At 47.7% G+C, this 129,514-nt stretch overlaps 2 protein-coding genes across 2 annotated transcripts; one reads left to right on the top strand and one right to left on the bottom strand.

The window, feature by feature from the left end:
• The first annotated feature begins 26,058 nt into the window (after nt 1-26,058).
• On the top strand, nt 26,059-49,477 carry LOC134345779 (NLR family CARD domain-containing protein 3-like). The gene is made up of 7 exons (XM_063046976.1): nt 26,059-26,135; nt 29,154-29,422; nt 36,536-38,219; nt 39,975-40,061; nt 46,161-46,244; nt 47,210-47,293; nt 49,129-49,477. The coding sequence occupies exons 1-7, from the start codon at nt 26,074-26,076 to the stop codon at nt 49,472-49,474; spliced, it is 2,616 nt and encodes an 871-aa protein (XP_062903046.1). The 5' UTR covers nt 26,059-26,073; the 3' UTR covers nt 49,475-49,477.
• Nucleotides 49,478-49,486: 9 nt separating this feature from the next.
• LOC134345771 (B-cell scaffold protein with ankyrin repeats-like) lies at nt 49,487-128,619 on the bottom strand. The gene is made up of 13 exons (XM_063046961.1): nt 128,552-128,619; nt 126,960-127,361; nt 115,346-115,479; nt 113,917-114,058; nt 111,214-111,356; nt 100,249-100,375; nt 75,373-75,569; nt 60,540-60,645; nt 58,350-59,855; nt 55,439-55,498; nt 54,577-54,644; nt 50,433-50,483; nt 49,487-49,844 (listed from the first exon to the last, which is right to left on the bottom strand). The coding sequence occupies exons 1-12, from the start codon at nt 128,562-128,564 to the stop codon at nt 50,436-50,438; spliced, it is 2,946 nt and encodes a 981-aa protein (XP_062903031.1). The 5' UTR covers nt 128,565-128,619; the 3' UTR covers nt 49,487-49,844; nt 50,433-50,435.
• Nucleotides 128,620-129,514: the final 895 nt, after the last annotated feature.

Raw genomic sequence — 129,514 nt, 5'->3', positions numbered from 1 at the left:
AGACAGTTCTCAACACTAGGTAGTGGCAAACGGCCGGACCTACCTAGTGAAGGCGTAGACACAGAGAGACAATTCCACACAACGAAAAACAGTTCCTTATCTTGACCTAACAAGGCTCCAGTCTTGCTCTGGCGGTAAGACTTCAGCGATACAGGCGGGGTATCCAGGCTAGGGTGAGCAGGCAGAGAGTCAGGCAAGGTTGGGGGGGGGGGTAGAGACAAAGAGGGGAACAGACAGTCCAGCAGGGAATCCCTGGTTTGCAAAGGTATTTATGTCTCAGCCCCAAAACAAGAATCATGTGCCTACAGCAGAAACTGGGGAAAACCAGAAACCCTGGAATAAGGAACTATGGACCAGACCATGAACCAGAATACAGACTTCACGGACCGGACCATGACACAAACACTCTTCATATGAATAGCCTTTCAAGCCTTGATGTGCTGAAACTGAAGAGAGTTCAAAGGAGGTTTAGGAAAACAATTCCAGGATTGAATGGCTTGTCATTTGAATAGTGATTGATGGCTCTGTGCCTGTATTCACTGGAATTCAGAAGAACGAGGAGTGACCTCATTGAAACCTAGCAAATGGTGAAAGGCCTTGATAGCGTTTGATGTCTGGACTGCAAATTAGTTCTTTCACAGAAATGTGACCAGGATTACGCAATCTATTGTTCCCAAACACGGCATGTATGAGCCAAACATCACTGAGCTGAGTCTCTAGTTCCTTAGCAAAGTCCCCAAGAAGCTGCAGCTCGATACACTTCCTGCAGATCTAGTTATCAGGGAGACTGGAGGTCTTCCTGAATTCCTACATCTCGCACAAAGAACACACCTGTTCCCAGGTTCAGATATGGCCCGAGTGCAGAGTGAGAGACACTGAAGCAAGTCGATAGTTCATAAACTTTAATGTGACATTGCTAAAGGGAAAATAAACAATAAACGCTAGGCCAAACAGGGCCGTTAACTAAAACTCTCAGACGGGAAATGAAGCCAACAGTGCAGCTGAAAAGAAAAACTAAACATTAAGTGAACACCGCCAGTCTTTAGAATCAGTTGACTCGATAGTCCAATTTCTCAGTGAAGGGCGAAAGCAAACAGGCAGCGAAGCGTTGCTGTACTCCGTCCAAGTCTCGACAAGCACGACGACGACAAGTTCGGAGTTAAATTCTATCACGATTAAATAATAATTAGCTGACACGTGCAAATTCACAAGCGCAATTGCGGTATCTATTGCACGGCCGTATCCGTGGTTATGACGGGGACAGCCCTGAGGCGCCACAGACCTGTGTCCGCTGGAAATCCTGGATCAGCGACTTGTCCAAGATGTCCTTCACCGGGATCCAAGTACATTCTTCTGGGCCATATCCTTCCCAGTCCACAAGGACCTTACCACGTACCCAGCGAGATGCCAGGAGGTGCCACATAGTATAGACAAGGGAACCATCTACCAGGCGGGGAGGAGGGGGAAGCGGGGTGACTGGGGCCAGGGGAGAGTAGTAACCGGCTTGATCTGGGAAACATTGAATCTTCAGTGGACCTTCAGTGATACTGGTCGGTGCAATCTATAGGGCACCCTGTTGACAGCCTTTTCCACTACAAACAGTCTCACGTAGTGCGGTGCCAACACCCGGTTCTTGACTTTCAGGAGAAGATCCCTTGATGCCAACCACACCTCCTCTCCTGGCTTGAATGGCCTTTCCTGTCGATGGAGCCGATCAGTCTGCTGGGAATGTTGTTTCTGGGCGTGCAGCAGAGAAGCCCTGGCTCGTCTCCAGGTGCACTTGTAGCACTAGATCAGCTGTTCAGCCCCAGAAACTCCTACGTTGATCTCCTGATCAGGGAAGAGCGGGGGCTGGAATCCCTTCTGGCACTCAAAGGGAGACATACAGGTGGTGGATGACTGGAGGTTATTGTGGGCGACCTCTGCCCAAACCAATTGGGAGCTCCAGGACGTGGGGTTGAAAGAGTCAAGGCAACGCAGGGTTGTGTACAACTCCTGGTTCACTCTCTCAGTCTGGCCATTGGATTGGGGGTGGAACCCAGAAGAGAGGCTGGCCGTGGCTCCTACAAGAGAGCAGAAAGCTTTCCAAAAGTGGGAAGTGAACTGTGGTCCACGATCAGACAGTATATCTTGAGGAAAGCCATGGAGACTGAACACATGTTGAACCATGAGTGTGGCAGTGTCACAAGCCGATGGGAGCTTGGGGAGGGCAATGAAGTGGGCAGCCTTGGAAAATTGACCCACAACGACTAAAATGGTGGTGTTTCCATTAGACAGGGGCAGACCAGTGATGAAATCCACTGAGAGGTGGGACCAGGGTGGTGGGGCACAGGCAATGGCCATAACAGACCCGCAGGACACTGGCATGAGGTCTTGTTCTGAACAGAGGTGCGACAGGCAGGTACAAAGTCCTGGACATCCTGGGACATAGATGGCCACCAAAATTGTCCCTTTATAAACCCCTGAGTCCATTGAATTCCTGGATGTCCAGCCAGACGGGAGGAGTGACCCCATTCCAACACTTTGGAATGCACCGCAGCAGGGACAAACAGCCATTTGGGAGTCCCCCAACCGGGCCTGGGTCCGACTGTTGGGCGGCCCTCACCTCTGCCTCTATTCCCCAGATCACTGGAGCAGCGATACACGAGCGAGGAAGAATGGGCTCTGGATCTGCATTGTCCTCAGATCCGTCGAACTGCCGGGAGAGAGCGTCGGCCTTTGTATTCCTGCTGCCGGGGCAATAAGAGAGGACGAAATTGAACAGTGTGAGGAAGAGAGCCCGCCGGGCTTGAAGAGAGTTGAGTTTCTTAGCATCCTGAATATAGGAGAGGTTCTTGTGATCTGTCAAGACCAAAAATGGATGCTCTGCCTCCTCCAGCCAGTGTCGCCATTCCTCCAGGGCCTCCTTGACAGCCAGAAGTTTCCGGTTCCCAACATCGTAATTCCTCTCGGCCGGAGTCAAGCGATGAAAAAGAAAGACACACGGGTGCACAAGGCTATCCGCAGTTGAGCGCTGAGAGAGGACAGTTCCAATGCCAACATCGGATGCATCCACTTCAGCAATCAATGCCTGAGATGGGTCTGGGTGTTGCAGCAGCGGGGCAATGGTGAAAGGTGGCTTTAGCTCTGAAAATGCTTGGTCGGCATCATCCGTCCAGTGGAATCCTGCCGAGGTCTTCTTGGTGAGCGCATTAATTGGAGCCGAGATAGAGCCAAAATTCTGGATGAAGCGGTGATAAAAGTTCACAAACCCCATGAAACACCGTAGCTGTTTTACTGTAGACGGTTTGGGCCACTCTGCAACTGCCTGAAATTTACTAGGGTCCATTTGAACACATATAGCCTAAAAATGACACCTGGTCTTTATGGAATTCACATTTTTCAGGCTTAGCGCACTGTCGTTTTCAGGAAGGTGTCTGAGTACTCTCCGGACATGCTGGACCTGCTCCTGATGAGCGTGGGAATAGACAAGGATGTCATCTAAATACACAAACACAAACTGGTTCAACATGTCCGTAAGCATATCGTTAACCAAGGCCTGGAATACAGACCAAAAGGCATCACCAGGTATTCATAGTGGCCAATAGAGGTGCTGAAAGCCATTTTCCACTCATCCCCTTCTCTTATGCAAATCAGATTGTAAGCATTGCGCAGACCAATTTTGGAAAATCTGGTTGCTCCCTGGAGATGTTCAAACGCAGACACCACAGGGAAAAGGGTAGCAGTTCTTCACAGTGATGTTGTTCAGGGACCGATAATCGATGCAGGGATGGAGCTTGCCATCTTTCTTGCTCATAAAAAAGATGCCCGCTCCTACCAGCGAGGTTGACAGACGGATAAACCCCATGCTCAATGCCTCCTTAATGTATTCTTCCATGGCCACCGTTTCAGGATGAGAGAGGGAAAAGAGCCGGCCCAGGGGAGGACTAGTGCCAGGTAGAAGGTCTATGGCACAGTTGTATGGCTGGTGTGGGGGCAGGGTGGTGGCCTCTCTTTCACTGAAAACCTCAGGGAGATCCGCATATTCAGCCGGAATCCCAGACAGGTCCACATCCTGAGCTGATACAGGAGAGGATTCATGGAATGGAGCTTGAGCTGGACCCAGACAGGTAGACAGGCATGCCAGTCCCCACTCTAGGAGTACTTTCAGAGACCAATCGATCCGTGGGTTATGTCGGGATAACCAGGGGATACCAAGTACCAGCGGCAGTTCAGGTGAATCAACGAGATAGAAAGATATTTCTTCATGATGGTTGCCTTGGAGCACCAGTGGGAGGGGTTGGGTGGAAAGGTGGATCTGGCCAGTTCCCAGAGGTCAACAATCCAGCGCCTTGACGTTGATTTTTTCTCTTAATTCCTGAGTTGGAACTCACCATCTTTGAGCGAGAGAGATGTCCATGAGAATCCCGGCTGCACCAGAGTCAATAAACACCTTAAGTTCATGGGTCTGAGACAAGGAAGCTGTGAGCATTACAGAATTCGGGGAAGCTGACTGAAGGGAGACCGACCCGTCAGGATTCCCCTCCCTGCTGATGGGTATTCTCTTTTACTGGATGCTTGGAACATGTCACCAGGAAGTGTCCTGGATCCCCACAATAGAGGCAGGAACCTGTTCTCCAGCGCCGCTCTCATTCCTCCTGAGATAGGCGCATGTACCCTACTTGCGTAGGCTCCTCCGTGGGCTGGGTGCTGGGTGGTGAGGGAGGGGGAGAGGGCGAGGAAAGACGGTGATCAGGTGAGGGCAAGAAAAGACGGTGATCTGGCGGTGCGTAGGAAGTTTGAAACATTCTTTCCCTGCGCCACTCAGTTACCCGGTCGTCAACTCGAATAGCCAGATTAGTCAGATCATCCAGACTCTCCTGCTCGTCCTGGACAGTGATCTTATGCCGGACTCCTGCATTCAGTCCACGCTGGAAGGCAGTGATGAGAGATCTCTCATTCCATTCATTCTCTACTGCAAAGGTACGGAATTTCACCGCATGGGCTCTTACGGTTCTTCTGCCTTGGCACAGGTCCGAGAGATGGTGGGCATCCTCCTGACCCTGAACCGGAAGATCAAAAACCCTCCTTAACTCTGCCACAGAACGTCAGAATGACTGGGCTGCGGGGTATCCTTGCTCCCGTAAAGTGTTGAACAGGCTGAGTGGAGGTCCGTCGAGAAGATTAACCATGTACGCCAATTTTCGCACATCATCACCAAAACAAACAGGCTGGGTTTGAAACGTCAGCTCGCACTGGGTAATAAAATTCCTGCAACCATTGGGATCACCAGAATATCTACCTGGTGGTGGAATACTCAGTTCCTGAATGGTCGTGGGAGTCGGCTCTGGTCTGGGCACGGGAGCGGGAGCATTAGTAGCAGAGATTGTCAGGGCAGCAGAAAAGGAGGACCTGCGAGATGGTGGGAGTGGGACTGAGGCTGCCTGAAGCTGCTGCTGAATTGAGTTGGCGAGAGCATTAATGGCTGTCAGCTGATGCTGGTTGTTTGCAGTACGTTTGTGGACAGCAGCTGTGAGTGCAGAAATCGCAGACACTTGAGTCCGATTGTCTGTGGTGAGCTGTTGAACAGTTGTGCCTAGGGATGATACCTGTTCCTCCAAGTAAGACTGGGCTTGTTGGCATGAGGTTACCTGCCGCATTGCCTCCGTAACTTCACTGAGAACAGATTCCATTTCCTGTAGCTTGTCTCCTACCTGACCAATGAATCTCATGGCCAAGGTTATCTGCTCTCTCTCTGTGTGGTCAAGAACCCAGGTTCGGATAGGGCCCAAGTGCGGATAAGAGACACTGAAGCAGATCGATAGTTCACAAACTTTAATGTGAACAGTGTTAAAGGGAAAGTAAAACAATAAACGCTCAGTCAAATAGGTTTGTTAACTAAAACTCTCAGACGGGAAACGAAGCTTACACTGCGGCTGAAAAGAAAATCTAAACATTAAACGAACACCGCTAGTCTTCAGAATCAGTTGACTCAATAGTCCAATTTCTCAGGGAAAGCTGAAAGCAAACAGACAGCAAAGCGTTGCTGTGCTCTGTCCAAGTCTCGACAAGCACTACGACGACAAGTTTGGAGTTAAATGCTATCACGATTAAATAATAATTAGCGGACACGTGCAAATTCAAGAGCGCAATTGCCGTATCTACTGCACGGCTGAATCTGTGGTTGTGACAACGCCACTAACCCTGAACCTATTCTCACCTCACTAGCTATATACTAATAAACAAAGAAAAAGAAAAAAATTACTAGAAACTTACTTGGCCTTTTCTTGCCTAAGCCTGATTGCTCTAACACTGTCCACTCCAGCAATGGCTACTCTGCTTACACCGTGCACATTTTCCGTCCCTTTGCCGAGTGCCGAACAGATCCCACAGCCCACTGAGAAGATGAGAAATGGTGGATGGGGTTTAATCCAGATAGATGTGAGGTGGTACATTTTGGGAGCACTTATGTGGTAGTAAATATCCATGAGTGATTGGGCCCTAGGGAGGAATAGAGGGACCTTAGAATACAAGCCCATAGTGTTATTTTTTGGAATTCCAAAACATAAAACTAATTGTAAGGAAAAACACGGAAGCCCAAGAGATGCATGTCTTAGTTCCGTATTTACTTTAAGTGAGACATGCTTGAATGACGTGGTGGCATGATGCACGTAAGCCATTCAAAGCCTGAAATGAATTATTCAGATAAACATGATCAAACTTAATCAAACAAGGCAGTGTATTTACAAAATTACTCATTTATTACTTATATTTTAATTACACAATACACTTCCAACCTTAGCTATAAACTCCAACACCCTCCCACACACACATAAACATATTCATATACACACCCACAGTATACTCTGCAATGCAACTTCTATAAAGACGTGCTCAGCACAGTAAATTTTAAATTGTCCTATTCAGGCCTAAAGATTTAATCACTGTGGAGGATTTCTAACTCTTGTGGGATTATGTTTTTCTGGCAAGGGAAGTCACTTGGCTTGGCAGGTGAGACTTTTGGCTGTGAAACAATATCAGGTTCTGGGGCCTCCTCGGTGGTGGTTGTGGGATTTGACTCTGGGGCTGCAGGAAATGGTTCTGACAGCTCTGAATACCTTTCTTCTGAATGTGTTGGCATGCTGAACTGTGCATAGCAAGCTGCTCGATCTGCTGATCTATTCCAGGCCACCAGACAAAGCTCTGAGCCAACACTTTAATTTTGACCACACCTAGAAGACCGGCATGTAGCTCCTCCAATACTTTAGCTCTCAGCTTGAATGGTCAATAACTCTCAATCCCCACATAAGGCAGAATCCATCAAGGGCACGTTCATTCCGGCGCTGGTAAAAATGAGGGAGCTGGATTTCTGCTGCACTTTCGAGCCATTTTTGGTGGCCATGTAGACCTGAGACAATGTGGGTTTTTTTTTCTAGTTTTCCTTTGGTTCACCTCTGCTGTAATAGGGAGACTTTCGATTTGCATTAGGGAGAATATGTCAAGAGGACTGTCCTCTTTTGTAAATTTTTCAGGTATTTTCATTTCCAAGGGTAAACAGGACAATCGATCAGTATGTCCATGATTAGTCATTCTCTTGAAATCAGTTTTGTAATTGTGTTCTCCAAGAAACAGGGCCCATCCCTGCATTGCTGCTGCTGCTGGTAGTGGAGCACCCTTCTGTAGGCTGAAAATGGACACTAGTGTTTGTTGATCAGTAACGTGAGTAAATTCTCTCCCATGAAAGTATGAGTTGAACTGTTTTACACCCCAAACCAGACTCAAGACCTCTCTGTCAATCTGTGCACAATTTTTCTCTACAGTGGCAAAGTCTATGCAGTATTCACTTCCATCACTCATAACATCTGATATAACTCCGCCTATACTATAAGGTGAGGTACCACAGACAAGCTTCACTGCATGATGTGGGTCATAATGTGAGAGTTCAGTGTCTGACGTTACAATTTCCTTTTACCTTTTGGAACGCTACCTCACACTACTCTGTCCATTGCCGTTTCTTCCTGATCTGAAGTAATGAATCCAGGGTGTGGAGCACAGTAGCCAGGTTTAGCGGGAACCTGTTACAGCATTTGATAAATCCTAAAAAGGACAACTGTGACATGTCCTTTAGCCTTGGAAATTCCACCACCGCTTGAATATTCTCAGTACACTTGTGAAATTCTTGTGCATCAATGGTGTGACCACAGTAAGTGATGCTTGGTTTAAAGAATTCACACTTATTGCATCATGCTTTGGGGCCGTAATCTTCTAATCTTTTTAAGACTGTCTTGATATTTTGGAGATGTCCCTTGTCATTCTTGCCAGTAACAATGATGTCAAACAGGTAGCACCGCGTGCCTCGGCCGCCCTGCTGCACCATAACACTCTACCAGAGTGCAGCTGCAGATGCCACTCCATTATTGCAATAAAGTCTTTTGTGAGTGTTTATCATGAGAAACACTTTGGAGTCTACTTCCATCTCCATCTGTAGGCAGGCTTCAGCTAAGTCCACTTTGCTGAAGTGTTTTCCTCCAGAAAGGCTTGCAAAATTATCCCCTATCCTGGGCAGGAGGTATTGATCTACTTTCAATAGTGGGTTGATGGTGACTGTAAGATCATCACAGATCCTGACAGACCCATACTTCTTGGTTACTTGATCCACTAGCATTGCCCATGGGCTCTACTCAACCTTGGAAAGAATTCTTTCAGCCTCCATGTGGTCTAGTTCACTGTAAACTTTATCAAAGATGGTATAGGTATAAGGAACCGAATAGGCTTTGTAAAACTTGGATGTGGCATTTTCACTTTATACTATTTTACCCTTGATATGTTTGAGTTTTCCAATGCCATCCTTGAACACTGCTGTGGCATTATGCAGTACCTTTCTTAATTCACTTTCAGTTGACTCTATTGCAGAGAATGTGGCATATGAATTGTGAATGGATCTCCAAGCAAGTTGTAGTTGTCTCAACCAATCATGCCCCCCGCAACACTCACTGTCCTGTTTTTACCATATACAAACCCAATATGGCTTGTTGATTTTTGTATTTCACTGTTACAAATGTCATGCCCACAGGAGTCATATATTCTCCGGTATAAGTTCTTAGTTGGATATCAGCAGGCTTCAGTTCAGTATCTTTGAAATGCTATTCAAACTAATTTTGTGGAATGAATGGAACAGCCAAGCCAGTGTCCAATTCCATTTTAATTCAATGGCTGTTCATTTTTGGTGCAAACCATGTTACTTGTCTCCTGTTAGATTTCACACTGTATATCTCAAGGCTACCCAGTCCTTTATCACTCTCATTGTCAGATTTTTTATCATCAACATGCATATCAGCTCTTCTTGAAACTGGAACTTGATTTTTTTATCTTTTTTGCTTCCCTGTGCAGTCCATTTATTTTTGTCTGTACATATCCTACTTTGTTACAATTTCTTCAAATTTCACCTTTAAGCCTGCATTGATCAGGTGTATATCAGCCCTTGTTACAAAGGTAACACAATTTGTTCGCACCGGCAGGTTTCTGTTGATATGTTGGAATTTTGTTCATGCTCCCTTTCATTCCTGACTGCAACTCATGTGTGTCTCTGTCCACAGTTTCCATTGATACAATACTTTCAATTGCTCTTTTAAATATGAGTTATGCTTCAGTCAGGCTCTTTTTTTGGATGCTTTCTTGTAAGATTCCACAAACTAAACAATCTCTCAGTGCATCATTAAGCCCATCACTGAACTGACAATGTTCAGGCAATCTCTTCAAATCAGCACACTTATGCTGAAATGGACTCCTCTTCCTTTAGATTATGATTAAGAAACCTAAAGCATTCTGCAACCAACAATGGTTTTGGTTCTAAATGTTCCTGCATTATTTTCATGATATCAGCAAAACTCATTAAGGCTTGGTTGGAGCAGTTAAAATTCTTAGCAAACTGTATGCTTTTAAATGCAATGCACTCAGCAAATTGGCACTCACTTTTCATCGGCTTTAAAATACAGCTCAATTCACTCAGTATACAATATCCAGTTATCTCCTGTGCAATTGAACACATCTATCTTTCCAGTGTAGCCAACCATTCCTTTTCTTTTTTTAAATTTATGATTATTATCACCTGGTACTCACTGTTTATGAACTCATGAATTCATCCATTTTCTATCTTCTTTTAAAAAACTCAAATGTCTCCATTCCTTCCAGAAGAAGTATGTGCTGTGCTGCTTTTTTTACTTGACCGTTTCTCACTGTGTTTTTTTATAACTCAAAGGTCTCACTGTGCTTCAGCAGGTAGATAGTCATATTGGGTTCATTTAAAACTTCCTCATTGGTACTGTTGTGCTTTGTAACTCCAAAACATAAATCTAATTGAAAGGGAAACTTGGAGTCCAGAATGTGAGTCTAGCTTCGTTTTTACTTTGAGAGAGGAACACATGTATGACGTGGTGGTGTAATAACGTGTGCCGTTCACATACTTTTACACATAACCTGTAATTAATTATTTAAATGAACAAGAATGCTTAATCAAACATTACAGTATATTTACAATATTACTCAAATATTACTAAAATATTAAGTACCCAACACATAGATACTTGAAGGTGGTAATGCAGGGAGCTAATGTGGTTGGGAAAACAAATGGGATTTTGGCCTTCATTATTCTGCACTCCGAATACAGAAGTAGGGAGGTTATCCACCAACTTGATAAAATCTTGGTCAGATCTCAGTAGAGTACTGCATGAGGTTCTGGTTACCAAGGCATAGAAGGAATGTAGCTACACTGGATAGTTACTTGTCACCAGCACATTGCCTAGCTTGGAGAGGCTGGAGAACCTGAGTCTGCCTTCCCTGTAGTGGAGGAGGTTAAGATTGAGTGACATGATATGAGGGTGAAAGAGTAGAATGCTTGAAACATTTCTTCATATCAGTTGTTGTTAAAACTAGAGGATATAGTTTTAAGACCAGGCAGGGGAGATTTATAGGGTATATGAGGGGAGGACTTGCTTCACCCACTAGGCAGTGAGTGCCTAGGATGCACTGTGTGAGGAAGAATAGTGGAAGTTAGGTCACTGAGAGTCTGGATGAGATCTTGGATCAACCAGGGATAGAAACCTATGGACCAAGTGTTGGGAGATGGAGGGGTGTCCACCTGTTAACATATGGATATTGGGCAGAATGTTGAGACTCATTTAATAGTAAAGAAGGACTGAGAGTTTATTGAGACCAACCTTACTCCATTGGCACACCATTAGACAGTTGCATGGGCAGGTGAGCAGCAGTCTGATCTATGTTTAGGTAATCAAGGATACAGAATTCAAACTGGTGGATAACCAACCTTTGTAAACTTTGTACTAGCCACATAAACTCTAGATTTGATGAATAATTCAGCAATGCACTAATAATCCGAAGGCATTTTAACTGGGTTTTGGCTTAACACAGACTGATGATGGATTGATAAAGGAATGAGATAACATGGCAGGTATTAGGTGGTAGGGTGGATTTTTTTCACCACCTGTCTTTGTCAGGCCCTGTCTCATTGTCATTGAAATATTAACATCACCCTGGGCACCATCAAAATTATCATTTCTCTCCTCCAATTATTTTTAGTATTTTAAAACATTGCTATATAATTATTAATTAATTTCTCACTCTGATTAACATTTTTATTCTAACCATTTATTGGTATTCTATTACTTAAAGCAGTGGTCCCTGACCTCCGGGCCGCGGACCGATACCGGGCCGCGAAGCATGCAGGGCTGTAGCGGTAGCCGGACACACCCAGCACATCTTTAAGAAAAAAGCCGAAACAAACAAGCTAATTAATTAGGTGCCGCCCAGAAGCCAGTCTTCATTAGAGGAACTGAGGTGGAGAGGGTCAATAACTTTAAATTCTTCGGCATTAAGGATCGATGTTTCTCTCTCTGATAAGTGTCAGAGGATCTGTCCTGGGACCAGCTGGTAACTGTCATTACAAAGAAAGCACCTATACTTTATTAGAAGTTTGTGTAGATTCAACATGTCACCTCGATCCTGACAGCCCTGTCTTTTCAGCCTGTCTGGGCTGGCGTTTAAATTGACCAAACAATGGAACAGCTAAAGGCTCCAGCGCCCTGGAAGGAGGAGTGAACATCGCATAGAACAAGTGAAATCGGCAATCGCCTCTGATCTGGGCTGACATGTACATGCTGGGTGGCACCTAATTAATTAGCTTGTTTATTTCGCCTTTTTTCTTAAAGATGTGCTGGGTGCGCTCTGGCTACCGCTGCACCCCTGCATGCTTCGCGGCCCGGAGGCTGGGGGCCACTGACTTAAAGTCCACATCTCAGTTAGATACTTAAAAAGATCTTGGACAGGTACATGGGTAGGAAAGGTGAGAGGGTTATGGAACAAACAGAGGTAAATGGGACTAACTCCGGTACAGTAGGTACCTTGGTTGGTACGGACAAGTTTCCATGCTACATAGTTCTAGGCCACCTCATCTTCTATCTGCTGCAGCCCTCTGGACATAATATTGAACTTACCGATCTCAGGTACTCACTGTTACTCATCTCCATGTCTTCGTCTTCGTTTTTTTTCTCTTCTATCATTATTTGCCAGTTTTTAAAGTAACTTTTACTTTGGCAACTTTGATATGACCACTGTTTTCTCCACCCCTATCCTCCAAGCCCCGCCCCCACACAACTTAAACACACTTGCCCTCTCGTTTTTCCACTTCTGTTTCTTTCCCTACGGATGCTGCCCAAACTGTTGAGTGCTTCCCGCAGTTCAAGTTTAGTTATCATTCAACCATACTGGAATATTCATAAATACGGCCAAATGAAACAGCATCCCTGTTTCTGTTTATGTGTTCAAATTTCAACATTTGCATTTTTTAGCCTTTTGTCTTCTGTTGCCCCTCCTCCCTGCTCACTACATGGGCAGTACCCTGACCCTCCCTCTCCCCATTGTCAGAGTGAGCACCAGCAGTTATGCAAAAACCTGACCTGAAAGCTTCAGTCACAGGGAGAGTTCAAGTTCACATGTTTCTTACATGTTTCATACATGTAAGGTCTTACATGTATGCCAAAGGTCTGATCAGCTGGAGCTCGGTGAAGGTGCTCCTTCACCGCTGCCCTCCCCTGCTTTCTGCCTATGGCCTGAAGGCAGATAGTTCTTGATTCCCTGAGGAGACTTCCCTAACTTCCCTAAGGAGTTATTACCCTTTAACCATCAGGCTCCTGAACCAGTGTGGATAACTTCACTCACCTCACCACTGAACTGATTCCTCAACCGATGGAAGACAGACAAAATGCTGGAGGAACTCAGCAGGCCAAGCAGCACCTCTGGAAATGAGTATAGGTGATGTTTCAGGTCAAGACCCTTCATCAGGACTGGAGACAAAAACAGGAGGAGTCTGAGTTAGAAGGTGGGGGGAGTGGAGGAAGAAATACAAGGTGATAAGTAAAAATGGGAGGGGGAAAGGTGAAGTAAAGAGCTGGGAAAGGTTGGAGAAGGGGGAATCTGATAGGAGAGGAGAGAAGGCCATGGAAGAAAGAAAAGGGGGAGGAGCACCGGAGGGAGGTGATGGGCAGGTAAGGAGATAAGGGGAGAAAGGGTTACAGGAAAGGGCGATGCATCACTGGAAGTTTGAGAAGTCAATGTTCATGCCATCAGGTTGGAGGCTACCCAGAAGGAATATAAGGTGTTGCTCCTCCAGCCTGAATGTGGCCTCATTGTGACAGTAGAGGAGGCCATGGAATGGCATGTTGGAATGAGAATGGGAAATGGAATTAAAATGGGTGAGAGATCCGGCTTTTTCTGGCGGATGGAGTGTAGGTGCTTGTTGAAATGGTCTCTCAATCCACATTGGGTCTCACCGATATACAGGAGGCCGCACCAGGAGAACCAGATACAGTAGATGACCCCAACAGACTCACAGGTGAGGTGTCGCCTCACCTGGAAGGACTGTTTAGGACCCCCAATGGTAGTGAGGGAGAAGGTGTAAGGGCAGGTGTAGTACCTGTTCCACTTGCAAGGATAAGTGCCAAGAGGGAGATCAGTAGGGAGGGACAAATGGACAACTTTTGCACATTAATTGTTTCCGTCTTTTTTGGGTATAGTTTTTCATTGGTTCTAATGTATTTCTTTTTTCTACTGTAAATACCTGCAAGAAAATGGATCTCAGGTTCTTAATGGTAACACATATGTACTTTGATAATAAATTTACTTTGAACTTTGAATCTGCTCCTACCTGTCCTATAGGCTGTGTGTCCCAGAGCACAGCTCTCTGCATAAGAAAGACATCTCTCTTCATCTCCCTCGATTTCCCCTAACCATCTCGACTGTGTTCACTGAACAAACATGCCACCCTCCCACTCTCCGTCTGTAGATTCAGCCAGTCCATTTTGCAATCTCATTCAATTTCAGAAATCCCTTGACACAGAAATTAGTGCCTTCTATGCTTTCTTTGACTATCAAAACATGAAGGCAACTTCACCAACTCTCACAGCCCCAATGACCCTGTGATTTCAGTTTCTGAGGCCGAGATGAGGGCGACCCCACGGACAGCATCCAGCTCAGACCGGGGAACTGGCCAAGTACTAAAGACCTGTGCTGATCAACTGGCTCTAAAGTTCAGCAATATCTATAACCTCTCACTTCGGCAGTCTGAGGTACCCACCTACTGCAAGCAGGCTACAATTATACCAGTAGAAGAACCTGCCTTGATGACTATCTTCCTGCAGCACTTACATCCACAGTGACGAAGTGCTTTGAGAGGTTAGTGATGAAACATATCAACTCCTGCCTGAGGAACGACTTGGATCCACTCTAATTTGTCTACACTCAGTCAATAGTAGATACTATTTAATTGGCTCTTCACCCAACTCTGGAACATCTGGACAGAAAAATGTATACATCAGGACGTTCTTCATTGACTACAGCTCGGCATTCGATACTATCATCCGCTCAGATCTAATCAGTAAGCTCCAGAATCTTGGCCTCAACACCTCCTTCTGCAACTGGATCCTTGATTTCCTCACTAGCAGACCCCAGTCAGTTCGGATTGGCAACAACATCTCCTCCACAATCACAAGGCTGTGTGCTCAGCCCCCCGTTCTACTCACTTCATACTGTGAGGATAAGCATAGCCCCATTGCCTCATTCAAGTTGGCTGATGACAGCACAGTCGTTGGCTGAATCAAAAGTGGTAACAAATCAATATATGGGTGGGAGACTGAAAATTTGAATGAATGGTGCCACAACAACAACCTCTCACTTGCTGTTAGCAGGACCAAGAAGCAGATTATTGACTACAAGAGGAGAAACCAGGAGGTCCATGAGCCAGTCCTCATCAAGGGATCAGAGGCAGAACGGGTAAGTAACTTCAAATTCCTCAGCAATATCATTTCAGAGGATCTCTTCTGGGTGTCATTACAAAGAAAGCAAGGCAGTACTTCACTTTCTTAAAAGTTTGTGAGGATCTGGCATGTCATCTAAAACTTTGACAAATGTCTACAGATGTGTAGTGGAGAGTATATTGGCTGGTTGCATAACAGCGTGGCATGGAAACACCAATGGCCTTGAATGGAAAACCTACAAAAAGTAGTGGACCATGGGTAAAGCCTTCCTCACCAGTGAACACATTAACAAGGAGCGCTGTCCGAGGAAAGCAGCATCCAATAGCAAGGATTCTCACCACCCAGGCCATGCTCGCCTCTCGCTGCTGCCATCAGGAAGGTGGTACAGGAGCCTCAGGACCCCATCACCAGGTCCAGGAACAGTTATTACCCCTCATCCATCAGGATCTTAAGCCAGAGGAGATATCTTCACTAAATTTTACTCATTCCATCAGTGAACTATTTCCACCACATATAGACGCATCTTCAAGGACTCTCATCACATGTTATCGATATTTTGTAAATTTATTATTATTATTTTGCTTGTCTTTTTTTTCCTTTTGTATTTGCACAGTTTGTTTGTCCGTATTGTTATGTGTGGTCTTTCATTGACTTTATTGTGCTTCTTTATATTTGATGAGAATGTCTGCAAGGAAGGTAATCTCAGGGTTGTGTATGATGACATATATGTAGTTTGGTAATAAATTTACTTTGACTGTACCTTTGGTAAATGTTGGAATTGTCAAAGTGACCAGGTTGTCACATATGGCCCTTGTGGCTACAGGGGTCAGAGGGTATGGAGGGAAGGCTGGGGCGGGGTTCTGAGTTGGATGATCAGCCATGATCATAATAAATGGCGGTGCAGGCTCGAAGGGCCGAATGGCCTACTCCTGAACCTATTTTCTATGTTTCTATGTTTCTATGTTAATCTCTCTCTGTCATTACTTCTCTTTGAACAGCTGTTGGGAGCCCCCATCACCCAGAAGCAACAGTGTTTACAGAGCATCCTCTGTGTTGTGTCCCAGTGTAACAGCTTAAAGACTTCGCAGAAGGATAGGAGTGGACAAATATTGTTGGGTTATGGGGATAGAAATCACATATATAAAGCTGTTAGAAACTATGAAGCAATCATTAGGGTTCAATCTAGAGGATAATATTGAAACTTGGAGAGGTTACCTTCACCTTGTCCATTATCCTTGTGACTATTATTTTGTTCTCCTTTGCACTTGTGAACTGGAAATGACATTGAACAATATTGAATCCTGAGCAATGAGACTGCACACAGCTCCCTCTAGTGACTGGTTCCTGGTGCTCATGGCACTCTTTACACTGAGGTCGTGGTGATCTGCTCTGTTAGTTGATTAAACTCACAAAGACCTTCAGGCAACAATGAATGCTATCTATTTGTTTATTTTTATTTACTTAGAGATACAGTGCAAAACAGGTCCTTTCAGCCCAACGAGCTGCACTGTGAAGCAACTCACCTATTTGCACTAGCCTAATCACAGGCCAGTTTACAATCACCAATTAACCTACTAACTGGTACATCTTTGGACTGCGAGTGGAACGAGAACACACATGCGCATGGGAAGCAACCCACATCAAAGTTGCTGGTGAACGCAGCAGGCCAAGCAGCATCTGTAGGAAGAGGTGCAGTCGACGTTTCGGGCCGAGTCCCTTCGTCAGGACTAACTGAAGGAAAAGTGAGTAAGAGATTTGAAAGTTGGAGGGGGAGGGGGAGATCCAAAATGATAGGAGAAGACAGGAGTGGAGGGATGGAGCCAAGAGCTGGACAGGTGATAGGCAAAAGGGATACGAGAGGATCATGGGACAGGAGGTCCGGGAAGAAAGACGGGGGGGGGGGGAAGGCAAGGATGGGCAAGGTCTCTACTCTCCTTTTTCTCCCTCTGTCCCTCTGACTCTACCCCTTGCCCATCCTCTGGGTTCCCCCCCCCCGTCTTTCTCCCTGGGCCTCCTGTCCCATGATCCTCTCATATCCCTTTTGCCTATCACCTGTCCAGCTCTTGGCTCTATCCCTCCCCCTCCTGTCTTCTCCTATCATTTTGGATCTCCCCCTCCCCCTCCAACTTTCAAATCTCTTACTCACTCTTCCTTCAGTTAGTCCTGACGAAGGGTCTTGGCCTGAAACGTCAACTGTACCTCTTCCTAGAGATGCTGCCTGGCCTGCTGCGTTCACCAGCAACTTTGATGTGTGTTGCTTGAATTTCCAGCATCTGCAGAATTCCTGTTGTTTGCTCATAGGAAGAACGTATAAATATCTTACAGAGGATGCCAGAATTGAACTCTGAACTCTGAAGCCCTGAGCTGTAATAGCTTTGTGCTAACCACTACTCTACTGTGGTACTGTGGAAAACATGTACTCAGTGCGCTGAAAAACAATAGGTACTTACTTATGAACTCCGGACAACAATCTGCCTTTCATTATCACCTATTAACATAGTCTCTCACCCCTAGGGTGTTGGGGTTCATGGCTGCACATAGGGACTCTAGTTGGGAGCTGAACAAACCGGCAGCTGCACCCTCTGCCATTCTCCTCTGTCCCTCCTCCTTCCCTCCATTCCTCTGTCCCTCCTCCTGCCCTCCATTCCTCTGTCCCTCCTCCTCCCCTCCATTCCTCTATCCCCTCTCTTTTCCATTCCTCTGTCCCTCCTCCTTCCCTCCACTCCTCTGACCCTCCTCCTTCCCTCCATTCCTCTGACCCTCCTCCCGCCCTCCATTCCACTGTCCCTTCTCCTTCCCTCTATTCCTCTGTCCCCCTTCCTCCCCTCCCTTTCTCTGACCCTCTTCCTTCCCTCCATTCCTCTGTCCCTCCTCTTTCTAGCCATTCTGTTCTTCTGCCTTCCCCCCATTCTTCTGCCCCCTTCCCTCCATTCCTATGTCCCTCTTCCTTCCCACCATTCCTCTATCCTCCTCTCTTTCACTCCATTCAACTGACCCTCCCTTCCATCCATTCCTCTGTCCCTCTTCTTTCCCTTCATTCTTCTGTCCTCTTTCCCTCCATTTCTATGACCCTCCTCCTTCACTCCATCCCTCTGTCCCTCCTCCTTCCTTCCATTCCTCTGTCCCTCCTCTGTCCCATCACCTTCCCACCCTTCCTCTGACCCTCCTCCTTTCCTCTATTATCGTCGTTCCTCCCATTCTGTCCCTCTGCCTTCCCTCCATTCCACTGTCCCTCCTCCTCCCCTCTATTCCCCTCTCTTTCATTCCATTCCTCTGTCTCTCCTACTTCCCTCATTCCCCTGACCGTCCTCCTTCCCTCCATTCCCTTGACCCTCCACCTCCCCTCCATTCCTCTGTCTCTCCCCCATCTCTTCCTCTTCCTCTGTGCTGCAGACCTTACACCAAACTCCCCATCCTGCTTCCTACTCTTGGTTTAGTGATTTGCTTTCCTTCACCTCCCTGTCTGTATTTTCGACAACATCATGGCATTGATCTTCTTTTACTACATCTGATGCTTCATCGTCTATTTCAGACATTGCTTCTAAGGTTGTTCCTGGTTCATGGATTGAACAATCTCCTTTTTGATCAACTATTCCTTCCATTTTTTCAAATCTTCTTCCCGTGTGTCATTTATAAAGCCGCAAATTAAGATCTCTTCCTTTCCTCAATAATAGGCTCCTTGGTTTATTACAACCCAATCCAAACCCATTTCACTTTTGCTTAAACTTTACTGCAGTGTTCTCACTTATGCTGAGCAGCTCCCTCACTCTGCACACTCGTCTGAGACTTTACCGTGGTGTGCTCACTATTACTGAGCAGCTCCCTCACTCTGCACACTCGTCTGAGACTTTACCGTGATGTGCTCACTACTGCTGAGCAGCTCCCTCACTCTGCACACTTGTCTGAGACTTTACCGTGGTGTGCTCACTACTGCTGAGCAGCTCCCTCACTCTGCACACTCGTCTGAGACTTTACCGTGATGTGCTCACTACTGCTGAGCAGCTCCCTCACTCTGCACACTCGTCTGAGACTTTACCGTGGTGTGCTCACTACTGCTGAGCAGCTCCCTCACTTTGCACACTCGTCTGAGACTTTACCGTGATGTGCTCACTACTGCTGAGCAGCTCCCTCACTCTGCACACTCGTCTGAGACTTTACCGTGGTGTGCTCACTACTGCTGAGCAGCTCCCTCACTCTGCACACTCGTCTGAGACTTTACCGTGGTGTGCTCACTACTGCTGAGCAGCTCCCTCACTCTGCACACTCGTCTGAGACTTTACCATGGTGTGCTCACTACTGCTGAGCAGCTCCCTCACTTTGCACACTCGTCTGAGACTTTACCATGATGTGCTCACTATTGCTGAGCAGCTCCCTCACTTTGCACACTCGTCTGAGACTTTACCATGATGTGCTCACTACTGCTGAGCTGCTCCCCTCACTTTGCCCACGTGCCTGAGACTGAAGACCATCAGATTAAAAGACATAGGAGCAGAATTAGGCCATTTGGCCCATTGAGTCTGCTTCACCATTCAATTGGGGCTTTCAATATTTGATAGGTTTCAATGAGATCCCTCCTCAACCCCCCCTCCCCATACCGCGGTATGTGCACTATTATTAAAGTTCTCCCCTCACTCTGTTCACTTGCCTGATTCATTGATGGGGTGGATTGCTGCTGCCTTTCCTCCTGTGGACTTGGAATGCTTATTCCAGAGGAAATCTTTCACACATTTTAGAAATTCACTCCATGCCTTCCCCTCACTCTCTCTCCACCCCACTCTCCCTGCTCGTTCAACACTGGTGGATTAAAGTTTCAGAACTACTTTTCCTTCCTCTGCCCAGCTACATGCAGAGTCACTTACGGATGATTTGTCTGATTCAACACTTGTTGTCCCTCCTTCCCTGCATGTTGGTTTTGTCACACTCTACTTCTTTTCACTTTCAGCTCCCATTTTCTCTTTGTTCGCAGTTCTGGTGCCCTGTCCTCGCTGTGCCAGCTCTCGCCGCCACACCACCTCAACCTGTACATTGCTTCACTTCAATTCTCTCTCTTCTCCCAGCCCAGAAGTCACTAAGCCACCTCCTTGACTTTAAATGTTTACTCCTGGGATTTTTATCAGGGTCAATTCCACTCCTGCTTGAGCTTCAGAAGAAGCCCCCCTCCCCCTGCATCCAATCCTCCCCCACCAATCCCCGACCCCTTCTCCCTCCACCATTAACTGTCATGCCTCCACCTCGAACCCTTTCCTCTCCACCGCTGAACGATTCCTCTTCCAACCCAACCCTCTCCTCCTCCGTCATAAGAACATAAGAAATAGGAGCAGGAGTCGGTCATCTGGCCTGTCAAGCCTGCTCCACCAGTCAATAAGATCATGGCTGATCTGACCATGGACTCATCTCCACCTACCTGTCTTTTTCCCTTAACCTTTAATTCCACTACTACACAAAAATCTATCCAACCTTGTCTTAAATATATTTACTGAAGCCTCCACTGCTTCATTGGGCAGAGAATTCCACAGATCTTTGGGAAAAGCAGTACCACCACATCTCCATCTTAAATTTACTCCCCTGAATCTTGAGGCTATGTCCCCTAGTTCTAGTCTCACCTACCAGTGGAAACAACTTTCCTGCTTCTAATTTATCTATCCCTTTCATAATTTTATGTTTCCATAAGAGCTCCTCTCATCCTTCTGAATTCCAGCAAGTACAGTCCCAGGTGACTCAGTCTCTCCTCACAGTCTAACCCCCTCGTTTCTGGAATCAACCTGGTGAACCTCCTCTGCACTGCCTCCAAAGCCAGTATAGCCATCCTCAAGTAAGGAGACCAGAACTGCACTGCACTCCAGATATGCCCTCACCAGTACCCTGTAGAGTTGCAGCATAACCTCCCAGCTCATAAATTCGATCCCTCTAGCAATGAAGGCCAACATTCCATTTGCCTTCTTGACAGCCTGCTGTACCTGCGAACCAACCTTTTGTGATTCATGCACAAGCACTCCCAAGTTCCTCTGCACAGAGCATATTGCAATCTTTTACCATTTAAATAACCGTCTGATCTTCCACTTTTCCTTCCAGAGTCGATGACCTTGCATTTACCAACATTGTACTCCATCTGCCAGACCCCTGCCCACTCGATTAACCTATCTACAGTATATCCCTCTGCAGACTCTCTGTATCCTCCGCACACTTTGCTTTTCCACTCACTTTAGTGTCATCAGCAAACTTAGATACACTACACTATCTCCTCCTCCAGATCGTTAATGCATATCATCAACAGTTGCAGGCCCAGCACCAACTCCTGCGGCAAACCACTGATTGCTCACCACTGATTGCCAACCAGAGAAACACCCATATATCCCAACTCTTTGCTTTCTATTGGTTAACCAATTCTCTATCCATGCTAATACATCACCCCTAACTCAATGCATTCCTATCTTATGGATAAGTCTTTTATGTGGCACCTTATTGAACACCTTCTGGAAATCCAAGTAAATAATGTTCATCTGCTCCCCTCTATCCACTGCATTCATTAAATCCTCAAAGAACTCCAGTAAGGTTGTCAAACAGGACCTGCCTTTGTTGAATCCATGTTGCATCGCCTGATGGATCCATTTCCTTCTAGATGCATTACTATTTCTCGTTAATGATAGCTTCAGGCATTTTCCCAACGACAGATGTTAAACTAACTGGCCTATCACTACCTGCCTTTTGCCTACATCATTTTTTGAATAGTGGCGCGACATTTGCCTTCTTCCAATCCACCGGGAACTGCCCAGAGTCCAGAGAATTTTGGTAAATTATCACCAAAGCCTCAACTATAACCTCTGCCGTTTCTTTCAGTACCTTGGGATGCATTCCATCAGGACCAGGGGACTTGTCTACCTTCAAGCCCACAAGTTGCTCAGCACTACCTCTTTAGTGGTAGCTATTGAATCGAGGTCCTCACCTCCCATGCCATCCATAACATCTCTCTTTGGCACATTAGATGAGTCCTCCACTGTGAAGACTGACACAAAATAGTCCTTCAAAGTCTCTACCATTTCCTTATTACCCAATATCAATTCCCCCTTCTTATCTTCCAAGGGATCTATATTCACTTTAGCCACTCTTTTCTGCTTTATGTAATTATAAAATCTTTTACTATCTGTTTTCATTGTTTGCGCTAGTTTATTTTCATAATCCATCTTCCCTTTCTTTATTACCCACTTCGTGGTACTTTGTTGGTTTTTTAAGTTTTCCCGATCTTCCAGTTTCCCACTTTGTACACACAAGCTTTTAGTTTAATGCCTTCCTTTATTTCCTTAGTTGTCCATGGCTGGCTCTCCCCACCCTTACTGTCCTTGCTTTTAACTGGAATATACTTTTGTTGAGCACCATGAAAAATCTCTTTGAAAGTCTTCCACCGTTCCTCAAACATCCCACCATATAGCTTGTGTTCCCAGTCTACAATAGCCAAATCCTCCTTATCCCATTGTAGTCCCCATTGTTTAGGCATAATACACTGCTTCAACACTTTCCTCCACCTCACAGCCCGTCTCCCTCTGCCTCTCAACCCTCTCTCCTTTATCCCTCAACCCTCCCCCCCCCATTCCCAATTCTCTCCCCTTCACCTCCCAGCCCTGCCACCCTCACAGGGGAGGGAATGGCCCTCTGGTCTCATTCTGCAGCCATTTCCCCAGGTCAGGGTCGAGGATCAAGATACTTGACCACAGCACCAAGAGTCACTAATATACAGAAAAGACTGTAACTGAAGATCTTTCCCACAAGATGTGCTTGTAGTACTATGAAGGCTTTCAGATAAGCCGAAACAAATGGTCATTGGCAGGTGAAGTGAGTTACTGTGACTCATGTCGCTGTGGCAGTGTCTATCACATACATCTTCTGTACCCTCGCTGGCCTTGGTGTGGTTTCCTCTACACAAGTGACTGCTTTGCTAAGCACCTGCACTCCATCCACCACGGCCGTTTGGAGCTCCCTTCTGGAATTTCATAGGAGGCCCTTCAGCCCATTGAGTCTGAGCCAGTCCTCTGAGCATTACCATCAATCACACTCCCTGTTTTCCTTCCCTGTAGCTCATTCTCCCCACATTCCCATCAACTTCCCCCTACATTCTACCCCTTACCTAGGGGCAATTTATAGTGGGTGATTGACCCACTGACCAATACGTGTTTGAGACGTGGAAGGAACCCAGATCATCTTGGTATAAATTCGGCACAGAAAGCCGCCGAGATAGGAATGGAGCCCACATTCTTGAGGTAGTCGCTGTGTTTGCTCCACTACCCACTCGCAGACTCAGACAGTCCCCTATGTTGCAATGTCCCAGCTTGTACAACCTACTTCCTCATTTGTTTGTCACTTTTCCCTCTGCTCCCTGTGCCGTCGGAAAGACGAAACCCACTGCCAGTCTAGAGACCACATCACACACACCCTTCCTGATTTCAGTTCCTTTTGCCGCGGGTCACAAGAGCCACAAGACCCAGGCATAGTGGACAGCGGGGTCAGAGATCACACAATGGGAGGGTTATTGCCCAAATCTACTGAGTCTGAGTGTGGAAGTCAGCTGGCAAACTGTGGCGAGCAGAGGTCACTACACCTTCCCACTGTGAATTAAAACTCACACTATTGCAGGTGCATGACATTAATAGCCCACTAAGCCCATCAGAGAAGCTGATGCTTATGAGGATGTTGCCAGGACTCATGTTGGGCAGGCTCGGATTTTATTCCTTGGGATGTAGATAAATGAGGGGTGATTGCATAGAGGTGAATACTCCCATAATTAGCATGGATAGGGTGAATGCACACAACCTTTTTCCCAGAGAAAGGGAATCAAAAACTGGAGGGCATAGGTTTGTAAATGTGATGGAGCTTAGATGGGCATCTTGGCTGGCATGGATCAGTTGTCCAAATGCCTGTCTCTGTATATATGACTGTGCGACAGAAAGTCAGGGTAAAGGCTTTCTTAATGTTGCTGCAATGCCAGTGAACCTCTGGGCCAGAGACACGACCAGTAAAACAATGACACATCATTTGACTGGTCCCAGAGATGTCATTCAGTTTTTCTTCCATTGCTTTCCTAAACCATGCCTTCATTCCTTTATTCTTATTTCCCTCGATACCTGATTTCCTCCACCCCTCAGTGCCCCACTGAGGAGGAGTTGCCCCACTGAGGAGGAGTTGTCACATTGCTCCATAAAGGAGGAATTGCCCCATAGCTTTGCTGCCGCTTTCTCAATGTGCACTGCAATCACAATGGGAAATAAGGTGCAGGAAGTCTAATGGGCCAAGCTCACTCGTGGAGAGGGGTGTGGTTGTGGTCGGTTAAATAGAAGGGATTGTTATGCTGTCTAGAATTGTGCAGCTGACACATTGGGACTGGGGCGGTGCGTACTCACATCCCCACTCCCAGGGTCCGGAGCTGTGATGGCATCAATTAGCTAGGGTAGTTCAGCCCAATGAGTGGGAGCTCCAGCCTTGGTGCTACTCAGACACTGCCCAGCATCCTCTGCCAGTTAGAGGCTTCACACACCAGGCATGGCAGCAGTCTTATGTCCACACCTCAGCCCGCCCGAGTTAGTTGGCCTCAACTTCTGAACATCAATCCTCCCTCTTATAGGTCCACAGAATGGGTGTAGACTCGCACTGGAGCAAGAGGGTTGCAGCCCTGACTGTATGTCCATTGGTGAGAGGGTGGCCCATTGAAACTCAGCATGTGGAGGTGACAGTGTGCCCAGTCAGAAACTTCCTCACAACCATCTCAGCCAGAGCCCTCTGCCAATTCACTAGCTGCCGATGGTGAGACCTGCTTCCACTGGCCAAGGGACAGGAACACCATTCAGGGCTGTCAGCTCGGACACGGATCCTCTTCTTATAAGGCACTGGGGCCTCACCTTGAGTATTGTCAACAGTCTTGTGCTCTTAATCTTAGAAAAGATGTGCTGGCATTGGAGAGGGTCCAGAGGAGGCTCACAAGGATGATTCCAGGAATGAAAGGGTTATCATACGAGGAACATTTGATAGCTCTGGGTCTGTACTCGCTGGAGTTCAGAAGGATGGGCGGGGGGGGGTGGGGGGCTGTGGGGGGGGGAGGGGGGATCCCACTGAAACTTTTGAATGTTGAAAGGCCTAGACAGAGTAGATGTGGAAAGGATGTTTCCCATGGTGAGAGGGTCTAGGACAAGAGACCCTCAGGATAGAGGGGTGCCCTTTCAAAACAGAGATGCGGAGACATTTCTTTAGCCAAAGGGTGGTGAATTTGTGGAATTTGTTGCCACATGCAGCGGTGGAGGCCAGGTCGTTGGGTGTATTTAGGGCAGAGATTGATAGGTTGGTGATTGGATATGATATCAAACGTTACGGGGGGGGCGGGGTTAAGGCCGGGAACTGGGGTTGAGGAGGAGATAGAAAAAAGGATCAGCCATGACTGAATGGCGGAGCAGACTCGATGGGCCAGATGGCCCAGTTCTGTTCCTATGTCTTATGGGGTAAGTGTGGAAGAAGGAACTGATCTTGGCTAGGATGAAAAGCAAAGGTGATTTCAGATGCCAGCTCAGGCGACACGCGGCTTCAGTGACAGGGGACGGACGGGCAGCCTGCGGAATGCGGTGGAAGTGGGGCCGGACTGCCACACTCTCACTGCATGGGGTTTCGCCGGGTGACAGGGACGCCGCTCAATGGGAGGACAGTACTGAGGGAGCTCGGCTCAGTGGGAGGAGCGAGGGGCGGAGCCGGGGTTTCTGCTCGGGCTGCTGGAGCCGGAGTCCGGGCTGCGGCGATGGATCGGGACCAGGGCGGCGAAAAGCGACACTGGGTGTCCGGGACAGGGGCGGCGGCCCGGTGAGTGAGTGGGGCCGGGCGGTGGTGGAAGGAGAGGGAGGGAAGAAGAGATCTGAGTTTGAACGAAGCAAAGGCTTAAAACGAGCAACGGGCGGGGGGGGGGGTTGGTTTAGGTGGTGGGTCAGAGGAGCGAGGACGAGGAATTGAGGGGTGAGGATTAGGAGTGGGTGTGAGGAGCGAGGACGAGGAATTGAGGGGTGAGGATTAGGAGTGGGTCTGAGGAGCGAGGACGAGGAATTGAGGGGTGAGGATTAGGAGTGGGTCTGAGGAGCGAGGACGAGGAATTGAGGGGTGAGGATTAGGAGTGGGTCTGAGGAGCGAGGACGAGGAATTGAGGGGTGAGGATTAGGAGTGGGTCTGAGGAGCGAGGACGAGGAATTGAGGGGTGAGGATTAGGAGTGGGTCTGAGGAGCGAGGACGAGGAATTGAGGGGTGAGGATTAGGAGTGAGGATATACTATGGCAGTGGCCAGTCCAATCTGCTGTTGGTGCGGGGAGACTTCCGACTTTTCAGCACCCACTTAACGGCCGCGTGTCCCAATGCCTACAGGATCTTGTAGTTTGAAATTTGTTTGTCGTTTTGTTTTGGGACCCTGTCTCTGACTCGAAACGTCGTCCCTCCCCATCAACAAATACTGCTCCACTCACTGAGTACCTCGAGCAGTTTGTTGTTGCCCCGATGCGGGCGTTCCACTTCTTCGCCGAGGCTTTAACCATGTCCTTTCCTCTCAGTCTGGTACTCTCCTCTCACGACGGGGTCTGTTTCACGGGTCTGAGCCTGGGTCAGAGTTAGGGGTAGGGTCAGGGTCAGGCAGTGAAGGTGGACCGGGTTCTGTACACAGAAAGGGTGCTGCTGCTATCTCGCCAGTGCGGTGAGATGTCTGCTTTCTCGGGAGAAAGGACGGCCGTCAGACCATCGGCTCTGTGCTAGGTGTAAGGTCTTGCTTTTCAAACGGACACATCAGAAGATGACAGAGAATTCCATCGGCGCCTGGGGGAGAATGCTTCACATTTCCCTGGGTGCCATCATAACGTTTATTTATTTTTCATTTAAGGGATACAGTATGGTAACAGGGCCTTCCGCCCCAACGCGACCGCACCCATGTGTCTAATTGAACTACGAACTGGAATGCCTGTGGAAACCCGGGCAATGACAGGGAGAACCTACAGAAACTTCATACAGGCAGCGATGGGGATTGAACCCGCGTTGCTGGCGCTGTAATAGCGTTTGCTGACCGCTACGCTACCGTGTCGCCCTATTTACTGAAAGCCGTATGGTGCGGGGGGATAGGGGGAGGTCTGTAGCTGGCCTTTGTCTTGCCTCTTTTCCCGAGGTCGCTGGATTTACACCAGGAACGTCTCCTTGAGGAAGCACAGTCCGGTCTACTGTGAAGCTGGCGGGTGTAGAGACAGGTTTATGGATTGCCATGGCCACGGAGTGGGTGCAGATCAGAATTGCTGGAGGTCTGGTGCTAACTATTCCTGTACCACCAGTGAGCTGTGGTAGGACTGAGGAGGAAGAGGTGCCTCGGCAAGGGCAGAATCTCTCCGTGAGGCCAACCTGCAGCCACCTGGCCTTGTGTGAGGAGAGAGGCACTGAGAAGCTCTGTGAACCTTTGTGCAGGGGTTCCCGACCTGGGGGTCATGGGCCCCTTGCTTAATAGCATTGGTCCATGGCATAGAAAGGGTTGGGAATCGCTGCCTTAGTGTGTCTTGTGGAAATGCTGGCACACGGCATGTTGAGGCTCAAACCAAACTATCTTGGTACCACTCATTGGATTAGGATTATAGGGACGGATTAGAGAGCTGACCACCCACCTTCCCTCACATCTGGTTTCACCTATCACCCACAAGCTCGTACTCCTTCCCCTCCCCCACCTTATTCTAGCTTCTGCCCCTTTCCTTTCCTGCACTGATGAAGAGTTGTGGCCCAAACCATTGATGGCTTATTCCCTTCCATAAATGCTGCCCAACCTTCTGAGTTCTTCCAGCATGTCTTATATGTGTTATCCACACAGTGTTGTAGGGTAATATTTGGCTCTAGCTTGTTTCTGACCAGTACAGATGTGAAGGGCTGAATAGCCTTATTATGCATTGTAACTGTCCTGTGAGGAGATCAGTAATCTGGACGAATATCTTCACTTATTCTGGTGACAACACTCCTCACCTTTGACCCTGAGGAGACACAAGGGATTACAGATACAAACTGCTAAAGGAACTCAGTGGTTCGAGCAGCATCTTAGGAGAGAAATGTTTTACTCCTGGTTTAAGGCTTAGACCCAAAGTGTTGATAATTCCTTCCCCCCCCCCCAATAGAAGCTGCTCGATCCACTGAGTTCCTTCAGCAGATTTTGTGTTAGTTCCCCAAACTTGCTTTCTGCAGCATCACTCCCACTCTGCCCTGTGTGACTGGGGGAGCTGGTGCCCATGAGCTGTGATATATGATTCCTTCCTTTGTACTGAGAGAGTGCTCTGTTGCTGATGGTGTCCCAACTGTATCCTTCCTCAACAAAACAAAGACAAGAGTTGCTGGAGATGTTAATCTAAGGAGAGAGAAACTAAACATTTCGGGTCAAAGGACCTTCAACAGAACTGGATCCTTGGCCCTACAGCTTCTACCGGCGGGTTGAAGGACCAAATAGAAGGATATATTTCTCGCCAAAACGCTGGCTTATAATAAAGTTCAAAACGAATTTATTATCAAGGTACGCATATATCACCATATACTACCCTGAGATTCATTTTCTTGCAGGCATTTACAGGAAAATAAAGAAGTACAATAGAATATATGAGAAAACTATACATGAACAAAGAATGACAAACAACAATATGCAAAATAAGACAAATTGTGCAGACAAAAATAAACCAATAATACCAAGAACATGAGTTGCAGAATCTTTGGAAGTGAGTCTACAGATTGTGGAATCAGTTCAGAGTTGAGGTACAGTGAGGGGGTTGTGCTTAGCTTTCTGTGAGATGGGAGCCCCGTGCTGACAGAACTTCTGCTTTGTGCTGGCAGAGTTCCTGCTCTTCAGCTGCTGAGGAGACAGCGGGTGCAGCTTGTCGAACAGCTGGAAGGGCGGGTGGATTGGCTCCTGGAGCAAGCCCTGCAGATGGAGCTGGTCACCAAGGATGACTATGAAGACGTGAAGTACGTGCCTGGTCCCCGAAGGAGAGTCCGCACTCTGCTCGACATCATCAATCGCCGTGGGGAGCTGGTGGCCAATGAATTCTGCTCCCTCTTTGCGAAATCTGAAGGTGTTGAGGACACGAGTATTGGGACAAGTGGTAAGTGAAACTGTGGTTGAATGAAGTTCTGCCGGGTGTAATGAATAACTTGCAGCAACATCACAGGCATATAACATTCAAATGAGTAAGATAAATAAACCTATACAAAAATTATGTTAAAAAGGCACAATTGGAACAAAAAAGACAATGTCCATTTGTCAGTACCTCCAGTTGAACTCTGTCTTTTTGTGTGTTTCCCCCTACCTGTTTTGTGCTTCTGTTCCTGCTCTACTCCAGCCCCTGTATTACTGAGTACTCTGTCTCTCACCTATTTCTCATTATTACCTGTTTTGCTGCCACACCTGTCTCATTGTGCTCCACCTATCATCTGCCTCTCTGTTTATTGCTCAGTGTATTTCAGTCCTGTGTTTTCACCTGTTTGTTGCCAGATTGTGCTAGTCAATTTTCCTGAGCCTCCCCAGTATTTGTATCTGTACTCTGTCCATCTGAATATTGACTCTGCCTGATTCTAGTTTTTGGATTTCTCTGGATGTTTTAATCTCTGCCTGAACTTTGATGCTGACTTTGTTTGCACCTTGGGATCTGTTACTCAATTAATATCACTGTGTGCAGAGTACTGCGTCTGCGATTGGATCCCTGCTCCAGCGTCCTGAAACCATTGTAGTGCAAAATGGTCCTAGTGCTGCATGCTATACTGAGGGAGTGACTGGAGTTAGTGCAGATTGGTTCAAGCACCGAATGGTTAAGAGAAAGGAGCTGTTCTTGAACCTGATGCTGTGAGTCTTCAGGTTTCTGTAGTTCCTGCCTGACGGTAGCTGCAAGGAGATAGCACCACCTTTCCAGGGTGGAAGATCTTCTCAAGCTCTGAAGGAGTCCAGTTCTGTGCAGGGTGCTTTCACATTTACAACAGATATGAGAGACATAAGACAAAGGAGCAGAAGTCGGCCATTTGACCCATCGAGTCTGCTCCGCCATTTTATCATGAGCTGATCCATTCTCCCATTTAGGCCCACTCCCCTGCCTTCTCACCATAACCTTTGATGCCCTGGCTACTCAGATACCTATCAATCTCTGCCTTAAATACACGCAATGACTTGGCCTCCACTGCTGCCCGTGGCAACAAATTCCATAGATTCACCACCCTTTAACTAAAAAAAATTTCTTTGCATTTCTGTTCTGAATGGGTGCCTTCAATTCTTAAGTCATGCACTCTCGTACTAGACTCTCCCATCATGGGAAACAATTTTGCCACATCCACTCTGTCCATACCTTTCAACATTCGAAATGTTTCTATGAGGTCTCCCCTCATTCTTCTAAACTCCAAGGAATACAGTCCAAGAGCGGACAAACGTTCCTCATATGTTAACCCTCTCATTCCCAGAATCATTCTAGTGAATCTTCTCTGTACCCTCTCCAACGTCAGCACATCCTTTCTTAAATAAGGAGACCAAAACTGCCCACAGTACTCCAAGTGAGGTCTCACCAGCGCCTTATAGAGCCTGCTCCTATACTCTATTCCTCTAGAAATGAATGCCAACATTGCATTCGCCTTCTTCACCACCAACTCAACCTGGAGGTTAACCTTAAGGGTATCCTGTATGAGGACTCCCAAGTCCCGTTGCATCTCCGAACTTTGAATTCTTTCCCCATTTAAATAATAGTCTGCCTGTTTATTTCTTCTGCCAAAGTGCATAACCATACAGTTTCTGACATTGTATTTCATTTGCCACTTCTTTGCCCATTCTTCCAATCTATCCAAGTCTCTCTGCAGACTCTCCGTTTCCTCAGCACTACCGGCCCCTCCAGCTATCTTCGTATTATCATCAGATCTATATCATAGCCACAAAGCCATCTATTCCATAATCCAAATCATTGATGTACAATGTAAAAAGAAGCGGCCCCAACACGGACCCCTGTGGAACACCACTGGTAACCGGCAGCCAACCAGAATAGGATCTCTTTATTCCCACTCTCTGTTTCCTGCCATCAGCCAATGCTCTATCCACATATGTAACTTTCCCGTAATTCCATGGGCTCTCATCTTGTTAAGTAGCCTCGTGTGGCACCTTGTCAAAGGCCTTCTGAAAATCCAAATATACAATATCCACTGCATCTCCCTTATCTAGCCTACCGGTAATTTCCTCAAAAAATTGTAATAGGCAGGATTTTCCTTTAAGGAATCCATGCTGAGTTCTGCCTATCTTGTCATATGCCTCCAGGTACTCTGTAACCTCATCCTTGACAATCGACTCCAACAACTTCCCAACCACCGATGTCAAGCTAACAGGTCTATAATTTCCTTTTTGCTTCCGTTCCCCCTTCTGAAATAGCGGAGTGACATTTGCAATCTTCCAGTCCTCCAGAACCATGCCAGAATCTATTGACTTTTGAAAGATCATCGCTACTGCCTCCGCAATCTCCACAGCTACTTCCTTCAGAACACGAGGGTGCATTCCATCTGGTCCGGGAGATTTATCTACCTTTAGACTATTCAGTTTCCTGAGTACTTTCTCTGTCGTAATTGTGACCTTGCACACTTGTCTTCCCTGCCACCCTTGAGTGTCCAGTATACTGCTGATGTCTTCCTCAGTGAAGACTGATGTAAAATACTCATTCAGTTCCTCCGCCATCTCCTTATCTCCCATTACAATTTCTCCAGCATCATTTTCTATCGGTCCTATATCTACTCTCACCTGTCTTTTACTCTTTATATACTTGAAAAAGCTTTTAGTATCCTCTTTGATATTATTTGCCCAGCTTCCTTTCATAGTTAATCTTTTCCCTCTTAATGACCTTCTTAGTTTCCTTTTGTAAGCTTTTAAAAACTTCCCAATCCTCTGTCTTCCCACTAATTTTTGCTTCCTGTATGCCCTCTCCTTTGCTTTGACTTTGACTTTGACTTCTCTTGTCAACCACGGTTGTATCCTTTTTCTATTCGAAAATTTCTTCTTTTTTGGAATATACCTGTCTTGCACTTTCCTCACTTCTCGCATAAACTCCAGCCACTGCTGCTCTGCCGTCTTTCCCGCCAGTGTCCCCTTCCAGTCAACTTTGGCCAGTTCCTCTCTCATGCCACTGTAATTTCCTTTACTCCACTGAAATACCGACACATCAGATTTCGGCTTCTCTTTTTCAAATTTCACAGTGAACTCAATCATGTTATGATCACTGCCTCCTAAGGGTTCCTTCACCTCAATCTCTCTAATCACCTCCGGTTCATTACACAATACCCAATCCAGTACAGCCGATCCCCTAGTGGGCTCAACAACAAGCTGTTCTAAAAAGCCATCTCCCAGACATTCTACAAATTCTCTCTCTTGAGATCCAGTGCCGACCTGATTTTCCCAATCCACTCGCATGTTAAAATCCCCCACAATTATCATAACACTGCCCTTCTGACAAGCCTTTTCTATTTCCAGTTGTAATTTGTAGTCCACATCCCTGCAGCTGTTTGGAGGCCTTTAAATAACTGCCATCAGGGTCCTTTTACCCCTGTGATTTCTGAGCTCAACCCATAAAGATTCTGCACCTTTCAGTCCTATATCACCTCTTTCTAATGATTTAATATCATTTCTTACCAATAAAGCCACACCTCCCCCTCTGCCTACCTTCCTATCCTTCCAATACACTGTTTATCCTTGGACGTTCAGCTCCCAGAGACATGCATCCTTTAGCCACGTCTCAGTGATGGCCACAATATCATACCTGCCAATCTGTAGCTGTACGACAAGATCACCCACCTTATACCTTATGCTGCGTGCATTTAAGTATAACACCTTAAGGCCAGTATTTGGTACTTTTTGCTTTGATTTCACTGCAACTTTATTGCGCTGCAACTCATCCCAATGGCTACAAATTTGCCCCATCACCTGCCTGTCTTTCCTGACATCTTTACTGCTCACTATCTTAGATTTATTTCTGTTTTCCCCTTCCTCCATTCCATCACTCCGGTTCCCATCCCCCTGCCGAATTAGTTTAAACCCTCCCTAACAGCTCTATTAAACCTTCTTGCCAGGATATTGGCCCCCTTTGGGTTCAAGTGTAACCCGTCCATTTTGAACAGGTCATACTTCCCCCAGAAGAGATCCCAATGAGCCAAGAATCTGAAGCCCTGCCCCCTACACCAGTCTTTCAGCCATTAAAAGATAGAGTAAAAGACAAGTGTTTGAGACAGTCAAGAGTTGTGTGTCAACTTCCTGGAGGCTGCTGAGGGAAAATTTGTGCATGCTGAGATTAGATAGGATGAGATATGGCAGTGTGGCCCTAAGGCTGGAGCTAATCTTTGTGTGGACAGGGGTGAACTCAGCCTGAAAGACAGATCTCTGGAATGTGTTTAGAATAATCTGTGCAAACAAGGAGATTGCAGAGCTGTTTCATGAGAGGATTGACCCAGGGCAGGGTTTCATCAAATTAACAATAAGGGGAATGAAGAAAATAATGGGACTGAGGGGTGATCAACACAAGATATTTTGCTGATGCTGGAAATCCTGAGTAACACACACAAAATGCGGGAGCAACTCAGCAGGTCAGGCAGCAACAATGGAGGGAGGGAAATAAACAGTTGACATTTCGAGCTGAGGTGCTTCATCAGGACTATATGTTTCATTTATATTTTTACTTTAGATGCTGGGTTATGTGTCTGTAGCTGCTGCAAGTTGCTCATTGAGACTGAAGGGTCATTTGGGCAGGACTTTGTGTGAGAGGTAGAGTGGAGTGTCAGCTCTGTGGCATCACTTGAAATGTAATATCATGGGGTAGAAATTCAGGTACCCGGGTTTGGCACAAGGTAGGCACCACACTGTGTGGTGGAAGTATTAGGCGAGGGAGGAATCGGGAGATTGAGCAAATAATGGCAAATAGGTCTTACTGAGTACTCAACCCTGAGGATCACAACTTTGCACATTAAAAAAGGATTTTAAAAAAACAGGTGATGGTTGCAGAGGACTGAGTACGTGGGAGAGAAGGGTTCAACAACACTCCCCAGCTGGAGAACTGGAAGTACTGACGGAAAGGTAGAGGGGCATTGGAGTGCAGATAGATCCACCAGAATAGGTCCTCAGCGAGGCCAGATCACAGGTATCCTTCAGAACCTCCGGCTAACCTGCATGGGGACAGAACTGCTCAGATTATTGGTCATCAATTCATTATTGTCCCATGTACTAAGATACAGTGAAAAGCTTGTCTTGCAGGCTGTTCATACAGATCCAAATCATTGCATTGAGGTAGAACAAGGTAAAGCAATAACAATGCAGAATATGGTGTGGAAGCTACAGAGAAAGTACAGACAAACAAAGTGCAAGATCATAACGAGTTAGATTGAGAGGTTAAGAGTCCATGTACAAGAGGTCCATTCAACAGTCTGGTAACAGTGGGTGGAAGCTGTCCTCGAGCCTGGTGGTATTGTGGTTTCAGGTTTTTGTATCTTCTGCCTAATAAGAGAGGGGAGAAGAGAGATCGTCTTTGATTATGCTGGGAGTTTTACTGAGGATGGGAGAATTATAGACAGAGTACATAGAGGAGAGTGTGGTTTCCATGATGGACAAAGCTGTTTCCACAACACTGCCGTTTCTTGCCATATGAAGCCATTATGCACGCAGATAGGATGCTTTCTATGGCACATCAATAAAAATGGTAAGGGTTAATGGGGACAAGCCAAATTTCTTTAACCTCCTGAGGAAGTAGAAGTGTTGGTAAGCTTCCTTGGTCATGACATCTATGTGGTTGGACCAGGACAGGCAATGGGTGATGTTTATGCGAGGAATTTGAAGCTCTCAATCTCAGCAGCATTGACGTAGACAGGGAACTATGCACCCCCATTCCCACCCCCTCCTGAAGTCAATGAGCAGCTCGTTTGTTTAGCTGACATTGAGGGAAACGTTGTTGTCGTGTCACCATGTCACTCTCTGTCCCACTCCTGCACTCCGACTCGAATTAGTTGAGATACGGCCCACTACGGTGGTATCATCTGAAAACTTGTACCTGGAGTTAGAGCAGTTAGAGCCACACAGCCATGAGTGTACACGTAGGGGGCCGTGTGCCATAGAAAGCATCCTAACTGCGTGCATAATGGCTTCATATGGCAAGAAACTGCAGGGTGTTGTGGAAACCGCTTTGTCCATCATGGAAACCACAGTCTCCTCTGTACTCTGCCTGTACTTCTCGCAGCTTTAGTAAAGCAACCAGCACAGTCAAAGACAATCTCTCTTCTCCCCTCTCCCATCGGGCAAAACCTGAAAACACATACCACCAGGCTCAAGGACAGCTTCTTCTCACTTACCAGAGTCTTGAATGGACCTCTTATAGAGGGACTCAACCTCTCAATCTAACTCGTTATGATCTTGCACTTTGTTTGTCTGTACTTTCTCTGTAGCTTCCACACCATATTCTGCATTGTTATTGTTTTACCTTGTTCTACCTCGATGCAATGATTTGGATCTGTATGAACAGCCTGCAAGACAAGTTTTCGCTGTATCTTGGTACATGGCACCAGTGTTGAGAATAATCTTTGTGGAAGTGTTGCTGCCTAACCTGCTGGGGGACAGGCACCGCCCCTCCAGGTCAATAGTGAACTGAGTTCACTCTGCTTCCACGGATGAGGAAGCTGGTCTAGGGCTGGAGGTGTCGGAGGGAGTGGTCAGGTGAGGAGTGTGTGAGGTAGTGACTTCTCCCGCATTACTCTGGGATTGGGGATCTCAAGGCATGAATCAAGGTTCTCAGTATCAGGGTGGCCCTCCCCTCACAGAGCTGTCAATTGGGCGGGGTGGGGGAGTGGATGAAGGGGTGGTGTGGGAATGGTTGGTTGGTGGGAGAGGAATGGACTGGGAGTGGGGAGAGATGGAGAGGATTGGCCGGGGTAAGGGGAGTGGATTGGGAGGGAGAGAGGAGTGGGGAGGGGAACAATAGAGGATAGAGGAGGGAGGGGAATGGAGCAGTGGTGGGGGATTGGGTCAGAGGCAAGGGATGGGGGAGTTACATTGGGGTGGAGAAGGTGGGAGAGATGGAGTGGGAGGTGGTTGGGAGTGGGATGGGGGTGATGGTGGGGAAGGGGAGTGGGTGTGGTCTAGTGGCTGCTAGAAGATGGACCTCCCTCCCTCTTCTCCTTCCCCTGAAGCATCTCAGTCGATCCATGACCAGGACTTTGTGTCTCCGCAGAACACCGTGCCGTGGTGAAGAAGCACCGACAAGTTCTGCTGAGGAGGAATGAGTCGATGATGTACTACAACTCGAGGGCAGGCGAGAAGGTCTACCTGCCGGACCAGTTCACTGAGCTGCTGTTGACCAATGGGCACAGCAACGTGGAGCTGAAACAGCACGAGCTCCTGTCGCTCGGCCAGCAGCGCATTGAGCTGCAGGAGCGCGGGGCCCCCCCGTTTTCCATCCTGCCCGAACAGCTCTTCCAGTGCCTCACTGACAGGAGGGCCCCCAGCAAGGTACTGCTGACCGGCGTGGCCGGAATTGGCAAAACCGTGCTGGTGCAGAAGCTGGCCTACGACTGGGCAAGCGGCCGGTGTCTCCACAACTTCCAGGTGGTCCTGCAGCTGACCTTCAGGGACCTGAACCTCGCTGATAACCCGGTGACCTTCAGGAGGCTGGTCCTCAGGAAGAACGGCCACTTGGCCAAAGTGTTGGATCTGGTCTTCGAGGAAGCGCAGGCGCTGCTGGTCATCTTGGACGGCTTCGATGAGTTCAAATTCTGTGCTAGTGTGGATGGAGATTGTTATGTCACTGATCCAGACGAGGAGGGCCAGCTACCTCACATCGTCAACAGTCTACTCCGGGGAGAGCTGCTGCCCGGGGTGTCCGTACTCTTGACCAGCCGTCCCACCGCGGTCACCTACATTCCCGTGGAGATAATTGACCGCTTCGTGGTCATCACAGGGTTTTCAGAAAAGGAGATCAAAGATTTCTTCCTGAAATATTACCAGGACCAGAGTCTCGGCAACAGGGTCTTTGGGCTGGTAAAGGAAAACCATTTTCTCTTCACTCTGTGCTTTATCCCTGCCTTCTGTTACATCGTGTGCAGTGTGTTGAAGGATGAGGGAGCGGTGGACCATAAGCAACCCAAGACGATGACCGACATTTACAGCCGGTACCTCACCATGCTGCTGAGGCATCACTCCCACCCCCAGCCGGACAGTCCGGAAGATCTCACACAGATGCTTCGTAACCTGGGCAGGCTGGCGTACAGCAAGCTGCTCCAGCATGAAACACTCTTCTACCGGCATGAGCTGCAGACTCACCACATTGAGCTCAGTACCTTTGTCAACAGTTTCCTGGACAGAACCTGCATCCAGGAGCCGGACTGTGTGGAGGATGTCTTCTCCTTTGCACACTTCACCATCCAGGAGTTCCTGGCAGCTCTGCACTACGTGTTAGAACCCCGCCCTCTCCCGGACATCATGGACACAGACACGTGCAGTGTGAGCTCGGGATACTTGGATATCTTCCACCGGTTTGTCTCGGGCTTGTTGTCGGAGAGAAACCAGACCTTGCTCTCCAAGCACCTGAAGCTGGGGGATGTCACCAAACTAGAGGTCCACCACCTGTGGCTGCTGGAAGGCATTACAGAGAGCTGTGAAAAGGGCTCCGGTATTTTGAATTTACTCCACTGCCTGTTCGAGCAGCAAAACCCCTCTCTAGCAGAGAGGCTAACACCCAGGAGTCTCCATATTCACGTGGGGGACAACATAATTTGCCCAATGGATCTGAGTGTGCTGCAGTACTTCCTGGACCTGCAGATTGGAGATGTGGTGGAACTGGATGTGACTGCCACCAATATTAGTGGTCTGGACCTGAGGACCCTCCAACCCTATCTGAAGCACTGTGAGAGCCTGTGGTGAGTGTTCCTCTCAAAGGGTGGGCCAACTTGTGGTTGTCATCACTGGGCCTTCTTGTCTCCTAGCGGAGGGACATGCAGCTAGTGGTCCTGCTGGCTTTGTACAAAGATCTCCCATGGCCTTAATTCCAGTGTGAACATATCAACCAGTCAAAGAGCTTCGACACCAGCGATGCTATGGTCCTCTCTTCCTCACAGCAGCTGCTGAGAGTTAGGGAGCCTGGGCCAGCGAGGGTTCAACTGATAAGATCTGGCAATACTGGATTCTCTCAACTCATCTAATAGTTTCCCCTCCTCCTAGAAACTAATTGGCTGCCTATCCCTCGGTCTACCTCTGTACATGTATTGGCCTTGAACTTTTGAAGATGTCTTCATCTCACCCAATCCTAAAAATCCAGTTTTGGGGGTTGAAGTTCATCTCCCTTCTGTCTCTTGCATCTGCTTTGTTTTACTTCCTGGAACATAGAACAGTATAGCAGAGGAACAAGTCATTCAGCCCTCAATGTTGTCCTGAATTAAACAGCCAACTAATCTACTCCCTTCTGCTTACACAATGTCCATATCCTTCCAATTCCTGCTCATTCATGGGTCCTCTTGAAGATCACTATTGTTTTTGCCTCCACCACCAATTCCAGCAGCACATTCCAGGGCACCCAGCACTTTGTGTTTTAAAGAACTTAGCCTCTTTCAGCTTGAACGCATACCATCTGGTATTAGACATTTTAGCTCTGGGGGAAAAAGATACTGACTGTCTACTCTGTCCATGCAATTCATTATCTATAAACTTCTATCAAGCCTTTCTTCAGCTTCTGCTGCGCTAGAGAAAAACAAACCCCAGTTTGTCCAACCTCTCCTTATAGCATGTGCCCTCTAATCCTGGCAGCTTCCTGGTAAACCTCTCCCGCATCCTCTCTAAAGCCTCAACATCCCTGAGTGATCAGAATTGAATGCAATGCTCCAGATGTGGTGTAACTGCAGTTTTATAAAATTGCAACATAACTTCCTGACTCTTGAAGTTAATTCCTCAACTAATAAAGGCAAGAATGCCACATGTCTTCTTCACCACCCTGAGCCACCCTCACAGAGCTATGGACTTGCACCCCAATATCCCTCTGCATAACAACTCTATTGAGCTTGCCATCAACACTATACTAATATTTACATTTAATCCATTCAATCTATTCTTCCCTGGACTCTACTCTGATTTTTCCTGCACTTTTAGAATATTAAACCCAAACTTTCCTCCATGTTTCCCTTATCTTTTTCTCCCCTTTTCTTTTTCCTCTTTGACTTCCCACATTCTTTCACGCACATGTCCATTTTTCTTTTCCTCTCTCCTTCCATTTCCTCCTCCCTCTTTCCCTTCCCTTTCTTTCTCTCACCCTCCCTTTACTTCTCTCTGTCTGTCTCTCCTGCTTTTACTCTCTCTCCACCTCTTCCCCCAACCCTTGCATCTCTCTCTCCTTCCAGTTCTCCCTGTCACTGTATCTCCTGCTGTGACTCAGAATATCTTGAATGGATAGTGGGAACTGGTTCAGAGAGGTCTTTCTGATGGGGGCAAGGTTTGCCTGAGGGGCTGACTGTCCTTTTGTTCCTTTTGATTGTGTGAAGGGTGGTGCTTTGAGAAGGGTGGGGGCAGGATACAGAGGTGTGCGTTTTGGACTGGGCAATTTTCATTCAATGAGATGACTGGCAGAAATCAGATGGATAGTGGAAGTTTCAGACATGCCTCATTTCTTGTCTCTGAATTATTAGGTGTGGGGAGAACAAATTGGATTCTGAAGCAATTCACTTCTTGAGTGAGCTGTTGAAATCCCAAGACTACAGGCTGAAACTTCTAGGGTAATTACCAACCTTTCTTTATGCGCTGAAGTGACTGACAAGTTGGAGATGGGCTGGAAGATGTCAGAACAGGAGCCTTTAGTGTGCGGATTGGCAGCAACCTTTATTGAAACCCATACTGGTGACCCAGAGGCCCAGGGGTTCAGATCTCCAGGGTTACGATAGCCTGGGGACATGGAACACAAAGGCAATGCTGTGTGGACTCTGGGCAGTAAGGGTCTTTGGTGAGGTTAGGCAAAAGGTGTGGTTAAATAGATTATGATAGGTATGGCAATTGTCCCGTATCGGACCGCAAAGCATTCCAGTGTGTGGTGAAAACTGCCCAGTGGATTATTGGCACCCAATTGCCCACCATTGGGAACATCTACCATAAACGCTGCCTGGGCAGGGCGAAAAGCATTATCAAGGATGCATCTCACCCTAACCATGGGCTTTTTACTCTCCTCCCATCCGGTAGGCGCTACAGGAGCCTCCGCTCCCGCACCAGCAGGCACAGGAAGAGCTTCTTCCCTGAGGCTGTGACCCTGCTGAACCTCACACCACAGCGCTAAGCAGTATTGCATCCATATTGTACTGTCTCAGTACTTTTATATTTGTGTGCTGTAGCACTTTTTATTCGCAGTTATTTTGTAAATAACACTATTCTTTGCATTTCTGATCAGATGCTAACTGCATTTCATTGGCTTTGTATCTGTACTCGGCACGATGACAAAAAAGTTGAATCTAATCTAATCTAATGGGATCCATGCTGAGCACAGTTGCAGCAGACCTGAGGCTGTACGAATTTTGGGTCAGATCGATGAGCTGGAGTCTGAGCTTTGGGCGTGAGTATCAGGGGGTGAGGGGAGGGGTTAGAGGAAGAGATGGACTGAAATGGTGTTGTGAATCAATTGCACCTCCTCAATGAGCTACAGCAGAACCAGTTAGTCAAGGCAACCAAAAGGGTGTCACAAGTGAAGCAGGTGTGGGGATCCAGAAAGTGCATCCTCAGCCCTTGTACTTGTCCAGCAGGTTTCGGCTTCTATGCAGCCTCTGTGGATGAGAGCAGGACAGGGTCCGGTGATGCCATTCCACACAGTGAGGAAGAAAGGGGAGGGGGTAACAGGGAGAGTTTAATTAGGGGGTAAAACATATCCTGCAGTTGTGAATGGATCCAGGAGGCTGTGCTCCGTGCCAGGGAAGGGCCTCTTTCTGGGGCTGGAGGCGAGAGAACTGGTTGTCATGTCCACATGGGGGCCGCTGGAGGGCGGGACAAAGAAGGGGGTTCTGGTGATGGTGAGAGAGCAGCTTGGGTCCAAGTTAACCACTGAAAGCTGGCAATCTCTGGGTGGCCAATGGTGTCAAAGATTACAGGCAGATGGGGAAATAAATCAGCCATGATTGACTGTGGCTGGGGAGGGAGGAGGATAGGATACGAAGGGGCTGCTCCTTGAGTTCTGGCTGCATTTCAGTCCCACACTCCTGATCTTTGGTCACTCGACGGGGGAATATCCTGGTCATGTTGCTCCTGGACCTGAGCGAAGTGATCATTCACAGGTCCAGTCAGCGGGCAGATCGAGGGGTCTGCCCGGGCCAATTGTCTGCCCCTCTTCCTTGGTTACGTCCATGTCGTGTGTTCCTGGAGAGGGAGTACACGGTATCCTTGGGTACACTGGGGGCCTTCTGGGACCAGTGGGTGGCAAAGGAGCTCAAGTTTGCTTTCGGTAGGCACGACCGAATTATAATATGAAACCTTGGAATGTGGAGTATTAAACTATTGTAATAGTGTGCCATAATCCCTGTATAAACTCCTTTGGAAAAGGGGAAAAGAAAGGGAGAGTTCCCATGGAACAGCTGCACTTGGGATGGGTTGGAGTCAGAGTTCGTTAATTAGAAAATTGGGGCTGTAGGTGAGTTAGACGAATGGTGGTGGGGGGGGGGGATCTGATTGAAACCTACTGAATATTGAAAGGCCTGAATAGAGTGGATATGGGAGGATGTTTCCAGTAGTGGGCGAGTCTAGAACCAGAAGCCACGGCCTCAGAATAGAAGCACAACCCTTTAGAACAGAGATGAGGAAGTTCTTGCCAAAGAGTCTTGGCCTGAAATGTCAACTGTACTCTTTTCCATAGATGGTGCCTGGCCTGCTGAGTTCCTCTGGCCTTTTGTGTGTGTGTTGCTCGGATTTCCAGCATCTGCAGATTTTCTCTAGTTTGTGAGGAATTTCTTCAGCCAGTGGGGATGAATCTGTGAAATTCATTGCCACAGATGGCAGTGGAGGCCAAAACATTTGGTATATTTTAAACAGAGGTTGATAGGTTCCTGACTAGTAAGTGTCAACATTTATGGGAAGTAAACAGGAAAATGGGGTTGGGAGGCAAAAATGTATCAGCATTGATCAAAAGGCAGAGCAAACTTGATGGGGTAAAATGGTCAAATTCTGCTCCTACGTCTTATGGTCTTTAAATGAAATGATATGGCAGGAGGTGGGAAATTTAGAAAATTGAAGAGAAAGTACAGGGCATGTTGTATAGGGAAGTGAGTAATGATGGCCAGAGATTGCCAGCAAGGGACAGAGGGCACAGACAAGCCGGTGAATGATAGATGCCATGCTGTTGACACAAGTCAGAACTACTATAGTTACAGAAGGTTCAGTGAGGAAACGAAAAGAGGAAACATGGGAGGATCAGAGGAGAATGACGTGGCACAGAAAGCAATCCAAAAATAACCTCCAGGCAAGGGAAGAGAAGGAAGGTTTAAAGAGAGAGGTGGAACTGAGACATGTTAAAAAGGAAATCCACTTGTCAAGTCAGAGAGAAAGCTGTTCAACTTGGACCTTGCATCAGTTTCAGCGAAGGAGAAGATGCCTTCGGAGTCTCAGCAAGGGATGATGTGTTTGAAACTCTTCGTGATCTGAAAGCTGATAGTACAGAGAGTGTACTGAGTAGATAAATCCCCTAGTCTAACCGCGATGCTTCTCAGTTTGCTGATGGCAGTATGGGAGGGTTTGTAAAGGTCCTGGCTGTAATGTCGCAAACATCTGTAGATCCAAAGATATTTCCTGAACATTGGGGAAATGCAGCTGCACAAAAAATGGCGTAGTGATGACTGCAGTAACTGCAGATCAGTCACAGGGGGCAGGGGCAATTTTGTAAAGTATTAATACAAGCAAATTATAAACACAAGTGATTCTGCAGATGCTGGAAATCCAGAGTAACACACACAAAATGCTGGAGGAACTCAGCAGGTTATGCAGCATCTATGGAAGTGAACAAACCTTCCCGATGAAGGGTCTTGGCCTGAAATATCTACTGTTAATCCTCTCCATAGATGCTGCCCGACCTGCTGAGTTCCCCTGCATTTTGTGAGTGTTACTTTGGACAGTAAAATTAGGGAAACAGTTCATAGATAATTAGACAAGTGCAGCCTGATTAGACAAAGGCAATGTGGATTTAGGAAGCAAGAGAGGAGAGGCCTGGTGTTAGAAGACAGGAAAATGGTCAATGTTGTTCCTTTGTTTATGAAGGGCAACAGCGATGAAGTAAGGAACCAGACACTGTTGAGTCTTACATCAGCGAGAGGGAAATTATTGTAGAAAATATTAGGGGTTTATTTGGGAAAACATACACCTATTGGAGATGATTGATAAAACTTGGTTTAGGCCACATTTGGAGTATTTTATGCAGGTCTAGTCACTACATTACAGGAAGGATGTGGAGGTTTCGGAGAGGCTACAGAAGAGGTTCACCTGGATGTTACCTGGGTTAGAGGATATGAGCTATCAGGAGACATTGGACCCACATCGATTATTTTCTCTGGAGCATCAGAGACTGAGAGGTGACCTGATGGAATTATTTAAAAGTTTGAGTGGAATAGATAGGGTAGATTGAGTCTTTTTCCCAAGGTAGAAATGACGAATACTGGAGGGCATAGCTTTAAAGTAAGCGTAAAAGTTTAAAGGAGATGTGCAAGACAAGTTTTGTTTTACGTAGACAGCGATAGGTACCTGCAGTGTGCTGGCAGGAAAGATGGTAGAAGCAGATGCAATAGCAATACTTAGGAAGCACGTAGATAGACACGTGAACAGGCGGGAAATTGAGGGGTGTGGGCCATGTGCGGGCAGATGGGAACAGTTTAGATTGACTTCATGTTCAGCACAGGCAAGGTGGGCTGAATGACTGTTGAAGAAAAATAAAGCTTGACTGACTTCAGAGTGTGTCTGGATGAAGCATCAGTCAATGAGAGAATTGCAGATTGATGTGATTGTTATGAACTCTGATGGTCATGGAGTGAAAGAGGCTGGAATGATGGAGACCAGGCTGGGTGTGAGGAACTGATGGTGGAAGATGGTTTGTCAACCAGAGGAAAGTGTACAGGAGAGACTCCCTGGGGTCAGTGACAGGGCTGTAGCTTTACTAATTATAAACTGAGAGCCCACTTTATTAGGTAGCTCCTGTGCCTCATAAAGTGGGCACTGAGTGTACGTTCGTGGTATTCTAGTGCCTTGGCCCATCCACTTCAAGGTTTGGCATACATTCAGAGATGCTCTTCTGCACACCGCTGTTGTAACACACGGTTGAGATACTGCCGCCTCCTTGTCAATGCAGCTTGTGAGGGGATCTGAGGGAGGTGTGAAGAGTCATGAAGGGGCAGGTAATGATGGGCTGTTTCTGATGGTGTAGGGTCAAGAACTGGGGGGGGCGGGGGCATGTTGAATGGACACGGTGATCTGAATGTGAGCAGGAAAGGCGCGCTAGCTGGGCGAGGAGCACTCAGAGGGGCCAAAGGGCCTGATAGAAATCAAAACAGGAGCTGGGTCAGCACCTCGAAGGGCAGTGTGCTCCTACACGATGCCAATATGAACAGCTCCTCTGTTACAGCCATCCTGTGAATGCTTTTGTTCCATTTTCCTCTGCATTAGGGAACATGGGGTAGGAGAAGGCCATTCAGCCCTTTGAGTCTGCTCCTTCACTCACTGGGTCCTGACGTTCTGTTACCCAGTCCCTTCACCTTGTGACAAAGCCTACCCAATACAACTAAGGTTGTGGGCTAACACAAAACACTTCTGCAGTCGCAGGGTATAAATGATCATCTCTCACGGTGATAGCTGAAGCTGCAGAGTGCATGCAGGGATCTCTTCCTCCCTGTTTTATTCCCTCATCTACTCACTCGAGTAAGGTTACTGATGGAAGGACGGTGTTCACTGACTCCGCTGTTGACATAGAAGGGCTACAATGGAGTGCTACCCCTGCTGTGCCCAGCCCCGATGTCACTCACTCCCCCACTCACATCCTGGTAGATAATGGATAATCCCGTCACTTGCCCCGTCTCTCCCTTATCCACTAACGTGACTGCACTACGAGTGCCTGAGAGATCGTTGTGATCTCAGCCCGCTGTAAAGTCCCGAAAGGCCCCGAGCTCTTTTTTTTAAAAACCTTGCGATGATTGCAAGCTGCCGTAAAGTTCTGAAAGGCACTGACATGCTGTCGTGTAGAGGGGAGAACGGGGGAGGAGTGGGGTACGGTGGGAACACGGGACAAGCTCGCTCCTCCTGCTGTGGTTAACGATTTGATGGGTGGACCACGATGGCATAGAGGTGACTGTGTTGTGTGTGGCGCTGTGGACCAGCAGATTGTTCCAACGCTGCCGAGACAGTGATGTGAATGTGCATATGCTGGATGTCGGGCTGGCTGACAGGTTCAGTAAAAAGCCAGATCAAAGGCAATGTGGGATTCTGATGCCCAGCTTCACCCGGTCCAGGTGAAGGGTCTTGACCTGAAACGTCGACTGCCCATTTGTCCCCGCAGATGGTGCCATGGCCGCCGGGTTCCTGCAGCAGAGTGTGTTGCTCCAGATTCCAGTACCTGCTGTCTCTTGTGGTACGGTCTCAGTGGAAGGGTCACCCTGTAGGTCAGAGATGAGGGGAGGTGGTGAACCTTTGGGAACGGCTGGCCAAGCAGGCTGTGCGAGCTCAGTTCAGATGGAGAGTGATGGACTTTAGATGTGGGGTCAGTGAGAGAAAGTAGCACTAAGGTAGAATGGTGAGCACACTCTGACCGAGTGAGGAGCTGAACCGCCCGTTTCTATTTAGCTGTTCTCACCTCTGCCTCTCTCTAACAGCCTCGGCTGGACTGACATTGGGAACGAGGAGCTGAGGGAAATCTGTGATGCACTGCAGGAGAACAGGACTCTTCAGGAATTGTGGTACCTCTCCCATACATCACACTGTTTACTGTATCTTCATCTATGGTCAGCACGGGCCAGACGGGCTGCAGGGCCTTTTTCCACACTGAACAACTCCATGGCTGTAATCGTGTCTCTCTTCCTGGTTTACCTCCTGACTCTGCTCACCTCCTGATGTCGGACTAACCATTGATCTAAATCTAACCCACTGTCTTACACAATGAGCCAACTATCTGTCTGAAAACAAGGTGCTGGATGAAGTCTGTCCAGGTGGAGGGCCTTAGCCTGAAACATCGAATGTCCACTCCCCCTTCCACAGGTGCGGCTCGACCTGCTGACCCACTCTGCAACCCCATCTCCCTCAGATCCCACCGTCAGCCCCCAGAGGCTCCATCTTCCTCTCACCCCAACCCTCCCCTCTCCACTGACACCACCAGCCTCCCCCCCCCCTTTTTTTCCTCCCTCTATCCCTCTGACTATACCCCTTGCCCATCCTCTGGGTTTCCCCCACTCCCCCTTTACTTTCTCCCCGGACCTCCTGTCCCACGATCCTCTCGTATCCCCTTTTGCCAATCACCTGTCCAGCTCTTGGCTCCATCCCTCCCCCTCCTGTCTTCTCCTATCATTTTGGATCTCCCCCTCCCCCTCCCACTTTCAAATCTCTTACTAGCTCTTCTTTCCGTTAGTCCTGACAAAGAGTCTCAGCCCGAAACGTCGACTGCACCTCTTCCTATAGATGCTGCCTGGCCTTCTGCGTTCACCAGCAACTTTGATGTGTGTTGCTTGAATTTCCAGCATCTGCAGAATTCCTCGTGTTTGTGACTCCCTCCACCATCTTGTTCTCTACTCCAGATCCCATCACCTATGATCTGTTGTGTCTCCATCTGTCTGTTTAGTCTGTGCTGCTGTGGTCTAGTCTAGTCTAGTCTCCCCTGGTGCAGACTGCCCTCCCGGTGTCCAGCTGTGAAATCTGTTGTGTGTTTCAGGATCGAGGGTAGCAATGCCGACTACGACGGGATCTCGGCCTTTGCTGCAGTTTCCTCCAACAATTCCACCTTGAAGAAAGTTGTGTAAGTAGACGGGTCTTCAGTGTTTTAGTCTCGGAGCTCTGCTGCACAGAAACAGGCCCTTCGGCCCACTGAGGCCATGCTGACCACCAATCATTTACAGTATTAGTAAATAGTAGTAGTAGTAGCTGGAGGTTCAAAGCAAGCCAGGCGGCATCTATGGAGGGGAATGAATAGTTAGTTGGCGTTTCAAGCCAACACCCTGATGAAAATTTCCAGATTCTACAGATTCTATCATTTACACCGATTGTACATTGACAGCTGGCAGTCAGGATTGATCCTGGTTTCCAGAGCTGTGGGGGTGGGCAGCAGAATTCAGGGTGTGGCATGGGGGCAGCGCAAACTATGGGTGATCGAAACAAAGCTGCAGATGCTGAAATAAACATCTGCCCCAAATCCTTCCAGTGTCGAGGTTGGCATTTCTACTTCCTTGGCTCTCTGCGGAGATGTGTCCGGACCGTCCCTGCTTCAGTGTACCCCTGAGAAGCCGGGCTTTGGTCTCCCATGGAAAGAGTTTTCTCTTGGTGCATCATCAGGCACCTCAGTCTCATCCTCCTGTGTTCTCCGGGTGGGACCCCCCCCCCCCGACCCCAGTCGTTCTCCCCACTTGTGGGATCTGCCTTGTGTCGGCTGGGCTAGTGCCTGGCAGTTGGACTGAAGGCTGGATGGGTCCCATCGTGGGCATCGGCTGCTCTGAGTGAAGTGCTCTGATGTAGCAGCAGGGTGCAGGCTGCATTCACCATCTCCCCAGCTGCTTACCAGTGTGGAAGGACGTAAATATTGTGCTTTATTCTGTAGGCTGAGAAAAGGGAACTGGAATTTAAACTTCAGAGACTGCCCATAACCTTGGGTTCCTCTGGAGGGTCCCTGTTGTCCTAGAGAGATGCAGCATGGAAACATGGTGACCATCAACCATACCGACAGCAGTTCCATTTCTCCCTACATTTCCATCGACGACAGGTTCCCAGTAGGTTCCCCCACTCTCCCGCACACAAGGGACGGTGTGCAACAGGTTATAAAACATGCACACATTTGCGATTTGGGAGAAATCCCACGGGGTCACAGGGAAAACCTGCGAACTGCGCACGGACCGTGCCAGAGGCTGATGCTGAACGTGGGTCCCTGGAGCCGACAGATAGCAGCACTACCTGCACCGCCTTGTTCAAGCAAGACCAGTACGCGTACGCATGGGGAGGGCCCGCCTCGGGACCGCTGGGGACAGCCCGTCTCTGCGGCTCTGACGGTCCAGGGTCAGCTGACATGGGGGTGGGAAGATCAGGGCAGCTGTTCCCGAAGGAAGGAATCCAGGAAACCGGGAGTGCCAAAGAAACCAGAAAGAGAACGGTCGAACTGGGATGGTAGAGGCAAGGATCGGGGAATCGCGGGAGCGCAGGGTAGGGGGACAGATTCTCCAAAAGGCTTGCTGCAGGGCCGAGGGGTTCAAAGTTCAAAGTAAGTTTATTCTCACAATATGTGCTGTATATGTCAGCATATACCACGCAGATTCATTTTCTTGCGGCCATTCACAGAGCAAAGAAATACAATAGAATCAATTGAAAACTACAAATAAAGTCAGAGAAACAACCATTGTGCAAAAGGAGCGGCTGGGGTCCTACCATGATAGAAAATGGTAATCCAAGTGAGGAAAGTGGCTGTCCAGAGTCTCTCATCTCCTCTCTCTCTCTCTCCAGGTGTTCGGGTTGGTGGGTTAATTGGCCGCTGTGAATGATAGGAATGTGGGGGAATGAAAGGGGTGGTTTAGGGTCAACATGGGCTCGGACGGCTGAGGGGCCTCTGCCTCTGCTGTTTAACTCTGTGCCTGGCTTGCCTGTTTCCAGGTTCATCGGCCACGGCCTGGAGGGGGAGGACGCGGCGAGGCTGAAGCAGGAGCTGCCGCCCAGCGCCTCGGACCGGATTGTGGCCTGGCTCTGCGATGACTACCAGCAGTGGCAGGGCTGGTGTGACTGGGTGTGTCAGCGGAGCCAGACCTGCACGGACGAGAAGCTCGTCCAGTTCCTCAGTAAGATCTTCAGCCACTGTGCCCACCGGCGGACGCTGCCGTGGATGCCACAGTGGTGCGTGGCCCTGCAGGAGCTGTTGCAGCAACGCATCAGCAAGTGCAGGATCGCAGAAACCCGCAGGAAGTTGCAGAAACTGCAGGGGACCATCGGGCTGTACTGCTGAGGGATGGGGAGTGGGGGTCAGACACTGAACACCATCTGTTTGATTGGCCCCCATGTGGTTCCTGTCAGACTTCATCAAGCTCCAACACCTTGAACCAGGACAGAGGTGATGGGCTGAATGGTCTCTCCTGAGGAGACAGCAGGGAGGGGAAGCTCCCTTCCCAGAGATTGGGGGTGGGGGCGGGTGGGGGAGGCAACAACAGGTGGTCCTCGCAGATGATTGGTGAACGCTGACCGCACGCACACTGCCATCCCTATATTCACTTTGTTTGATTCCCTTTGGTCAATATATCCGACGTTTCATCCGCTGGAGTTTTCCTTCAGGTGGGTGGAGCAGGGTGAAGAGCATTCCCGGAATCCGAAATCACAACCTGCAGGGTTGAAAGTGTCTGTCAATGCTGTCCCGACAACCCCCAAACCCGCTGATCCCCTCAACTGTGCCATCGTTGGCACTGAGTCTGGGCTGGGGCTCAGCTCGGGAACCGAGAGGGAGGAGGAGGCCGGGGGATGGGTGGTGGAGCGGAGAAGGATGGGGGAATGGGGAGGGAGGAGGTTACGGTGGAGGGGGACTGTAAGAGGGAAGGGAATGGGGAAGAGGGAGTGAAGTGAGGTAGAGGGAGAGAGAAGGAACGGGAGAGGGAGGGGGTAAGGAGTAGGGTGGGGAGGGGGTAGGAAGAATGGTTAGGGAAGGGGCTGAGGAGGGAAGGGGAGGAGGGAGGGTTTAAGGAGGGAAGGGAGTGGATGAGATACCATGGACAATACACAAACTAGCTGCTCTCTGGCTCCTCAGACAGATCCCTGCTCAGTACCCCTGACTTCAGCCCAACAGGGAGAGAGTGAGCTGCATTCCAACCAGGTCCCTTTGACTCAGGGTGATCGCTACAGACACGCCTCTCCTTCCCCTCTCTTTCCCCTCTCCCTCCCCCAACGCACACCGGACAACAACAGACGAGACTTACTGGTTACCGGACGTTGGGCAGTTTGTCATACAGGTTTGGTAACTTGGGGGGCTGGAATAGAGAGAGCAAGTTGGGCAGTAAAACCACTGAATATAAATCCTCGCCTTTACACACACGCATAACCCTCCCTCCCACACAGGAAACACGCGCACAACCCTCTCTCCCACACAGGAAACACGTGCGCGCAACCCCTCTCTCCTGCACAGGAAACGCACGCACAACCCCTCTCTCCCGCACAGCAAACACACATGCACACACACTCTCCCACACAGGAAACGCGTGCACAACCCCTCTCCCCCGCACAGGAAATGCGCGCACATCCCCTCTCTCTCGCACAGGAAATGCGCGCACAACCCCTCTCTCCCGCACAGGAAACGCACGCACACACTCTCACGCGCACAACCCCTCTCTCCCGCACAGGGAACACATACTCACAACCCCTCTCTCCCGCACAGGAAAAGCGTGCACAACCCCCCTCTCCCGCACAGGAAACGTGCGCACATCCCCTCTCTCCCGCACAGGAAACGCACGCACATCCCCTCTCTCCCGCACAGGAAACGCGCGCACATCCCCTCTCTCCCGCACGGGAAACGCGCGCACATCCCCTCTCTCCCGCACAGGAAACGCGCGCGCACACACACTCTCCCGCACAGGAAACTCAAGCGCACAACCCCTCTCTCCCGCACAGGAAACGCGCGCACATCCCCTCTCTCCCGCACAGGAAACGCGTGCACATCCCCTCTCTCCCGCACAGGAAACGCGCGCACACACACACTCTCCCGCACAGGAAACTCAAGCGCACAACCCCTCTCTCCCACACAGGAAACTGAAGCGCACAACCCCTCTCTCCCGCACAGGAAACGCGCGCACATCCCCTCTCTCCCGCACAGGAAACGCGTGCACATCCCCTCTCTCCCACACAGGAAACGCGCGCGCACACACACTCTCCCGCACAGGAAACTCAAGCGCACAACCCCTCTCTCCCGCACAGGAAACGCGCGCACATCCCCTCTCTCCCGCACAGGAAACGCGTGCACATCCCCTCTCTCCCGCACAGGAAACGCGCGCACACACACACTCTCCCGCACAGGAAACTCAAGCGCACAACCCCTCTCTCCCGCACAGGAAATGCGCGCACAACCCCTCTCTCCCGCACAGGAAACGCACGCACACACTCTCACGCGCACAACCCCTCTCCCGCACAGGGAACACATACTCACAACCCCTCTCTCCCACACAGGAAAAGCGCGCACAACCCCTCTCTCCCGCACAGGAAACGCGCGCACAACCCCTCTCTCCCGCACAGGAAACTCAAGCACACAACCCCTCTCTCCCACAAAGGAAACTGAAGCGCACATCCCCTCTCTCCCGCACAGGAAACGCGCGCACATCCCCTCTCTCCCGCACAGGAAACGCGCGCGCACACACACTCTCCCGCACAGGAAACTCAAGCGCACAACCCCTCTCTCCCGCACAGGAAATGCGCGCACACACACTCTCCCGCACAGGAAACGCGCGCACATCCCCTCTCTCCCGCACAGGAAACGCGTGCACATCCCCTCTCTCCCACACAGGAAACGCGTGCACATCCCCTCTCTCCCGCACAGGAAACTCAAGCACACAACCCCTCTCTCCCACAAAGGAAACTGAAGCGCACAACCCCTCTCTCCCACACAGGAAACGCGCGCACATCCCCTCTCTCCCGCACAGGAAACGCGCGCGCACACACACTCTCCCGCACAGGAAACTCAAGCGCACAACCCCTCTCTCCCGCACAGGAAACGCGCGCGCACACACACTCTCCCGCACAGGAAACTCAAGCGCACAACCCCTCTCTCCCGCACAGGAAATGCGCGCACACACACTCTCCCGCACAGGAAACGCGCGCACATCCCCTCTCTCCCGCACAGGAAACGCGTGCACATCCCCTCTCTCCCGCACAGGAAACGCGTGCACATCCCCTCTCTCCCGCACAGGAAACGCGCGCACACACACACTCTCCCGCACAGGAAACTCAAGCGCACATCCCCTCTCTCCCGCACAGGAAACGCGCGCACACACACACTCTCCCGCACAGGAAACTCAAGCGCACAACCCCTCTCTCCCACACAGGAAACTCAAGCGCACAACCCCTCTCTCCCGCACAGGAAACGCGCGCACATCCCCTCTCTCCCGCACAGGAAACGCGTGCACATCCCCTCTCTCCCGGACAGGAAATGCGCGCACAACCCCTCTCTCCCACACAGGAAACGTGCACACACACACTCTCCCGCACAGGAAACTCATGTGCACAACCCCTCTCTCCCGCACAGGAAACGCGCGCAATCCCCTCTCTCCCGCACAGGAAACACGCGTACACACACTCTCCCGCACAGGAAACTCAAGCGCACAACCCCTCTCTCCCGCACAGGAAACGCGCGCACATCCCCTCTCTCCCGCACAGGAAACGCGTGCACATCCCGTCTCTCCCGCACAGGAAACGCGTGCACATCCCCTCTCTCCCGGACAGGAAATGTGCGCACAACCCCTCTCTCCCGCACAGGAAACGTGCACACACACACTCTCCCGCACAGGAAACTCATGCGCACAACCCCTCTCTCCCGCACAGGAAACGCTCGCAATCCCCTCTCTCCCGCACAGGAAACACGCGCACACACACTCTCCCACACAGGAAACTCATGCACACAACCCCTCTCTCCTGCACAGGAAACGCGCGCAATCCCCTCTCTCCCGCACAGGAAACACGCGCACACACACTCTCCCGCACAGGAAACTCACGCGCACAACCCCTCTCTCCCGCACAGGAAACGCGCGCACACACTCTCCCGCACAGGAAACGCGCCCACAACCACTCTCTCCCACACAGGAAACGCGCGCACATCCCTTCTCTCCCACACAGGAAACTCAAGTGCACAACCCCTCTCTCCCACACAGGAAACACGCGCTCCCTTACAGGAAACGTGCCCATCTCTCCCGCACAGGAAACGTGCGCACATTCCCTCTCTCCCGCACAGGAAACATGCGCACATCCCCTCTCTCCCGCACAGGAAACACGCGCACATCCCCCCTCTCCCACACAGGAAATGCGCGCACAACCCCTCTCTCCCGCACAGGAAACACGCGCGCACACACACACTCTCTCCCTTACAGGAAACGTGCGCACATCCCCTCTGTCCCGCACAGGAAACACGCGCACATCCCTTCTCTCCCACACAGGAAACTCAAGTGCACAACCCCTCTCTCCCACACAGGAAACACGCACGCACAACCCCTCTCTCCCGCACAGGAAACACGCGCACATCCCCCCTCTCCCACACAGGAAATGCGCGCACAACCCCTCTCTCCCGCACAGGAAACACGCGCGCACACACACACTCTCTCCCTTACAGGAAACGTGCGCACATCCCCTCTGTCCCGCACAGGAAACACGCGCACATCCCCTCTCTCCCGCACAGGAAACGCACGCACAACCCCTCTCTCCCGCACAGGAAACATGCGCACAACCCCTCTCTCCCACACAGGAAACGCGTGCACAACCCCTCTCTCCTGCACAGGAAACGCGCGCACACACACTCTCCCGCACAGGAAACTTACGCGCACAACCCCTTTCTCCCGCACAGGAAATGCGCGCACACATACTCTCCCGCACAGGAAACACACGCGCACAACCCCTCTCTCCCGCACAGGAAACTCACGCGCACAACCCCTCTCTCCCGCACAGGAAACACACGCGCACAACCCCTCTCTCCCGCACGGGAAACGCGCGCACACTCACTCTCCCGCACAGGAAACTCACACGCACAACCCCTCTCTCCCGCATGCGAAACGTGTGCACAACCCCTCTCTCCCGCACGGGAAACGCGCGCACAACCCCTCTCTCCTGCACAGGAAACGCGTGCGCACATCCCCTCTCTCCCGCACAGGAAGCACACACACCCTCTCCCCCTCACACACAGGGCACTTGAGTGGGGTAAGAGAAGATGGGGGAGAGGGGTGTTTGGGTGAATTATGTGTCAGTGATGAAGGGTCACGGTTCATGGGGGTGAGCCTTCATTTTTCTGTGGGGTCACACCCAGCACCTATCGTTCACATGGGTTTGGGACGGGGGGGGATGGGTGTGGTCAGATGTCAGCAGTCCTCTTACCCCAGGGGCCTGTCTCATGGGAGCAGCCAGACTGTAGATGTTCTCTCTGTCTCTCTGTGTCTTCATATCTGTGGGAAGAGAGGGTTACACTGATCTGAGACACAGACACAGGAGACTAGAAAGGATCACGGAGACAGAGATTTGCAGGACCCAAGGGAGTCACAGAGATGGAGACTTGTGTGTGGGCCGAGGGCATCAGGAAAGGTGTTGGGGGTCTTCAGGCTGATCCAGAGGGTGGGATCGAGGAGGGAAAGTGATGGGAAGTCCGAGGAACAAGGTCGGTGCTGTGGGATCTCTCTTCATCACCCTCCTCTTGGCGGTATTTGCTAATCACAGAGATTACCCTGACACTGAGGGACCGTTACCAGAGAAAGTGGTCAGTTTTCCCCGGACACACAGATAGAGCTCACACTGTCCTGGTCACACTGGCCCCATCACAGAGACAATGCGAGGAACTATCTGCCCCATTCTTGATAGAGCCTTTATATCCTTGGCTGTGAAACTTAAAGAACAAATGGAGCTGCTTAATGTAAAGTGGTTGTAAAACTCAAGTTTTTTCTAAAGCGATGAGTTGTGTGAGATCATCTGGCTGGTACTGAAAAATGACAGAAATTCCAAAGTAAACTATTTGTAAAGTGGAGTTGTGCTGCCTGCCAGCAGGGGGCGGCCTCGGCCTGTGTTGTATCAGTAACCTCTCCGGGAGAAGTTCCATTGTTGGAGTGACTCCCCAGACCAGGCTGCTGTCCTGGTAAGTGGACGCTGCCAGTGGCCATGGATGTGTTAGGTTACTTGGTGGTCAGCCTTGGCCACAAACTGGGAAAAGTGTCAGACCAGCCACTGGTAGTGACATACAGATTCCTACCTCTTGCCATGATCCCGTAGATGTGCTCATTAATCTCCCTGCCCGTCCTTTGCTGAAAGACTAAGAGAGAAAAAATCAGAACACGTCAGGAGTTGGTCAGCGGGAACAATGCTGCTCCAGGAGAACCCTTGTGCACTCTCGGGAAAGAACCAAATCTTATGAAAGGTTTCACAGGGGCTCATCCAGAGGTCCCATACTGTCCACACCACACCTTCCCCACTTGATCATCCACCCTCTGTCAGTGTCTGTCCACTGCCTGACTCCAGACACTGACCTCTCACCCTGCCCAGCGCCCCAGAGTCTGTCCACGGCCTGACTCCAGACTCACTAACCCCTCATCCTACCCACCACCCCAGTGTCTGTCCACTGTCCAATTTGCAGGACTCTGACTGTAAAACTGGATCAGGCTTGTATTTATGGTAAGGTATGAGTCTGTATTTTAAAGCGAGACTTGGTGAATGATGTTGGCCTTTTGATTGTGCCTGTGTGAGTAATCAGATTGAGTTAAACTGCTACAGGATCTTGAAACGTGCTGGATTGTTTCTGGTTTCTTTTGGCATTTTCTGCATTTGTTGTCTTGAATTTGTTGGCTTTTATTATGTATTTTTGATCATTTTTAGTGTTAACCACCTGGTCCTGTATTACCACAAGGAATCCTTCTGTTTCTGGGAAGAGCTCTCCAACTCTGAGCCAAGCATTCATCATTCCTTGTCAATGTCCAGTCTGCTCAGATCATGGGGATGTCCTCCATGGATGGTCATGTTTTTCCAATATTATTATTTATTATTTTTCTTTCTTTTTGTATTAGCACAGTTTATGGTCTTTTGCACATTAGTTGGTTGTCCATTCACTGCATGACCTTTCCGAATTCCCTCACAATACCCACTGCCCCACTGTCCACTGCCTGGGATTTGGTGGTCAAATCTATAAACTTTAGTATTTTAAGGCGGTGCTGAAGATGATAAATGAGTGATGGGGAGTGGAGGTTTTCGACATGAACTTTACCAAGACATTCGACAAGGTCCCTCATAGCAGCTGATCCAGGAGATTAAGGCTAATGGGATCTATGAAGACTGGATTCCAAATTAGTTTCTCCACAGAAGACAGAGGGCAGTTGTGAAAGGATGTCATTCTGACTGGAGGTTTGTGACCAGCGGGGTCTGGCATGGCTCTCCACTTGCAGTTTACAGAAGTAATTTGGATGAAAATGTTGATTCGTAAGTTTGCAGACAACATGAAAACTGGATTTGTGGATAGTGAGGAAAGTTGTCAAATAATTCAGCAGGATATAGACAAGTTGGTATTACTAGTGGGGGAAATGGCAGATAGAGTTTAAAATTTGAAGTAAATTTATTATCAAAGTACTGTATATAAATGTCACCATGTGCAACTGAGATTCATTTTCTTGCGGGTATTCTCAATAAAACTAATAACCATAATAGAATCAGTGCAAGACCACACCAACTGGATGGACGTCAGTGTGCAAAAGATAACAAATTGTGCAAATACAAAAAGAAAGAAAGAATAATAAATAAATAAATAAGCAATAAATATTGAGAACATGAGATTAAGAGTCCCTGAAATTGGATGTGGGAAAATTTCAGTGGTGGGGCAAGTGAAATTGAGTGAAGTTATCCCTTTTGGTTCAAGAACCTGATGGTCGAGGGGTGGTAACTGTTCCTGAACCTGGTGGTCTGAGTCCTGAGGCTCCTGTACCTTCCTGATGGCAGCTGCGAGAAGAGAGCATGGCTTGGGTGGCGGGTGTCCCAGACGATGGATGCTGCTGTCCTGTGACAATTCTCTGTGTGGATGTGCTCGATGGTGGGGAGGGATTTACCCGGAACAACGTGAGGTGTTGCACTTTGAGGGGTTAAAGAGTAACGTATGCAGCACATGGCGGGACCTTTAGGTCCTGATGTACAAAGAGATTTTATAGCTACCATCCTATATGTTACCACCTTCAGGCAGCTATATTTATTGAGTTGCAATCCCCCGATTTAATCCTCGCCGAATCACAGGACAATTCGCAATGACCCAATTCACACATGGCTTTGGAAAGCGGAGCACCCGGAGGAAACCCACATGGTCATGGGAAGAAGGTACGAACTCCTTACAGGCAGCAGTGGGAATTGAACCCAGGTCACTGGTACTGTAAAGCACAGCACCCATATAGCGTGCTTGCCTTCATTGGCCAGGGCGTTGATATACAGTAAGAGTCGGTAAGTTACGTTGCAGCTAATGAAACTTTGGTTAGACCACACTTAGAGTATTGTGTGCAGTACAGGGCACCCTATTGCAGTACAAAAGAGGCTCACCAGAATCTGGTCAGTATTACCAGTTGAGGTAGGTCAAGCTTGGATCATTTTGTCTGGAGAGTCAGGGGCTGAGGAGGTGACTGATAGAAGTATCTAAATTATGAGAGGAATAGATGAGATCGATTGTGTGTTTTCCCAGAGCAGAAATGTCAATTACTTGTGAGCAAAGCTCTAAGGTGAGAGGGTGAAAGTTCAAAGAAGATTTACAAGGCAAGTTTTTGTTTACTCAAGAGAGTGACAGGCACTTGGAAAAGTGGCGGGAATGTAGACAACAGCAGCAATGACGAGGTGTTTAGATGGACACATGAACAAACGGAGAGGAGGGATATAGACCATGTGTCAGCAGATGTGATTAGTATGGATTGGCATCATGTTCAGCAGAGACACTGGGGGGCTGAAGAGCCTGTTCCTGTGAGGTACTGTTCTGTGTTCGTAACACTCTCCCTCACTCCTCCACATGAGACTCTCTGCTGAACAGACACGCACAGGTCAGGAGTCCACCTAGTTCTAACTCCTGTGTCCGAGCCCTTACTCCCATGAATGTTCTCGGGATTAGTTCAGCTTCCACCAGCCCTACCTGAGAGTGTAGGGCATACCTTGAGCTATGAACGGCGCGCTGGGGGCCTCTGACAAGACGACAGGCCGAGGGATGGGTGCTGGCGGCCGACTCTCCTTCCGAGTGTCTGGGCTGCTCTTCTGCTGTGGCTGAGTGTAATCGTACGGGTTGTCCACGGTGCAGCGGTCTTCCCTGGTTACCGTCCTGGTGTAGCGGTCTTCCTTCATTACTGCTCTGCTGTAGCAGTCTCTCTTGGTCACTGCAGTGTAGTAGTCTTCCTTGGGTATCACCATGTCATATTGGCCTTCCTTGTCCAATGCTGAGGTTCCAGGGCCTTCCCCCTCTTCTGCCATGGTATAGCAGCCTTCCTTAGGTACTGCTGTGGTGCAGAGGTCTTCATCCAAAGTCAGAGTGTAGGGGTCTTCTTCATCTACCTCCACAGGGTAGCGACGTCCCTTAGGTACCACTGTGGTATAGCGGTCATCATCGAATGCCACGGTGTGGCAATGTTCCTCAGGTCTCGCGGTGTGCCCATCTTCCTTGGGTCTCACTGTGGTGTTATAGTCATCATCACCCAAAACCAGGATGTAGGGGTCTTCCTCGTCCACTGCAGTGGTATTGCGGTCTTTTTTGGGCACCACTGTGGTGTAGTCATTGTCATCGAATGCCACGGTGTGGCGGTGTTCCTTGGGTCTTGCTGTGGTGTACCGATCTTCCTTGGGTCTCACTGCGGCGTACCTGTCTTCCTCACCCAACACCAGGATGTAGGGGTCTTCTTCATCCACTGCCGTGGTGTCGTGGGCTTTCTGGGGTCCCGCTGTGGTGTACTGGTCTCCCTTGGGTACCCTTGTGGTGTATCGGTCTTCTTCGTCCAACTCCAGGTCGTAGGGGTCTTCTTCATTCACTGCTGTGGTGTCGTGGGCTTTCTGGGGTCCCGCTGTGGTATACTGGTCTTCCTTGGGTACCCTTGTGGTGTATCGGTCTTCCTCATCCAACACCAGGTCGTAGGGGTCTTCTTCATCCACTGCTGTGGTGTCGTGGGCTTTCTGGGGTCCTGCTGTGGTGTACCGGTCTTCCTCGCCCAACACCAGGATGTAGGGGTCTTCCTCATCTACTGCTATGGTATAGCAATCTTCCTTGGTCACTGCTGTGGTGAATCGGTCTTTGTTGGGTCTCGCTGTGGTGAATCGGTCTTTGTTGGGTCCCGCTGTGGTGAATCGGTCTTTGTTGGGTCCCGCTGTGGTGAATCGGTCTTTGTTGGGTCCCGCTGTGGTGAATCGGTCTTTGCTGGGTCTCGCTGTGGTGAATCGGTCTTTGCTGGGTCTCGCTGTGGTGAATCGGTCTTTGCTGGGTCTCGCTGTGGTGAATCGGTCTTTGTTGGGTCTCGCTGTGGTGAATCGGTCTTTGTTGGGTCTCGCTGTGGTGAATCGGTCTTTGCTGGGGGACACAGTGCTGTATTGTTCTTCCTTGTCCATTGACAGGATGTAGGGATCTTCCTTGCTGACTACCTCCTCCGACTTGGATACTCCCTCAAACTTGTCTGCTGCTGAAACGAGAAACCAAGTTCAATAAATCTGGGGATTAAGAAGAACACAGGAGTAGGCCACTTGGCCCTTCGAGCCTTTCCCACTATTAATACAACTATAGCAGATCTTCCCCAGATGTCAGTGACTCCCCAGTGCCAGTTCCTCATAGCACTTCTAACAATCCGACCTCCATCACCCTTCGAGGATGCAATTCCAGATTCCGATTCTCTGATCCACTTCACACACCTCCACCTCACATCTCTCCTCACCCCTCCACCTCCTCTCCCCTCTACCTCATACTCTTCTCCCTCGCCTCACATCCCTCCCCTTGCCCTTGCACCCCTCCCCTCTACCCTCCCTCCTCTCCACCCTAGACCGCCCCTCCCTCCCCTTTCTTAGTCAAGCCACCCTTATCCATCTTCTCCACCCCTCTCTGCCATCTTCTCTGTAGGAGGCACCTTCCCCTCAGGAACATCCGTGCCTTCAGCTGGGACCACCAACCCTCAGTCACCTGGCTCTCCGGCCACACTGCCCTTTGCACGGGTTTTGGTTGGGCCCTTGTGTCCCTGCACCCACAATAGGGCGTGAGCTCTCACTCCCGCCAGAGACAGGGAGTTCCTGATGCCTTGGTTTGGAGAGCTGAGAAGGTAAGGGAGCTGTGTGGTCTGTGGGCTAGCTCTCCATACTGTACTGATGACACTCACCCATTAGCAGGCCAGTCATTTTCTCATAAATGTTCTCTTCATCCTCTCCCCCCTGGGAGGGTTCGAGCCCCTTCTCATACTGGTCCTCCACCCTCTGTGTTGACTCCTGTGGAAGATCATCAACAAGGTTTGTATCTGGCTCTGATGTGGAAGCTGTCTCATCTTTAGCAGCTCAGCTCAGGTCTCGGGCTTCCCCTCCACACCAGCAGAGTGGGAAAGATAGCTTTTGGCACACTGTCTTTCACAAGCCTAGTAACTGTAAACGTTGGGAGGTTACCTTGCGGTTGTGCAGGACACTGGTGAGGCTGCACTTGGAGTACTGTGTTCAGTACTGGAAATATGTTATTAAACTGGACAGACTGCAGCAAAGGTTTACAAAGATGGTTCCTGGACTTGAGGTACTGACCTACAGGGAGAGATTCGACAAGCTAGGGCTTCATTCCTTAAAGTACAGCAAGCCCAGAGGTGATCTCTTAGAGGTGTATAAAATCATGAGGGGCATAGATAAGGCAAATGCAGTCAGTCTTTCTCACCCACAGTTGGGGAATCAAAAATTGGAGGACACAGTTTTAAGGTGAGAGGGGAAAGATTTAATAGGCACTTAAGGAAACTGGGTTTTTATTTTACACAAAGGGTGGTGTCCATCTGGAATAAGCTGCCAAAGTGGTACAATAACAACCTTTAAAAGAACAGTTGGACGGGTACACAGATTGGAAAAGTTTAGAAGGTTATGGGCCAAATGCTGGCGAATAGGACTATCTGGGAAGGAGCATATTGGTCAATAAGCACCAGTTAGGCCAAGAGGCTTGTTTCCACTGTCACTGCTGCAAACCCATCGTGTAAAACTGCCTGTCACCCTTTACCCCTCATTCATCAAGCACCACTCTCCCTCTGCCTTACAACATTAACAAACTCTGCTTCTACCACTCTTAGAGGGAGAGTTCCAAATGTACATCTGAGATAGAGCATTTCATTTTGTCAAACAGGCAAACCCTGACCTTTAAACAGTGACTCCTAGTTTGTAGTCCCCCCACATGATGGAACGCCCTCCACAGCCACTCTGTCAAGATGCATTTCACCAAGTCCCTCGCACACTTCCAAACTCTCGGATCAACCCAGCCCACTGACCTGGTCTCTGTCCTGCCCATGCAGGTGACAGTGTAGTGAATCCTCCCTGAAGTTCTCTCAGTGCAGTAACATCCCTCCCTAAATAAGGATACTGTCACAGCGCACAGTATAACATAAACAGGAGAGATTCTGCAGATGCTGGAAATCCAGAGCAACACACACGAAATGCTGGAGGAACTGAGCAGGTCAGGTGGTACCTACAGAGAGGAATAAACAGTCAATGTTGTGGGCCGAGATCATTCATGAGATCTCATCAGCATCTCTCCATAGATGTTTCCTGACCTGCTGAGTTCCTCCAGCATTGTGTGTGTGTGTGTTGCACAGCACACAGTACTCCAGATGTGGTCTCACCACCACCCTGTATAACCCAGGCATCGCCTCCCAACATTTATACTCAAAGCAGCCTTAGTCTATCATGTCAATGTATCCTCAACCCTCAAAACCCCTACTCCCTCTCCTATATCTCTCCCTTCCCAACCCACAATCTTCTCCCCCCCCCCCATCCTGCACTCGGCCCTTCCCAACTCCTCCAGTCCCCAAATCCACTCAGGCATCCTAAGGGGACCAGAAGTTCAGGTGACAGTGAGGGTATGGGGGAGTAAGAGTGTGGGGGCCTGGGAGAGTCAGGGTATGGATAGCTGGAGGTGAATTGAGGGAGTGAATAGTGGGGGAGCAAAGTGTGTGGGAAGTAAGGGTTATGGAGTGGCGGATGTAGGGGATGTAATGTATTTAATATTTCAGTAATATTGTAAATGTATTGTTTGATTGAGTATCCTTTGTTTACATAATTCATTAAGGATTATATGTAAAAGTATGTGAATGGCATCCGTCGTTACGGCAGCACGACTAGATGAGTGCCTCACTAAATAAAAACAAAGTAGACACATCTTCCTGGAGACGCATTTGAGTTGCAGTCGGGAATGAAAATTGGCACACTGCTAAACAGAAACCTGCCTGGCCAAACAAATCATGTTACCTTTATAGTGGGGCTCACTCACACCAAGCAAAACCCACAGCAAATGCAACAAAGTAGGACACGTACAAAGAACATGTCAGGTAGACAAAAATAAATGAACTGCACAGGGAAGAGAAAAAGATAAAAAGTCAAGTTGCAGTTTCAAAAAGAGCAGTAATCTGCTTGTTGCTGAAGGAAAGAAATCTGATAATGAGAGTGACACAGGACTGGGTAGCCTTGAGATTATGAAAACTCATAGAACATTATGAAAACTAACAAGAGACAAGCAATGTGATTTACACCAGAAGTGAGCATCAAGTTAATTAAAATGGAATTGGACACTGACTCGGCTGTTTCTGTCAGCCCATAAAATATGTTTGAGAGGCATTTCAAAGATACTAAACTGAAGCCTGCAGATATCCACCTAGGAACTTATACTGGAGAAAAGTAACTCCTGTAGAAATGACATTCGTAACAGTGAAATACAAAAACTAACAAGCCACTTTGGGCTTGCATGTGGTAAAAATAGGAGGGCCAACATTGTGGGGCCTTGATTGGCCGAGGCAACTATAATTTGATTGGAGCTCCATCCATCCTTTGCATGCTCCATCCCCAGCGAAGGACTAACTGAAAGTGAATTAGGAAAGGTACTGGATGATGCCACAACAGTGTTCAAGGACATTATTGGAAAACTCAGACATATCAAGGATAAAATAGTGTAAATGTAAATGCTGAATCCAAGTCTTACAAAGCTCATCTGGAAGCTTATACTATCCATGATAAAGTAGCCAGTGAGTTAGATTGCATGGAGTCTGAAGAAGTTCTTTCCAAGTTTGAGTGGAGCCCGGGGGGGGGGTTCCTAGTAGCCAAGAAGGATGGGTACGTCAGGAACTGTGGAGATTTTACTGTCACCATCAACCCAGTACTAATAGTTGATCAATTCCCTCTTACCAGGTTAGAGGATGTCTTTGCAAAGCTTTCTGGAGGAAAACACTTCAGCAAAGTAGATGTGGCTGAGTCCCACCTACAGATGGAGATGGAAGAAGAGTTCAAAGTGTTTCTCACCATAAATATGTACAAAGGGCTTTATTGCTATAATTGTTATCTTTGGAGTGCCTGCACCTGCACTGGCAGAAAGCTATGGAACAGGTGTTGTAAGGTTACCCAGGCACTCAGTGTTACCTGGATGACATTGTTGTCACCAGTAAGAATGACTAGGAACATCTCCAAAATCTCAAGGCAATGTTTAAAAAGATTAGAAGATTATGGGCACAGAGCACCATGTTTCAGTTGTGAATTCTTTAAACCAAGCATTATTTACTATGGTCACACTATTGACTCACAAGCAGTGGTGGATGCTCCAAGGCCAAAGAACGTGTCGCAGTTGAGGTCACTTTTAGGATTTGTCAATTACAGTAACAGGTTTCTGCCAAACCTGACTACCGTGCTCCAGCCTTTGAACTCATTACTATGGACAGGGCAGAACTGGCAATAGACAAAGCAGTGTGAGGTGGCTTTCCAAAAGACAAAGGAAATGGTGATCCAGCCACTATTCACACATTCTGATCCACATTGTCCAGCGAAGCCTGCCTGGGATACCTCGTCTTATGGTATAGGTGCACTCATGTCACACATTAGGAGTGATAGAAGTGAATTTTACATCACGTTCCCTTACCACTGCAGAAAAACATTACTCTCTGATTGACAGACGAGTCTGGTTTGGGGTTGAAAACATTTCAACCAGTCTTTGCGTGGAAGAGAAATTACCCTCATTACTGATCATCAGCAACTGGTGTCCATTTTCAATCCACAGAAGGGTGTTCCATTAACGGCAGCAGCAGAAACACGAGATGGGTTCTGTGTCTTGGAGGACACCATTACAAGAGCAGATTCAAGAGGATGACTAATCATGGAAATGTTGATGGGTTGTCCTGTTTACCCTTGGAACAGGAAATACATGAAAAATTTATAATAGAGGATACTAACACAAATCAAAATGTCTCTCTGTTACTGCAGAGATGATCCAAAGGGAAACTAGAAAATACATGGCAACACAAATTGGCTGGAATGTACAGCAAAAACCCAAATTCTTCCATTTTTACCAGCACCAGGATGAATTTGCCTTTGAATGGGGGTTGAGATTTGTTGTATCATTCAAGCTGAGAGCCAAAGAGTTGGAGGAGCTACAAGCTGGTCATCTCAGCATGGTCAAAATGAAAGCGTTGGCCTGAAGGATTGTCTGGTGGCCTGGGGTACATCAGCAGATCAAGTTGCTTGCCAGGCACTGTTCACGATGCCAACACATCCGGGAGAAGCCAAGAGCAGCGCCTCTCCATCCCTGAGAATCGATTGCACTGCCTTGGCAGAGGATTCATGTGGATTTTGCCAGATCATTCATGGGCACAAATTTCTTGGTAGTAATGGATGCAACTACAGTACAAAGAGGCCAGAAATGATCCCAATAGTCTCGCACATCGTTGCTGTGTTAAGAAGCCTCTTCTCAAGGACTGGTGTTCCAGAATACTTAGTCAGCAACAATGGAACACAGTTTATTGTGGAACAGTTTCACTCTTTCCGGAAAATGAATAGAATAAGACACGTTATATCTGCACTGTACCACCCAGTTACAAATGGCTTGATGGAAAGACTTCTCCAGAGTCTAAAGAATACAATGTCAGCAGAACGCACTACACTGACACTAAATCAGAAACTCACCAATTTCCTCCTTGCATATCGCAGTGCAGCACACTCCACAGCCAACAACTCACCAGCTGTGCTGTTCCTGGGTTGTCCTACGTGCTCACGCTTGGATCTCCTCAAACCCACTCTCAGTAGGAGTATGCAGGACAAACAGCTGAGACAAATTGAGGGCTCCTCAAACAAGGAGGTTCGATGTTTCATTCCTGCACAGCAGTCCTGGTGCGGGACTACAGAAATACCAAAAGTGGGTACTTGGAAAGATTAAGGACAGAACTGGTCCACTCTCCTGCACAGTGGAGATTGTGTCTGGTGTCATTTGGCGACAACACATCGATCAGTTGAGGTGAGCAGAGTCAATTGTTAGAGGAGAAAGGTGTCCCGAGCTGTCAGAACCACTTCCTTCAGTCCCAGGGTCAACTTCTACAACCCCCACAGAGAAAGCCCCAGAACCTGAGATTGTTTCACAGCCACAAGTCTCACCTGTCAAGCAGAGTGACCCCGCCTGTCAGGAAAGACTTTATCCCACAAGAGTAAGAAATCCTCCACAGCAATTAAATCTTCAGGCCTGAAAGGGGCAATTTAGAATTTACTGTGCTGAGCATGTCTATATAGTAGTTGTATTATACATATAACATCTACTATATAGACATCAACAGCATGGTAAATTTGTATGTGCATGCACTGTATATGTGTGTGCATGTATGTATATATAATTTTTATTTTTTTTTCTCACCCCTTATGGGTGGTGTGTTTGTGTCTTTTTCCCTCAAACTAGGGTCCTCTACCAGAGGTCTGGGAGCCTGAGGGTTTGGTGCAGTATTCTAGCTGTTCCTAGTAGTGCGCTCTTCTGGACCGAGATCTCAGATGTTGTTCCTGGGAATTGTTGGAGCCACTCTCCCAGTCCAGCTGTCACACTCCAGGTGTTCCTATCACCACAGGGATTACTCTGGCTTTAACCTTCCACATCCTTTCTATCTGCTCTTTCAAGCCCTGGTATTTCTCCAGCGTCTCGTATTCTTTCTTCCTGATGTTACTGTCCTTCGGGATTGCCACAGCTATCACTATTGTTCTCTTCTGTTCCTTGTCCAGTATTACAATGTCTGGCTGGTTGGCCAGTACCTGCTTATCAGTCTGTATTTGGTTTGAATCCCACAGGATCTTAGCTCTGTCGTTCTCTGCTGCCTTCTCGAGTGTTTCCCATTTGGATTTGGGATTGTCCAATCCATACTCAGCACAGATGTTCCTGTACACAATTCCTGCAACTTGGTTATGCCGTTCAGTGTATGCTGTCCCTGTCTGCATCTTGCACCCTGCTACCATGTGCTGGATGGTTTCAGTAGATTCCTTGCACAGTCTGCATCTTGGGTCTTGTCTGGTGTGATAGACCCCTGCTTCTGTTGCTCTTGTGCTCAGCATCTGTTCCTGTGCAGCCATGAGCAGTGCCCTCTGTGCTGTCCCTCAGCCCTGCCATTTCCAGCCATCGGTAGGACTTTCTGATGTCAGCCACCTCTGATATCTGGTGATAGTGCATCCCGTGCAGTGGCTTGTCCTGCCATGGCCTCTGCTCCTCTGGCTCTGCTTCACCTACTTCCATGTCCCCTGCCTGCTGCCTGAGGTATTCTCCTAGCAAGTCATCCCTAGGGGCCACCTTCCTGACATACTCATGGATACCTTCCTGACATACTCATGGATACCTTCCTGACATACTCATGGATACACTTTTCTTCCAGGACCGTGGCCTTGACACTTCCAAGTCCCTGTCCTTCTTTATTCCGACAAGTGTACAGTCGCTCAGCGTTGGACTTTGGATGGAATCCTCCATGTATTGTTAGTGGTTTCCGGGTATCAATGTCAGCGGTTTCCAGTTCATTCCTTAGCCAGCACACTATTGCGGCTGGGTATCTGAGGATGGGTAGGGTGAATGTGTTGATGGCTCTGAGCTTGTCCTTCCCATTCAGCTGGCTTTTTAGGACCTGTCTCACTCTTTGGAGGAACTTGGATGTTGCAGTCTTCCTTGTGTCCTCATCGTGGCTTCCATGCACCCACAGGATCTCCAGGTATTTGTAGCTTCCTGTACCTCTGGTATGTGGTCTTCAGGTAACTTGGCTCCTTCAGTCTGGATGAGTTTGCCTCTTTTCACTATCATCCGGCTGCACTTTTCCAGTCCAAATGACATCCTGAGGTCTCGGCTGTACACCCTTGTCAGGTGGATAAGTGAGCCAATGTCTCTTTCATTTCTGGCAGACAGCTTGATGTCATCCATTACAGGAGGTGACTGATGGTCACTCCACTCTTGAACCTGTACCCATATCCACTCTTTGAGATGATCTGGCAGAGGGGGTTCAAGCCTCTGCAGAACAGCAGTGGGGATAAAGCATCATCCTGGTATATTCCACATCTGATGGTCACTTGTGCTATTGGCTTTGAGTTAACTTCTAGCATTGTCCTCCAATGGCCCATTGAGTTCCTGATGAAGGTCCTTAGCGTCTTGTTGACCTTGCACAGAGACAGGCATTCCAGGATCCACGTGTGGGGCGTTGAGTCGTGTGTTTTCTGGTTGTCGATCTAGTCTGTGCTGAGGTTGCTTTGCCTGGTCTTGGAGTTTCACATGACTGCTTTGTCTATCAGTAGTTGGTGCCTGGACCCTTTGGATCCATTACCCATCCCCCTCTGAGCAGGTCAGGAATTCACACAGGTTCCTTCAGCTTGGTGGCTCTCCAGTATATATATTACTGGAGAACAAGCTATTATATATTTGAGCTGAGATGCATTCTATATTGAATTGGAGTTTATAACTAAGCAGGGAGTAGTGTACAGTATTAATACTTCTGTAATATTGTAAATATATTGTTTAATTAAGTATTCTTTTTGTTTACATTGTTCATTATGGGTTATATGTAAAAGTACGTGAACAGCATATGTCATTATGCCACCATATCATATGTGAGTGCCTCACTAAAGTAAAATGGAGTATACACAGGAATTCTGCAGATGCTGGAAATTCAAGCAACACACATAAAAGTTGCTGGTGAACGCAGTAGGCCGGGCAGCATCTCTAGGAAGAGGTGCAGTCGACGTTTCAGGCCGAGACCCTTCGTCAGGACTACTGGAGTATGCCTGTTTTCTTAGGATCCCATAATTTTCTTCCAATTAATTTATGGAGTTGCAAAGTGACGTGGTAATTTTAAAAAGAACTCGAGATGATTACTTACCTGCTGAAAGGCCACAAGACTTTCAGGTAAAAACAAAGCGCAGAACATTTTTTTTCTTTGGAGGGGGTGAGTTATTCGAGTTGAAAAAGGGGGGCAGAAAACAGAACGAAATCATGAGTTCATGAACAGTAAGTACCCAGGAAATAATGTGAGAAGTGGGGATTGGGGAGTGGTGGACGTGGGGATTGGGGAGTGGTGGATGTGGGGAGTGGGGTTGTGGAGTGACAGACGTGGGGAGTGCGGGTTGTGGAGTGGTGGATGTGGAGTGGTGGACATGGTGAGTGGGGGTTGTGGAGTGGTGGACGTGGGGAGTGGGGGTTATGGAGTGGTGGATGTGGGGAGTAGGGATTATCGAGTGGTGGATGTGGTGAGTGGGGATTGGGGAGTGGTGGATGTGGGGAGTGGGGGTTGTGGAGTGGTGGACATGGTGAGTGGGGGTTATGGAGTAGTGGATGTGGGGAGTGGGGGTTGTGGAGTGGTGGGTGTGGGGAGTGGGGGTTGGGGAGTGGCGGATGTGGGGAGTGGGGAGTGACGGACGTGGGGATTGGCAGATGTAGGGAGTGGGGATTGTGGAGTGGTGGACGTGGGGAGGGGGTTGTGTAGTGGTGGATGTGGGGAGTGACAGACATAGGGAGTGGTGGATATGGGGAGTAGGGGCTGGTGAGTGGGGGCTAGCAAATGGCAGATGTGGGGATTGGGGAGTGGCAGATGTTGAGAGAGGAAGGGGGAACAGTTAGAGGGGAGGTGAGTGGGGGCTTTGGGGAGCGGAGGGTGTTTTGGGAGAGTAGAGTGTGTGGGGAGAGGGAGTGGTGGATGTGGTTAGGAGGAGGGAATGGGGATAAGGTGGGGGGCACTGTGTGGGGGGAGTGGGGGTACTGAGAGGGAAAGAGGACTGGGGTGAGGGGAGTGAGAGGTGTGGCAAGGTGGGGGGTTGTGGGAGTGGGGAGATTGAGTCAGACTGGAGAGGCTGAGTGGCCTTTTGCCTGTGGGTGGGGATTTTGGTGGTCCCCGGTTCAGACCTTACTTTGGTCAATAAGAAATTCGCAGACATCCTTATTGGTCACTGACCGTCATCAACTCAACCCATCGTATCCGTGGTTACCGTTGCCTGGGAACTCAGCCGCTGAGTGGCTGGTCCTTGCGCCCTCCCTCAAGAGGGAGCAGTTGGAGTGCACTCAGCCTGTCCCAGCTCAGTGCACTCACGGAAACACAAACACCCACACACACACACACAGAGAAACACATACATTCACACAGAATAACCACACACAGACGAGAGAGAGAGAGAGAGAGAGAGACGCACTGAAGCAGAAACATACCGCACACACAGACACACTCCAGCAGACATAGACATACACAAACCCACAGACGCAGTCACAAAGGATCACCCACAAACACACAAACCAGACAGTCTGACAGATGTACTCAGAGTACATATACAAACCCACAGACACAAAGAATCACCCATAAATACACACATAAACAGACAGACACACATACTGCACACAAACACACTCAAATGGACATCTGCACACACACATGCATGCACCAACACACACCAGGCCCACAGAGGAAGTCCACCAATGGCAATGTTTAATTGTGGTCATGTGACAACTCCCAAAGCGGTAACCTCACTGACATGCAAATACTGCAACAGAAATAGAGCAGGTCCAAATACAGCAAACAAGCTAAACTCAGTGCACAGAACAAAAAAAAACAGACCAAATTCAGCACACAGAGCGAACACAAACTCTCCCCTCTCCACCCTCTCTTAGCAAGCGCCATCGCCTGGGGACATTCAGGCCCTCTCACTACCTACTCTATTTTGGACATTCCTGTTTCCTTCATGTCTCCCCAACCCCACCTGTCACTTAAAGCAGGAACGCCTAGTTAGAGCACAAAAATACAGTAGAGGCAGAGTTAGGCCATTCAGCCCATCTGGTCTGCTCCACCATTTCATCACAGTTGATCCACTTTCCCTTTCAAACCCATTCTTCTGCTTTCTCCCCTTAACCCTTCATGCCCCGACTAATGAAGAACCTGTCAACCTCTACCTAAATACACCCAATAACTAGGCCTCCATACCCGCCTGTGTTAATGAATTCCACAGATTCACCACCATCTAACTCAAGAAATTCCTCCTCTCCTCTGTTCTAAATGGGGTCCCACTATTCTGAGGCTGTGCCCGCTGGTCCTCGACTCCCCCACTACAGGAACATCCACTCCATCTCAGCCTTTCTACGTTTGACCATTTGCTATGAGATCCCACCCTCATTCTTTTAAATTCCAATGAGTACAAGCTCCGAGCCATCAAATGCTCCACATACATTAACCCTTTCACTCCCAGAAGCATTTTCATGAACCTCCTCTGAACCTTCCCCAGTGTCAGCACATCCTTTCTTACGTAAGGGGCCCAAAACTGCTCACAATACTCCAAGTGAAGTCTGACCAATGGCTTATAAAGCCCCAGCATTACATCCTTACTTTTATATTCTAGTTCTCTTGGCATGAACGCTAACATTTTATTTGCCTTCTGACTCAACCTGCAAATTAACCTTCAGGGAATCCAGCATGAGGACTCCCAAGCCCCTTTGCACCTTGTATTTTTTAAATTTTCTACTCACTTAGAGAATAGTCTACACTTTTATTGCTTCTACAAAGTGCATGACCATATACTTCCTGACAGTGCATTCCATCTGCCACTGATTTGTCCATTCCCCTAATCTCTCTATGTCCTTCTGCAGCCTCCTGCTTCCTCAATACTAACTGCCCTCCACCTACCTTCATATTGTTTGCAAACTTGACCACAAAGCCATCAATTCTGTCATCCAAATCACTGATATACTGATACACTGATGAAGAGAAGCGGTCCCAACACAGACCCCTACAGAAAACCACCAGTCACTGGCAGCCAACCGGAAAAGGTTCCTTTTGTTCCCATTCTTTGCCTCCTGCCATTCAGCCAATCCTTACTCCATGCTAGCATCTTTCCTATAATTCCATGGGCTCTTATCTTGTTAAGCAGCCTCATGTTCAGCATCTTGTCAAAAGCCTTTTGAAAATCCAAGTACACAACACCCACTGATTCTATTTTGTCTATCCTGTTTGTTATTTCATCGAAGAATTCCAACAGCTTCGTCAGGAAAGATTTTTCCCTTGAGGAAGCCCTGCTGACTGTGGCCTTTTTTATCATGCGCCTCCATGTACCCTGAGACCTCATCCTTAACAATAGACTCCAGCATCTTACAAACCACTGGGGTCAGGCTAACTGGTCTATAGTTTCCTCTCTTCTGCCTCTCCCTTCTTGAAGCGTGAAGTGACAATTTTCCAGTCCTCTGGTACCATACTGGAATCTAGTGGTTTTTGAAAGATCATTACTAATGCCTCCACAATCTCTTCAGTTACCTCTTTCAGAACCCTGGGGTGCAGTCCATCTGGTCCAGGTGACTTATCTACCTTCAGACTTTTCAACTTCCAAGCACTTTCTCCCCAGTAATAGCAATTGCACTCACTTCTGCACCCTGACACTCTCGAACTTCCAGCATACTTTTAGTGTCTTCCACAGTGAAGATAGATGCAAAATACTTTTTCAGTTCATCTGCCATTTCCTTGTCCCCCATTACTACCTCACCAGCATCATTTTCCAGCTGTCCAGTATCTACTCTTGCCTCTCTTTTACTCTTTATATATCTGAAAAAACTTTTCGTATCCTCTTTGATATTATTGGCTAGCTTACCTTCATATTTCATCTTTTCCCTTCTTATGGCTGTTTAGTTGCTTTCTGCTGGTTTGAAAAGCTTCCGAAGCCTTTAACTTCCCACTATTTTTGCTCAATTATATGTTCTCTCTTTGGCTTTTATGTTGCTTTTGACTTCTCTTGTCAGCCACACTTGCGTCATGCTGCCTGTAGAATGCTTCTTGATAGATGTTTCTATCCTGCGCCTTCTGAATTGGTCCCAGAAATTCCAGCCATTGGTGTTCTGCCATCATTCCTGCTAGTGTCCCCTTTCAATCAATTTTAGCCAGCTCCGCTCTCATGCCTTTATAATTCACTTTACTCCACTGTAATACTGATACGTCTGACTTTAGCTTTTCCCTCTCAAGTTCCCAATCCAAAATAGCCTTTCCCCTTGTGGGCTCAACCATAAAAAAGCCATCACGTAGGCACTCTACAAATTCTCTCTCTTGTTATCCAGCACCAACCTGCATATTGAAATCCCCCATGACTATCATAATATTGCCCTTTTGACATGCCTATTCTATTTCCTGTTGCAATTTGTACCCACATCCTGGTTACTGTTCGGAGGCATTTATATAACTCCCATTAGAATCTTTTTACCCTTGTAGCTTCTTCACTCTATCATTAAGGATTCTACATCTTCTGATCCTCTATCACCTCTTTATAATGATTTGATTTTTTTTTTAACAACAGAGCCACACCACCCCTGCCTACTTGGCTGTCCTTTCAATACAATGAGTATCTTTGGATGTTAAGCTCCCAATTATGATCTTCTTTCAGCCATGACTCAGTGATGCCCACAACGTCATACGTGCCAAACTCTAACTGCACTACAAGATCACCTAACTTATTCCAATTAGTTTAAACCCTCCCCCAACAGCTCTAGCAAACCTGTCCTCAAAGATATTGGTCCCCCTTGGGTTCAGGTGTAACCCATCTCTTTTTGTACAGGTCATGCCTTCCCCAGAAGAGATCCCAATCATCTAGAAACCTGAAGTCCTTCCCCTGCATCAACCACTCAGTCATCTGCCAAATCATCCTATTCCTACCCTCACTGGTGCGTGGCCCAGGTAACAATCCAGAGATTACTACCCTTGAAGTCCCGCTTTTCAATTTCCTAACTAACTCCCAAAATTCTCTCTTCAGGGCCTCTTCCTTTTTCCTACCCCTGTTATTAGTGTCAATATGTATCAAGACTTCTGGCTGCTCACCCTTCCGAATGCCATGTACCCGATCCGAGGCGTCCCTGCCCCTGGCGTCTGGGAGGCAACACACCATCTGGGTGTCTCTTTCAAGTCCACAGAATCTTGTGTCTGCTCCTCTAAATATGGAATCCCCTATCACTACTGCACTTCTTTTCTACCCCCTTCCCTTCAGCGTCACAGGGCCAGACTCAGTGCCCTAGACCCAGTCGCTGTGGCTCCCCTGGGTAGATCGTCCCCTTCAATGGTATCCAAAGCAGTATTGAGGGGAATAGCCACAGGGTTACCCTCCACTGGCTGGCCATTTCCTTTCCCTCTCCTGACAGTCACCCAGCTACATGCAATTAGAGATGACTACCTCCCTGTAGCTCCTTTTGACCACCTCCTCATTCTCCTGTGTGAGCTGAAGGTCACTGAGCTGCAGCTCCAGTTCCTTAACACGTCCTCTGAGGAGCTGCAGCTCGGTGCACCTGGAGATGTGGTTATCTGGGAGGCTGGAGGCCTCTCTGAGTTCTGACATCTCACACAAAGAATACAACCCCAGCCCCTGAAGCCATTCTCACTGCTCTAACAGCCAAAGAATGAAGAAAATATTTATCAGACACTTACCTCGCCCAAGCATGTTGAGCCACAGCCTCCCCACTCCAACACTAGTTCACTTCAACAATAGCCGCTCGATTAATGGCTGCTCAGCTTGTCCCTACCTTATCTTTATTTGCCCTTGCTAATGAATTGTGATATGATTGGGCCTCTGGGAAAATCTAAAAGCCCACAAGCACTACTTTTTAAATCGCTCACTGCTACGTGTGTGGAGCCTCCTCTGTCGATTCAGCTGGAGCACTGGAAAAAATTGTTCTGATAGAAGATCACCGTACTCACGCCTTCTGTCTGTCTCTCCCTCTGCAGCCACTACCTCAGCTGAGAGTTCCCACATTTTCCACCCCATTTTGGATTTCCAGCAGCTACAGTATTCTGCTCTCTATCGTCCCTCTTGAAGCAACCGTGGAAGTGTATCAGTGTCCCAGACACTGAGTGACCATCAGAACGTCCCCAGTGGTCCTTCCATCCACTTGGTCAACATTCCAAGCAGAGGGGCATGCCCCCTCTCACCGAACTAGCCACGTCTCTACTGGTTCAGTCCTGTCTTTGTGTAGGGTGCTGTTGGACAATGGAGTTTTCACTCATCCACGCAGAGTGGTTTCTCCTAAATGCTGATATTTTCCTCAATCAACAGAAACTTATGTTCCACTCTCTCTAGCACAGCTTGCTCACGTGCTCTGTGACATTCAGAGTCAGACACAGGGCTAACCACAGGGCTGGTGATTATGTGGAGGGAATCACAGTGCTGGTGTAGCAAGCACATGAACAGTAAGCTCCCAGAAAGTAAGTATTGGTGACAAAGAGAATTGATATACCCCAGAATGTGGGGAGGTTCCCTGTCTGCACTTCAATCCTCATTCACCGCTCTCTAAAATATTAACTAGAGGTCATGTGTGGAGGAAAGTTGTCCTTGGTCACCAGGACTGACTCACATGTTGGAATCAGAACCAAGTGCACTGCCCTGACCGATTGACACCTGGATGAGGAGGGCACGCTTCTGGTGTGGAATCTCCCTGAGCAGCCAGGATGCTTCAGGCATTGACCTGCACTCATCTGGGAGAATTCCTCAGCGTGATTGGTTGCTCAGTCAGTGTGGTGACATCATTGGCACTGGACCCCGGTGATGTCCCTGAACAACCTGAGCACCCAGATTTGGGATAAAGGTGGTCTGAGGTCACTGGTCCATCAAACCTGTTGCTGCTGACCACAGAATTGGACCAGGATGTCTTTGTCCGACTGACCTCGCCTGGGAGTTCCCTCTGGTGTGAGAGGTGAAAGCAGCACAGAAGTAACTCACCATGAATCTATCCATCAGTTCGTGGACACGCTGGAAGCCGTACCTCTTGGCCACCTCCCCTGGCTTCTCTCCGTGGCTGTTGAGGAGGGCTGAGACTTGCTTTGCTCCAGGACAGTCGAGGAGCAGGGTGGTGAGGCGTTCCAATCCATTCTTGGCAGCGAAGTGGAGCAATGTTGGACACTCATAATCCTCCTCATCTGGAGAGACAGACAGCAGTGAGGATTAGTGATTCTGGGTTCACTTCCTGAGGTGCATTGTTCGGCGGTGTAGAAAGACCCTCACCAGCCCACGGCCTGGGGCAGACCAGGACTGGGCTACTCTCTGAAATTTGGAGGAGGGTTAATCAGTGGAGCTTGAAGAGGCCCAGACGGGGATTTGGGGGAGCCTGGGACGAAGTTGTCAACTGCTATAAGGGTGGGGGAAGTTGTGCTGGCTGCCGGGGTCTGTCAGTCAGTCAGGGACTGAGGCAGAAACACATCAGGTATTGTTTATTTATTTAATTAGCGATCCAGCAGAGTAACAGGCCTTCTGGCCCAACGAGCCCACACTGTCCCATTACACCCATGTGGCTACTAACCCATATGTCTTTGGAGTGTGAGAGGCAGCCACAGACAACCCATCCGATCACAGGGAGGATGTGCAAAATCCTTACAGAGAGCGGTGGAATTGACCAGCTGATAACAGGCCTCGCATGCTCATCCCTCATCCCTTTAGAGCACGAACCCAGTGATTCCTGTTCTAAGGATGTGCATCTCCCCAGTGCATCAGTTCCCCAGAAAACCCGGGCATTCACCTTCCCAGTGCTGGCTCCCTGCCTCGCTGAGTAGGAGTCCTGTGTCACAGCACGAGCATCGTTACCCCACACAGGCAGAGGGTGGGCTCAGTCACCCCCACACGCCACTTAGCCCCGTTAAGCTCCTGTCCTCCCCTCTCCCCACTGACCAATTAACTGTTTGCCTTTGGAATGTGGGGAGAAGCCGGAGTATCCGGAGGAAATCATCACCCTTTCCCTGTGTGCTTATCCCATTCCTGCCGTCTCCCTTTCCCTGTGTGCTTATCCCATTCCTGCCGTCTCCCTTTCCCTGTGTGCTTATCCCATTCCTGCCGTCTCCCTTTCCCTGTGTGCTTATCCCATTCCTGCCGTCTCCCTTTCCCTGTGTGCTTATCCCATTCCTGCCGTCTCCCTTTCCCTGTGTGCTTATCCCATTCCTGCCGTCTCCCTTTCCCTGTGTGCTTATCCCATTCCTGCCGTCTCCCTTTCCCTGTGTGCTTATCCCATTCCTGCCGTCTCCCTTTCCCTGTGTGCTTATCCCATTCCTGCCGTCTCCCTTTCCCTGTGTGCTTATCCCATTCCTGCCGTCTCCCTTTCCCTGTGTGCTTATCCCATTCCTGCCGTCTCCCTTTCCCTGTGTGCTTATCCCATTCCTGCCGTCTCCCTTTCCCTGTGTGCTTATCCCATTCCTGCCGTCTCCCTTTCCCTGTGTGTTTATCCCATTCCTGCCGTCTCCCTTTCCCTGTGTGTTTATCCCATTCCTGCCGTCTCCCTTCCGTGTGTTTATCCCATTCCTGCCGTCTCCCTTTCCCTGTGTGTTTATCCCATTCCTGCCGTCTCCCTTTCCCTGTGTGTCTATCCCATTCCTGCCATCTCCCTTTCCCTGTGTGTTTATCCCATTCCTGCTTGACCTCAAGAACATGGGGCCGCCATCACTAAGAACCCTCACCATGATCTCCTCTTGCTTCTACCAGCAGGGAGGAGGGACAGGCGGCTGAAAAGAGAATATCCAACTTCTTCCCCTCCACCATCAGATTTCTGAATGGCCTTTGAACACTGCCTTATTATTCCTATTTTTGCACTATTTATTTATTTTGTAATTTATAGTAATTGTATGCCTTTGCACTGTACTGTTGCCGAAAAGCAACAAAGTTCACATCATTCAAGACAATGATAATAGACCTAATTCTGATTGTGATTCTCATTATCAGCCAACTCCACACTCTCCTGTTCCCTGAGGTCCTATCAGCGCTCGCCTGCCTCTCTGCAGGAACAGTTCAGAGAGGATTTGCAGAGTGTGTTTATTGAATCATTTTAGAGTGTCATCAAGTCTCAGTCTAATGCTAAGTACCAGCTGTCACACTTTGTCCAGTGGTCGCTATATCTTGGAACTGTGATCACAAATATTATTCATCTCCTGAACCAAGTGAGAAGTCGCTTAGCTTGATTTAATGTGAGCCTTATGATCGAGGGAAGATACCTAAAGCTAAATGCACCAGTCTTTTGTTTCATGAACCAGTGATAAATAAAGTGATATCTGTCAAAGCTGATGTTGGTTATTAAAGGAAGATATCCCCTCATGTGTCAGTGTCAGTTTTGTGAAAGTGTGTCATGTTAGTTCCTGCTGTCTCCACACAGCCCCCAGCTCACTGCCGGAGCAAGTTCTTTTAAGGACTTGCTCTGGCAGTGAGCCAACATAGAGTCAATAGGCCAAGTGACCTCTGCTGTAACCATTTTGTGATCATCAATTTCCTGGTGTTGGTCCCTACTGATTCCGTTCCCATGGTGATAAACAGGAGCTCCCTGAAAAATGCAAAGGTCCTCACCAGAAGTGAACTGATGTTGCCTCTCTGAGGAGTGAAAATCAGTGACATTTGTCTTGGAGGCAGCAAGACCCAGGAAGAGGGGTAAACGGGCAGAGAAAGAACTATCTGCTGTGGTGTCAGGACATCCCAGGGATTGTGGGGGAGAAGAACACTAGGACATCACAGGGAATGGTGCTCCCGACTGACCCTGGACACTGAGAGACAAGATGATTCAAACTTTAGCCATGAAGAGACCATGAGGGAGTTGTGGAGCTTAGGACCGGGCAGCTGAAAGGTCGATGACTGGTCCTGGAGGGTGGGTTTGAGAAGTAGATGGACACTGGACGTTACACTTCCAGATCACCATAGTGCCCTGTGTGTCCACCATTGGCAGCTGTCAGGCCTGTGGTATCGAGGTGTGAAGGGAAGTCTGGTGGCCTTTTTCACCTGACTCGACTCGGTACGGAGAACCTCAGCATGATCAACATTCCCATCACAGTCATCACCAACGTTGGGCAACAGTGGACCAGATGGACAATGTTCTGGGTTAGTTTGTGTACCTGCCTTGGCATTATGCAATGAGGCTGGATCAATTAATGGCCTTAGAGTAAAGATCCTCCTGGGGAACAGTAATCATAATGAGATTGGATTTTACCCTCAGTTTGAGGAAAAGAAGAAGAGACTAGTCATTGGACCTTAAAGAGGGACAGCTATGGAGACATGAAGACAGAGCTGGTGGCATGTTGTTGTTAGGGTATTGGTAGACCTAGATATAATGGAGACATTTGAGAAGATTTATTAGAATAAATACTCTTCAAGGAGGAAGAAATGTTTTAAGGTTCAGTTCACCATCCGTAGTCATAGAGGCTACAGGCCTTTTGGCCCAACTTGTCTCTGCTGGCCAAGATGCCCATCTAAACTAGTCCCATTTATAAGACCATAAGATAAAGGAGCAGAAGTAGGCCATTCGGCCCATCAAGTCTGCTCCACCATTCAATCATGTTGTGATCCAATTCTTCCAGTCATCCCCACTCCCCTGCCTTCTCCCCATACCCTTTGAATCCCTGGCTAATCAAGAACCTCTGCCTTAAATATACCCAATGACTTGGCCTCCACTGCAGCTCATGGCAATGAATTCCACAGATTTACCACCCTCTGACTAAAGTAATTTCTCAACATCTCTGTTCTAAATGGACATCCTTCAATCCTGAAATCTTGTCCTCTTGTCCTAGACTCCCCTACCATGGGAAATAACTTTGCCAAATCTAATCTGTTCAGGTCTTTTAACATTTGGAATGTTTCTATGAGATCCCCCCTCATTCTCCTGAACTCCAGGGAATACAGCCCAAGAGCTGCCAGATGTTCCTCATTGGTAACCCCTTCAGTCCCGGAAACATTCTCATGAATCTTCTCTGAACCCTTTCCAATGTCAATATATCCTTTCTAAAATAAGGAGCCCAAAGCTGCATACAATACTCTAAGTGTGGTCTCACAAGTGCCTTACAGAGCCTCAACATCACAACCCTGCTCTTATAATCTATACCTGTAGAAATGAATGCCAACATTGCATTCGCCTTCTTCACCACCGACTCAACCTGGAGGTTAACCTTTAGGGTAGCCTGCACAAAGACTCGCAAGTCCCTTTGCATCTCTGCATTTTGAATTCTCATCTAAATAATAGTCTGCTCATTATTTCTTACACCTAAGTGCATGACCATACATTTTCCAACATTGTATTTCATTTGCCACTTCTTTGCCGATTCCCCTAAGTCTCTCTTTAGGCTCTCTGTTGCCTCCACACTACCCACTCCTCCACCTATCTTTGTATCATCAGCAAATTTAACCACAAATTCATTAATCCCACCGTCCAATTCATTAACAGACATCATAAAAAGCAGCGATCCCAACACCGAACCCTGTGGAACTCCTCTGTTAACTAGCAACCAGCCAGAATAGGATCCCTTTATTCCCATTTTCTGTTTTCTGCCAATCAGCCAACGCTCCACCCCTGCTAGTAACTTCCCTGTAATTCCACGGGCTCTTATCTTGTTAAGCAGCCTCATGTGTGGCACCTTGTCAAAGGCCTTCTGAAATCCAAGTACACTACATCTACTACATCTCCTTTGTAATTTCCTCAAAAAAATTGCAGTAGGTTAGTCAGGCAGAATTTTACTTTCAGGAAACTATGCTGGCTTTGGCCTGTCTTTTCATATGCCTCCAGGTATTCCATAATCTCATCCCTAACAATTGATTCCAACAACTTCCCAACCACTGATGTCAGGCTAACAGGTCTGTAGTTTCCTCTCTGCTGCTTCCCTCCCTTCTTAAGTAGCAGAGTAACATTTGGGATTTTCCAGTCATCCTGTACAATGCCAGTATCTATTGATTCTTGAAAGATCATTGTTAGGACTTCTGCAATCTCTCCAGCTACTTCCTTCAGAACCCGAGGGTGCATTCCATCAGGTCCAGGGGATTTATTCACCCGCAGACCATTCAGCTTCCTAAGCACTTTCTCAGTCGTAATTTTCACTGCACATATTTCACTTCCCTAACACTCTTGAATGTCTGGTATACTACAGATGTCTTCCACTGCGAAGGCTGATGCAAAATATGCATTCAGCTCCTCTGCCATCTCTGCATCTCTCATTACAATATCTCCAGCGCCATTTTCTATTGGTCCTTTATCTATCCTCAACTCTCTTTTACCCTTCATAGACTTAAAAAAGCTTTCTGTATCTTCTTTGATATTAATTGCCAGCTTCCTTTCATAATTCATCTTTTCCTTCCTAATGACCTTCTGAGTTTCCTTCGGCAAGTTTCTAAAAGCTTCCTAAACCTCTATCTTCCCACTAGCTTTGGCTTCCTTGTATGCCCTCTCTTTTGCTTTTACTTTGGCTCTCACTTCACTTGACAGCCGTGGTAGTGTCCTTCTTCCATTCGAAAATTTCTTCTTATTTGGAATATATCTGTCTTGCATTTCCCTTATTTTTTGCAGAAACTCCAGCCATTGCTGCTCTGCTGTCCTTCCTGCTAGTGTCTCTTTCCAGTCAACCTTGGCCAGTTGCCCTCTCATGCCATTGTAATTTCCTTTATTCCACTGAAATACCGACACATTGGATTTTAGTTTCTCCTACTCAAATTTCAAAGTGAACTTGATCATATCATGATCACTGTTCTCCAAGGGTTCCTTAACCTTAAGCTCTCTTATCACCTCTGGATCATTACACAACACCCAATCCAGCACAGCCGATCCCCTAGTGGGCTCAACAAGAAGCTGTTCTGAAAAGCCATCCCTTAGACATTCTACAAATTCTCTCTTGAGGTCCAGTACTGGCCAGGTTTTCCCAATCCACTTTCATGTTAAAATCCCCAACGATTATCATGGCATTGCCCTTCTGACATGCCTTTTCTATCTCCTGCTGTAATTTATAATCCACATCCCGGCTGCTGTTCGGAGGTCTGTATACAACTGCCAATAGGGTCCTTTTACCCTTGCCATTTCTTAACTCAACCCATGGAGACTCTACACCTTCTGATCCAATGTCACCCCTTTCTAATGATTTAATATTATTTCTTATACACAGGGCCACACCACCCCCTCTGCCAACTAACCTATCTTTCCGATACACCATATATCCTTGGATGTTCAGCTCCCAATGGCAGCCATTCTTTAGCCAAGTTTCAGAGATGGCCACGACATCATACTTGCCAATCTGTAGCTGAATTTCAAGATCATCCATTTTATTTCTTATACTGTGTGCATTCAAATATAACACTTTCAGTCCAGTATTTGTTGCTTTCTGTTTTAACTGCACCACATCTCTATTGCCCTGTAACTCATGCCACCGGCTGTGATTATGCCTCATCTCTTGCCTGTCCTTTCTATCATCTCTGTTGCACGCCACCTTTGATTTATTTCTGTTTTCCCCTTCTTCAGCTCTATCACTCCGGTTCCCATCCCCTTGCCAAATTAGTTTAAACCCCCACTAACAGCTCTATTAAATGTGCCCACTAGGATATTGGACCCCTTTGGGTTCAGGTGTAACCTGTCCTTTTTGTACGGGTTGTACCTCCCCCAGAAGATGCCCCAATGATCCAGGGACCTGAAGCTCTGCCCCCTACACCAGTCTCTCAGCCACACATTAACATACCTGATCATGCTATTCTTGCACTCGTTAGCACGTGGCACAGGCAGCAATCCTGAGATTATTACCATGGAGGACCTGCTTTTTAGCTTCCTACCCAGCTCCCTGAATTCTCCCTTCAGGACCTCCTCCCTTTTTCTCCTCGATTTTCCCATGTGTGGCCAATATCTTTGCACACTTTCCATCTTAATGACGCCTTTCCTATAACAGGGTGGCCAAAACTGTACACAGTACGCCAGGAATTGTCACATCAACATAACCTTCCAACTCTTGTACTCAGTGCCCTGACTGATGAAGGCCAGTGGGTCAGGCACTTTCTTCAACACCCTGCTTTCAAGGTGTACTTGGACTCCTAAGTCCCCCTGTTCTACAAAGTTTCCCAGGACCCTACTATTCGTTAGGGTCTGACTTCCTAAAATGCAGCACCAATCCGCATTGAAAGCAATTTTCTGTTCCTCGGCTCACTTGCTTAGCTGATCAAGATCCCCCAGTAATTTTTGATAACTTTCTTTACTCTCTGCGACACCACCTATTTTAGTATCGTCCACAAACTTACTAAACACTCCTTGTATAATTCTCATCCAAATCGTTTATATGGATGACATGCAACGATAGGCTCAGCTCGAATATAAAACTAGGGGAAAAGCAGAGAATTATATAAAAACAGTTTGAGGATGTTGGACAGAGCAGAACAAACAGCAAAAGATGACTGACAGTCCAACAGGAAGGAAATATTAATGTGAGATAAAATCAGCTAGAAATACAAACACAGCAAAAGCTTCTATTGACATTTATAAAATGGTTAACAAGTGCTGGTCCGGTGAACTAATAGAAAACCAGAAGATAGTAGATGAATTAAACGAGAATTTTGACGGAGTCTTCACTTAACAGGTTACAAGCAACATCCCAGAAGAAGCTAGTAATTAGGAACTCGAAAGAGGAGGGAGTTTAGGAGATTGGCAATCCTGAGGGCAGTGGTGCTGAGGGAATTGTTGGAGCCATGGCTGATAGGCCTTTGGCTTTTGTTGGACTTTATCCCGGGTCTGAGAAGTGGTGAGTGAGGAAGTTGATGCACTGGTTTTGTTTTTTGACAATTCCTGAGCTTTTGGGAAGGCTCCTTTAGACTGAAAAATATTAAATGTAATTCCATTGTTCAAAAGGGAGGGAGAAAAAAAGCAGGAAACTACAGGCCGGTGAGCTGAACATCTGGCTTTGGGAAACATGCAAAGGGATTATAAAATATGAAAAAAGGCTGCATTGACATGGTTTGCGAAAGCAGATCATGTTAGAATCATGAAGTCCTTTGGTGTGTCAAAATTGGGAGGACAAAGGTTTAGAGGAGATCTGAGGAATAAATTCTTCCCCCAGAAAGATCTTGGAATCTGGAATGTCTGCCTGAGGGAGTGGGGAGGAAGAGATACTCACGATATCTAAGAAGTACCTAGATGAGGGTTTGATATGCCATGGCAGGGAAGGCTATGGACCACATCCTGGTAATTGAGATGAATATAGATAGGTACTTGATGGTTGGCATGGACACAGCTCTACACTAATTCCAGATCATGGTACTTGGCCTGTAGCCTTCTGTGCCATAGCATTTCAAGAGCTTGACTAAATTATCCAACAAATCATCTCTGGCAAGTCTTCTCTGGATGATAGGAAACGTGACACATTTTCGTTCTGGAAGAGAAGCAGGAGGAAGCCAAGTAATTATAGGCTGGTTAGTCTGGTGTCAGTGCTCAGAATTACCCTAGCCTTGGAGATGAAGGTATTGTCAGTGTGGCTTTGACAAGCAGAAATTCCTTCTGACTGATCTGAATGTTTCAAAGATATGACTAAATGTACCAGTGAGAGAGCGCGTCTACACGGACCTCACTGAGGCTCTTGACAAGGTCCCACATGGCAGATGAGTGAGAGGTTACTAAGGGGTAGAGCTACAATCAGATCAGCCAAATTCACATCAAAAGCAAAGCAATCCATGGGCCTGTAATTCCCTAATTGTCTTTGGGAAAGGCTGAAATTTCCTCTTAGGGAGATAACTCAAAGATTAAATCTTGGTAGCAAGAGAAGGTGAACAAATGAACAAATCAAAATCATAAAATTCAATCTCCATGACGATTCTTCACATCAACAGCTGACTTCTGCTTTGTTTGCTATTACACTGAAACACATTTCAGGTAGGCACTGCTATTTAAAGTATGCGATTGCTTAGCAACAATAATGAGCCGATCTGGCCATTAGGATGATTTAGTCCCTTATTTTGAATACAATGCACCTCGTGTTGCTGCGTACAGAACCAACAGTGGATAAACTTCGACATAGATCAAACGCTTTGACCACAGAGCCCAGACAATAGAGAGCAGAGGATAGTTGTGTGTCATGTCAGCCCCAGAGGAACAAACACCGAAAGCAGTGAAGTCTGTATCTTGTCTAGGTCTCTTCAATAGAGAGAAGATGGAATTAATCTTAAATTCAAAAGACAGAGCCAAGTGTATGTGTGTAAGGAGGGGGGTCAGCTGATGGTTCGGGACAGATTCAGTCTGCCTGGTGCTTGGTTACATGATCCTGAGGGATGGGAGGATGGTGAGGGGAGGTTTCGAGGTGGAGAGTGAGGGGAGTCAGGGACAGAGTTTGGGGGGGTCCGGTAAGAGGCTGAAGTGGGGTGGAGGAATGGGAGTAGAGGATGTAGAGGAGGGAGAGGGGAGTGGTACGGTATGGTGAATGAGTAGGAGTAAGCTGTCCAATCCAAAGGGCCTGGAACCTTTGGCTCTCCTGATCCCAGACAGACCGCAGGCTACCTTACATCTCCCCTCTCAGTCCCAACGCAAAGCTCCATCCCAAAATGTCGACAATTCCTTTCCCTCAATAGATGCTGCTCAACCTGCTGAGTTCACCCAGCAGACTGTGTTTCACTCCAGACTGAACATCGGCAGCCTCCCTGTCCCCAACCCTGGAACGAGTCCAGTGAACCTTCACTTCCCTCCCTCTGTGGCATTTGGATAAAGAGACTGAAAATCTTGGCAATCATCCAACTGGGGACTCATCAAGACCCTGTATAATTTCAGCAAGACGCCTTCATCCTTGTTCTCAAATGCTCTTGTAACAAAGAACGACGTGCTGAAGGCATCTCGGTGACATGAACTCAAGGACAGAAACATCTAAAAGACTGCTAATTCAGTCTTGTCCACCTGTATCGATCCGTGAAAGGGAGCAGGACAGTGTGATCAGTCTGGGTTGATACGGGGTTTTGGGGAGAGAGCAGTTCAGTAGAATTAGTCAGGAATTGATACAGAGCTGTAGGAATGATACAGGGATATGAGGATAGAGCCGGGCACTGAAATTAGTGTGGGATTGATACAGACTGTGGGGAGAGAGTGGGCAGTGGGATTAGTCTGGGATTGTTACAGGGCTGAAAGGAGTTTGGGCCCACAGTCTTGCATGAATTGCAAACTAATTCCACTGCCCTGTTCTTAACTTGTCAAATGGTTTTTGGAAATCTCAATACACTATATCTACAGGTTCCTCTCTCCCTGTCGTATTCCCAAAGAATTTGAACAAGTTTGTCAGAAGTAATTTATCTTTCATAAAACCAGGTTGATTTGAGAATAGCCAGCTTTCCTAAATGATTAGTTATTTCCTCTTTGAGTATTGATTCTAGATCCTTGCCAATAATGAATGTCAAACTAACTGCCCTGAAGTTCCCCACCTCTGACTTCCTCCTTTTTAGAACAAAGAAGTTATGCTGGCTGTTTTTCAGTCTTTGCTACCCACTCAGACCCTAGTGAGTTGTAAAAATTCCAACCACTGGGTCCTCTCATCTCACTCTCCTCTGCAGGCACTTCTGTTAAAAGCTGAAAGTGCAAGTATTGGATCCCAATGGCTTGTCTGCCCTCAGCCTTGTTAGTTTCTCCAATATTGTTATATGAAATTTCACAATATTGTGTTGACACCTAATCTCTTCAGCCTGCAGGTGGTCCATCTCCCTCCTGTCTCTGCATGTTCACGTGCCTGTCTCAGAGCCTGTTAAATGCCTTTAATGTACCTGCCTCCACCATGACCTCAGCAGCTCAAGTTCCTCCATGTTACCTGAAATTATTCCATCTGTTATCTGCGGGACGTTTGCAGTGTCTTCAATACCGGCAGTTGTGAAAATTAAACTCAGTTATTAATCAGGAATCTGGTACAAAAAGTAGGTTGGGAATGTGCCCACAGAACCATTGGGTTGGTGTAGAATCCAGTCTGCTCACTGGAGACCTTCAGGGGAGGAATCTGCTCAGGCTCCCTTTAACTCCCAAGACTGTTCAACACTTCCTGAAATGTCTGGTGAGCCCCTCATTTCCAGGTGACATCGAACAGTACAGCACAGTACAGGCCCTTCAGCCCACAGTGTCGTTGCTATACTTTATCCTACTTCAAGATCAATCTAACTTTCCCTCCCACATAGCCTTCCATCTTTCTTTCATCCATGTGCCTACCTAAGAGTGTCTTAACTGTCCATGTATTTACCTCTACCAACACTCCCAGCAGTGTCGACCACGCACTTACTTTGTATTAAAAAAAAACATTTCTGACATCCCCCTTGTACTTTCCTCCAATCACCTTAAAAATGTCTTCCCATATCAGCCATTGCCACCCTGGGGAAAAGGGTGCTGGCTATCCACTCTATTCATGCATCTTACTCCTCTATCAAGTCTCGTCTCACCCTCCTTCGCTCCAAAGAGCGAAAGCCCTAGCTTGGGCAGTTTGGGACAGATTCCATTCGGGATCTGGAGGGGAAGGTTCAGTGTGAGCGATTATCATATCACCCCAGATCCTACCCCTCATCTAAAAGGGGCAAATTATCCATCGATCCACACACCTTCAAGACAGACTCTCCATCTCTCATTTTACCTTGTCATGATCCTAGCACCTTATTGTCGACCTGCAAAGCACCTTCTCTGTAACTGGAACACTATATTCTGCACTCTGTTTCCTTTAAAAATCCCGTCTATGTTAGAGCCGTTGGGGAGGCTTCAAAGTAACTGGGTAAGGTGGTGGGAACCGGAGTGAAGGGACTCAGGATAGGATGGATGGTAAAAAAGTAAAGATAGCGTGCAGTCAGACTGTCAGGAAGGGCTGGCAGGTGATGGGACTCAGTTGCAGCCAACGGACTGAGTATCAAATCATTAGGGATGCAGAATCAGAAAGGATAGCAAATACGATACTCAAAGTGTTGTATTTAAATGCGCGTAGTATAAGGTGGATGATCTTGTTGCATTATTACAGATTGCCAGGTATGATGTTGTGGCCATCACTGAATCGTGGCTGAAGGATGATTGTAGTTGGGAGCTGAATGCCCAAGGTTACAAGTTATATCAGAGGGATAGGAAGGTAGGCAGAGGGGGTGGTGTGGCTCTACTGGTAAAGAATGGAATCAAATCAGTAGAAAGGTGTGACACAGGATTGGAAGATGTTGATTCCTTGTAGGATGGGTTAAGAAACTGCAAGGGTAAAAGGACCCTGATGGCAGTTATATACAGAGCTCCCAACAGTGGCCGGGAGGTGGACTACAGATTACAACAGGAAATAGAAAAGGGGAGTCAAAAGGGCAATGTTATGGCAGTCATGGGGGATTTTAACATGCAGGTCGATTGGACAAATCAGGTTGGTAATGGATCTCAAGAAAGTGAGTTTGTTGAATGCCTAAGAGATAGTTTTTTAGAGCAGTTTGTTGTTGAGCCTACTAGGGGATCAGCAATACTGGATTGGGTGTCATGTAATGAACCGGAGGGATTGGGGAGCTTAAGGTAAAAGAACCCTTAGGAACCAGTGATCACAATATGATTGTGTTCAACTTGAAATTTGATAGGGAGAAAGTAAAGTCTGATGTAGCAGTATTTCAGTGGAGTAAGGAAAAAGGAAAATTACAGTGGTATTAGAGAGGAATTGGTCAAAGTAAATTGGAAGGAGCTGCTGGCAGGGATGTCAGCAGAGCAGCAATGGTGTGAGTTTCTGGGAAAAATGAGGAAGGTGCAGGACATGTGTATTCCAAAAATGAAGAAATACTCAAATGGTAAAATAGTACAACCATGGCTGACAAGGGAAGTCAAAGCTATTGTAAAAGCAAAAGAAAGGGCATACAACAAAGCAAAAATTAGTGGGAAGACAGAGGATTGGAAAGTTTTTAAAAACCTACAGAGAACAACTAAAAAATCATTAGAAGGGAAAAGATGAAATATGAAAGCAAGCTAGCAATAATATCAAAGTTTTTTTCCAAGCATGTTAAAAACAAAGGAGAAATTAGAGTGGATATAGAACCATTAGAAAATGAGGCAGGAGAAATAATAACAGGGGAGAAGGAGATGGCTGATGAACTAAATGAGTATTTTGTGTCAGTCTTCACTGTGGAAGACACTAGCAGTATGCCTGATGTTGTAGTGTGTGAAGGAAGAGAAGTGGGTGCAGTTACTATTACAAGAGAGAAGGTGCTCAAAAAGCTGAAAGACCTAAAGGCACATAAGTCACCCGGACCAGAGGAACTGCACCCTAGGGTTCTGAAGAAGCAGCGTTAGAGATTGTGGTGGCATTAGAAATGATCTTTCACAAATCATTGGACTCTGGTATGGTGCCAGAGGACTGTAAAATTGCAGATGTTACTCCACTCTTTAAGAAAGGAGGAAGGCAGCAGAAAGGAAATTATAGACCAGTTAGCCTGACCTCAGTGGTTGGGAAGGTGTTAGAGTCAATTGTTACGGATGAGGTGATGAAGTACTTGGTGACACAAGAGAAGATAGTACAAAGTCAGCATGGTTTCCTTCAGGGAAAATCCTGCCTGACAAACCTGTCGGAATTCTTTGAGGAGATTACAAGTAGGATAGATAAAGGAGATGCAGTGGACGTTGTATATTTTGACTTTCAGAAGACCTTTGACAAGGTGCCACACATGAGGCAGCTTACCAAGTTAAGAGTCCATGGTATTACAGAAAAGTTACTAAGATGGTTAGAGCATTGGCTGATTGGTAGGAGGCAGCGAGTGGGAATAAAAGGATCCTTTTCTGTTTGGCTGCCAGTGACTAGTGGTTGACTGCTTCTTTTTCTGCTGTATATCAATGATTTAGATGATGGAATAAATGGATTTGTTGCCAAGTTTGCAGATGATATGAAGATTGGTGGAGGGGCAGGTAGTGTTGAGAAAACAGGAAGGCTGCAGAAGGACTTGGACAGATTAGGAGAATGGGCAAGAAAGTGGCAAATGAAATACAATGTTGGAAAATACATTGTCATGCACTTTGGTAGAAGAAATAAATCTGCAGACTATTTTCTAAATGGGGAGAAACTCCAGGAATCTGAGATGCAGAGGGACTTGGGAGTCCTTGTGCAGAACACCCTAAAGGTTAACTTGCAGGTTGAGTCGGTGGTGAGGAAGGCAAATGCCATGTTAGCATTCATTTCAAGAGGTCTAAAATACAAGAGCAGGGATGTGATGCTGATACTTTATAAGGCACTGGTGAGGCCTCAGCTTGAGTATTGTAAACAGTTTTAGGCCCATCATCTTAGAAAGGATGTGCTGGCATTTGACAGGGTTCAGAGGAGGTTCACAAGGATGATTCCAGGAATGAAAGGGTTATCATACAAGGAACATTTGATGGCTCTGGGTCTGTACTCGCTGGAATTCAGAAGGATGAGGAGGCATCTCATTGAAACCTTTCAAATGTAGAAAGACCTAGACAGAGTAGATGTGGAAAGGATGTTACTATGGTGGGACAGTCTAGGACAAGAGGGCACAGCCTCAGGATAAAGGGGCACCCTTTCAAAACAGAGATGTGGAGCAATTTCTTCAGCCAAAGGGTGTTGATTTGTGGAATTTGTTGCCACATGCAGCTGTGGTGGCCAGGTCGTTGGGTGTATTGGAGGCAGAGATTGACAGATTCTTGATAGGACATGGCATCAAAGGTTACAGAGAGAAGGCCAGGAAGTGGAGTTGAGGAGGAGGTTAAAAAAAAAGGATCAGCCATGATTGAATGGCGGAGCAGACTTGATGGGCCAGATAGCCTAATTCTACTCCTATATCTTATGGTCTAAGACTTCCTCTATGTATTTATACACATATAAAATTATCTGCCCAGATAACACAGAAACAAAAGCCTTTCGCTGAATCTCAGTACATGCAACAATAAATAAACCAATATCAATACTAAGGCAACACATAAAATGCTGATGTCACTCAGCAGGTCAGGCAGCATCTATGGAGAGAAATAGACAATCAATGTTTTGAGTCAAGATCCTTAATCTACAAACATCAACTGTTCAATTCCACCATAGATGCTGCCTGACCCAGTGGGTTCCCTCAGCTTTTTGTGTATTACTCCAGGTTTCCAGCATCTACTGCCTCATGTGTCGCCATCACTAAGGGTTTGGATTACTAGTCTGGCTAATTAACTCCTGTAAGGACAGGAATCCATCAGGAAAGCAACGGGCCTGGACGGTGCCCCAGCCAAGTCCTTGGATCCTGTGCAGATCAGCAGACAGGAGTACCTGCAGACATCTTTAACCTCTCATTGCTTGGATCTGAGGTTCTCACCTGCTTTAAGAAGACCACTATCATCTCAGTGCCTAACGAAAACCAGGTCAAGTGCTTTAATGACTAGCACCCAGTGGCTCTGAGATACACCATCATGAAGTGCTTTTGAGAGGCTCAGCATGACATGCAGTCACTTCAGCTTTCCAGAGAACTTCGACCCACTGCAATTTCCCTATTGCCAAAGCAGGTCTATGGCATCTCTGGCCCTACACACACCTCTGCAACATCCTGACAATAGACTCTTATGTGATACCATTGTTTGTTGACTACAGCTCTGCCATTAATATTATGATTCCAAGCAAATTCAACACCAAACTTCTAGATCTGAGACTCAACACCTCCTTTTCCAACTGAATCCTTGACCACAAGCAGTAACACCTCAACCACAACTATCCCCAACTGTGATGCCCCCACAAGGCTGCAGCCTTAGCCCCTACTCTACTCCTTATACATTCACAATTTTGCTCTGACTCTACCTACAAGTTTGCAGATAACGCCACTGTCATGGGCCTCTTCTCAAATAACAATGAGTTGGAATACGGGAAGGAGATAGAGAGTTTAGTAACATATTTTCATGACAACCACCTTTCCGTCAACGTCATCAAGCAGAAGTTTGGCCTCAGGAAGAGGGAGGGTGGTGCATGTGCTTCTGTGCTGCCATCGAGAGGGTTGAAAGCTTCCAAGTTCCTAGGTATCAACATCATCAATAGCCTATCCTGTTCTAACATGTTGATGCCACAGCCAAGAAAACTCACCAGCACCTCTACTTCCTCAAGAGGATAAAGAAATTTGGCATGTCCCCTTTGACCCTCACCAATTTTTATCACTGCGCCATGGGAAGCATCCATCCAGGTAATCAAGGCTTGATATGGCAACCAGTCTACCAGAGACCACAAGAAACTACCGAGAATTGAGGACAGAGCTCAGCACGTTACAGAAAGCAGCCTCCCTTCCATGGACTCTGTCCGTACTTCTCACTGCTTCAGTAAAGCAGCCAGCATACTCAAATATCCCACCCACCCCAGGAATGTTCTCCTCACCCCTCACCAAACAGACAGAAGATACAAAAGCCTGAATTGTGTACCACCCTGCTCAATGACAGCTTCAACACTGAAGACACAGTTGAAAACTCTGTTATCAGACTATTGAAAGGTTCCTGTATGACAAGATGGACACTTGACCTCACAATCTACCTTGTTGGGGCCTTGTACCTGATCTTCTACCAGCTCTATACTTTCTCTGTAACTATAGCCCTTTATTCTGTGTTTTGTCTGACCTTGGACCACCTCAATACACTGTTGTAATGAATTGATCTGTATGGCCGGTATGCAAGACAAATTTTCCACTGCACCTCGGGACATGTAATAATAATAAATGCATTTACCAATTTACTAATCTGACAGGAATCTATACAAAGTGATCTTCAGTTCCTGGCATTTGTATGCATGACCTCAATTCACAAATCGGGAAGCCAGCGCCTGGACACAAGTTCAAATCCACAGGCGGCTGTGGAATTTAAATTCAGTAGATAATCTGGAATCTAGGGCATCAGCATCGGGACCTCTGGTGCCTCACACCTTCAGATACGTGCACAGCCTGCCCCTCGTTGTCTGTCCTACAAACCCTCCACATGCAAAATTTGAATGACGGCCTCACATCTTCTTCCTCCCAGATGGTTTCACTTCTCACTTATCTTTGCTAAATTTAAATTGTGATGCATCAGGCCAGTTCATCAAATGCGTTTATGTCTGTTACTTCTTGGCTCACTGCTGATAACAAGCCCAGCCACTACATTGGACATATACTGATGTGTGGGGCCTGGAAGAATGATATGGTTCTAACACAGTCTTTATTCTTTCAGAGCACAAGGGCTTTGGATTTTAAATGTTTTCAATTTTAGTGATTTAAATAATTTTATAAATGTCAGTGACAATCTGAGAGATTGGTGTCCCGGACATGCAGTTCAGCAAGTGAGGCCACAGCTGATATTGTGGGCAAGATTAGGCCCATTGATAATCTTACTGAAAGTTTCCCCAACCTGTCCCTGGACTCATGGCTAATTATTTCTCATGGTTTCTTGGTGCAGGGTCAGATGGAGCACATGGAAAGCCCTTTGGCCACCATAATTGAAACATTTCAATCGAGGCAATGTTACTGGTATATCTCCTCTACACCCTCTCCTGTACACTACTGCTCTGTCTTTGTGCTGTGACAGCCAAAACTGTATGGTACTCTACCTACAGCCTAATCAATGTTTTATGAAGCCGTAAAAGATTCTGCAGGTGCTGGAAATCTTGATCAACACACACAAAGTGTTCATTTCTTCAGGTCAGGAAATGAACAGGCGATATTTCAGGCTGAAACCAAAACTGTACCCCCTGCTCTTATGCTTAATATCCCAGTTAATGAAGACAGGTATTTTGTAGTCCTGATAAAGGGTTTCCAACCTGAAACATTGATAACACCTTTCCCTCCACAGACAGTTCTTGGCTCACTAAGCACCTCCAGCATGGTGTGTATGCATGTGCATATATGCAGTGCCTTGTGTCTCCTGGTTTTCGAAAGCCTTCTTCACCAGCCTACCTAACTATGCTGCCACCTTCAGGGATCTTTAGATGTGTGTACCAGGGTCCTTTAGCTCCTCAATACTCTTCCCTCAGAGTGTGGTGAATCTCTGGAACTCTCTGCCCTGGCAGCTACAGAAAGCCAGATCTTAAAGATAACTATGGAGGTAGAATCAAAGGTGTGGAGAAAAGGCTCAGATGAGGAGTTGAGGCCAGTATAGATCAGCCATGATCACACTAAATGGTGTGGTAGGTATGAGGGACTAAGTGACTCCTCTTTCCTGTGTACAGAGGTCGCTCTGTTCCTCAATACTCCACAGCTCCAAAGTTAGCCTCCACTTACCATTTCCCTACCCACCTTGGACACTGTACGTCACTCCAACCCTTCTCAGGCCTGCAGTCTCCCCCCCGTGGGCCGTGGCTCTGGGCCCTTGCAGCCCACTTCGTGTCGTCCAGCATCACCACAGAACAGAACAGGAGCAGGGTCTTCAGCACACAGTATCTGTGCCAATCACAATTTAAACTAACTCCCTTCCAAATGCACATAATACATATCCTTCTGTATTCATAAGACCATAAGATATAGGAGCAGAATTAGCCATTCAGCCCATCAAATCTGTTCTACCATTTCATCACAGCTAGTCCATTCTTTTTCCTCGATGGGACCGTCTTGTTGCAGGGAAACAAGCCCAGGGCTCCCACTGATTCACCAATATTGGTGTGTTGCAATGATTTTATATGTTCATATGTGGAAAATATGCACTGTGTATTTAATATCCAAACGTTACTTGAAATGTTATGATGCTATTGACTTATAAGTGACTTATAATTGAACTAAGGGTTCTTTTACCTTAAGGTCTCTTAGCAATTCTGATTCGTTGCACAACACCCAGTCCAGAACAACCGATTCCCTGGTGGGTTCAACCACTAGTTGCTCTAAAAAGCCATCCTGTAGGCATTCTAGAAAGTTCCCCTCTTGGTGTACCCCTTTTGGCATGCATTTTCTATCCCCTGTTGTAACTTGTAGACCACATCCTTAGTACTATTTAGGGTCTGTATATAGCTCCCATCAGGGTCTTTTTACCCTTGCAGTTCCTTAGCTCTATCCACAATGATTCAACACCTTCCAACCCTATGTCACCTCTTTCTAATGATTTAATTTCATTTTTTACTACAAAGCCATGCCACTCCCACTGCCTTCCTGCCTATGCTTTTGATACAATGTGTATCCTTGGACATTAAGCTCCCAGCTATAATCTTCTTTCAGCTATGATTCAGTGATGCCTGCAACATCATGCATGCCAATCTGTAACTGTGCTACAACTTTATCGACCTTATTCTGTATACTGGGCGCATTCAAATAAAAATATAACACCTTTAGTCCTGTATTCATCTTCTTTGATTTTGTCCGCCCTTTACATTGCCACTCATCCTGTTGACTGCGATTTTTCCCTATCATCAGCCTCTCCTTGCTAGGAGTCTACTCATGTGTCTCACTACACATTGCCTCTGTTTGAAAACCAACTACCTCATCTTCAGCACTATCACTCTGGTTTCCCTCCCCCTGCCAAATTAGGTTAAACCCTAGCCAACCTGCCAGCAAAGGATATTGGACCTCCTCGGGTTCAGGTGTAACCCGTCCCTTTTCTACAGGTCACAGCTTCCCCAGAAGAGATCCCAGTGATCCATAAATCTGCACCCCTGCCCCATGCACCAGTTCCTCAGCTATACATTCACCTGCCAAATCATTCTATTCTTACCCTCATTGGCACGTGGAACAGGCAGCAATACAGAGATTATTACCCTGGAGGTCTTGTTTCTCAGCTTTCTACCTAGCTCCCTAAAATCTCTCTTCAGGACCTCCTCAGCTTGTCTACCTATGTCACTGGTGCTAATATGCACTAGGACTGCTGGCTGCTGACCCTCATCCTGCCATGGACCCAATCCGAGACATCCCTGATCCTGACACCAGGGAGACAACATACCATGCAGTGCCTCTATCACACCCACAGAACTTCATCTCTGTTCCTCTGACTATGGAATCTCCTCTCAACACTGTAGTCCTCTTCACCTCTCTGCTCTTCTGAGCCACAGCACCAGACTCAGTGCCAGAGACACAATCACTGTGGCTCTCCCCTCACCCCACCTCTGGCACGTCATCCCCCTCAATAGTATCTAAGGTTATATACTTATTATTGAGGAGAACGGCCACAGGTATGCATTCCCCCTCCTTCCCCTGACAGTCACCCAATGACCTGTCTCCTGAAAACTAGGGGTAACTACCTCTCTGTAGCTCCTGTCTATCGCCTCCCTTATGAGCTGAAGGTCATCGAGCTGCAGCTGCAGTTCCTCAATACATTCTCTCAGGAGCTGCAGCTTGTGCACCTGACACAGAGGCATTTATCTGGAAGACTGGAGGTCTCCCAGACTTCCCACATACAGTACAAAACACTGCTTCTGGAGCCATTATCACTCAATGAACAAATAAGGGGAGGGAGAGAGGGAGAGAGGGAGAGAGGGAGAGAGGGAGAGAGGGAGAGAGGGAGAGAGGGAGAGAGGGAGAGAGGGAGAGAGGGAGAGAGGGAGAGAGGGAGAGAGGGAGAGAGGGAGAGAGGGAGAGAGGGAGAGAGGGAGAGAGGGAGGGAGGGAGGGAGGGAGGGAGGGAGGGAGGGAGGGAGAGAGGGAGAGAGGGAGAGAGAGAGGGAGAGAGGGAGAGAGGGAGAGAGGGAGAGAGGGAGAGAGGGAGGGAGGGAGGGAGAGAGGGAGAGAGGGAGAGAGGGAGAGAGGGAGGGAGGGAGGGAGAGAGGGAGGGAGGGAGAGAGGGAGAGAGGGAGGGAGGGAGGGAGGGAGAGAGGGAGGGAGGGAGGGAGGGAGGGAGGGAGAAACATTTACAAGACAATGTACCTCACACAAACCTGATCTTGCCTAAGCTTGATAAGCCAAAGCCATTTCAAAGACTGGCATCCTCAATAGAATGGCCACTCAAAGAATGGCTGCTCTACTTGCACTTGAATTATTTTTATTGGTCCTTTCTTATAAATCCCTCTTGCTGATTGGTCGCTCCTCAACTCAGAGAAGCAGCCACAAAACTCTGCCTTCAAAATCTCCATCACCGCCTTGATTAAAAAGTAGCTCTTTTTATGTACCCCTGATGTGAATTGTCCAACTCAGAGAAAACTGGCTCAAAGATTGACTTAATGTGGACCTGACTGAAAGGGAACTCTTTTTATGCATCCCTGGTGTGGATTGCCCATAGTCATGTGTCATGTGTCTATCTAACAGGCTATTAAACACTTCTATCATTATCTGCCTCCACCACTACCTCTGATAGCCCATTCCAAGCACCCACTTCTCTCTGGGTAAAAAAAACTTGCCCCCTACATCAGAAAATCTGCAGATGCTGGAAATCCAAAGCAACACACACAAAATGCTGGAGGAACTCAGCATCTATGGAGAAGTGTAAACAGTTGGTGTTTCAGGCTGAGACCCTTCATCAGGACTGAGAGGTGCAAGGTGATAGGTGATCCAACGTGAGAGGGGTGCCCCCTACTTCTCCTTTGAACTTAACCTACTCACCTTAACTTCATGTCCTCTAGTATTAGACATTCCAACCCTGGGTAAAAGATGCCAGCTGATAACTATATCTATCCCTGTCTTGATATTATAAACTCCTATCAGCTCTCTCCCTCGGCCTCCAACACTCCAGAGAAAATAATGCAAGTTTTTTTGAACCTTGCCTTCTAATCCAAGTGGTATCCTCTTCTGCATCCTCTCTAAATCCTCCACATCCTTCCTGTAATGGGGTGACCAGAACTGCACACAATGCTCTATTTGCAACCTAACCAAGGTTTTATATCAGGGGTCCCCAATCTTTTTTGCACTGTGGACCGGCCGACGGGTGGGCGGGGGGTGTTAATCACGACCGGAATATAGGTGATAAGTCAACTATAAGTCACTTATAAGTGGCTAATAAACTCAATTTTGTTTCTAAAAGGGTTTATCTAACAAATTTAATATTAAACACACAGCACATATTTTCCTCGTATGAACATATAAAATCATTGCAACACACCAATATTGGTGAATCAGTGGGAGCCCTGGGCTTGTTTCCCTGCAACAAGACGGTGCCACAAGATGGGAGACAGCGATACTCGAAGGGGGGTTCCTTATGTCCAGTCTATTCCGCTTCGCAGAGATATGATGTTGGAAATGGAAGCAACGTTTTCAGTGCTTTCGTGGCTATCTCAGGATATTCGGCCTTGACTTTGATCCAGAATGCCGGCAGAGATGTTATGTCAAACATACTTTTCAGCCCGCCATCATTTGCAAGCTTGAGGAGTTGATCTTCTTCCTGTGCTGACATGGATGATGCGTGCGTAATGACCTCATGTGCGTTCAAGTTCAACAGTGGGCACGACGGAATGAGGAAAGGTGCGGCTGACTCATACAGGGTTACCAGATTGACTTTCCAATCCCAGAAATTGGGCTTTTTTCCAATGTGGCTGGCATCAGAAAATTCATTTGGCCTTTTGGTTTTTTCCTGGCTTTTTCACATGTTAAAATTATCTGCACGAAAATTACATACCATCCTTTTTCTAAAACATTTTCCTTTAAGAAAAATGTTTTTTGGTCAGTTACATTTGGCAATGTTTCTGCCGCCAAGAGTCTGGGCAAGAAGGCGCCAGCCGGCAAGACGGCAACACGGTCACATTGCCAAATCATATCGTTTCGTGGCGGCCCAGTAGCGCATGCTTTGCAGCCTGGTGGTTGGGGACCACTGTTTCATATAGCTGCGGTATGATTTCCTTACTCTAAAACTGCTCCAACCAATGTATGCTTTATGTCTTCTCTACCACCCTATCAACTTGTGTGGCCACTCTCAAGGAGCTATGGACCTGGACCCCAAGATCCCTCTATGCATCAATGCTGTTGAGGGCCTCGTCATTAACTGTGCACTTTCCCCTTATATTTAAACTTCCAAAGTGAACCACCTCACACTTGCTCAGTTCAACTCCATCTGTCGTTTCTCCACCTATACTGTACTGTATATTCTGCTGAACTCTTTGACAACCTTCTTCACTGTCTGCAACTCCATCAATCTTTCTGTCATTCTCAAAACTTATTAATGCAGCTATCTACATTTTCATCCAAGTCTTTGATATACATCACCAACAACAGTTCCTGGGGAACTCAGCATGCAAGTGCAATTGCAAAGAGAGCATGGCAGTGCCACTACTTCCTTTGGAGTCTGCAAACTTCTATAGATGTGTGGTGGGGTGTGTATTGACTGGCTGCATCACGGCCTGGTACGGGAACACCAATGACCAATGAACAAAACGTTCTACAAAAGGCAGTGGATCAGCCCAGTACATCACAGGCAAGGCCCTCCCCACCACTGAGCACATCTACATGACACGCTGTTGGGGAAAAGCAGCATCCATCATCAGAGACCCCTACCACCCAGGTCACGCTTTCTCACCGCTGCCATCAGGTAGAAGGTACAAGAGCCTCAGGACTCGCACCACCAGGTTCAAGAGCAGTTACTACCCCTCAACCATCAGGCTGTTGAATAAAAGGGGTTAACTACAATCACTTGCCCCATCATTGAGATGTTCCCACAACCAACAATTGCATTTTAAGGACTCATTATATTATATTTTTGTTATTTATTGGTATTTATTTATATTTGCATTTGCACAGTTTGTCATTTTCTGCTCTCTGGTTGATCTTTCACTGATCCTGTTATAGTTACTATCCAAAAGATTTGCTGAGTATGCCCACAGGAAAGTGAATCTTAGGGTTGTACATGGTGACACACTTTGATAATAACATTTACTTTGAATTTTAACTCCCTCGTCATGGCGCTCCAGTTAGAATAATACCCTGCTACCACTACCTCTGGCTTCTACAGGCAAGCCAAATTTGAAATGCAAACTGCAAAGTCACAACAGATTCCACGCATCTTCATCTTCTGGATCAGCCCATCATGAAGTCCAAGTTGACAATACCCACTGCTCGACCCTCTCTGATCACTTTCATCAGCTCCTCAAAAAAACTTAGTCAAGTCAACAAGACTTGACCCACTCTGCACAAAGCCATGCTGATCGCCCCTCATCAGGCCATGTTTTTTCAAATGTGCATAAATCAAATCACTATGAATCCTCTCCAATAGCTTCCCTGCCACTGACGTGAGTCATAATTTCAAGGAATATCCCCTTTTGAGCAACAGAGGAAAATTGACTATTTTCCATTACTCCAGGACCTCATCTGTTATTAGTAAGGATTCAACAATATTTGGCAAGGCCCCAGCAATATTGCCTCTTGCCTCTTTTAACAACCTGAGATATCTGCCATCTGTCTGTGAGGACTTCCACCTTGATGCTCTGCAAAGATCCACCTTGATCACAAAATGCCTTCATGAATTATCACTGTTCTCACTACCTCCATGTTCTTGGTGAATACAAATGCAAACTATCACACATCATATGACTCTAAGCATAAATCTCTCCCTTTATCCCTGAGTGATTCTACCCTCTCGTTTTTAAATGCGGGTATAAAGTGCTTTGGGGTTCTCCTTAACCTGACTTGCCCAGGACATTTCATGGGCCCTTTTTTGCCCTCCTTATCCCCTCATGAGCTCATTTCTGCTATATTTATCTTCCTTAAGAGAAGGTTCCCTTACATTGTCATCCTCATCATCATCCTTACTGAAACATGGTGGTCCTGTGCTCTGATCAGCTGGTCATTAAACAACTCCACATCAGATGCGGATTTACCCACTGAAAGATACTCCCAATTAACTCATGGCCAATAATGTTGTAATTTGCTCTCTTCCAACTTCGTACTTTCATGCCTATCCTTATTCATAACTCCCTTAAGAATTTAGGACTTGTGATCACTGTTCACAAACCATTCTCCCACCTAACCAGGCTCATTTCCCAACATCAGGTCCAGTAAGGTCCCTGCTCTAGTTGGCATGCAGTCTAATGGGAGCCAGGTTACTTCCCTGCATTGCGAGTTGTATACTTACTGTGTGGAGGAGAGTGGCTATCGGTTCCGATGCTCTGAAATGCTCCGATCCTACTGGAAGGCAGGGAATTCTGGAGTGACTTGGTGAGTAGATCATCCAGTTGGGTCTGGGTGGAAATCTGGAATGCCTGGAAGGAAAGCAACACATGGCAACAGGGGCTTCTCATTGCTGTAGACCCCCACCAGGTGGAAATAACAGAACACCGCAGCACCAGCAGGGTATTCCTATAGCCGATCCTCGTGTGCACTCTATCCAAACCATGATCCCAATGATCAGCATTGCTAACTAATCCCAGAAGAGGACACAGCTTCCAGACATACACTGCCTACTATGTGAGAAGAAGAACTTCCTCATGTTGCCCTGCCCCCTCTATACGTCCTCCCCACAAGTTCCATCACCCTCACCTGAGGAATCAATCCAGTCCATGGATCCCAACTTCCAGGTTTGTTGGAAACTCTGACCCTCCCACCCTTCCTTCCTTAGTCCTGCTTTTCCATCCAGCCAAACAGGTGAAGGTGAGCACGGAGGCTCCTTCTCCGACAGGACGGCACCTCCCCCAATGCTGATTGACGACTGGGAGCAGAGGGAACCCGGGGGACTAGAGGGGCAACTATTCCACCCTTAGGGAGTGAGCTGGCCGAGGAAGCGGTCGAGGCAGGTCCAGTATTATCATTTAAGAAGCACTTGGACAGGAACATGGAGGGGCAGGGCTCAGAGGGAGATGGGCCAAATGTAGAAAATCGGGACTAGCTGGGTGGGCATCCAGTCACCAGGGATCAATTGGGCTGAAGGGCCGAGTATCTGTGTTGTATTGCTCTGTAACTCACCTACACACCAGGCCATGCACTTCAACAGGAGGAACCCAAAGGCAGACGACCATATAAATGGAGAGGTACCCAAGCCTCACACACACCCTGGACATTTACAATACCACCCCAGTTCAAGTTCGAGTTTAATTTTCATTCAACCATACATGAATACCCATAATGAATACAGCCATTACTGCACAATGTCTATATTCCAACCCACTTTGCAATAAGCATGCTATTTGCCTTCCCAACTACCTGTTGGACTGATTAACTCTTTGTGAATCATACAAAGAACACCTGCCTTCCCCTGAATTTTACTAATCTGAAATCTTTCTCCATTCAGATAATAATCACCCACTTGGTTCCCCTGAGAAAACTGCATGCCCTCACACTTCCCCACATCAAGCTCTATATACCAGGTTTTCACCAGTCTATCTCTATTCACTGGCACAATCCAGATATCCTCACCACACCTTCTCCTACCTGACGGGTCACTGTCAGACTTTGTCACCTCATACTCTGGCCTCCTCCACGCCATTAATATTGGCAGTAAATAACTGAGGACCCAGGACCAATCCTTGGGTCTCTCCAGCAGTTACACCTCTGCAGCCTAAGGTCCCAATAAATGAGATCTGCATCAGGAGGGAGGAGTTGAGAAGAGCTGGATATGCAAGTCTTACAGGAGACAGCTCCGAAGGTTCTTGGGGGTGGGACCCTGTAGCATAAAGTCAATGAGGTACAGACCAGAGATACTAACCTCATATAGAAGTATACATATGCATACTCACACTCGTGCACAACAAACACACACATTCATACACAAACAGAGACACATATGGGACAATTACACATTGTGTTTACATAGCTATACTCAACATCTTAGTATCCAATCTGTTGGTATGTGTTGGGCTTGGATTGGATTAGATGTTTCCACCAGAAGTAATAACAGCTTAGTCACTTAAAATAGATGCACTTCTGTGTGTGTGTGTGTGTGTGTGTGTGTGTGTGTGTGTGTGTGCATGTTTGTGCGTGTATCTATGTGTGTGCGTGCATCTGTGTGTGCGTTTGTGTTGTGTGTGTGTGCGTGTGCATGTTTGTGCGTGTATCTATGTGTGTGCGTGCATCTGTGTGTGCGTTTGTGTTGTGTGTGTGTGTGTGTGCGTTTGTGTTGTGTGTGTTAGTGTTATGTGTGTGTACATATGCGTGTTTCTGTGTGCATGTCTGTGTGTGTGCACGTCTGTGTGTGCACGTGTGTTAGTGTACGTGTGCCCTGTGTGTGTTAGTGTACGTGTGCGCATGTTATGTGTGTATGTGTAGTGAGTGCCTGATCCACAGGTAATGTACTTGCTTCCCTGCTCCCTGAGGCAGTGAGGTAACTCCTGGATGATCTCTGGCTGTCTGGCTGGGCTCATCTTAGACCAGCAGATCAGAGCTGAATTTCTACAGAATTAGAGTCTGCTCCCGGCAACCCAGAGCCCTCCCCATCACAGAAAACTCTCGAAAGAAATGGAATTTGCATGGTGCAATTCAGCAAGTCAGGCAGGGCAGGTAAACAGCTAGAGGTCGTGGTCCATGTGGGTACCAATGACATGGGTAGGCTGAGAGATGAGGTTCTGCAAGGGGAGTTCAGGGAGGGCAGGACCTCAGGGTTGTGATCTCAGGATTGCTACCTGTGCCACATGCTAGTGAGGCCAGAGCTAGGAAGATTATACAGTTTAACAAATGGCTAAAGAGTTAGCGTAGGAGGGAGGACATGAGATTTTTGGATCATTGGTCTCTCTTCCAGGGAGGTGGGACCTGTACAGAAGGGACGGCTTGCAGCTGAACTGGAGTGGGACTAATATCCTAGCAGGAACATTTGATAATGCTGCATGGTGTGGAGTTGCAGAGGGATGGGAACCAGAGTGCCAGAACAATTAATGGAGAGGTTATGGAGGCAGATGTTGGTAAGACCGCAGACAAAGTTAGGAATCAAAATCTTGAGCAAAGGCAAAGATAACAAGTGTAGGGAGTCTTGGTCTTCAAGAGATATCAAGGACCTGGTAAAGAGAAAAAAGGAGGTGCTAGCAGGTACAGGCAAGTAGGAACAAATGAGGTGCTTATGGAGTACAAGAAATGCAAGAGAACACTTAAGAAAGAAAGCAGGAAAGCTAAAAGAAGGCTTGAAGTTGCTCGAGCAGACAAAGGGAAGGGGAATCCAAAGGGATTCTACAGATATGTTAAGAGCAAAAGGATTGCAAGGGACAAAATTGGTCCTCTGGAAGATCAGAGTGGTAATTCATGTGTGGAGTCGAAACAGATGGGGGAGATCGTAAATACATTCTTTGCATCTGTATTTACTCAGGAGACAGATACAGAGTCTATAAAAGTGAGGCAAAGCAGTATCAAATGGATGAACTCTGCACAGATTAGAGAGGAGGTGGTGTTTGCTACCATGAGGCAAATCAGGGTGGACAAATCCCCAGGGCCTGATAAGGTGTTCCCTGGGCCCTATGGGAGGCAAGTATAGAGATTGCTGGGGCCCAAGCAGTGATATTTTAAAGCAACCTGACAACAGGAGAGGTACCAGAGGATTGGAGGATAGCTAATGTTGTTCTGTTGCTTTTAAAAAAAAAGGCTCTAAAGATAAATCAGGAAATTACATGCTGGTGAGTTGACATAAGTAGAGGGAAAGTGTCAGTATGGTTTCGTGCGTGGTAAGTCATATCTAACCAGTCTAATAGGGTTTTTTTGAGGAAGTCACCAGGAAAGGTGATGAAGACAAGGCAGCGAATGTTGCCTACATGGACTTTAGTACGGCCTACATGGGAGGCTGGTCAAGAAGGTTCAGTCACTTGACATTCAGGATGAGGTAGTAAATTAGACTAAGCATTGGCCTTGTGGGAGATGCCAGAGAGTGGTAGTAGAGGATTGCCTTTCTGTCTGGAGGCCTGCGACTAGTGGTGTGCCACAGAGTCCAGTGCTGGGTCCTTTGTTGGTTGTCATCTACGTCAATGATCTGGATGATAATGTGGTGAACTGGATCAGCAAATTTGTGGATGACACCAAGATGAGGGGTGTAGTGGACAGTGAGGAAGGCTATTATGGCTTGCATAGGGATCTGGATTAGCTGAAAAAATGGGCTGAAAAATGACAGATGGAATTTAACGTGGACAAGCGTGAAGTGTTGCATTTCGGTAGGACCAACTGAGGTAGGTCTTACACAATGAACAGTAGGGGACAGGTGAGTATGGTCAAACAAAGGGATCTGGGAATACAGGTCCTTAATTCATCGAAAGTGGCATCACATGTAGACAGGGTCAGAAAGAAAGCTCTTGGCACATTGGCCTTCATAAATCAAATTATTGAGTACAAGAGATGGGATGTTACGTTGAAGTTGTATAAGACGTTGGTGTGGCCTAATTTGGAGTATTATGTGCAGTTTTGGTAGTGATAGGGGACTCAATAGTCTGGAGAACAGAAAGGAGGTTCTGTGGACGTGAACTCCCTGGTGCCTCCCTGGTGCCAGATCATGTCATCTCAGATCACGACCACAGCCTTTTGGAGAGGGAGGGACAGCAGCCAGATGTCTTGGTACATATTGGTACCAATCACATAGGAAGGAAAAGCAAACAGGTCCTGAAAAGAGAATTTAGAGAGCTAGGTAGAAAGCTGAGAAGCAGGACCTCCAGGGTAGTTATTTCTGGATTGCTACTTGTGCTACGCACCAGTGAAGGTAGAAACAGGATGATTTGGCAGATTAATGCGTGGCTGAGAAGCTGGTGCAGGGGACATGACTTCAGGTTCTTGGATCATTGGGATCCTTTCTGGAGGAGGTATGACCTGTTCAAAAGGGAAGGGTTGCACCTGAACCCAAGGGGAACCAATATTCTTGCAAGCAGGTAGATTAGAGCTGTTGGGGAGGGATTAAACTAATTTGGCAAGGTGGTGGGAACCATAGTGAAGGGACTCGGGATAGGACAGATGGTAAAAAAGCAAAGGTATCATGCAGTTGGACTGTCAGGAAGAGCAGGCAGATGATAGGACATAACTGCAGCCAGTAGGGTAAGTATGAATGCACTAGGAATGCAGAATCAAAAACAGTACTCAATGTGTTACATCTTCATGCACAGAGTATAAGAAATAAGGTGGATAATCTGGTTGCATTTTTACAGATTGTCAGGTATGATGTTGTGGCCATCACTGAATCGAGGCTGATGAATGGTTGCAGTTGGGAGATGAATGTCCAAGGTTACACGTTATATCGGAGGGATAGGAAGGTAGGCAGAGAGGGTGGCGTAGCTCTGCTGGTAAAGAATGGCATCAAATCAGTAGAAAGATATGACATAGGATTGGATAATGTTGAATCCTTGTGAGTTGAGTTAAGAAACTGCAAGGGTAAAAGGATCCTGATGACAATTATATACGGGCCTCCCAACAGCGGCTGGGAGGTGGACCACAGGTTACAATGGGGGAGAAAAAGGTGTATCAAAAGGGCAACGTTATGGTAGTCATGGGAGATTTCAACATGCAGGTCAATTGGGAAAATTAGGCTGGTAATGGATCTCAAGAGAGTGAGATTGTTGAATGCCAATGATATGGCTTTTTAGAGCAGTTTGTCGTTAAGCCTACCAGGGATGAGCTATTCTGGATTGGGTGTTATGCAATGAATCAGAGGTGATTAGGGAGCTTAAGGTAAAAGAACCCTTAGGAGACAGTGATCACAATATGATTTTCAACTTGAAATCTGATAGGGAGAAAGAAAAATCCGATGTAGCGGTATTTCAGTAGAGTAAAGGAAATTACAGTGGTACGAGAGAGGAGTTGGCCAAAGTAAATTGGAAGGAGCTTTTGGCAGGGATGACAGCAGAGCAGCAATGGGGTAAGTTTCTTGGAAAAATGAGGAAGATGCAAGATAGATATATTCCAAAAACAAAGAAATATTCAAATAGCAAAATAGTATGACCGTGGCTGACAAGGGAAGTCAAACCTAATGTAAAAGCAAAAGAGAGGGCATACAACAATGCAAAAATTAGTGGTAAGACAGTGGATCAGGAAGCTTTTAAAAACCTACAGAGAGGCAACCAAAAGAACCATTAGGAGGGAAATATGAAAGAAAATGGGCAAACAATTTGAAGTATATAAAAAAATAAAAGGGAGATGAGAATGGGTATAGGACTGCTAGAAAATGAGGCTGGAGAAATAATAATGGGGGACTAGGAGATGGCAGTTGAACTAAATGAGTATTTTGCACCAGTCTTCACTGTGGAAGACACTAGCAGTGTGCCAGATGTTGAAGGGTGTGAGGGAAGAGAAGCGAGTGCAGTTACTATTACAAGGGAGAAGGTGCTCAAAAAGCTGAAAGACCTAAGGGTACATAAGTCACCTGCACAAGAAGAACTGCACTCTAGGTTTCTGAAAGAGATAGCAGTAGATATTATGAAGGCACTAGTAATAATCGATCTTTCTAAAATCATTGGACTCTGGCATAGTGCCACTGGACTGGAAAATTGCAAATGTCACTCCACTCTTTAAGAAAAGAGGAAGGCAGCAGAAAGGAAATTCTAGACCAGTTAGCCGACCTCAGTGGTTGGGAAGATGTTAGAGTCAATTGTTAAGGATGTGGTTATGGAGTACTTAGTGACACAGGACAAAATAGGACAAAGTCAGCGTGGTTTCCTTAAGGGAAAATCTTGCCTGACAAACCTGTTGGAATTCTTTGAGGAGGTTACAAGTAGGATAGATAACGGATGCAGTGGATGTTATACAGTATATTTGGACTTTCAGAAGGCCTTTGACAAGCTGCCACACATGAGGCAGCTTAGCAAGTTAAGAGCCCATGGTATTACAGGAAAGTTACTAGCATGGTTAGAGCATTGGCTGATTGGTAGGAGGCAGCAAGTGGGAATAAAAGGATTCTTTTCTGGCTGGCTGAAAGTGACTAGTGGAGTTCCATAGGGGTCAGTGTTGGGACTGCTTCTCTTTTTCCTGTATGTATATCAATGATTTAGATGATGGAATAGATGGCTTTGTTATCAAGTTTACAGATGATACGAAGACTAGTGGAGGGACAGGTTGTGTTGAGGAAACAGGAAGGCTGCAGAAGGACTTAGACAGATTAGAAGAATGGGCAAGAGAGTGGCAAATGAAATACAATGTTGAAAAATGCATGGTCATACACTTTGGCAGAAGAAATTAATGTGCAGACTATTCTCTAAATGGAGAGAAAATCCAAAAATCTGAGACTTGAAGGGACTTGGGAGTCCTTGTGCAGAACATCCTGAAGGTTAAATTACAGGTAGAGTCAGTGGTGAGGAAGGCAAATGCAATGTTAGCACTCATTTCAAGAGGTTTAGAATACAAGAGTAAGGATGTGGCTTTATAAGGCACTGGTGAGGCCTCACCTTGAGTACTGTGAACAGTTCTGGGCTCTTCATCTAAAAAAAGATGAGCTGGCATTAGAGGGGGTTCAGCAGAGGTTCACAAGGATGATTCTGAGAATGAAAGGGTTATCATACAATGAACATTTGATAGCTCTAGGTCTGTACTGGCTAGAATTTGGAAGGGGGGGGTGATTTCATTGAAACATTGCAAATGTTAAAAGGCCTAGACAGAGTAGATGTGGAAAGGATGTTTCCCATGGTGGGGGAGTCTAGGACAAGAGGTCACAGCCTCCGGATAGAGGGGCGTCCTTTTAAAACAGCGATGCGGAATAACGTCTTCAGCCAGAGGGTGGTGAATTTGTGGAAATTGTGACCACAGGCAGCTGTGGAGGCCAGGTCGTTGGGTGTATTTGAGGCAGAGACTGATAGATTCTTGATTGGACATGGCATCAAAAGTTAGGCTCGGAGAAGGCTGGGAGTGGGGTTGAGGAGGGAAAAAGGGAATCAGCCATGATGAAATGGCGGAGCAGACGCCATGGGCCAAATGGCCTAATTCTGTTCCTTTGTCTTATGGCCTTATGGAAAAATGTAAACAAGGTTGAAAGAGTGCAGGGAAAATTTACAAGGTTGTTGCTGGGTTTGGTGGACCTGGGTTATAAGAAAAGATTGATTAGGTTAGGACTGTATTCTTTAGAACGTAGTAGATTGAGAGGACATTAGATAGTGGTATACAAAATTATGAGGGGTATACAAATACAAGCAGGTTTTTTCAACTGAGGTTGGGTGGACTATAGCCAGAGGTCATGGGTTAAGGGTGAAAGGTGAAAAGTTTAAGGGAAACATGAGGGGAAATGTCTTTGCTCAGAGGATCATGAGAGTGTGGAATGAGCTGCGAGCACAAGTGGTGCATGTGAGCTCGATTTCAATGTTTAAGAGAAGTATGGATAGGTACATGGATAGTTGAGATCTGGAGGGCTATAGTCCCAGTGCATGTCAATGGGAGTAGGCAGTTTAAATGGTTTCAGCATGGACTAGAAAGACCAGTTTCTGTACTGTACTTCTCCATCTTTGATTTGAATGGTTTGTTCTGCCAATGACACCTGACACACGCATGCACTCACAAACACATGAAAAGATAAACCCCAAAGTGGAACTGTCAACAAATGTCCTATTGTTCACTGGATCCTGTTTTAAACTAACTATGGAGAGACTTCCCAAAAAATTGATTTCTATTTCACTTTAGTCACAATGCTGATTCTATTCTTCTGCTTTGCCTCAAAAACAGGAGGGTGAGGGTAAACATTTTTGCCTCAGTCTATGCTGGATCTGGCAGAATTGTCAGTTTGCCTTTCTCCCTCTCCCTCTCCCCAAGAGCTATCTGCTCAGCGTAAACAGTGTGTGAGGGCCCACATAAAACTACCAAATAAAATAATAAAAATATTTTTAAAGCAACTTATGCAAATTCTTCATCCAGATTTTAAGTTTATCAAACCAACAGACTCATGCACAACCAGCCCAAATATCGGCTCTGAAGCCTAACTTATTTCTCATAACAACCCAGAGTATAAATTCAAGCTCTACTTTAGTAATTACCCATTTCTCTACCTGATTAAAAGTGAAAGTTCTGTTCTTTGCAACCACAGCAAAGCAACTGCCTTCCAAACATTAATGCTTGAACCAGTCTCTGTACAAAGCCTTCTCCACACCACTCCGCTACAATGAAACATCATCAGCAAAGACCAAGGCAGTACAGTGAACCCTGAAATCTCTCTTCTTGTTCTCCTGTCCCGGGGAATCTCCCCCTACCACCTGGACAGAGAACGTGTCCCAGACTCCGGTACTCATGGTCAAATCACCCTCCTCCACTTCCCCTCTGCTTTTCTTGCAATTCCTTCACTTTGTATGCGCTGGTCACCCTCCCTCCCGTTCCTGTATCGACCTTCGCCATTCAGAATCCTCCCAACTTTCCCTGTTCTGAGCAGAACAACCACTTCCTGACCAGAGCTACCCCAGGACCGAAATCTCCCATCCCCAGACCAGGGTCAGACTACGGGCAGGGTTAGGCTGGGCTGCAGCCCAGGGGCCAGAGCTACAGAGGGGCCCAAAATAGGTCGCTATCATCATGGTGGACAAAAAAAACACGAGAGCGGAGCACAGAAAAGAAAAAAGAAACAAGAAAAAGAGGACCGTGAGAAAGAAGCATTAAAAAAGACATTGAAATTGACAGAATTTTTTAAACCTGTTCTCAATGATGCAGCAGTACCATCGCTCTTGTCACAGTCTGAGACTGGTGGACAAATGGAGACTTGTTCAACAGCTAGTGCTAGCACCAGCGTTAGCACAGGACCACCATCCTTGCCACAGTCAGCAGCTAACATTGAAGAGGCAGAGAGCATGACTTTGGGATTCCCGACCACAGAGGCCTCCGAACAACCAAGTCAGGCCACCATTAATGTTAACGTTACCGCTACTGAGGATCTTTACAGCACTGATCCTGCTCGCTGGGGAAAGGAAACGTTAGATGATCCAGTCCGAGCATACAGGGCTAAGAAAGGGCCGGAATCCTGCCAGAATAAGGATGTGGGTATCAAAGCTTCAGAACATATGCAAACAGCAGAGACGTTTTTTCTCCAAATTTCACTTCAAACGCAAGCTCGTAAATGGTGAGTACATATCAAGGCAATGGCTCCTATATTCCCCTACCACCGGCTGTGTGTTTTGTCTTGCATGCCGCACCTTCAGTGATGGTAACTGTCAGCCATCTTCGAAACTGGCTTTAGCGACTGGAAACACGCCGCTGAGCGCATAGGAGAGCATGAAAATAGTGAACACCACAGGAAAACGATATTGACCTACGTTACACTAGCGTCTGACAGTGGAAGAATAGATACACAACTGCAAAGACAGTTTGAGTCAGAGTGTGTCTACTGGACTGATGTATTGAGAAGAGTGGTGGTGGTTGTGGGGTTTTTGGTCGAGAGGGGACTGGCTTTCTGAGGCTCCTGATTTGGCAGACCTGACAACAGCAACTACTTGGGCATTCTAGAGGTAATAAATGAGTTTGACCCGTTTTTGAAGGCGCACATACAGAAATTTGGAAATGCAGGATCAGGCACCCCTTCATATCTTTCAACCTAAAACATGTGAGGAGTTTATTGAGCTCATTTCCACTTTACTTTCTCAGAACACACGGTTGAGAAAGATACCTAGATAAAAATGGACAAGCTTGAGATAGATAAAAATGCTTTGGCATTGTTTGAGAAATAAGGCCTATGGTATGTGCGGCAATAGCTAAATAAAGATTTATACATTTATACATCATACTTCGTCTCCCTCATAACTTTACTAAGCCAACTAAGCCTAGGTCAATTTTTGAGTGCTTTAGATGCTGTCCTTCAAACTAAGAATCTACATTACTTTCTGTCCTCCCTCTTAAGGCCTGTAAGTTTATAGCCTACGTATTGTACTAAACCAATGTCCTGGTCCACAGCTTTGATATTTAGACCAGTGCGACCTTTGCTCTTGTTCTTGCCTTTTTTTTTGCTTGGTACAGCAGCATCTTACGGTGTCGGCAGAGGCCCATCAGGGCCTCCAGCCCAGGGGCCCTGGCCTACTAAATCCAACCCTGCCCCAGACTCACCTCTACATCCCCCACCCCCTTCCCAAAGCTCTCCTCAATCCAGATGTCCGAGTGGGAACGTCCAAATCCTCCCAGACCCTGTGGGGTTCCTTCCATTGGTGGGATGACCCCTCAGTTTGGCTGAAGTGTCACTTAGCAGTAGGGAGATCCTTACCTGGCAGATAAACTGGACGGGGTCAGTGACCTTGAGCAGCAGACGTTTAACCTTTTCCACTTGGCTGAAGTAGATCACCTGGGCGCTGCCCAGGAGGGCTCCTTGGCAGCGGAGTTTCAGTATCACAGGGCCGGCGGGGAGGTCTGAAACCAAACACTAGCAGTCAGAAGGTGGAGAGGACTGGTGCTTTCCACAGGACTATGTGACCAGGGTCAAACCGGTAATGACCAAAAAGTTAACTTCAGAGACAAGCACTGGAGAACAGGTGGTGAGTGTGCACAGCAAGCTCCCAACCCCAATGAGAATTCCTGAACCCTGGGTGCCAGTATTTCCTGGTTTCCCCACTGTATCGAGGAGGGAGTCAAGCTGGGAAATTGGCCGATGAGGGAAAGGCAAGACTGAGGGAGCACCACAGTATGGACTGGGCAGTATTGAGGGACTGCGGGAGGGCAGTTGTGAGGGAGTGCTGCACTGCGGGAGGGGCAGTAGTGAAGGATCTCTGCACTGTGGGAGGGGCAGTAGTGAAGGATCTCTGCACTGTGGGAGGGGCAGTAGTGAAGGATCTAAGCACTGTGGGAAGGGCAGTGGTGAAGGATTGCCGTACTAAGGGATGGCTGCACTGTGGGAGTATCACACAACGGGAGGGGAGTACTGAGGGTATGCTGCAATGTGGGAGGACAGTAATAAGGAATGATCGCTGTGGAAGTTGCGGTGGAGAGGGAGGATGCAGAAGGGTTTAAGGAAGCTCTCAAACAGAGGGGTTCCAGTTCTGTTATTCCTCACTCAGTAGAGAAGGTTCTGGGGAAATGGAATGGAAGAACTCAGAATCAGGAAGAGTTTGGATACAGTTAATTCAGGGGCTGGGAAGGCGGGGTCCAGAGGAGACAGAGTGAGGAGAACGGCCGAGAACCAGAGTTAGAATAGGCTACAATCTCCGCACGTGGAGCTATGCCCTGGGCAAGAGCGGGCAGTGGGATCAGGTCCAACAGGAGTTTCCCGAGAGATCTCACATTGTGGGGAGAGTGGGGAAGGTGCCTTCACAAGGCCAGCGTACAGTGCCTATAAAAAGTATTCACCCCCCTTGGAAGTTTTCATGTTTTATTGTCTTACAAACATTGAATTACAGTGGATTTAATTTGACTTTTTTGACATGATCAACATAAAAGACTCTTCAGTGTCAAAGTGAAAACAGATTTCTACAAGGTGATCAAAATTAATTACAAATATAAAACACAAAATAATTGATTGCATTAATATTCACCCCTTCAAACCAGTATTTAATGGATGCACCTGTGGCAGCAATTACAGCTTTGAGTCTGTGTGGATAGGTCTCTATCAGCTTTGTACATCTGGACACTGCAATTTTTTCCTATTCTTCTTTACAAAACTGCTCAAACTCTGTCAGATTGCATGGGGATCGTGAATGAACAGCCTTTCTCAAGTCCAGCCACAAATTCTCAATTGGATTGAGGTCTGGACTCTGACAGCCACTCCAGGACATTAACTTAGTTGATCTTAAGCCATTCCTGTGTAGCTTTGGCTTTATGCTTGGGGTTATTGTCTGGCTGAAAAACAAATCTTATCCCAAGTCAGTTCTCTTGCAGACTGCAACAGGTTTTCCTCCAGGTTTTGCCTGTAGTTTGCTGCATTCATTTTACCCTCCACCTTCACAAGCCTTCCAGGGCCTGCTGCAGTGAAGCATCCCCACAGCATGATGCAGTCACCACCATGCTTCACAGTAGGGATGGTGTGTTTTTGATTATGTGCGGTATTTGGCTTACGTCAAACATAGTGTTTAGTCTGATGGCCAAAAAGCTCAATTTTGGTTTCATCAGGTCATAGAACCTTCTTCCATTGGACTTCAGAGTCTCCCACATGCCTATTGGTGAACTCTAGCTAAGATTTCATAAGAGTTTTTTTTCCCAACAGCGGCTTTCTCTTTGCCAGTCGGCCTTAATGAAGCACCCGGGCACAGTTGTTGTATGGGCAGTCTCTCCCATCTCAGTCACTGAAGCTTGTAACTCCTCCATCATTCCTTGATGATTGACTTAACTGTACTCCAAGGGATATTCAGTGAGTTAGAAATTTTTTTGTATTCATCTCCTGACTTGTGCTTTTCAATAACCTTTTCACAGAGTTGTTTGGAGTGTTCTTTTGACTCCATGGTGTAGTTTTTGCCTGAATACTGACTCACCAGCAGTTGGACCTTCCAGATACAGGTGTATTTTTACTACAATCAATTGAAACACCTTGACTACACACAGGTCTCCGAAAACAGACCTCCATTTAACGACTTACGTGACTTCCAAAACTAATTGGCTGCACCAGTGATGATTTGGTGTTTTAAAGGGGGGTGAAAACTTACACAATCAATTATTTTCTGTTTTATATTTGTAATTAATTTAAATCATTTTGTAGGAATCTGTTTTCACTTTGGCATGAAAGAGTCTTCCTCAGTTGATCAGTGTCAAAAGAAGCCAAATTAAATTCACTGTTAATCAATGTTGTAACAATAAAACATGAAAACTTTTGGGGGGGGGGGTTGAATACTTTTTATAGGCACTGTATGCTTCTTGGCCTGATAGGTCATGAGAGTCTGTGGCTCCAGTGAAAACATGGCTGAAGCAGGAATGAAACTAAACCTTCAGCCATCGGTGAATGGACCAGGGTTCTGGTATGGAGGGACCATCCCCTCGTGCTTACCCACAGATCGGACGCAGACTGTCTGGCTGTTCAACATGCTGGCTTGCACTTTCAGTTGCTGGGTGCCTGTCACAAACTCAACCTCAGGCCTCTCTTCGAGGGACAGGTGGTGTTTCAGGAGCAGGTATATCTTCGTCACATTCTGTGGGTTAAGGAAGTTCATCAGGGTACAGGGTCAGAGATGTTTTAACTATATTTGTAGTGGTTGGTTTGGTTACAACACACAAGAAACAAAAGAAAAATGAAGCATTAAAAGTATTTGAATTCTAGAAAAGGCTGTTCAGCCCTTCTAACCTATCCCATATCCACTGAGACAGTGGTGATCTTACACTCAGTGGTCACATGATTAAGTATCTTCTGCATCTCATAAAATAGTCACTGAATGTATGTTTTGTGGTCTTCTGCTGCTACAGCCCATCCACTTCAAAGTTCGATGTGTTAAACGTTCAGAGATGCTCTTTTGCACATCACTATTGTAACATGTGGTTATTGGATTTGCTGACGCCTTCCTGTCAGCTTGATGCGATCTGGCCTCCCTCATTAACAAGGTGTTTACACCCACAGGGCAACTAAAAAAACTATAAGAGGGGAATAGATGAAATATGAGGGCAAACTAGCCGATAATATAAAGCAGGATACCAAAAGTTTTTTCAGTTACATAAAGAGTAAAAGGGGGATGAGAGTTGATATTGGACCACTGGAAAATGATGCTGGTGAGGTAGTAATGGGGGACAAAGAAATGGCAGATGAACTTAATGGGTACTTTGCATCAGTCTTCACTGTGGAAGACACTAGCAGTGTGCCAGAGGTCCGTGAGTATCAGAGAGCAGGAGTGAGTGCCATTGCTATTACAGAGGAAAAAGCGCCAGGCAAACTCAAAGATCTTATAGTGGATAAGACACCTGGACCAGTTGGACTACATCTCAGAGTCCTGAGAGAGGTTGCTGAAGAGATAATGGATGCATTGGGTCATGATCTTTCAAGAATCACTTGATTCTGGCATGGTCCCGGATGACTGGAAGATTGCAAATGTCACTCCACTCTTCAAGAAGGGAGGAAATCAAAAGAAAGGAAATCATAGGCCAGTTAGCCCAACCTCAGTGGCTGGGAAAGTGCTGGAGTCTATTATTAAGGTTTTGCGTACTTGGAGACTAATGATAAAACAAGTCAAAGTCAGCATGGTTTCTATAAAGGGAAATCCTGCCTGACAAATCTGTTAGAGTTCTTCGAGGAAGTAACAAGGGTGGACAAAGGAGAGGTAGTGGACGTCATTTACTTGGATTTATTTGAAAGTTGTGTCACTGAGCTGGCTTCAGCTGGAGGCTAGCTTGAAGAGGACTCTACTTTCAGAGGTGGATAGGTCCAGAGAAGGAATTGCAGAGCTGGGGAACGGAAGGCACACTCTCCCATGGAGAGAACAAGCACTTACTTTACACAGGATTTGGGTGGGCATCACTAGCAGAGGCTCTGTGAAGTCATCAGGGTTTACAAGCATGTCAGTGAGATCTTCTGTCACCTCCATCTCTGGGCGAAGATCTTTCAGCTTTGGTACTGGGATGGGATCTGTTTTAGGGAAGAGTGGACAGTTGTCAGTACAGAGCCTGGAATACCAAAAGGCAAAAGAATTCCTCGAATCCTCACCAAATTTTGTTGATGCACCATAGGAAGCATCCAATCCAGATGCATCATGCTTTGCCCATGAATGCAAGAAACCACTAAGAGCTGTGGACACAGCTCAGCATATCACGAAAAATACCCTCTCCTCCACGACTTCTGTCTACACTTCTCCCTGTCTCGGTAAAGCAGCACAGCATTAATCAAAGACCCCATCCACCCTGGACATTCTGTCTTCTCCCCTCTCCCATCAGGCAGAAGATATAAAGGCTTGAAAGCACATATCACCAGGCTTAAGGACTATTTCATGTAGTTAAAGAACTATTTACCATCCTATATGGTAAAATGAACTCTTGACCTCACAATCTACCCTGTAATGGCCTTGTACCTTATTGTCTGCTTGTACTGCACTTTCTGTGTATCTGTAACACTTTATTCTGCATTGTTGTTTTTCTTTGTACTTCCTCAATGTACTCCTGTAATGAGTGAATGGATCTCTTGCAAAGTTTTTGCTCATTATGTACCATGGCGTGTGATGTGGGCGATCAGGGTTTTAACCAGGACTGTTCTTGGCCCATTTTTCTATAGAAGTTGTTTGCCATTACCTTCTTCTGGGCAGTGTCTTTACAAGACAGGTAACCCCAGCCATTATCAATACTCTATCAGAGATTGTCTGCCCGGCATGACCAGGACTTGTGATATGCATCAGCTGCTTACAAGACCATCCACCACCTGCTCCCATAGCTTCACGTGACCCTGACTGGGGTGCTATACAGGTGCTACACCTTGCCCAAGGGTGACCTACGGGGCAGCAGAGGGAAGGAGTGCCCGACGCCTCCTTTGGTAGAGATGTATCTCGAACCCGCCACCCAACACCTCAGTACATGTGACGATAATAAACCAGCTCACATAGGGCCAGTCCACAATCACTGTGTGGAGGGGAGTCCAGTCCATGAGTCAGCACAGGTGGGTCCCAGGACCTGGCTCAAAGTGACTGGATTATTCACACTAACATTATCCAGAATTTCCCCATTCCCATCAGTGCACTGCCTCTGGTCATTCCCCAGCTTTGGAATGAGGGGTCGGGGGATTCCTTCCATGCCCAAAGCTAAGAGGATGGGGGTAGAGGTCCACTCTGCTAGTGGAAGCAGAGAAACTGCTCCCAGCACTCAGTGCCTCAAATCTGTCCCCAATTCAACAGGATGGTGAATCTGTGGAATCCATTGCCACAGATGGCTCCGGAGGCAAAGTCATCGAGTATATATAAAGCAGAGATTGGGAGGTTCTTGATTAGTAAGGATGTCAAAGGTTATGTAGAGATGGCAAGGGAATGGGCTGCGGAGAAATAATAAATCAGCCATGATGAAATGGCAGGGCAGATTCGATGGGCTGAATGGCCTATTCTGCCCTGATGTTTTATGGTCTTATGGATCACAGCTCATCCAAGTGTCTCAGCTCCTTTGTGTCACCATTCATTTATCTGGAATCTCTTGGTCTTTGCCCTAAATTTCACAATACTCTCCATCCACTGCCCCAGTATCTTGACCATCACCCACTGCATCATCAGTTATTTGATACGATCAGCCCACCCAGCCTCCGAAACCCTCCCCCTGCCGTGGAGATAGAGCCCCCAACGCTACTGGAGGGCCTGAACCTTATTCTGAAGGCTCTTGCCTTTATCTAGGCAACCTTAATAAGAGTCTGGCCATCAAATCCTTTAAACTTCAACACTGCTGACGTCCATCCTCACCGGAATTTGTAAGAATTCACCGCTTTTGGCTCACTTTTTCCCATGACTCCCTCTGAGACTTGTTGGCCAGAAGTAAACAATGTTTCATTAGTGAAGCCAGCATTCTGTCATTTTGCTCGCTCTGCACATCCTTTTGACAGTGTGGTGGCCAGAACTGCCCACAAAAGGCTAAGTGCAACCTACCCAATATACTGGGCAGTTGAAGTGTCACCTCCCAACTCTTAAAAATACTTTGCCACAATCTATGAGGGTATATATTAACTGTGCAGTATACTTTCTTCTCCAACCTGTCAACTGGGACTGGAAATAACTAGACCAAGATTTTCAGCTGTTTTTGTCCAGTCCAACACCGAGATGTTGCTGGTTGATAATCAGAATCTTAAATTAATAAGAATAAAAAACACCACAGACACAATTTCTCTTCACATTTACTTCCAATGGTCTGATCTTCAAATCACTTTCAAGATTCCAAGTCTGAATTTCTTGAAGTGAATTGTTTTCCTGTCAATCACAACTCTGTACACAACATTAAAAATGCACCATTAAAATGGCCCACCAGCTGAATAGTTTTGTGTAGTTTAATGGGAGTTCCGTTGCTGGACTGGCTCTGTCAGTGATGGCGCATTGAGGTTGCACAGTCATCACCCCTTGCCCCACACAGACAGCACAAGAACACTTCCCTTCCACCATCTTTAACACTTTCCTCCGGTACCCTTACGACGCCTTCTCCTCATTTAACCCTCTGGGCCAGGTGTCCCACTGCTGAGGCAGTGGCCTGTTTAGAATAGTCAGACGGAGACATAACTCTCTGCTAATATTTCAAGATTGCCCAGGTTTCAGCCCCCAGGCAACAAGCTGAGCAGGAGATGGCCCAGTGGATAAACAAATGTCAAAGCGGGGTTGGGGAGAGCGACTCTGTACACTGGACAGGTTCAAACTCCAGGCTACAGACTGAACATGGGGAACCTTCTCAACGCTGGCTCATGGATCAGTGATTAGTGAATGACGGTCAGCCTGTGAGAAGTGAATTCACTTCACATCCCCTTCTTTCTCTTAGACAACTCCTCCCACCAACCCACAGCTCACACTTGCAGTTCAGAAAAACACCCAGCTGCTTGTCTGCCCACAAGTGTACACTTCCTGTGCCGAGAGCTCTGGGTGATTCCAGAGACAGAGACAAGATGAGAGGCTCTCTAAGAAATTGGCCAGATAGACTTAACACTCACCCTGGCAGGTTCAGCACCTTCCAATCCTTTTACACCCATCCACAACACTCCTACACCCTCAACACCTCCCCAACACCACTCCATCTCCATCCCACTACCTCCACCATCCTTCACCCTTCCCAAAGCAGCTTCCAATACTCCTCGACAACCCCAACCCTCTTACAATTTCCACAACAGCCTAACACCCTCCTCAACACCTCCACAACCCCTCAGTCCTCTTACAATCCTCAACACCTCTCCAACCCTCCTACACCCTCAACACCTCCCCAAGCCTTAACACCTCCCCAATACTCCTGCACACCTCCCCAACCCACATACACCCTCAGCACCTCACCATCTTACAACTTCAGCACCACCCCAAACGTCTTACACCCCTCAATCCTCTTCAATACCTCCTCAATACTTCTACACTCAACACTTCTCCAAAACTCCTACACCCTCAACAACTCCCAACCCTCTTAAACCCTCAACACCTCCCCAACCTGCTTACACCCCTCTCCAAGCCTCCAAAACACCACCTGAAGAATCCTACACCCTCTTCAACACCTCCTGACAGTCTTACACCCTTAACATCGCCCAAAGCCTTCTGCAACCCTCCCCAACCCTCTACATCCAGAACACCTGCTCAATCCTCCTACACCTCTCCCCAAACTTCCTACACCAACTACCCAACCCTCTTGCATTGTCATCACCTCCCCAAAACCCTCTAGACCCTCAACACCTCCCCCAACCATCCTACACCCTCAACAACTCCCCAACTTTCCAACACCCTCAGCACCTCCCCAACCCTCCCACACCCTCAGCACTTCCCCAACCCTCCCAAACCATCAACACTTCCCCAACCCTCCTACACCCTCAACACCTCCCCACCCTTCCTACACCCTCAACACCTCCCTACCCTCCTAACACCCTCAACAACTCCTCCCCAACCCTCATACACCCTCAACATTTCCCCAACCCTCCTACACCCTCAACACTTCCCCAACCTTCTTACAATCTCAAAACCTCCCCAACCCTCTTACAACTTCAACAACCGTCTTACACTCTCAACACCTGCCCAACCCCACTACTCCCTCAACACCTTTCCAACCCTCCTATACTCTCAACACCTCCCAAACCCTTCTAAACCCTCAACACCCCAACCCTCCTACAACCTCAACACCTCCCCAATCTTACTACACTCTTAACAAATCCCCAATACTCCTACACTCCCAACAGCTCCTCAACCCTCTTACGCCCTCAATAACTCCCCAACTGTCTTACACCCTCAACCCTTTTACACATCTCAGCATCTCCTGAACCCTCTTGCACCCTCAGTACATTACTACACTCTTACAGTCTCAACACCTCCCCAAACAACTTGCACTTCTCCTCAGTCCTCCTCTGCCCTGCCGAGCTCACTTACACTAACGGTCCCACACTTCTACACCCTCAATGCCTCCCCACACTCTTACACCCTCAACACCTCCCCAACTCGCTTACACCCTTCTCCAAGTTTCCTACACTCCACATCAAGCCTCCTACATCCTCAACACCTCCTGACTTTCTTACATCCTAAACATCTCCCCAACCCTCCTACACCCTCAACCCTTCCCCAAACGGCTTACACCACTCTCCAAACCTCCTACACCCACCTCAAGCCTCCTACACCCTTCTCAGCACTACCTGACAGTCATACACCCTTATCGTCTCCCAAACCCTTCCACACCTCTCCCCAACCCCTTACACCCTCAACATCTCCCCAGCTCTCCTACACCTTCAACACCTCCCCAATCTTCCTACACCTTCAACACTGCCCCAACTCTCCTACACCTCAACCTCTCCCCAACTCTCCAAGCTTCTTACCCCTTCTCAACACCTCCTGACACTCATACACCCTTAACGTCTCCCAAACCCTTCTACACTTCTCCAACCCCCTACATCCACAGCAGCTCCCCAACCCTCCTCCACCCTCAACACTTCCCTAAGCCTCCTACACCTTCAACACCTCCCCAACCCTCCTACAACCTCATCATCTCCTCACACTTTTACACCTCTAACACCTCCAAACCCACTTACACCTCTGTCCACGCCTCCTACACCCTTCTCAACAGGACCAGATAATCTTAAACTTTTAACACCCCCAAGCCCTCCTACACCCCTCCCCAACCCCCTATATCCTCAACACTTCCTCAAACCTCCTGCACCTCTCAACCCTCCTATGCTAACTCTCCAACCCTCCTACACCCTCAACACCTCCTCACCCTCAACACCTCCCCAACCCTCCTACACCCTCAAAACCTCCCCAATCCTCTTATACCCTCAACACTTCCCTACCCCTCCTACACCAACTCCCTAACCCTGCTACACCCTGAACACCTCCCCAACTCTCCTAAACCCTCAACACCTCCCCCCTTATACCTTCAACATCTTCCCAACCCTCCTACACCCTCAAAACCTCCCCAATCCTCGCAACACTTCCCTACCCCTCCCTACACCAACTCCCTAACCCTGCTATACCCTGAACACCTCCCCAACTCTCCTAAACCCTCAACACCTCCTCCCTTATACCTTCAGTACCTTCCCAACCCTCCTACACCCACAAAACATGCCCAAACCTCTTATACCCTCAACACACCCCAACTTTCCTAATCCCTCAACATCTCCCCAACCCTCTTACAACCTCAACATCTCTCCTACCCTCCTTCTGCCTCAATTCTCCTGCACTCTCCTACACCCCTACTTAGCACAGCTCCACAATGCAAACCCTCCCCAAACCCTCTTCACTCCTTTCTTCCACCTCTCGTCAAAGAGTCTGCACCCCTCCTACACACCCTAAACATCCCTCAAACCTCCCATCACATAAATAGGGTTGTAGAAATGACCTTCAGCTAAATGAGGGATCGGGCCACCAAGAATGGGCTGTTCAATGAATCAGGGAGATTGGCAAAAAATGCGACTGGCTGGGGAACAAAATAGAAACTAAAATGTGCAGCTGATAGCAAACCCAGAGTTAGCAAAACCTGTAAAATATCAAAGGTAAATGTTCTTTGCTTGTGGTTGTGTTACATCTGCAATCAGCGGCAGCTCAATAGTGTAATGGTTATCGGAACACAATTCCATCTCCAGTGGCCTGGGTTCAATTCCTGCCGCTGTCTGTAAGGCTTGTTTGCTCTCCCCGTGACTGGGTGGGTTTCCTTTGGGTGCTCTGGTTTACTCTCACATTCTAAAGGCGTACTGGGTAGTAGGTTAGTTGGTCACATGTCTGTAACTGGGTGGCGCAGGCTCGCTGGGCAGGAAGGGCATGTTACCATGCTGTATCTCTAAATAAATATACAAGAGTTGACAGCACTGATGACAACATCTGAAGGTAGTCTAGTTGTTATGGAGATATGGTTGCAGGGTGACCAGGACTGACGTGATATTGGTTTGAAGTTCCAAACAAACAGGCTAAAGGCAGAAGGAGGTGGGGTGGTATTGTAAGTCAGGGAAGGTACCAGAGCAGCAACGGGTCATGATACAGTGGCAATGGGTTGTGATGCGGTATCAGTTTCGGTGAAACCATGAACAGCAGGAGGAGGAGGAGGAGTGGGAGAATGACCACCGAATGGGATATCTGGGGAAATAGCTAAGGTATGATATGGGATACTGTAATGGTCATGAGAGATTTTAATCTATGTACTAATTGGACGATCTGGATCAGGTGGAAACATGGGCTGAAAAATAGCAGATGGAATTTAATGTAGACAAGTGTGAGGTATTGCACTTTGAGAGGACAAACCAGGGGAAGTCTTATACAATGAATGGTAGGGTATTGAGGAGTGCAGTAACATGGGTGGATCTGTAAATACAGACCCATATTGGACAATAGACAATAGACAATAGGTGCAGGAGTAGGCCATTCGGCCCTTCAAGCCAGCACCATCATTCACTGTGATCATGGCTGATCATCTACTATCAGTATCCAGTTCCTGCCTTATCCTCATAACCTTTGATTCCACTATCTTTAAGAGCTCCATCCATCTCTTTTTTGAAAGCATCCAGAGACTTGGCCTCCACAGCCTTCTGGGGCAGAGCACTCCATATATCCACCACTCTCTGGGTGAAAAAGTTTTTCCTCAACTCCGTTCTAAATGGCCTACCCCTTATTCTTAAACTGTGGCCTCTAGTTCTGGACTCACCCATCAGCGGGAATATGCTTCCTGCCTGCAGCGTGTCCAATCCCTTAATAATCTTATATGTTTCAATAAGATCCCCTCTCAGCCTTCTAAATTCCAGAGTATATAAGCCCAGTCGCTCCAATTTTTCGACATATGACAGTCCCGCCATCCCAGGAATTAACCTTGTGAACCTACGCTGTACTCCCTCAATAGCAAGAATGTCCTTCCTCAAATTTGGAGACCAAAACTGCACACAATACTCCAGGTGTGGTCTCACCAGGGCCCTGTACAGCTGCAGAAGGACCTCTTTGTTCTTATACTCAATTCCCCTTGTTATGAAGGCCAGCATGCCATTAGCTTTCTTCACTGCCTGCTGTACTTGCATGCTTGCTTTCAGTGACTGATGTACAAGAACACCTAGGTCTCGTAGTTCCTTGAAAGTGGTGTCACAGGTAGGAAGGGTCATAAAGGAGCTTCTGACACATTGAGTGCAGGAGCTGGGATTGTACCTTGAAGTTTTATAAGGCTCTGGTGAGGCAAAATTTGGAGTACTGCGTGCAGTTCTGGTCAACTACCTACAGAAAGGATATCAATAAGATAGAAAGAGCAGAGAGAAAATACACAAAGATGTTGGAACCTGAGGATCTGAGTTATAGGGAAAGGCTGAATAGGTTGGGCTTTCATTCCCCTGGAGCGTAGGAAAATGAGAAGAGATTTGATAGAGGTATACAAGATTATGAGGGGGACAGATAGGGTAAATGTAAACTGGATTTTTCAATGGAGATTGGATGAGGTCATGGGTTAAGGGTGAAAGGTGAAATCTGTAATCCGTAAGGGGAACCTAAGGGGGAACTTCTTCACTCAGAGGGTAGTGTGAGTGTGGAATGAACTGCCAGTGGAAGCAGGTTCGTTTGCAGCATTTAAGAGAAGTTTGGATAAGTACCTCAGTGGGGGTACAGCATATAAAGGGCTACAGTCCAGCTGCAGGTCAATGGAACTAGGCCGAATAACAGTTCAGCATGAACTAGATGGGCTAAAGAGCCTTTTTCTGTGCTGTAGTGCTTTATGACTCTGAGACAAACTGGCACAGGTATTGTTGAGGAATAAATTTGTGGAATACATCAGGAATTACATCTCCAGTATGTTTCAGAACCTATCCAGTAGCAGGCTCGTTTAGACTTGATCATGATTAATGAGGAAGGATAAATTCGTGGAAAAACAGAAAATGTTGGAAACACTCTGCAGGTCAGGCAGCATCTGTGGGAAGAGAAGCAGAGCTCACATTCCAGGCTGTAGAAGCTTCATCAGAACTTCATCAGTTCAACCTGAAAATATAACATCTTCCACTCAGATGCTGCCTGATTGGCTGAGTGTTTCTGTTCCTATTTTAGATTTCCATATTATGCAGTTTCTTAATGTTCGGGATTAACAAGAGATCCATGTATTAATGATCAAGATTAATAAGAGACCACATGACCAAATCTTCAGTGTAAATAGGGCTGTTATGATGGAGGTGTCCAGGGCGGACTGGGAAGACAAACTAACGGACATTTCAATGGATGAACAGTGGCAGGTATGCGAACAGCTGGTCCACAACTCAACAGGAATTTGTCCCAATTAGTAAGAGAGATTCTGTGGTGAACAAAGGAGGTCAAGGATAATGTTAATTTGAAAAGTAGGGCATACAAGGAGAGAAGGGCTGGTGGTTGAGCAGAGAACTGGGAAGATTTTAGGATCCCACAGCAACTCATAAGGGAGGGAATTGGTTTTGAGAGAAAATATCTGTATATTAAAACAAACAGTGAGGGTTTCTTTGAACATTTCCAATCAGAAGAAGGTGGCTCAGGTGGGTCTGGGAGCTCTACAGAAGGATACTGGTGAGCAGTAACAGGAAACAAAGAAATAGAAGATGTATTAGGTCAATGTTTTACATGTCTTCTCCATTGAGGATACTGCAAATACCCTCAAGATAACAGATGGATAGTGCAAAGGGGGTGCATCACTGTGGGAGGGGTGGTACTGTGGAGAGCACCACACTGTGGGCGGGGGGTGGTACTGTGGAGAGCACCACACTGCGGGGTGGGGGGTGGTACTGTGGAGAGCACCACACTGCGGGGGGGGGTGGTACTGAGGGAGTGTCACACTTTGGGAGAGGTGGTACTGAGGGAGCACCACACTGCGGGAGGGGTGGTACTGAGGGAGTGTCACACTTTGGGAGGGGCGGTACTGAGGGAGCACCACACTGCGGGACGGGTGGTACTGAGGGATAGTCATACTGCGGGAGGGGTGGTACTGAGGGAGGGTCACACTGTGGGAGGGGTGGTACTGAGGGAGGGTCACACTGTGGGAGGGGTGATACTGAGGGAGGGTCACACTGTGGGAAGGGTGGTACTGGGGGGGGTACGGAGGGATCACTGCACTGTGGGGGGGACAGTACTGAGGGAGCGCTGCTCTGTTGTAGGGGCACATCTGAGGGAGCGCTGTGCTGTGGGACGGATGGTACTGAGGGAGCATCGCACTGCAGGAGGGGCGGTACTGAGGGAGCGCCACACTGCGGGAGGGATGGTACTGAGGGAAAGTCACACTGCGGGAGGGGTGGTGCTGAGGGAGGGTCACACTGTGGGAGGGACGGTACTGAGGGAGCACCACACTGCGGGAGGGACGGTACTGAGGGAGGGTCACACTGTGGGAGGGACGGTACTGAGGGAGAGTCACACTGAGGGAGGGGCGGTACTGAGGGAGGGTCACACTGCGGGAGGGGCGGTACTGAGGGAGGATCACACTGTGGGAAGGGCAGTACCGTGGGAGAGTCACACTGCTGTTGGGGTGGTACTGAGGGAGGGTCACACTGTGGGAGGGACGGTACTGAGGGAGAGTCACACTGCGGGAGGGGCGGTACTGAGGGAGGGTCACACTGTGGGAGGGACGGTACTGAGGGAGGGTCACACTGCGGGAGGGACGGTACTGAGGGAGGGCCACACTGTGGGAGGCGTACTGAGGGAGGGTCACACTGTGGGAAGGACGGTACTGAGGGAGCACCACACTGGGACAGGTGTTCTGGTCTGGTTAGGCTCCACTCTAAAGGACATTAACTCTTGACTCTCTGTAAGGATGGGAAATTAAAAAGTCAGACACAAAGGGAGGAGAATGAAGGGACTGGGGCATTGACAGTGCGGTCACCAGTGAGGGGGCAGAGGAAGTAAGGAGTCCCTCGGAGGCCAGAATCTCTATCTCTGGTTGTAAGGCTGGAAGTGGTTCCAGAAACGGAAAGGACAATATGTTGGAATTAGAAAAAAATATTGTCAATTTTAAATTCAAGGTAATACCAGACCACAAATTATAAGGGATATTGAACAAGGGAATTGGGTTAAAACCAACCTACCCAGGCTCCACTCAAGCGTTAGACCTGATGTGGAACACATGACAACGTTGGAGGTGGGGGTGGGGATTGTAATCATCAGGAACTCTGGAGAATATTCTCAACTCCAGCTGGCCACAGAATTTCACGTTATTGCCAGGCCAACTGCAATTCTAACTGGGGTACGTGACAGGCCTCCGTCCCAGTACAACACAGACACATCACCACCAACAGTCCCGTCACATGGCATGGCACCTGCTGCACTGGATGTCAGCGGGACAGGAGTCACCCAGAGAACACAGGGGTTCCTAGACAGGCTCAACATATCATCAGTGGAGGTAACTCCTCACTGATAGGTTTGGGGTTAATTCTTCACCAGGGATGGGTTGGAGAGGGGTTAATTCCTCACAGCAGACAGGTTAGAAGAGGGTAATTCCTCGCTAAGAGTTTGGAGTCAGTGGTTTGGGGGGAATGCAATTACGGTGGATGGGTGTTCAGAGAGCTACAATTTTTGATTGAATATGACTCATGTGGGGTGAGGAACTTCTGCGGTAACACCAAATCACCCCAACCCGATGGTTTGGCCCATTCTCAATGTCACTGTTAGAGTTATAGAATGATGTAGGAAAGGGGACATTCAGTCCATGTTCGCTCTTTCCAGCAAAAACACTTCCCTGGTCTCTTCCAACACCCCTGGAGTTATTTTCCCAAACCTCCCAAGGATGTCTATTTCAGACAGGATGTCCTGAATCAAAGTCACACTGCCTCAGATCCCGCTCCTGGCTGTGGGGCCTTGTCCAAATGGACCGGGATTTACACTCAGGACCTTGGTGTCAGCACCTTTCTGAGAGCTAACGACCTCCGAGGACCGTCGATGCAGTAGGACACCCATTGTTGCTCACACTGCTTATATCAAAAACTAATCAAGGTGCTGGCAACAGAACAGACAGATGTACCTGACTCGACAATGCTGATGACCATCGACACGTATTCCCAAGGCTCCTGCTCAGCCGACACCTCCTTGAACCTCCTCTCCACAGGTAGCACGTTATGGAATTCATCAGAGCTGGGAACTCCACAGAGAAGCAGCACCACTGTGGCAGGAGGCTGTAGAACGTTGCCGAGGAGCTGGCTCTGGGGGTTGTCCAATGACTTCAGGAGCCCTGAGGTCAGGACCAGAAACTTGCACCTGTAGTCAGCCAGTGTGTGGGCAGCAGTCTGCAAATCCTCCAGCAGGCCGATCTGGAAACTGCAGACACCTTCTGGGTCTAGGTATTGCAGGAACTCATCCTTCAAGTATACATTCCACTCACCAGCGTCCTCTCCGTACAGAATCACCATGTCCCTTCTTGCAACATCTTCAATGAAAAGTTAACGGGTTCATTATCTTCAGCCAGTATGAGCATAAACAGGCAAACTCAGAGCAAAAGGCCACTCACCCCTTTGAGCCTGCCCTACTTTCAACATAATCCTGGCTGAACCACTGGCCAAACCCTCCTTCCCATCTTTTACCATGCACCCTCCAAGAATTGACCCACTTCGGAAAGGTACCTAGATTTTGCTTAAGCTGCACTCAGAGGGGGAGAATTCCACAACTCCTGCCTCCTAGCCTCGGCTGGCCATTACTCTCAGGTCCCAGTCCTGGGTTGAAGAAAGAGTAACCGCTCAAGACCCAGTGATGTGACAGGGAGTAAAGGCGTTCCCACCAGGCAAATGTTCAAGGTCTTGGCTCAAAATGCACCAGAGCTCCGACGTACTGAGGGACAGGCGGCGGTATGAGTTGGCTTCTTTGGGTAGTGGTTGGTGATGGATGCAAGCGAGCACCCGACTGTGGGTGTGAGGGAGCACCCAGGCACCGGCATGAGGGAATAACCTACCATCACTTTGAGGGAGCGCTCCTTCGCCATCTCCACCCTGCCAGTGTGAGGGAGCACCCCAACATCAGAGGGGCTGTGGAGCAGGACAGGGTCTCTGGGAAGGGCAGACTCTAGGCGAGGTGGAAAAGGTTGGGCTGCAGCTGGTAGGGAGGGGTAGGGATGGAGGAGGGAAGGGTGTAGGGTTCCTGGGGGAGGGGCAGAACAGGGTCTAGGAAATGGGGGGGGTGGTCCTTGGAGGAGGAGTGGTTTTTTGAGGGAGGGGGTGTAGGGGCCAGATTCTTAGGGATAGCTGGTGCCCCCGCTCTCCAGTCGGGAGCCCCACCTTGCGGAACGTCCTTCGACAGGTCGATGAAAAGTTCCGGCTTCACAGATGGGGACCCGGCACCCAATCGGGCGTCCCATCACCCCAGGTACACCGCGTCCACTCTGACCTCCTTCTGTGGGATCTCAGTTGCACGGCAGAGGCTACCCGACCCAGCAGGCCTACCCCCTCCGCACCCCTCTCCCCCATGAGTTCACCAGCCGGCAGCGGGAGCTCATCGGTACTAGGGTCCAGAGACGGGCACCGGATAACGGGGCTCAGCACCTCCCTCTCCCTCACGCACCCCTCACTCTCCTCTCCTGCCGCCCACCTGCTCGCTCCACGGGTGCAGCCGAGTCCCGAGCGGTACCTGAGCGCTCCATGCTCCACTCACGGCTCCGGATGAGGGCCAGGCGGTGGAACGTAGGAAAGTTCGCAGCTTACTGTGGGTTTCGCACTGAGAACTAAGCCGGCGGTGATCACAGGCTCGGGGCGGGTCTTGAGCTCAACCCTAGGCGGCGGGTGGCGTTTGGAGCTCGGGGGGAGGGGGGGAAGGGAGGTCGTGTGACCCAGTCCTACTGAAGTCTCGTTGTCCAAGGTCTAATATCCCTGTATCCAATATCTCAGTATCCCAGTGTCCCGGTCACTCATTGACTCCAAATAAAAGACTTAAGCAAACGCCTGACATTGAGGAACTCTGATCCTGGGAGCGTGCGAACGTGCACAGATGGGGAAGAGGAGAACCCGAACTTTTAAAGAGAATGGGGCCAGTGTTCATATAATGTCATGACCTTCCTTGCTAATGGTGAGTTTTCCTGCAAGGCATAGGCACCCCGCTCTTACCCAAGTAACTCGTGTCTTTTTGGCTGGACCTGGCTCGTCAAGGGATGAGTTGTGGCTTCAGGTGCGAGTCTGATTCCCAAAAAACTAGCTGTCATAATGTTCATAAGATCTACGTTTAATCGTTATGAAGGTACTGGGAGGTCCCAAGGCATGTTTTCAGGTGATAAAACATGCTTTCTGAAGAGCAGCAGCCAACGTGTACACAGGAAGATCCCACAGATGATTATCACAAGAAAATCCACATGGTGATGATATCCGAGGAATAACGGGAAATTCCCTGCTCTTCACTGGAATTGTAACCTGTCATCTTGAGATTAGGATGGGTGTTCTCAGCTTGGCTGGACATCTGTCTGGAACATCTCCTTGGACATTGCTGTCCTCCGCTGCAGGATCAGCCTCTTCAGCTCTTCGGGAGGGAACTCTCAGGCACTCAGACTTGGGCCAGCTTGGTGTCACAGCCAAGGCAGACTCCTTCTGTTTACCTTGTGAC

Source organism: Mobula hypostoma, chromosome 4, assembly GCF_963921235.1.
Source record: "Mobula hypostoma chromosome 4, sMobHyp1.1, whole genome shotgun sequence".
NCBI classification, from domain to species: Eukaryota; Metazoa; Chordata; class Chondrichthyes; order Myliobatiformes; family Myliobatidae; genus Mobula; species Mobula hypostoma.
This window is presented reverse-complemented; position numbering and strand designations above follow the sequence as displayed.

What these genes read in the sequence shown, in the direction of transcription:
- LOC134345779 (XM_063046976.1), top strand. Translation starts at nt 26,074, where the DNA reads ATGGATCGGGACCAGGGCGGCGAAAAGCGACACTGGGTGTCCGGGACA. An exon ending in GGGACAGGGGCGGCGGCCCG is followed by an intron (nt 26,136 to 29,153) that starts GTGAGTGAGTGG and finishes TTGTGCTGGCAG; the next exon opens with AGTTCCTGCTCTTCAGCTGC. An exon ending in AAGCACTGTGAGAGCCTGTG is followed by an intron (nt 38,220 to 39,974) that starts GTGAGTGTTCCT and finishes CTGAATTATTAG; the next exon opens with GTGTGGGGAGAACAAATTGG.
- LOC134345771 (XM_063046961.1), bottom strand. An exon ending in TAGCCACTCTCCTCCACACA is followed by an intron (nt 75,570 to 100,248) that starts GTAAGTATACAA and finishes CTGTCTCTCCAG; the next exon opens with ATGAGGAGGATTATGAGTGT. An exon ending in AATGACTGGCCTGCTAATGG is followed by an intron (nt 59,856 to 60,539) that starts GTGAGTGTCATC and finishes TTCTCGTTTCAG; the next exon opens with CAGCAGACAAGTTTGAGGGA.